This window comes from Dermacentor albipictus, chromosome 1 (assembly GCF_038994185.2).
Source record: "Dermacentor albipictus isolate Rhodes 1998 colony chromosome 1, USDA_Dalb.pri_finalv2, whole genome shotgun sequence".
NCBI lineage: Eukaryota > Metazoa > Arthropoda > Arachnida > Ixodida > Ixodidae > Dermacentor > Dermacentor albipictus.
Genome location: NC_091821.1, coordinates 56,038,190 through 56,148,421, shown reverse-complemented (window position 1 = coordinate 56,148,421; position 110,232 = coordinate 56,038,190). Strand labels below are relative to the sequence as shown.

Sequence of the window (110,232 nt, the reverse complement as noted above, 5' to 3'; positions counted from 1 at the left end):
CTACCATTGAAAGCAGATTATCGCTGTAGGCATCGTAGAGTGCAGTATCGTCCGAGGCCATCGAGTTGGCTAATACTCTTCCCCACCCTCGTTCACTTGACAGTGCTTGTCAGGTTTTATTTATTTCACAAAATAAGAGATTTCATATTTTCTGTTGACGTATACCTTTAATGTGGCCCGCTATAATCATTTTGTAACTGTTCTGTGATTTCATTTTGCAACAGTGCAACTTGATGTACGGACAATGCAACACGGTTGCGCAATTATTTTGGTTTTGTGTTAAAGTGGCCCCTATACAACCCTGTGGTTATTAGTTTGAACCCTGCTAATGTCGAATGTCTTTCTTATTTTATTACTTTGTCGATGTGTTCGAGCATGATATCAGAGGGATAGCCTCATTCCTAGCCTATGACTTCTCAGTGCAGGAAAACTTACCGACTCGGTTGACCGTTAGATTTCGTTAACTCTTACCGCGAACAGTAGTTATGAGCCCCCGACTCCCTGATATGTTCAAAAGTTCCTACGCGATCTTGAGAATGCATTGTGTCAGGCGGCTTCTCGCTGTTCCGAAACCATAGGCGATGACAAACATTACGCATAAACACACATTTGTGTGACGTCTGTCCCACAGAAGGTCACATTCGCTGCTCTTGATCCCATCAATGCGACGCATGTGGTTACTTCCTCCCATACGCTGGGAGGCAGTCGACATTGCCTTGTTTATCCGCTTGAGCAGCTCCATTGCGGAAAAAAATAAGTGTGTGTGTGACTTGGTATCACGGTTGCCCATAGCATTTGTTGTGATCGAGAGCGACAAAACGTTCACCAAACATAAGTCAAGTGTGAATAAGGGTATGCTCGTTATCGCATTAGTGGACAGCTGACATCATTTTACACGCCCTTATAAGTATCGTGGCTCCACGTTCATTAATGGTAACGTTTTGTGCTTCTATAGGTAGCGCAATGTGCAATGTTATCAAAAAAGCAAGCAGGTGGTAGGGCAGAGAGAACGAGCTCCTTTGCTTTTGCATTTTGCCCCAATCGAAATGATGCCGAAGTGGCCGGAATATGCTTAGCAGTGCAGCGCCGTAGCCACTAAGCCACCACTGCGGGGCTGTTTTATATTACGCAAGTTCATGGTGTGTCCCGACTGTCCATTCCGCAGCTTACCATGCCTACTTTCGAGCATCCTCATTGAAACTACCCACCTTGCCTTCGAGAACTACCTGCAAACAAGGAGGGAGGAGGAAAGAGAAAAGAAGAAGGCAGGGAGGTTAACCAGAATAACGTCCGGTTGGCTACCCTACACCGGGGGAATGGGAAAGGGGAAAGCAAAGATCACAGGGAGAGAGACGAGGAAAGTAAAGAAGGAAATTGCGGCAAGTTCGCTAACGCGTGTGGTTTTACAAAAATTGCCTTAATAGTCACAGGTGGTCGCACAAACCCGTCGTCCTTAAGAAACACAAAAGTGCCTTCACCGCTTTATGGGCCGACGGGCGATGGGGGCGGTGTTCCAGCAGCACCTGCACAGAAAGCGGCCGATTGTCCACTTTTTGGAAAGCTTTGGCAAGTTCTTGTCTCTCTAGGGCATATCTTGGACAGTGACACAGCAGGTGGTCGATGTTTTCTTCGGTGCCAAAGACCTCGCATGCTGCACTGTCAGTCACTCCAATTAATGTAGAGTATGCCTTTGTGAAGGCCACTCCTAACCAAAGGCGACAGAGAAGCGTAGCTTCACGTCGAGGAAGTCCGGGTGGAGGTCGGAGCTGCAGGGAGGCCAAAAAAGAGAGGCCAAAAGAAGGCACTTGTATCAAAAATGAAGCACCAGCGGTTGCAGCGTTACAGTTAACTTCACATCAGCTACTTGAAAGATGCCAAAACTCTATTCATGTGTGCATGATGCATCCGTTAATTACCAAAGGATGCTCAACATCGGCATTTGTCATCCCAGAGCTACAAGAATAATATGCGCCTCGGTTGCGCCATCTGTATTCTTCAATGGCATCGGAACTCGTAGCCCATTTTACTAGCCATCGGCTTCATCAAGCTGTCAAAGACGCAAAGAAAATGGGTCGGCATCTCCGATTCCTCGGAGGCTTTCATGTGTAATGAACATACCACTCCGGGACCAATAAATAGACGGCCGTGTGACCTGCGCTCTCACAAACGAACTTATTCAAGCTGCAAGGTTAAAACAACATGTGATAGTCTAGTGGGTTTCAAGTCGTTGTTGAATCAAAGGAAATGAAATCGTGGATGTGTTGTCAAAAGCAGCACATGACAATTCGGAAACCCGCCTTAGTCCCACGTTCCAGTCCGACACATGCCGCATCGTACGAGGCCTTAAAACTGAGAACTACATGAGTTACATTGGTTCGCTGAAAGCACAGAGGAATGAATCTTGTAATCAGTTTAGCTGCATCGTGAGCGGCTAGACCCACAGGTTCCACGACGCATCGACACCCACTTTCGTGACCTCCGCCTCGTATACCTGCTTACACAAAGCACCTTTTGACATTTCGAATTAGGTAATTTGAAATAATTACGAGGGCAAATATGGATATCGTTATAAATTATCTGTCATCTTTTTCTTTGGGATTTTCACGCAGCTTGCATCGCAATGAGTGCGACTACAGCACCGTGCAGCACGCCTCTTACTCTAGGCCTCGACATACGGTGACGCTCTAGACGTCTTATCTGGATCACCACCATGTCGTTCGTAGTGCAAGCTTTCAGCTTTCACTGTCCTGCTTATGGCGCTCGTTCAGACGCTCGGCTGCTCTTTTACGATCTGAGGCCATCGCACTCACGTACACCATCGCCTAGTCTTTCCTCGCTGTTTCCCAGGCAACGAAAAAGCCAGTGTACTAAGAGGAAAGAGACAGAGTATCACAAGTTCTGTCGCAAACGCAGCTCCCAAGGTGCAAAAAATAGATTGCATGTTTATTCGTTACGCAACAGCTGCATCCTCTGCGATGTCGTGGCTACTGAAATATTTTAGACAGCACCTCCAGTGCCTAAAGATCTTATTTTGCGTTTGTTTACTGCTCATTTTTCACCTGCAGCGACGTTCGAAGTAGAAATCTCGTGCCAGCGGCTCTATGATCGCGATCGAATGAGTAAGAATAGCAAGCTGGGCTAGGTGCCTCTAGGTTAGTACGCAGTTTTATTTAACCAAACACAAGAAAGAACTGCCAAGGAGAGAGAATAACACTTGAACACAAACAAGTGCACATTCTTTCCGTGATGGAACAGAATACAATAACAATAGAATCAATAAGCCAGAGCTTCGATTGCAAGTGACAGCGACCCTTTTCTTCAGCTACAACTGCCTCCCCTCCTCGGTACCGCAACTGAAAAGAAAAAAAAGTCTAGCGTTAAGCCCTATTTCGGTGGAATATCAGTTAACGCAATTATTGTAATCTTCATCCCAATTCCAGATCAGTATATGTTAAAACTCGTGGATACATGCATATCTCGAATTCTGTCTCTCCTATAATCGCCGCAATTCAACACATAAACGACACTTTTACGACCACAACCATAAGAATAAAAAGTTTCTGTAAGTAATGGACTAAAAATTGAAACCATCATTCTCTCCTGCATGTTTCTTCAAGCAGAACAAGTATCAATAGCATTTCTCAGAAAAATTCCGCACATTGAATTCCTTCATAGTCAGATCATATACCGTGTTCTTCAGAAGTTCTCAGTTCCCTGAGCCAGATGAGTGTGCACGGACTGCTGATACGGGCAAAAGTGACAATGGTTGTGCTAAACATTCGCTCTGGCTCGGCAGAGTTTGCAAGTGCCGTGTCCACCTAACAAGGGGGCCCCACAGCTGCTCTGGAGATGTGTGCGGGGACCCGGCCGCTAAATACCTATATTGTAGAGCCAAAACTGCTTAATCCAACGACCAAGAAGCGTGGCTAGGTTTCACCCTTTTGATGCATCAAACTATCCAGCGGTCTCTGATGCGCATAAGGCCCAAGCCGCGCCTGTGGGCAACACCCGCGAGCACGTGGTGTGGGCGCAGCAGCGTTTGCTTGCATTCCAACCACATCTCTTTGCACAACCCGTAGCTCTTGGCTCCCTTCCACCTTGCGGAGCCGATAAGAAGTACAACAGCGTGTTGCGATAAAGTAGGGTCGGGAGAGGGCAGGTAGGTGCTTCATAAACAACCTCAACGAGACCAAAATATGTTGCCGGGCATTCTGCCTTCGTTGTTTGGTTTCGCGGACGAACGTCGTGACGAGTGCGGTTGTTGGCATACGTTGGACCTAACGTCGTTTCGGCGGATACTCACCTCCACACTTTTCCAGGATTAAATGGTGCGTAGATATAGGCCCACTTCTGTATCACAGAGATGTTTCTTCTGTATAAATCGAGAGAGAGCATACTATATTTAAATTTTTGGCGCTGTATACGCCTATTTGGTGGAGTGGGTAAAGCGAGAGGTAGCTTTAAGTTAATATAATACTATTGTGAATGTTTTAATACTCGCTAGCGGAAATAGTATAAGGTAAGGAGATTGCTTTCCTGTTACAAAAGAAAGCACTCTCTGAAGTCCGACTATGTGTCTCTCGGGCATTATGTTTTTGGTGTTCTATGTTTTCGAGCAACCTACTATTTTTAAAGAGCATATATACGGTCGCCATGCACTTTCGTGTCAGTTATGAATTTTACGACTTTTTTGTCTATTTCGATTGGCGCAACTGATAAATTTTTCTTTATTTCTTTGCGTGTCGCCGTTGTGCTGTGTGTGTCAAAGGTTCTCAGTGCACGCGGGAGGGATGCTTTAATTCCTGCCAACTGTGCTTCGTCTCGTGAAAGTTGTTCCTGTTTTCGATCAAGAAGATCGGAACACTAGGTCGGCTTCCGTAACGAAAAAATACAAACTTGAAATGCGAAATAGAAATTTCAATAGAAGTGATGGTTCCTACATACATCTGTATAATTTTATGTGTATCGATGAACTCACTACGACCAAAGAAATGGCAATTAATGACATAGTCATCCCAGCCAAAGCAATGGGATCGAAGGTTCATTTCACATTCGTCACAAGGTCGAGTAGGACGAGCCTTTCGCTGCTTCTTTTGACTTTGCTTGCATCTTTATTCGTTTACTTAAACTTTTCTTTATTGTTTTCAGATGTCTTATGTTAATACCTAAGAACTGTCATACAAAACATTGCAACACACAGAAGACAATAAAAGTATTCTGAAGTACAATAAAGTTGAAATTCAGGATTATCACTGCAAACCACTGGGTGAACTAAACGTAGGTACACCTAACAAGAAGAAAGAGGTAAACAGTATGAGTGCATACTACTAACAGATAATATAACATTGAAACGAAATTTCGCAGGTGACTTGAGCACAGGTCCACTTCCTTGCATCAACTAAATAATTATTCCTACAGTGTAGATAAAGGTATTCCAAGATCAGCTGCTGTTGAACAATTCAGTCACTGTGAATACAACAGCGCATCGAAGCAGTGTTATTAAATAGCCACGCCAGCCAGAACAGGGACAAGTTGTTGATTTGATTGACTCACAGCAGCCCCATTGCCCGATGTCAGTTGTCGGTGCAGCGAAATTCTGTACAAGGCTTCACCTCGAAAACATGAATGTACGTTGCCGCCGGTTAAGTCAAGGCAAGAATAACGATATTTTTGTTGGGCGTACCATATCTGAAACAGGGTAAAGGTGTTGGTAGTAGTCATCAAGCATTATACTTGAGCCACTACCTTACTAACTTGCCTCGAAATTTACGCGTTAACCATAGATTTCACCGCTTTGGGGCGCGCTGTATGAGATGAAGTTCGAGAGTTAGACCCATCGCTACGGGCATGGGTACCCGTATACAGTGACTTAGCCGGTACGGTGAATGCCTACGTGTTTTAACGCGCACATATTTTTAATTCGCTTACGTCTGTATTTTTCGACGAAGATTATTCTCAAGATTTATTGTATTTTGCGCGAATGAAGACGCAGACATAAAAGCCAACTGGCCTGTGGAACCAACAAGTGGCGCTTCTCCATACGCCTCGTCTTACGTAACCAAGTCAAAAATCGCGAGAATCGTGAATAATGGGTTTAAATATACGTGCGGAGTGGGGACCTCATTCTTAACACCCGCTGCCCCGCACCGTCCGAACTATCAAAACATGTGTCTATAAGCATATGGACCTACCGGCCGGAACGAAGCCATCCTTGTTATTTAAAAAATATGTGTGTACGAAAAGCTGCTTATGGAATTTGGCATATCGTCCAAACACCGAACACCTGAATACTTTTTTTTCCTAATGTTTGCCTTGAAATCGTGCTTCCTTTTCTTTTGTAATAAGCCGGCGCAGGTTTGTGAAGAGGACTAGACTCCGAAGGTCTATGCGCTGGCAGGATTTGGTTGGTTTCCAGTTGAAGACATGCCAGAAGTTGTAACCATCAAAACTGAGCCGGATTTCTTCCTTCTTCCACTCCTGCTGGGTTGGATAGACATACTGGAATACCCATTGGCAACGGCCTTCTGCAGCTGGTTATGATGTCAAGCTTTTGACTCCCAGCCTCGACGACGGTATTCGGATGTGTACAGAACGTAAAAAACTACCGTGATACTGACGTAGCTTTACTGCGTGGTTAACGCCACGCGGTGGAAATTAATTCCGAGGCCTTAGCCGTTGCGTCACTCACGGCTGTCTTTTAAAAATGAGACGTAAAATGCGGAAGCAAGACTGCGAGTCGGCCTAGTTGGAACAAATTCATCTTAAAACTTATTGTGCGCAACAAACAGGGACGAAGAATAGAAGAAACACAAGAACGAGCGCTTTCTAGAAAGCGCTCGTCCTTGTGTTTCTTCTATTCTTCGTCCCTGTTTGTTGCGCACAATAAGTTTTAAGGTAAAATGTGGCGTATTACTGCGGTTCTGATTGTCTGCATTTTTCTTTAGTCTTCGCCACCAACGTATTTACTCATTTTATCTTCTTAGGCACCTGCGACACATTACTTAAATGGTAGTAGCTGCTATATACGAGCTCAAGTCGGCACTTATAGCCACAACGAGAGCAGCCTCGGCCAATTGCTACATGACTAAGTAAGTATGCAGCAGCACTAAACCAACAAAGAAACAGGGAAGATGTGTTTAATCATGCGCGTCACCTTAATAACCCCCCTCGTCCGTTTAGCGTTGGTGATAGTTATTTTGTGGCGACCGTATACTGCGCTGGGCTCAAAATTGAAAGATCTAAATAATGAGAACCTGCCCGAACGCTCGTTCAAAATTCTTTCTTTGGTGTTTATTATTTTATAGCAGAAGAGCAGGCTAATTTTCGTGTGGCTCAAAACGTGATAGGCGTTGGTGTAGTTACAGAACAGACATAGCAGCTGTTCCTTTTAATTTGCATATAGGCTGCAGAATAAGTGTGACAGGTCTTCCCGTACGTTGCACGCAGCGCACGGAATCAGCGATTTTATCAGCCCAATGTGAAATAGGAAGTGCTTCGTATTGAAGGCATTTTTGACGGATACGGTGTAGATATGTCCGATGGCGCCTGTCAAGACGACATGACATGCAAAAATCGCACATTCGACTGCATGTGCGAATAGGCCCGTCAACTGCTGCGCTCGATCGATCCAGACAGCACGCTGTGAGCGCCACGCAAAACAAGACAGAAGAGCCAGCCGTCGCTCCTAGAATAAGCTGTTGGCAATTTCTCCGTAGAGTTGCACTATGCTTAACCAGCAGCGCAGTCTGCATGTAACATTTCTGCTACACGCAGTGGGAAGGCAGCAACTGCTAAACAACGCTGTGCAGCATCCCGCATGGTTTTGTGTAGACTCGTCACTGATGCTCAGTATTGACACTGAGCTTGTACGACAAATTATTGCCAAAAATCTATATAAATAGGCGGACATATCCAAGGCGTCCACGACAAGGGAAAGTCGGCGCGCTCTGAGCAGCAACATATATAGTCGCGGGATGCAAGAGAAAGTCAGCCATTACGCTCACCATTTCATTAGTAAAGTGCTCGCGATGCTTAACTAACCTAGCTTTGGCGGACAACAGAAGCCTTAAATTAATCGTTTTTCCTTTTTTCACTTTCAAATACCGTAGTCGTCAAGTTGGTCGTCGGCAAGGTAACACGAGCTATGCAAATTATCTCATGGGCAAGCAACAGCGCCTTCCATCCTCAATGGGGATTCAAAAGCTGCGGTGATTGACGCGTGCTTCGCCACGTCAGTGTTTACAAGTTTAGTAGTTATAATTACTATACACAGTCAGCTAATAGAAATGGAAATTCCCACGGGGGCGGAATCGAAAAGACGCTCGTGTATGATGCTTTGGGAGCGCTTTAAAGGACGCCTCGCATTGGGCGCTCACGGGAAGACTACAAATGAAGCGGTGCAAGGTGATATGGGCTGGACTGGTTTTGAAGTCAGGGGAGCTCGCAGTAAAATTGATTATGAAGAACAACTGAGGAATATATGAAAGAAAGTAAACGGGCTAGGAGAATGTTGAGGTATTTGTACAGGAAAAACATTGATTCCCAGTGGGGGAAAAGAACTAGGAAGCTTACCAGCAAGTATGCGGCCTGTGGGGTGTGCAACACAGCAACAAAGAACGTCAAGCGGAAAGTGAGAGAGGCTGAAATAATCTCATGGTTGCGGCAATGGAAAACAAACCTGCCATGAGTAACGGCTTAAGAGGAGAAAACAAAATCAGGAAAGAAAGAATTTATGATCACTCAAAAAGAAGCTCATTACATTTCGCAGTGAGATCAGGATGCCTTAGAACACGCACATATCAAGTGAGATATAAGAAGGAAGAAGAAGCATGTGCATGCTGCGGTAAAGCTAGGGAAACGATGGAGCATGTTTTATTAGAATGTGAAACTATCTGCCCGGCGGCCGATTTAGGCACCACTGGCCTCTTTGAAGCCCTTGGGTTCAGCGAGAGCACTGGAAAAGTAAACATGTCCTCAATGGGGATTAGTTAGAGGCGATTAGAAGATTGGTGGAATAAAAGTAGGGAAACGACAAAAAACGGAGACGTACAAAAACAAAGTTCACAATAGGCAGTTAGAAAATTGGGTCATGAGAATTCATCGTGGGGTTTTCTCTTTCTTTTTTTTCTTTTTTTAACCTAGGCAGGACATTAGGACGTATAATAGCAAGAGCTTGGGGTCGAAACTCACCGCCCCGTTGCAAAGGGGACGCTCATAACGTTCATCCACCAACGCAAATGTAACGAGAAACATTAAATTAAATGAGTTTATACTGAGAAAGCATTCTTTCAGTGGTCAATTTTCGTTGGTTCCGCGACAAGACGTTGATTACTGAAATATAGAATGAAGAAAAAAACTATCATATATATATATATATATATATATATATATATATATATATATATATATATATATATATATATATATATATATATATATATATATATATATATATATATATATTTTTTAAATTTCAGGCCAAAGCCCCAGCGCCGATACGTCAGTGCGACGTCACGTATTTCAAAGTGTTTTTTTTTTCGTGTTTAAGCAGTTGTGCCTCTGTAAAGGTTTATGACACTTGCTAAGTCAGTCTCGGACTCTAATAGAAGACAATTCAAACAATCTTTATTGATAAAAAAATATTTTCCTATAATACGCTGCCGCACCAATTCCTAAACCAAAATAATGTTTGATTATTGCAGGTGCGCACGAAAGATTACTTTAAATAAGTAATGCCATAACAACATAAAATGAGTAGAACTGGGGTCGTTTACGCAGCATTGTGTTTCATTTTAATGAAAGCGAGTACGCCAGGTGGCGCTTCAACAAAGCATGCTAGCTATATAAAAATTTAAAGAAGTAATCTTGACAATGACAGAGTAAAAGTAAGTACTTTTTGTGGTGCCAGTTACGTGCAAAGAACCACTCAAGCGGCATAAATGAAGAGAGGATGTTTACTATAAGCTCTCAGGAATGTCATTTATATTAAAAAATACAGGCATTGACTGAAAAAAACATATAAACGCAGAAATAAACACAGAAACAGTCAAAAGCAAAAGAAAACGTACACTTATCTCGTAATCGGTGCCTCGCCAACTTAATAATCGTGGCCCTTCCTGTGACTTACGTCAATTCGATGCTGGGCCGACCTAACGGCCCCCATGAAGTGGCTGAGTTTAGCAATATAATAAATAGCGAAATATTTATGCAGCCCACTGGATTCGAAGTAGTACTTTGCGTGCCAGAACCCCGGTTTCTTGACGCCTGTAAGTAACCCCACGGACGGAAGTCCCACCACTAACAGTAGATATTTATACGTATGTAGTTGAATAATAAGCGCTCCTGGCAAGTGAATAGTTAATAACTAATTAAATTCTGGATTCTTACGTGACAAAAAACAGTGTACTTTATCGTTATTTGATGGAATCCACGTCGAAAAACCGTAAATTGATTTTCGACGTTCAGGCCAGGCACCTGCGACCGACTGGAGACCGGTCGAAACGCCCAAAATAAATTTGTGGTGTTTGGCAAAGTGGATGCGCACAATATATATATATATATATATATATATATATATATATATATATATATATATATATATATATATATATATATATATATATATATATATATATATATGTATATATATATATATATATATATATATATTCAGTCTTCCTTTAAATGCTATTTCTGTGTGGTAAAGTAAATGCGCACCTGTACTTCAATGCACTACAGTCGCATTTTACAATATCGACGCCTTCGCACGCTTCTGTCAAAATCCCTTTTGGCTCCAATTACCATGGAGCCACCCCTTCGTGCCCTGAAATTATCATTCCTAATACGACGATACTGGCAATGCTATTGAACATAGAACCACACTTGACGGTGACGACATTTTATTTGGTTTTGTTCGTCTTTTCTTTACTGATATCGCACACCCACAGAGGAGGGTCGACCAAGATAGGGATGGAATTGGAAAGTGAATTGTATTCCTGAATTCAAAACGGCAGCGTTCGGGGAAGAATCAAATCAGTGGAAAGCAGCCATCATATTACGTTGAAAATAATGTTCGGCAGAAGAAAATTTTGAGCGAACGCGGGCTTAAGAAACAACCACTTGGCAGGTACAAGAAGCAGCTGCAGGGATGCGAGTGTCTTGTACTGGAGATTGTTTTGTGGTATTGGATATACAAATATTCATTGCAAGATAAACTACTTAACCACTACTTCATGCACAAACAAAAAGATGGGATAAACCACGAAGAGATTATAATTTTTCGAAGGCAGTTTTCCAGGCCTATTTCGAGACAATAAATGCAACAGCATGGGTGCAAGGTCTGAAGACAAAAATACTGCGAAAAGCGGAGCTGCTCATCCTTTGAACAGCTCCCACGGCAGAACAAAGTTAAACAGAGAAAGAGAAAGAAAATTAATATGAAGCAATAGCTGCCCTCCAAACTCTGTCACATTTTTGCAGTTTAGTCAAAAATTACAATTTTTTTATCATACGCACAGACAAAAGGAGAAAATGGAACTACGGCTGATATTCACTGCGAACAAATGGCAGGTTCTGGCGAACGTGCACAAGAGAGGTTCGGCGTATGTTCTCAAAATGCCTACTCGAAGGGAATCTTCCCGCTTCTATTTTCTCCGCGGCATGACGTTTCTCTCAAATCAGTTACCAGAGGCCTCTAAGCTACAAAAAACGCAAAAACGCATAAACGCTACTTTGAGGCATTAAGCTTGCGATGCGATTAATGGATGGATGTTATGAGCGTCCCCTTTGGAACGGGCGGTGGCTTGCGCCACCAAGCTCTTGCTATTATACCGCCTAATGTCCTACCTAGTTTAAACAATAAAAAAAGAAAAAAAAACACTATGAACTACCACACCCAAATTTTTCTGATCCCCTATTTCGAACTGTGCTTTTTGTACATCTCCGTTTTTTTGTCGTTTTCTCTACTTTTCTTCCACCAATACTCCTATCGCCTCTGACTAATGCCTATTGAGGACATGTTTACTTTTCCAGTGCTCTCGCTGAACCCAAGGGCTTCAAGGAGGCCAGTGGCGCCTAAATCGACCGCTGGGTAGAGGTCTTCACATTGTAATAAAACATACTCCGTAGTCTCCCTAGCTTTACCGCAGCAAGCACATGCTTGTTCTTCCATCTTATATCTCGCTTTATAGGTGCGTGTTCTAAGGCATCCCGATCTCGCTTCGAAAAGTATATGAGCTTCCCTTCGAGTTATCATAAATTGTTTCTTTTCTGATTTCGTTTTTTTCCTCTTAAGTAGTTACTCATGGCAGGTTTCTTTTTCGTCGCCGCCACCCATGAGATTATTTGACTGACTTTCCGCTTGACCTTCTTTGTTGCTGTGTTGCCCACCTTACAGGCCGCATACTTGCTAGTGAGTTTCCTACTTTTTTTCCTCCACTGTGAATCAATGTTTTTTTCCTGCACAGATACCTGAACACTCTGCAGCCCATTTACTTTCTTCCATATTCCTCAGCCGGTGTTAATACTCAATTTTACTTCAAGCTTCCCTCACTTCAAAATTAGTCCAGCCGATATCACCCTGCAAAGCTTGATTTGTAGTCTTCCCGTGAGCTCCCAATGCGAGGCGACCCACTGACCTTTGGTTCCTATTGAGTCCTGAGTGTCACCCTGATTTAAAGGAAACAAGCGCATTTCCAAAAGTAAGTCCTGGAACCATTACACCTTTCCACATACCTCGGAGGACCTCTTGTATCCGCATAGCCCTCTGTGCTTCATTATGGCTGCCATTTCTCTTCCCTTTCACTGTTATTGTTTTTTACTGTGTTTCCATATATCTATTGCCTTCGTTTATCCATACACCAAGGTAGTTATATTCTGTTACCCGAGGTATTTCCTGGTCCTGTATCGCCACTCTCTGCTCACTATTTTCATTGAATATCATAACATCTGATTTTCTAACACTAAATTTCAAACCTAAATTGTTGCCTTCCTGCCCACAGATATTAGCCAGACGTTGCAAATCACTTTGCTTGTTAGCTAGCAACACAATGTCGTCCGCATAAAATAAACGTGGGAGCTGCTGCTCTATTACTGTACCCGCCTGTTAGTATAAGAAATTAAACCCGATATTACTTCCTTCTAGCGCCCTCTCCATCCTCACCATGTACATTTTAAACAGCAGTGGGGATAAAGGGCACCCCTGCTTCAGTCCCTTAATTGTTGATATGAACTTTCTCCTCGCTCCTCATCCCTTCGCTTTACGCGCAAACGGTATTTTCTAGGTAAATGTCCCCTAAAAGCTGTAGACAATCGTCACCTAAGCCTTCCCCTTCATGAATATCCCACAAAATGCTGCGGTCTACGTTGTCATAGGCTCCTGTAATGTCTAAAAAGGCCACATATAACGGTCGGCTTTCTACTGTTGATATTTCAATACACTGAGTAAGAACAAATAAGTTATCGTCTAAACGCCTACCTATTCTGAAGCCATACTGAAGTTCTCAAAAAATGCCATTTCTCTCTGCCCAAGCTTGAAGCTTTAATTTGATTGCCTGAATTGCTAGCCTGTATATTACCGATGTAATGGTCAACGGTCTATACGAATGAATTCTACCTTTCTCCCCCTTGCCTTTATAAATTAAATTCAGTCTACTTTGTCGCCAACTGTCTGGTATTCGTCTATCTTTTGAAGTTTGTTCTACTGCTTTCACCAGAGCTTCCTTACTTTTTGATCCTGGTTCATTAATCAGCCTAACGGGAACCTCGTCTAGCCCTGTGGCTGTGCACTTAGGAATTTTCTCATACGCTTTTTTCCAGTTGAAATTTGTCAGCACCAGCTCCTTTTCCACTTGGGTCTCTTTCATGCTCTTTCTTTCTTCAAATACAACCTCGGCATTGGCTTGGAAAGATTCGGTTGTTATTTCGCGGATGTAATTTATTGCCGCATCTCCTTCCAGTCTGTTTTCATCTTCGTCTAGGATATGCGAGGCACGGTGCTAAAGCGCCATCTGATGTTGAAGCATAGAATGAGCGTCTCGTTGGTTTCTCCGTGGCAGCAGAAGAGGGCAGCGTTGCAGCTATCAGGTGGCTCATTGACTGCAGCAAGCGTGGTAGTTAGAGCAGGTGTGAGCGCGAGATGGCGCACGATAAAAATGTTTATTAAAATACTACAGCACTATACAAAAGAGCAAGAGCGATGTCAAAGGATTTCCATTTTCCTCACCGACTCGGGCGCGAGCTTTCACGGTCTAGTCTTTCCCCTCCCCTTTTTTTTCTCTTTCTTCTTTGTCATTATTACAGATTCATTGTCCATCCACGTTACTAATTGCATTGTTGCTCTGTATATTGAGTCCTTAGCAGTTATGGGTGTCGTAAAAGGACGCTTATAATCTGTTAGCGAGGGCTAGGGGCACTTCTTCCGGCGCAATAAACGAATTCCCGCGACGTAATTCTCGAACATTGTTGAACAAGCAAGAATTGTCGTTTACCGCATGCGCTTGCGCGTCCAGTGCAGAAGAACAAGCTAACAGCGCGACAGTCGACGACCTCAGAAAAAAAAAATGCTGCAGAAAATTATTCATGGATGTGAAAGAACTGCCGCGCGAGGGCAAAGTGTACATCAAATCGTCGGATGCCTTCGCAGACCGCCGCTGCGGACGAGTGGCAGACACAGCTGATAACGTATCTTCATTGCGTCAAAAGGGCACTCCAGACGCGCCACGGTGCGATTTTGTCCCCGAGCCTGTTGAATCCGTCGAAGTGGCAAGCCTTACGAGACAGCACGCAGGTCGTCGCAGAAAATTAACGATGTCTGCACCGGCCCCGTATTCTTAATCTGCGCCTCTTACCTCTTAACAAGAGAGAAAGCGTGTTAGTCATCCTTAACCAATTAACCATTGCACGAGTTCGATAATTTCATTGCTATTCAAATAAAGTTTTTGGTATTTAAGGATTACGCACGGACAACCTGACTTTAATGACCATAACAACATCGCAAGCATTTGCAAGGCAAAGAAATACTCAAGTCAGAGCAAAGACAAAATGGTCTGGACAAAATAGTTCGAATAACCACTACGAACTTTTGTCCCACACAATCTACCAGCTTTTTGAATACGTGACACGTCCGATCCAAATGCAGGGAAAGATAGTCACCTGGTTTTATGATTCACATTTAAGTATAAAATGAGTACGTTCTACGCTTTAGGTTTCCTTGTGCACGTACCGTAAATTTGGCGAGGTTCTTTCTTTCTTTGTGTGTGATAGTATAATGTGTGAATTGCGCCATTGTTTCCAGAGGCTCAGTTGTTCACCGTGTTTAACAATCCTTCAACTACATACGTCGCCAGACTTGATCAAGAAAATGAGTTACTGCGAGGGCCGAAAAAAAAAGAAGCAAATAATTATTTCATTAGGATGCCCAGACACAACCCTAAGACCTGAATACTGACTCATGGGTAGAGCAACAACAAAAATTGAGTCCAAGGCAGCGACAAATGAATGCAAGTAAAATGAGATTGAAGATACAGCAAAAACAAAAAAGCAGAAAAAGAAAAGGTACACTTGGGCGTAAAAAAAAGGGAAAAGAAAGAAAACAGCAGACCAATAAATCTACGGCAGCAGCAGCTTACTTCGACAGGGAAAACCACCCTATTTTAGTTTGTCTCTTATTTTCCTCAAAGAGTTGCGTCCACCCTCTACTACGGGGAACTGGAGAAGAGTCCAGAGGTTATAGGGCGGCTTGTTAGAGAGAAGGGGCGCAGTCCTATCAAAATGCATTAATTTAAAGTAAGAATTAAAACTAGATATTTGTTATAATACTTGAAAGAACATTGCGTGATGGTACCGAAATAATGGTGGGGATTACATAAGTTCTGAGCTTTTCTACTTTGTGATGTATGCGACTTTCGTTCTGTATGACATAGAAATGGATGTTGTGAATGAATGTGTGATGTTTAGTGGCGCAAGGGGCGAGGTATGGCCAAAGAGACCCATGCCAGTGTTAGTGATTTCACAGTGGAATGATGCCTTTTATGAAGTTGATGTGACGTGGCTGCAAAGAGGCTTAAAGATAGTCGCTGTAAAGTGCGTAAAATCTACGTGTAATAAGATTATGGCGAGGACTAAAGACGTGTACTATAATCCTTAGAGTACATTGCTAAAAATGATATGATATGCAAAACATGTCAGACGCAAGGATTGGCCACAGCACTTAGGCCTCACCAGAGCCCTTGAGACAAAAGGGCCTGGAGGCATGTGCGATACAATACTGCTATCGCAGCGACATCCTCTGAAAAGATAAAGCGCTACGAATGTACGGGACTAATAACATGTAGGACAACTTCATTCAAGAAACCGACGATTGCTTTGGTGTTAAAAAGCGGTTCTTTGGTAAGAAACATAGCCGGGTGATGTGGGACACAATAACGGTATGCCAAAGGAAAATGTTTCTTTCTCTTAGCTTCGGCTTCCCGACACTCGAGTAGGAGATAGAGGATGGTCAGCCTCTCCCTGCATCTACCACAGGTTGGGGGTTCATTTCCAGTAATTATAAAATCATGGGTGCCAAATGTGTGTCCTATTCTGAGACGACCGAATAGGACATCTATTCGGCGTGACTTTGTTGCAGAGGGCCAGAAACCTAACGGTGGCTTGATTACGCGTAGCTTATTATTTCTTTTCTCGTCCTACATGCGTTGCCAGTGGTTCCGCAGTTTCCTTCGTAAGAGAGGTTTCAGATCAGTAGCAGGGACCTCAGCGGTAAGAGTAGCTTGCGATGTAATTGATCTGGCCATTTGGTCTGCTAGAACATTACCCTCGATGCCTTTATGGCCAGGTACCAAGCATATAATGATATGCTGGGAAGATATGTATACGCTCCAAAAGGAACGGAGTAAAGCTCAATAAGTGCAGGGTTTTTGTGTTTACAGAGTGACTTCAGGACTTTTACGACGCTTAGAGAGTCTGCAAATATGACTGTTTTTCGAAGTTTTGATTTCATTAGGTGCTTCACTGCCGACAATAGTGCATAGGCTTCTGCCGTAAATATACTAGTTTCCGGGTGCAGTGCACCGGATTCTGAGAAAGATGGGCCGATGGCTGCGAAAGAAACCCCTGCACCTGACGTGGAAGCGTCCGTGTAAAACTCAGTGCAAGAGTTCTTATACTGGAGTTCTGAAAAACGCATTTTAATATGTGCCTCTACATCGACAAACGACATATCAGAGTCTATGAGCTGCCACTGCCATGGCGGTAACAGTTTGGCTTGAGTCATAGGGCAATGTTCAAGAAGTGGAACACCCATTTCCTCAATTAGGTTCCTCACACGCAAAGCAAACGGCTTCCTCACTGCAGGTCAGTTATGGAAGAGCGTAGCAGTGGCGATATCGCTTATGGTTGAATAACAAGGACGTTCAATGTTCGCTTGTACTCTCAGAAAATATGTAAAACTGCTATATGACCGCTGCAGATGAAGTGACCACTGATTTGACCCTGCGTAGAGGCTCTGGATTGGACTTGTCCTGAAAGCACCAATCGCGAGACTGGTACCCAGATGGTGGACGGGGTCTAGGATTTTTAATGCACTTGGTGTTGCAGCATTATAAATCATTGCTCTGTAATCAAGGCGGGAGCGGACAAGGCTCTTATATAAATTTAGAGGGCACTTTCGATCACTACCCCATGTAATGCATGACAGAATCTCGAGAAGGTTCATTGTTTTCAGACATCTTATTTTCAGATATTGAATGTGGGGAATAAACGTGAGCTTTGAGACTAAAGTGATTCCCAGGAATTTCTGCTGGCTCCTCACAGAGAGTTGGTCTCCCTTGATCGTCATACTAGGAAGTGGTGCTACCATTTTCTCATTTGAGAAGAGTACGCAGTTACTTTTTTGGGTGTTTATTTTGAAGCCTTTCTCATCCGCCCATTTAGACAATTTCGTTACACCAAGCTGCACTTGCCGTTCGCAGATAGCAATATTGCATAATTTGAAACTTATTTGTTTGTACATCACCAACATAAACGGAATAAAACTTTGCGCGTGGAACGACTGTATGCAGGCTGTTCATTTTTACAATATATAGTTTGCAACTAAGTACGCCCCCTTGCGGAACACCAGTTTCTTGGGTGAATGATTTAGATAAAGCATTACCTACTTTTACGCGAATGGTGCGGTTAGACAGCTGGCTTTCAATTGTGGTTAGCATGTTCCCACGGACGCCTATATCGGAAAGATCGTGTAGGATCCCGAATCGCCAGGTCGTGTCGTACGCTTTCTCTATGTCTAGAAATGTTGTATAATTAGAACCATAGAGCCTCTATTTCCAAACTACGTGCAGTTGTCAGCACTATACTTCACTATTTTTGATCAGTTTGACAGACATTAGCACACTCCGCCTCCTATTGTTTAAGTAGGCTATATTTATTTAGTTAAAGTGGATACTTTTATACAAGATTTATTTCGCTGTTATTTGGCCATAGGCTTATGGTGAGATTTTTTCTCTTTGTTTTCTTCTTGTTCGCGGTGGTTTAAAATGCCACTCAATAAACATATTTGATTTAGATAATACGGATGCATCATCCTTATTTTTGTTTTCATTTGTTTTGGTGTGAAACAGTAACATTTCTTTGATTCCATAATAGAGCGAGAGAGACATATAAAAAAGGAAGGCAATGATATTAACCAGTCAAGAGTCCGGTTAGCTACCTTACGCTAGGGGAAGAGAGTTTAGTAGGAAAACGTCCAAGCACCTACGTGCCCGACATGACTGGAGCATGCCATTTGATATGAACATCACAGTTGAAGTCTCCTTTGATCATTTCTTCAATTAGGTTCTTGTGTACATTAATATTTAGGCCGCAGATGAGTAAGAACATGCTGTTTTAAAGGCTTCATGCTTTTATGGCTCGATGTTTTGTTTTGAAAGCCCCGCATGAGACCTTCAAATAGACTCTGACGCCAGAGATTTTACTGCAGCGGATGTCATGAGCAATATGACGCAGTGCCACCTAAAAAATTTGAGCGATGTCATTTTCTCTGCATATTTGCAGTGCTTCTGCTACACAGGGCCCTCTTGTCTCCCGTGAAATTGTGACCAAGTGTGTAAACTATGTAGCGTTGTCGCTGCGACCTCGCTGTCGACGTTGTTTTCCATCAACAACGTTATTTTCGGCAGATCCTCTATTATGGGTATATACGACGTTTGAGGCCTATCGTCATCATCGTTAATTACATATAAACTCTGATACTTTACGTGCCAAAGCATGATTTCGTCTGGAGGCCCACCGTAGTGTGGGGATCCGGATTAATTTTGACCCCCTGCATAGATTTCTTTAACGTACACCCAATGTACAGAACACAGTGTTCTTTACTTAATTTTTTTTTTTTTGCATTTCGCCTTCATGGTGATGTGGCCACCATGGCCAGGATTTTATCGCTCACCTTCGGGCTTAGCAGCGCTTCGCGAAAGCAACACCACGGTGGGTCATGATCATTGTCATGTACTCCTCGTTTGTGACGCCGACGCTGTTTTCACGAGCATGCAATAACGAATTGCCCAAAAACACACCGCCATGTTGGCAAGAATAATTATTTTGTATGCTATGCTACATAGTGTAATTCTCGTCCACTACAGTATTGCTCGTTCTGGCCTCCGTAATACGTGCGGAGATGCGACTGTTCTCGGAGTCTGTGTGGAGCGCAAAGTCTTGCAGTGAATGTACAGCGCAGTTGTAGCGTGATAGCTTAGTGGTCACTCCAAATAATGCACATTGCTTCATTGGCATGGATTTAAATACCGGTGGAGGCGGTAGTGAAAAAGTTTTCTTTTTCTTCACGGCTGTCGTAATGGCGAAGCTGGGGATGACGAGTTGGCTTGACGATGAAAAAAAAATGTGCGTTGGGTGTAGTCGATGACGACAATGATCGTAGTCAGGGTAACAGAACGGACAGACGGGCGGTACGGTCAGGCAAACCCAGTTTCTCGCACTTAACTGCGACCACTGTAAAACACAATAAAAGTAACAGTGCAGTTGAATGGTTAACATTCAACAAAATACAAGTTAAAATATTTATGCACAGCAAAAAGAGGGAGAAAAAAGCTTGCATAATGATAGAAATTAACTGACACAACAAACAAAAGCTCATAAGAAAGCATGACAGCGACGTATAGAAAATATCGAGATCAACAAAATTAGTGAATGGCACAGAAACTGCGTATTCTATGCGCAGCTGTGTTTTCGGCTATTCTCAGCAAAAACGGGGAATAGTCCACGAGCCCTAGTAAGATTACGCTGAATGCAAAGCACGATGCAACTCAGTTTCGGCAGGGGACGTTTGAAAGCGTTTGAACGGCAATTCTACTACTACTACTACTACTACTACTACTACTACTACTACTACTACTACTACTACTACTACTACTACTACTACTACTACTACTACTACTAATAATAATAATAATAATAATAATAATGATAATGATAATGATAATGATAATGTTTATTGCCACCACAAATGCAAAACAACATGAACAGGCCGGTCTAAGCCTCAGTTGGCTTATAGTCCCGTGCCTATGAACATGATACGCACGATGAAAAAAACATGTAAGTTGATGAGACATGTAAAACAAAGAAAAAAGAAATGAATGACAAGAACTGGAAAAGAAGAACAACATAGCATTTTGTTATTCTACTTACAAAAAAGGAAATTGAAATAAATATTACGATTCAAAAATATCCTGGAAGTTAATTTCACCATAGCACCTTCAGTAATTTTTTCAGCGTTCTTTTCGAAGTAATCATGAAGATTTCGCTCGGTAGCTTGTCAAAAATGTCGGCACATATGCGCAGCGTATTGCCGCACCATACCTTGTGGCTGAACCAAAAAATAAATAAATAAATAAATACATAATAGTAATAATAATAATAATAATAAATCGATCAGCTATTTAATATAGTGCCCAGAAACAGCTACGGAGCCTTTGTGTTGGTGCACGTAAAGAGTAAAACGGGAAATGAGGAGGCGGCCTAAACGGGAGTTAATCATACCACATGATCATTGCATGTATACAAAACACAGGGAAGGAACTCTGATATATGTCAATGCAGGTAAATACTTATTACATGTTTTTTGAAGCGTATGTGACCACTGCGGCCATGAAGAATCGATTGACCATATTTTGTGCGCCTGCCCGCAGTACAGTCCACAGAGGGAATGCCTTCGCCACGAACTTGACTAACTGGACGACCAACCGCTATCGGAAAAAAGAATTCTGCACCATCGAAGGGACCTCACGTCACATAAGAAGGCTGTGCAAGCGCTATTGCGCTTTTTACGATCTACCAGCATTTCTGAACGTCTTTAACTGGAACGCCTTTTGTGTGTGCATGTCTCCAAGTGTGCATGTTTTAGTGTTTTTTTAGCGTTATCCTCTCTGTCATCTTTCTAACCCCTATCTCCCATCTTCAGTGCAGGGTAGCAAACTGGAGACTGATATCTGGTTAACCTCCCTTCCTTTCCTCTTCATTTCTCTCTCTCCCTCTCTCTTGAAGCCGAGTGATAGGACGGTCTCTTATGGAACAAGGCCAAGCAGAAAACACCTAATGCTGCCTGATATGCTTTTTCGGCATGGAAAATTACACGTAATCAAGAAGCTTTGGACAATGTATAAAGCCATGGACTATCTTATAGAGGAACAGAAGGCCTGATTTAATACGTCTTTATTTTAGAGGCTAGAGATAAGGTATCGTTGAAAGGGCTGGACTATGAGCGCCATAACGGCAAAAGCGGTGTTTGAAAATAGAAATGAAATAAATTACATTTGCACATTTCGCCCCAAACTAGAGACATACACTCTAGAAGTAGAAGGCAAACAGTAGACTGTCATTTCAGAAAGGCAACAGGGGGGTGGAAGTCCTGCGACATACGACAAAGGTTAGCAAGATTAGGATATGTTGCTGAGCGAGTTTGTTCAAATCTAGGAGGTAAAGTGTAGCGCTCGCTGTTCTTTCTTAAGAGTAGCTTAAGTTATTGTCTCTACACCAGTTTGAAAGCAAAAACAAAAAAACGTTTTGGAGGACAATGCAGTCGTGAACACTGTCGACAGTCTTAAATAGCTTTAAGTTGTCAGGATATAGAAGAAATGCAGGGTGTTGAATTGCTGACGAAACGTCGTTTACGAGCAGTAGGAAGAGAGGAGGACCAAGAACGAATCCTTGAGGCTCTCCGCTAGTGACATCATAACTAACAGAGCAGTGTCTATGAATGCCAACGAAGCATAATTCATTGCTTAGGTAATGAGGTACTGGGGCCGCGGTGGAAGAAGGTATCTCCATTTGCGTGAGCTTTGTAATGAGGATCTCATGGCAAACTACATCAAATGTTTTACTTGGGTCAAAGTAAATAGATTCTGATTTGTCCCTACTACGTATCGCACTGGAAGCATGGGTCATCAATGTGACCAAGTTATTTGTTGGAGAGCGCCCTGATATAAAGCCATGCTGTTTGACCGTTAAAATGTTCTTTGCACTGTCAGAAAGCAGGGAATGTAATACAGATTCAAACACTTTAGACCCAACGCAGAGAATAGACATAGGTTGGTAGTTAGTAGCAGCCTATTTGTGTAGGGGCACAACCTGTGCTACTTTGCAAGCGGTAGGGAACGTACTTGTCTTTAGAGGACTGTTGAAGAGGCGTGTGAGAACAAGGACAAGTATTCTTCCATACATCTTACGCAGTGTGCGAGGGATAACATCAGCGCCACAGAAAAAGGAAGCTTTGCGGCTCTTTGTAACAAGATCTTCATTGACTGATAGCCTACACACTGCACCAGATTGAGAAGGAAGGTTACTTCAGGTAGAAGCACATTTTACATCAAATATATAAAAATTTTCTGCAAAGACATCAGCAGTGTTCAAAACAACATAGTCATTTTCATCAAAAAGACATACATCTTCAGTGCTCTTTAGTTTTTAGCTCCAGAAATATTTTGAATTAGATATCATGCTGGCTTTAACACGTTCAATGTAGTCGTTGTGAACACAGCTGTTATATTTTGGAAAGACAACGACAGCGCCTAAATTTATGTTTCCACATATCTAGGCCTGTTTGCCCCGCATTTCTGCGTGCGCAGTATTTCAGTTTAATTGCCTTTTTAGTTCATTAGAAAACCAATGAGGGAAGTTTCACTTCTTGTGTGCTTTTGTAGGCATGAATATACGCAGGCCACCTTCAATGACTTTCTTAAACAAATTAACCTATTGATCAGCACGAACGACCTGTCAGCGTATTCAAGATAATGGTACAAGCCAACGTAGGCTTCAAAAGAATAACTGAAGCTGCGTTTCTTATTGCGATTGGAACATACACTGCGGGTTTCTGTGCTGCAAGAGTTGAACACACAATTAAATGAGGGTGGAAGTTGTCTGGCGCAACAAGATGCACGTTGCTACGCATGACGGAAGCAGTATCAAGATTCGTAATGCAAAGGGTCTAGAACGTTGCCGCAGCAGTGCTCAGTGAAGTTGAGCTGCTGCATGGAATTAAAAGCGATAAAGTGAAGCAAGGAGTGGCACTTTTTTGAGAAATGTAACAGGAATTGTGGGATACAGTGGTATTAATCCATGATATTCCAGGGACATTGAAGTCTGCAATAATTAACACTCTGCGCCTATTATGCGAATATCATAATGGGGTTTCAATTGATGCCAGGATAATACCAAATGAAATAATAATGACAGGAAGAAGAACATTAACAAATACTTAAATTCTGGGGTTTTACGTGCCGGAATCACTATCTGATTAGAAGACAGCTCGCATAGTGGGCAGACTCCAAATTTATTCTGACCACCTGGAGTTCCCTAACCTGCACCTAAATCAGGAGCATACACGAGCGTTTTTGCTTTTCGCCGCCGCCAGATGTGAACCCGCGACCTCAACCTCAGCATCGCAATGACAACCACTAAGGTACAGCCGCGCGTGATAAAAGCAACAAAGTCAACACTTGTGGTGTATTCCTCTTATTGTGGACACTGTTCGGTGCCGCCGCACAGGAAATTCGCGCCTTCCTGCTTGTAATTGCTACGCACTCACTTAGCATATTTTCCTTGGAGAAAGGTGTCCCTCCATACTTATACAAATCATGTCTTCTAAAAAAAATTAGAGGCCATGTTCAACCTATATTAGTAATGCGTTACCCATCGTATATGTAATATACTGTCTTATCCCGCAAAAAAAAAGAAAGAAATGTTTTAGAAAAGTCACGCCTCATAGCCGGTTGAGGCCAGAGACATATTGGCAGTCCTATTAAGGAAGTCAGATAATTCGTTGAATTGTCTGGCTGCATCAGCATAGTGAATTACGAAAATGTTTCTACATTAATTTTATGGCACAAGCACTCGTTTGTGAACTCCTATATAGGGCATGCACAAGACACCTTATAAGTCGGTTTCTGACGAGCTGTATCACATGTGGTCCTGTTTTTATGGGAAGAAAAGCTCCAACGACACACACACACACATAACAACACGCGTACAAAAAATGTAGTCGTTTCACGTTTGCTTATATGTGCTGTAGCCTTCACGCGTATGTCTTCGACTAATGATGCCCACGATGCTTGCGAAACGCGACAGGCCACTGTATAGGGTGTATGAAAGCCGTGCCACCAACGCTCTCTTCATTGCGGACGTGTAAAACGTTTACGGCAGCAAATGATAAACGATTGGGCTGACGTCGTAAGTCGGGTGAAACTCTCTTTCTAGCGGTACGCATGCCTACGTTGTTCTCGGAAAATACGGCTTAGAGCGTTGTGGTCACGGTGCTGCCGAATGCGAAGTATAACGTCATCTTCTAAAAATAATTGGACAACCCTTGCTTTAGAGCCAGGTGAATCGTACCTCTTGAGAGATTATGCGTTGCCCGCATTCTCAAGGGGTATTTTCTCAATGCATTCTACAATTTTACCCACAACACTTACCGTCCTAATTGTAGTATGTGCTGATCTTCATCATTTACTTGTCTGCCTGGTCATGACCTTCCCATTAGTGTTCACTTAACTAAAACGGTGATAATACTAGTTCACTGCACGCATGTAAGCGGAGAAAGAGGAAAAAATATTGTGCAGTAACCATCGAAGATGATTGCCAAGTAAGCGAACAGCCATGCTGACCGCAGGAACCAAATTCACCCACTAGCAATACTTCCGAAGCATGAGCTGACGTTGATGACGGCGTTTCCTTGATGGTGGGGCAGAAATTATTGTCCATAGCTTTATCCAGATGGTGTGGCAGTAAGACAACGACGGTGTGACGACATGGGAGATGATGACAGCATGATGACAATGGCACCATGAGCAAGACGGCATGACGACAACAGAATGACGACAGCTTGACGATTATTGCGTGACAACGGGTGCACACTTGCGCTCTCTTCTCCGCTCGTTTATTCCATGGAGGCCCGATGGTCCTCCGATCAATTGCCCTAAAGTAAGCCAAATCCCACGGACGGTGGGAGTCTGTCTAAGCGAATCTGTCGTGAGCCGGCATATGGAAGCGGCACATCTCGACAAGGGACGCCCAGTGGAAATCGGAGACGAATGCGCTTCGCAACCGTCAGGCCAGGCCGCGGGGAAACGCAGCACAGCAGCAGCACAGCATCATCTGATCATTAAGACGCCACAAAACTCTCGCACGCGACAGCAAATGTGCCTCAGGGAGCTCACCGACGACAGGGTAATGACCAAGTAGCCACCGGTTATGCACGGTGTTGTTGATTGGGAGCAAGGGGTTTTGCAGTGAAAACATAGTATAACCATTTGAATTGAGAACCTGCAAAAGAAAATACTCAGAATAGCAGTTAAATGAATCTTATATATACTATGATACTAGACGAAGGACAATTAGTTAAATAACTTGCGGCATTACCTTGTTCGTTATGCGCGTAACCTTTTTGCTGTGTGGGGCAGCAACGGAGGCTGTGTAATTCGAAATACAGGCACAGACCACAGAACTCCCACAGAGTGTGTGTGCATAGCTGCAGTACACTCGAGTGTAATCGAAAGTTCGACGGAAACCCGTCACACGTACACACTAGAGTGTACGAGTATGGACGAGTCTGGCAGCGGAGGTGGTGTTGTATGGTAGTACTGCACACACACACACACACGCACGCACGCACGCACGCACACACACACACACACACACACGCGCGCGCGCGCGCACACACACACACACACACACACACACACACACACGTAGCACATGTAGTCTGCGAAGTAAATTATTGTCTAGTGAACTTTTTACGACGCCGATCTCCACCTTTGTGTGGCAATGTATTGGATTACATGGATAAGTAGTGCACGCTAATCGTGTACGCACAAAAAGAAAGCTGTTACTGAAGAGGTGCTCGTGAAAAACTACGCGATGATGATCGCATTTGACTTTGCTTTCCTGAAGCGAATAACTTCGCTTTCTTGCTCCCGTAGGTGCGATATCAAACTGTAAAACATGGCGTTTGTTGTCACTTCTGCAGAATCTTTCAGCGCCTATATTGATCCTTAAAAAACGACTTAAATTCTTATCTGATGTTTCCCACTTTTCATTCTCGTACTGCGGCACGTGCCGCACATCTTCGTCTTCGGTTGCTGGCTCTGCTAGAGGAGCAACCGCTCCAACCATATTCGCGTCATTTCCCGTCGTTACAGTGTACACTTAGTCGAGAGCTACTGCATATTCAGAGAGCGCACCAAGAACTTCACGTTTTAAGTTTTCCGCGGTGTGCCGCTCAAAAAGTTCTTTCATAGCCAATGTCAGCCAGGCAGATTCTGCCATCTTCAATAAATTGTACATCGATGCCAAGGATTGCTCGATCGAGGCACGTAGCACTGTTCATTTTTAGCGAAACAAGACGACCTTGAAGTGACTGTGAAGTAAATTTTTTGCTTTTTTCGCTTCTTGCGCCACTAGTAATCGGACACTCTCGGCGCTCACAGTAATTTCTTTTGAATTTTTTTTCTCAAGGCCCTGCAATATAGGGTCAATGATTTTTTCGAAACCTGAACTGATCAATCACGCGAAATGGTCGACCGTTCGTAATGAACAATTCGACGCAAGCATTCATGACGGCTTCTCCGGTTTTGTTTGCGCTCACACCCGCGCTCGCCTGCAATGCGTGCGAGAGTTGTGTCTGCTTCGTTTCCTTGCCCTTCCGTAGTCGGAGAACCTGGTTACTTCCAGACCTTCGCGAAGATTTGCAACGCGACGGCTCCTCCAGGACTAATGCTTGGTATTCTGCGCTATGATGTCGCTGCATGTGACGTTCAAGGTTAGCAGCATGCTATCCCGATAACCTAGTCTGACAGTCTCCAATCTTACATATAGACTGTTCTTTCTCGATATTAAACTGGAAATGCTTGCTGACTGGATGATGACTGAAGCGACCCATCTTCGGAAACAACAGCGCCGACTGCACACACGAATAAAATATAGGAATAGTTAGTCAATGTACGACCACCTTTGTAGAAACACTTGTGCATAAGACCCCAAATATTATCTGCATGAGCAAAAAATGAATCCTTTAGTGGGGTCTAAAATAGGCGCAGGCATGAGTAAAGGGTTCCGATTATGGGGTCCCACAGACAGTGTTAAAACAATATGTTCTGGATGTTCTTTCTTTACCTGACAAAAGCAAAGATATTCAAGCAGGTGCTTTGATAATGTCCGTAGTTTCATTTCTGGTCGTTATGGTTAAAGTCTAGGCTGCAGCAAGGTCTACTGGTTCACATAAAAATTGTGACATAGCGCTATAGTGTACTATGAAAAGGAGAGTGCAAATGCTTACGACGACCCGACCCTCACGGAAATTAAAGGAAAGTGATGTTTGACGAAACCGCTACTTGAAGCGAAGAGTGCGCAAAAAGCGAAGACTAAAACGCGGAACCAGCTGTCTTGCCTGACATTCCTCTTTAGCTGTTCACTCGAAAACATGCTTTGACAAAGCGTCATGGCTGCTTCCATTGATATTTTGGCAGTCTGATCCATTCTGTTATACAAGAAGGCCTATTTGGACAATGCACTTCAAATTTCTTGCTGTAAACATAAAGACAAATGCAGCTTCCCTCAGAAAATATCTAGATGGAGAGTGGGGGAAGGGGAGTCTGCAAGTATTAAGAGGTTCATTTTCAGTGAAAGTAATGGGACAACGATGACGTTAGATTAACAACAACACAAGAATTACAATGAAAACGTAGAAAGGAAATAATTACCAAGGAAGCCGTTTCATTTGCAATAATAACTAGTGATTAAAAGAAAAACCTTCGCGAGGCGCGCATAAATATGCAATTAAAGAGAAGCGATCACAATTACAGAAATTTGTTCAATCTACCTAGCATAACCCAATAAAAATCCAAAGGAATGCGAAAGGTGAGAATGTAATGGACAGTAACATTAGCACATCGATAGTTCACTTACCCAGACGGAGGAGGACGAAACAAAGAGAGAAGGCAGTGATGTTAACCAGAAATGCGTCTAGGTGGCTAGGCTACTCTGGGGGACGGGAACGAGGGAATAGCAAGATAGGATAGAGAGAGGGAGAGGAGAGGAGGAGAGCCGTGGTGAGCTCGCGCACGCCCGCTGAGGGCCTGAGCGAGTCAAAGGCGTTCATATAGCACAGTCGCCCTCAAGAAAGACAAAAGTGACGGGGTACGAAGAGCAGATGCGGCGTCGGTGACGGCTCTGGTTTAACGGAGCATTTGGCAGCAGCCCTCAGGAGTGGACTGGCTCAGGCGGCGATTAGGCCCTCCTTTATTGTTATAAAGTGCCGGCGGTGAGGGCGTTCATGCACACTGGAAAAAGAAACGGTTCAGTTCTCTCACAAAACAGCAGGCACGTACACCTTACACTTCTGCGCTGCATGATCGGCATGTTGTAGCTGAGAAAAATTAACAGACAACTACCCTTGAGCTTCTGCTCTGGTTAGGGTGACTTCGCAGCAGTGAAGTGAGACACAGCCAAAAGAAACGGCTCGTATACCCACACTTCGATACTATAGGGGGTCATACAGAGAGTGAGAAAAGTTTTATAATACGCAAAACAATCTCGAGCCTTAGTTGGGGGCCAGTTTGAGCCCGGGAAAATAAAAATATGAAGTACACGGCAAGTACACCTGCACTTCTAAATGGCGAGGGGTAACATTTCTAATGGTGTCACCGTTCGTGCTCTAGAAGAGCTGAGCCTTAGAGCGTGTGGGGGTAGTGATTTCGGTCTCTCTGGAGACTCTCTCGACTTAGCGTGACAAGCTCAGCCGAAATCGAGCTACCAAATGACAAAGAAGGGTACTCGTTTCGTGCCCAGCTTTCGCTGCTCGCAAGCCAGAGATTGAAACGAAATCAAAGGCTCGCAAACAAAAACAAGCTACTTACAGCAAAGAGATGATGCCGAAGAATTTCACTTAAATCATAACAACATACACACAATGTTCTACGAAACAATGCAACGCATGCAATACAGCACATTAGAGAGGCTACAGTACACAGAGCGATTTTGCATCAATAGAGCACTGCTACTCGAGAGCGGCAAACAAAAACACGATTTGCTCACCGCGCACTGTATTAGTCCGGTGTGTGCAGGGTCACGATGTGGCCGTGCTTAGAACAGGCGCGCGCTCCCTGTAGGTCCGTGCCTACCGATACTGGCGTTGACCAAGGAGTCGAGCGGAAGCATTTCTTTCAAGTCTTAAAAGATGTGTTTTCGGCACGGGCTGGTCGACAGCGCTAATCGTCATTTTTTTTTTTATACGGCGCGCTGCCTCTCTTCATCGCTACTTATGTAACAGTGCGAAACATAAGGAAGGGACGACGATAGAGACCGACTGAAAGGAGCGCTGATCTCTCGCACTCGGTCTCTATCGTCGTCCCTTCTTTATGTCTCGCGCTGTTACCTAAGTTGCAATGAACCAACTAGCCCATTAATCAGCTAGTCTATTCATCACTTCACGCGGAAGCAGTAACGCACATACACACAGCAGCCGCTGTACAACAGTGTTATTCTCCTGTCGGGGTGCGCCTGGCTATCGGTCAGGCACGTAAACAAGTTCCCGAACATTCGAGTCGGTTCTCTCCGACATGGCGTCGTCGTCCGCGAGGAAAAGTGGAGATGATCCACCTAACACTGATTAAAAGGCTACACTCTCCCCGCCAGACCGCGAGTCGGTTTCTCTCCATCGTTCTGGAGGCTTCTACGGCGCAAGCCAGCGTGTTTACTAGAGCCGCGTAAGCTCTTTCATATGTGCGCCGATTTCTGGTGACAAAATAAGAGGATGATACCATAATAAAAAAATCTATGGGCACTGTGCTGAGCTATGGCCCCATAACGTAAAGCTATTCCAATATGTTTTTATTACAACCTCCTGACGTCAAATTTGCGTAACCGCCGACGCAAGCATCGGGCGGTCGCGCGCAGGGTTGTCTGAACAGACCAATCAAACGCTCTCCTTGTTCATAGTAGGCCACTTTTGTTTGCTTGAAAAACGAATAACATTGCCTACACTGAGCAGCTTATCTTATCTAATTGGCTGACAAGAGGGAAGGAGCATGCTCAAGTGGAGAGGGATTAGATTGGGCCGAGCCACTGCACTGAAAGTCGCTAACCGGATGAAGAAGTTGGTGCCGGCGTCTGCGATTGGTCCGCTTTCTCTTACTTAGTTTGTGGTGGCTGGTCGAAACTTGGCTGTGGTGGCTGGCTGCATGCAACGGAAGCTTAAAAATGACGCTAAAACGGATCCTCAGCAATGAAGAGTTGGCAGAATGAGGTCGTAAACGTGCCAAAAGTGCTCGAAAAGGTTACACGGCCACGCAAGAAATGTTATCATATGCAAATAAACCCATGCTCTCCGGCAGGTGCAAGTAGCCAGCGCCTGAGCGATCAGCGGCAGCCATCTTTTATTCCTTTCGGAACGGTTCAGCCTGCGGCTATGCATGTTTAATGCATGTTGCACTAATGCACTAATGCATGTTTAAAGCGTACACGTCACTTTGACGCGGTGAGTATTTGCGGTTTTGTGACGTTCAGTGACAGGCAGGTGAAGTGGGCGCAGCCCGAAAACTTATGACCAATAGCCTAGAGCTAATGGCGAAAAGGCATCGAATCCGAAATAACAATTTTTCTTTTGTTCGCTCCAATCATGCATAATCAGTGTGTACACGTCATATCAGATGGGGAGCTACCGTGGTTTACGTGACGTCGCCTGACAGACAGGTGAAATAGGGGTGGTCCAAACATTTTTTGACCAATCGCTGATCGCTCATTGCAGAATTGGAATAGAAAAGTTTGGAATAGTTCTACGTTATAGTGCCCCTAAGCTACGATAGGCGAAAGCCTATCTATGACTGCCTCTGTTGCTGTTTTCTGAACTGTTTAGCGAAGGGACGCCGCTGTGGCCGCGAGCTTGGGATGCAATCACAACCACATCGCTGCAAGGCTTGTCGCCGATGTGCGCGCACCCCCATGAGCATGTCCGCGCTCTACCACGCGCCCACTCGCACAGCGCTACTGGCATGGCGCCTGTGCTTCTTGCTCCCCTCGCCGATGATCACCGCTTTCCTGCGTCCTCCACGGACTGCGCCCGGACACTCAAGTGCCACTAAAGGCTTACGCCTTAAAATCAACTTGGGTATTACGACTTATGATGGTTATATCAGGCTGTGCAGAGCGTGGACGCACGAAGCTGCCACATTATCTGTCGGCAGCGTCTCCCGTGTTTCTCATCAGTGCTTCAAGCAAATGAACTTCTCTCTTTACCCTTCGATGGTATCCGCAACATCATTTTTGTTGCTGTATTCAAGGAAATGTGTTTTAATCATCAGCAATTGATTCGTGTACTAAAAACAAACTAGATAAGTGCGACTAACGAACTGCTGCGCCCAGGCTTTCATTGAAAGCGTACTGTTTACAAATGGTGACCAAGTATCAGCCCTAAATAGTAGACACGTACTAAGTATCTAATTCCCTACATTCTTTCTGTGCGGTGCAGTAAAGGAATGAAGCCCCCGGCGTTCAGCCTTCCACGTCACACCGACGAGCCCAGCCTGTGGGGTCCCCTGGCAACCACAGTGGTTGGGCTGTGCCTCAGCCTGTGCGGCACGGTAACCTTCATGGTCGGCTTCGTGTGGCTCCGGTACCAGCCTGTGTGGGTGGCCGGGGTACTCCTGTTTGCGCTCAGCCTTGTAGCCATTTGCTCTGGCATGCTGGCCTACAAGACGCAGGTAGACCGCTTCAGGCACGAGACGCAGAACCAGCACTATGCCACACCCTACGGGCGACTGCACGCGGAGGTGAGAGCCACAAAAAGGTCACCAGGGGCCTTATCCTCACTCGATCACTGTCGCTGATATCAGTTTCAGTGGGCATACGTCGGATAGCTGACGCTGTCTCTATCGCTTCAGCATCCCGATGTAGATGCTGCACCTTACCTCACGCTCAAGTAAAAGTGTCAACGAAAGGTGATGTGCCAAGAATACGGCCTCTCCTTATGATAAATAGTAGGGCAGAAACTTGCCACTAAGGAATTATCGTACCGTGCCTAGCATTCTTTGTAATGATTACATATGAAGCCTAGGCTGTACACTTGCCACCAAGGCTGCCGTATTTTAAGAAATACGCAACTGCAGAGAATGCCACGCACACGATGATGGTCTCCCCATTAAATTCATCTTTAATACCAATCTTCAGTTTGGTAAGTAAAAGAAATGTTGCTCTAGTGCTTCTTTTTTTTTATCGCATAATTTGCTCGCCGATACGTTGGCCTTCGTTCCAATGCGTTCTCTTGAGCAGTTTCAACCTTTCGTTGCAGACACAATTGTCTAGTTGTTTGCGTTATTCGCGCGTTCCTTGTCGGCTCAAGTTCTAGCATGCGTTTTAAGTGCGCCCCGTTAATGCCAAATGGAAATCAGCCAAGCGTTCATACGCACCAAGCGTCTCTGCGCGCTCGCTTGGCCGCGAAAAATTTATAACCTTGGGTGTTCTAAGCTGCTTGTCGACACGTGCGTCCATGGCGTAATGGTTTCGTTATCGCGCTTCTCAACTAGTATGTCGTGTGTCCGAAACCTGCCGTCAGACAATTTTATTGGTGTACTTTTACCTTAAAATAACGAGTTTACAGGAGAGCACGTTGTTGGGCGAGTCGGTCGTACATACTTAAAGAAGGGAATTGCGCTAAAAAAGACACGGACGAGTAAGGACATGGACGGGCGAGTTTAACGAGTTTACAATGTCATGAAGCCGCTTGAAGGACGAAGTTTAATCAAGTATACTCTCACGCTGGCTGACAAAATATCGCGCCGAAGGTTAGTGCACCCACAAGTAGGTGGTAGTAGGCGTACAGAAAGTTTGTAATCACAGAAGTTCACTTATTCAAGCCTAGATGGCGGCACGGGATTTTTTCGACACTAAGCGTAAGGATGCATGGAACGGAGCAGAAAATAACCCCTGGCACCTAACCAAACTATGCTACGCATTAAAATGCTACCCACTTGTTGTTTAATATGTGAGGCAATCCATAGTATAATTTATGCGCATTTCAGGCCACCAGAACGTGCTCTCAATAAGAATCGCTCAATTGCATAATGTTAGTAAGAAAATTGAGGCCAAGTCAAGGCATATCTAAACTGGTAGCGAAGCTTCCATGGAACTCAACAAGTTAAGAAAATCGCGGCTCGTTGCAATCGTCGCCATCTGCGTATCCGGGGGACAATTGACAGCAAGCAAAAAATATATTTAAAATAAGTAATGATGTCACAATCGGAAATGGCATTGACGTCAAGGCCTCGTACTACTTGGCGCGTATGTTTAAACTTCGTTAGCGTCCGGCATTTCAACCGCTACGTCAGCACTTATTTTTCTTTTGAGGCTGAGGCGAGCTTGCGACGCGCCTCAACTGAAACGCCAACGTATCCTTTAACTATGAGGAGTAGCGTATATCTTAATGTGAACGTAATTAGGCTGTTATTGACGGCAATTGCTCCAGTAGTAGTAGTAGTATAAAACTTTTATTTTAAAAAAAATCACATGCTTCCTTAGTAAGGTGACCGTAACCCGCCGTGGTTGCTCAGTGGCTATGGTGTTAGGCTGCTGAGCAAAAGGTCGCGGGATCGTATCCCGGCCACGGCGGCCGCATTTCGATGGGGGCGAAATGCGAAAGCACCCGTGTACTTAGATTTAGGTACACGTTAAAGAACCCCAGGTGGTCAAAATTTGCGGTGTCCTCCATTACGGTGTGCCTCGTAATCAGAAAGTGGTTTTGGTACGTAAAACCCCATAATTTAATTTTTTAAGGTGAGCGTATGGGATGGAAATAAATGACAGTGCCACACAGGTTTCAAAAGCAACTTCCCTTTGATTCGTCTAGAATAATGCAACCAGTATAATTGACCGCAACAAAAGCTATGTTTCAATCAATGAAAAGTACTATGATCAGCACACAGTCGTAATTTATAGTAGCATATGTGAAGCCTTTTCATAGAATCGTTCGCAATTCCGTGAGAAATCATGTATTCACAGGCAACAGCTATCAGACAGCATTGCCCCACATTATTATTTAGAAAACATTCGACTTACTAATTTTGCTGCCCGTCAGACACTAAGGGGCATGCGTTGCGGAAAGTGAACGAACATACCGTGACATTACTTCGCGGAGCGTTCCACATTTATCACCAGGACGAGGCACAGCGCGTCGGATGCCGCAGCGTGAACTTGCACGATAACATTAAAACTTTTACTCGCACCTTTCGCCAATGAATGCCGCGCGCTAGGCCACGCAAGATTTGGAGTGAAGCGCACGCCAAATTTGAACAAAGAGGCTAGGAAATAAAAAAAATAGCTCGGAGGGAACCGGCGCGTTCAAGTGAGCAACACCGTTCCACACGACATAATAGCTGGTTTGCACGATCTTGCCAAGCCTTGCGCCAGAATCACTGGTTGGTAGGCGTCACAACGAACGAACTAATCAATTCTGAAGGAGAAGAACAAAACTTTATTGTTAGAAAGGGCTTCGTTGACCCTAAAACGGGGTAACGCCGTGCGGTCGGGCCCCTATTCCAAGGCACCGCTGGCCCTCGCCATCCTTTCTGCCCTCCGGACCCGCCTGAGCTGATCCCCGAGGGCGGAGCTGGACAGCAATGCCTCCCACCTCGCTCTCGTATTACCTTCTCGTTCTTTGGTGTGAGCTGTGCACTCCCATGTGATGTGGTAGAGTGTCGGTGTGCTCACACACCACGGGCATATGTCCTTGAATGCTGTTGGGTAGTATATGTGCAATTTATGGTGGTTTGTATATGTGTCCGTTTGGAGCCTGCATAGCGTCGCTGAGTCCACGGCTGAAAGGTTCCTATGCGGTGCTGGGTAGAGCCTTCTGAATTGCCTATAGTGTTGCAAGATCACTTTATAACTTGGATCGATGGGTCTTGGGTCCTCCACCATGTTGCCATGGGCAGCTCGGCAACTGGTGAAACCTCGAGCCGCCTCATCTGCATGGAGGTTCCCAGTAACACCCTCGTGTCCCGGGGCCCATGTTATCGTTTGGGTATACCTGACGTCAAGTTCTCTGCTGATTGCGGTAAGTATCCGGCATGCCCTCGCGCCGATTTGTCCGCTCTGATAGTTCCTACATGCGGTCTGAGAATATGTGATTATTGTTAGTGGAGCATTGCGGTCAATGCCTTCTCTTATAGCTAAGGCGATGGCTATCTCTTCGGCTTAGCACAGGCCGTGATTTTACCTTTACGGTTTACCACAACTGGCGCCATATTCTTTGCGCTGACCCGATATATGGTGAAGCATCCGTGAATCGTGCAGTGTCCAAGTATTTTGTTGTTTTGTCTGTGTGCTCTGCTCTAGCTTTTCTCCTTCCTGCGTCTAATGTGGAATCCTTGTTTTTTTGGTAGTGGTGATACCTCATACAAAGCTCTAATCTGGCAGGGCAGCCCACTGGCGTTTTAGTGTATTTGTATGCATTCTCCAAGGCCGACTCTTTGAAGAAGAGCTCTGCCGACTGTCGTTTGCGCCAATTGACTCCTGTGCGCTGTGAGTTGGGCCTCAGCCAGCTCATGAAATGTATTGTGGAGGCCAATGGCTAGAAACTTCTCATTTTAAGTGTTGCGTGGCAACTTCAGGGCTGTCTTATATGCCATCCTTATTATTTTATCAGCCTTTTCTTCTTCCTCCCTGTTCATCGTCTGGTAAGTGGGGGGTACATTAGTCTGCTAATGACCAGGCTTTTTATTAGTCTGAGGGTGTCTTGTTCCCCCCTTCCTGTCCGATTATGAGCCACACGGACTATCATCTGGTTAATCTGTTGCGTTGTTTTTCTGATCGTATTTAAAGTGTGTAAACATCTGACATTTGATTGCAGCCACATCCTCAATACTCTTACTATTGACCTCTCAGGAATAATTTTCCCTTCCAGCCTGATCTCGAGTTTGAGTCTCGGGTCAGTTCTTTGTTTTTTGGTTCTTGTGAGGCGAATGAGTTCTGATTTCTCCCCCGAGCACTGGAGTCCTCTTTGTTGGGTATAGTTTTCTATTATATTGGCTGCCCGTTGAAGCTTCTCCTCCTTCTCTCCCAAGTTGCCCTTGGTTATCCACGTCGTTATATCATCCGGGCATAAGTAATGACGGACGTCGGGAATTTCTTGGAGTTTTTTAGCTAGTCCAATCATGGCTATGTTGAAGAGTGTAGGCGAAATCACCGCCCCCTGTAGCGTTCCTTTGTTAAGAGGATGGACGACTTCAGATTCATCGTTTCCTACTTTGATAACTGCTGTTCGCTGGTTGAGGAAACTTCGGATGTACTGGTACGCTCTTTGACCGCAGCTGGTCTCTGCAAGTCCACCCAGTATCCCTTTGTGACTTACATTGTCAAAGGCCCCTTTTATGTCGAAAGCCATGACAATGCGTTCTCCTGCCTTGGGGACGTGCGTTAACACTTCCTCTTTAAAAGCACGAGTATATCCTGTGTTGAAAGATGTGATCTGAAGCCAAACATGGTGTCAGGCTTTAAGTTGTTTTCTTCAAGATGACGTTGGAGTCTAGTGTTTACTAATATTTCGAACACCTTTCCTAGACATGATATAACAGAAATGGGCCTAAGGTTGTCTAAAGTAAATTTCTTCCCTTGTTTTGTAATCATGATTATCACAGCGTGTTTCCATTGCTGTGGTATCGTTCCTTTGACCCAATGGTCATTTATAAAGTTTGCAAGGGCTGTTATGGCTTCATCATTCATGTTTCTAATCATGGCATTTGATATTTGGTCCGCCCCTGCCCCTGTGTTCTGTTTTGTATTAGCGATTGCTGCCCTAACTTCTGCCACCATGAAGAGTTCATCCATTTCTGAGTTTTGGTGTCCGGTGTAATCAGCTTGGTATTGGGGTATCGGGGTTTTGTTACTGAAGCATTTCCTATGGACTGCCTGAAGGAGTTCTTCTTTTGTGCCTGGGTACGAGTGTAGCAATCTCTTCAAGTTCTTTTGTCCTTCACGTCTGGTTTTAAGCGGGTCAATCATTCCTCTGAGGATGTTCCACGCTTTTACCGTCCCTAGGGTTTCATTAACTGATCCGCAGAAGAGCTCCCAGTTGGCTCTTGTAAGTTGATTAGCGTATTCCTCGGCCTTCTGTGTTATTTCTTTTATTTTTATTTTGAGTTTGCGGTTGCATTTCTGTCACTTCCATCTCTTTGTCAGGCTTCGTCTTGCATCCCACAGATGCAGTAGGTGAGGGTCCACCGCAGGTGTTTTGTCCGTCCTGGTGATGGTTTTGGTATGGTTCTGCTTTATATTTCGCATGCTTTCGCACCAATTATCTAAATCATTTATGTCCGTGGTTTGTTCTTTGAGCGATTCTCTGTACGCCCGCCAGTGTGTTATTTTAGCTGTACCTATTCGTTTGCGGATTTGAGCTGTGCGGATTGTTGTGCTTATATTGCAATGGTCACTTCCTTGACTTTCGGGGGTGTTGCACCACTCCGCATTTGGGCAATTTTTGGTTATTGTTAGGTCCGGACTTGTGTCTGCGGAGATACTATTCCCTGTTCTTGTTGTCATTGCAGGGTCTGTTATAAGTGTCATGCCGAGTGCTCCTGTTTGTCCCGTTATATTTTTTTCTTTATTGTTCTGGGTTGGATACCCCAGCTTGAGTCCCTGGCATTAAAATCCCCAACTATCACTAAGGTCTCCCCTTCGCCATTTTTGCTGTCTCTTGAAATAGTTTGTCGAACGTTGGTCTTTTCTGACTCGGTGGGCTGTAGACATTAATTATGAAGGCCCTCTTTCCTCTGGTGTCTTTATATGTGATTTTTGTTAATATATGGGGAATTTCCGTTCCTTCTATAGATTTGTGACATATTGTCGTGATTTCCTTGTCCACCAATGTTGCAACCTTCCAGTTTTCACCTTCGGTATTGGAGGTTTCGTATCCCTGTAATTTTGGGTTTGTTCCGGCTTCTTCTAATGAAATGATAGCTGGTGACCTTTTTTGTGTCATCACCAGCTGCGACAGTTGTCCCATCATACGCCGGAACCCATGGCAGTTCCACTGCCATATTTCGCACTCTTCGGAAGCGTACTTTTGATGTTTAGGCATTGTATGTCGCCTGGGTCATGGGCGACAGGCCTGGTCTGTCGTATACTTTCTCTGCTTTTTCTATTATGCTGCTGCCTGTGGCATGGTTTCGCAATGCTTTCGTAAATCCTATTTGTTGTGCCTGGATTTTCTTGTCCAGAGCTTCTAGTTTTCGATCTATCTGAATCATCACCTGCTCTATGATTGTCGGTATAACTTTTATGGTTTCTTTCAATATCGAAAGGTAATTACGGTGTCGCCTTCTAAATTAGGTAGTTTTTGTCTTTTCTATCCTGTCTGGACTGGTTTAGGTTCTTGTTGTGGTTGCTGCGTTTGTTGCTTTTTCAATTGCCTATTTTCTCTTTCTAGGTCTTCTATTCGCATTCGCATTAGCTCTAGTTCGCGTTCTAGGCGTGGGAATCGTGTTGTTTGGTGTGGGGGTTGGGAGGCGATTGCTGCCCAGCTCACCTTGTTTTTGCCTTCCTTGTTCAGCGTCTTCTTGCTCTTCTGCTATTGTTTTGTTGTTTGGTCCCTCTCTTGGCCTCAGTCCATAGAGTTGGAGCGGTCTCGGGAGCTGGACCTGGATCGACAACTGGATCGAGACCTGGAATGGGCCCCGTCTGGTGATGCACAGCCCTCACGGTCCGTGCTGAACCAGCGTCTCTTGAGGATTCCGTTGGCTTGCGGTCTGCGTACACGTTGCGACAGTGTTGGCCTGCCCCTTTGGGGGACCCGTTTGATTTTTTTTGGTGCACTCCGATGCTGCTGTGAAATGAGCCCCCCCTCCCCCCCCCTACACAGGGCCCACTCTGGATCACAGGTGTGATCCTCAGGAGGGTCCCTTAGCCAACAATTGCTGCACACCTTTGCTGTGGGCGTTGGGCAAATGTCCGTTCTATGTCCCTTGCTTTTGCACAGTTTGCAGTATTGTCTCCTGGGCTGATAAGGCACACATGGCATGTCGCCATCGTAATAGTAGACGAAGCGTGGCACTATCGGTCCATCGAACGTTATCATTGCGGTTTCAGACTTGCCGAGCATCCAGGCTGGGACGATTGTCACTCCTTGCGTGCGCACTCGGAGATGACATAAAAGTTCTGAGGTTTCGCGTTCCAGTCCGCGTACCACTCCTTTAAGGTACCCTTCACGGGTGATTATGTATAGTGTTCATCGGATGTTTAGTGCCATTGAGCTCCAGCGTTTTGATCTTCACGATCTTGTCCGACACTAAGACTTGTTCATAGGTGTTACTTACAATGATTATATTTCACCCGTTGTGGAGGCGAAGCAGAAATTTATCGCTCCTGCGGGTCTCCCGGTTGCCGCTTGCACTTTCTATCACTCGCGCAACTTCGTACATTTTAAGTTCTTTTACAACTAGCCCTGGCTTGGGACGCATGATAATTTTCATGTCATGTCTGGGCAGCGGCGCCGCGCACGTTCGCCGTCGGGCTCTTATAGACGCTACGCCACGTTTAGCTCGCTCTCCAGCAGGCGTCCTGGCAATGCAGCTGCTGTTGCCCTCACCGCCGCCTCGAGCTCCGCTTTCATCAGAGGCATGCTCGCACTTGTTTTCTTAAACCTTTTCGTTCTCGCAAAGATAGTGCAAGTTGCCAATGACCGCTCTTGGCTTCGTCGTCTTCACTTGCTGAGTCTTTCTCCTCGTTCTAGTCGGCGTCGCTGGTTGATTCCCCCTGTATCACCTCGTCAGGCGAGAAAAAGTCCTCTTCAGCGTCGGCCACCTATCCCCCTTGGGTTTCGATAGATTGGTCATTGGTGTTCATGGTGTCCTGGGCTAGTTCCGGGTCGTTGTCCATTGGAAGTTGGGCCGTGGCGGCGCTACGCTTGGGCCGGGAGCTGACTGCCGGGGGTCCGCGCTCCGCTATACGCCGTTAGGCTTAGCGTGGCGGGCCGGCATGCTCGGGCGGTGGTCTTATAGTCTTGGAAGAGGCCGGGTCCACTTGTCAAAAAAGGGGGTATCAGCGTGTTCCTGGTGTCTTCCTACACAAATCCTGCGACTTCCGTGGTGGTCACATGATTTTGACCGCTGCTATATAGGCCAGATTATTAACGGAGCCGATGCAAACACGTCTGCATCCTCGGCGCCACCTGGCGTTCCAATCAATTCTAAAATAGAAAAAATATATACATTAGTTATTGTAGTACAGAAAATAATATTTGAAACGGAATATTTAAACGTATGACAGTATTCCGATTTCCGGACAATTCTTTTCACAAATTATAGTTTCAGAGTTTGTCCCCGCTCACCTAGTCGTGCTTCAATCGTGCATCACTAACTGATATCTCTGGCAATAGGTTTTGGCACGCTTTTCGATCCAAGCTTTGCGACCTATTTAGATGGACCTTGGCCACGCGACGGACGCTAGGTAAAGGAGTGGTGAGGGGAAAAATCTAAGCACAATAGTTTGACCAAACTAGAGTTATGATATACAAACAGAGCACTGTTGACGAGAGCCAGCACTATGACTCACCATCCGCGAGACTGCAAGTGAAGGCGATAGAGAGCGAGATAGCCGTCGAGTGGTGGTGTGCATTTGAGGAAATATAGCAGATATCTATTAATATGTGGTGTAACCTCATGCATAATTCGCCCGTCACTGTGCAGTTTACTGGGGAAAAAGTCAAGTGAGAAAATGACGTAATTGTTAAGCGGAAATGGCCCCACCATTTTGAAGAAATGGAGTGAGCATCTTCTGCCGCCAGTTACCTCGGCAACAATTAGTCCGGAGTTTCAAACCATTGGTAATGAGATGTAAATTATTCTGCATTTGAAGATGAAAGAAAATTCGATTTCACATATTCTGATGCGCATTCGTCTGGAGAAGAGCTTACATGTAATGTTCCTACAGCTGTGCAGGGGATATGACCGGCATTTTTGCTTAATTTGGTAGACTCGGTGTGCGGACCACTATAGCATCAAGGAACGATGAATTATATCTCTACTACATCACGCTGTATTGTGTATGGTGTGCAACACCGCTAGCATTTCCAAGCAATCTTGCGTTTTCTTTAGCTCGAACAACTGAAATGACATGCGGTATCTCTACCTAAAGTTTCATTGCCAGTGACAACAATGACGTTCCTCGCAAGAGTATTTGACGCTGACCGTTTCATGAGGCATGCGACGCAATCAGCCCATTTACTGTGTTCTGATTACAGGCGATATTCGCCAATCGCTGTTTCCTCCACGAAGTGTGGCGTTCTCTTCACAGCGCCGTCTATCTGATCAAGAACGCCAGAAAATGGCCTCCAATAGTGCCGACGATGCGCAGGCATCTTGCACTGGTTTAGCAGTCTCGAAGATTTGGTGGGGAGGGGTTGAGAGTGACAACGACAAACGCGGCGCAGACGTGGCTCCATTCGCAAGCGCTCCAGAATAATGAAGACAAGAGCCGCCTCCCATGTGCAATCTTCTTCGTGACTCCATCATCTCTCGGTAAAGAAGAAAGTGCTGAGAAATTTGTGAGATTTGTAACTGAAAGAAATGTAATCATGTTCAATTATCTCTGGAGGCAAGGAATGGATATGAAATTAGGAGCTGTTTTTTACTTTTAGAGTAGCAGGGGCGTACTTGGAAGTTCCGTTCCTCTAGCAACCTGCGCTTTCGCAACTATATATCAGGAACACCTCGGGGACAGAATTTAAGCGCACTAAAAGGGTGACTCAGTATAAATTCAAGAAAGATTTATTTTATATGTTCAAAGAAAACAACAGCGTTTCGTGACCTCGCGAGTGTTCTTGCTCCTTTGAACGCAGGACGAAGAAGCTGGTCCCTCCCGTCAGGCTGCTGCAGTGAAGTCTGGTCGCTTGGGCCCGTCGAATGCACCGCCATCCATGATCATCCTCCAAGACACGGCCGGCTGGAACGGAACAGCACCGCAGTCGCATAATTTGCACGCTTGTGGCGTCGCTGTTCACATCTAGACAGTGTGATGCCTTCATCATGTAGGCGCTAACATCTACGAGGCGACACCAGCGCAGATCGAACACTGTCATCATCGATGATGGCGGTCATCATCGATACTATTCGGGTTATCGGCTCTATCTCGATTTTAAGGCCGACACGCAGTGTTTATAGTCAGAGGAGCGCCGTTGCCAGACATAAGTAGAAGCTTTGTTACACAAAGTGGCAGGGGTACATGAATACTTCAAACTTTTTAATAAGGAATCTATATTTCGCTATTCCATTCGGTGCTCGAGTGAAATAGACATGACGCACGAATTATAGTGCTTTCTAATAGTTTTCGAATAGTTCACATCATCAAGTGCGCAGAACCAAATATGGAACTGGGAAAACGTTGCGATAACTTTCATCCCGGCCACAGTGAGCATACTAAATCACGTAAAGTTACGTAATAGAGCACTCTGCGTCGTTCAGCGAGCCAAAGTATTCCGGCTGAACCCGCAATATTACGGTATTTGCACGATTCTAACGCGCATTTCTTTTTAATAAATGCGCGTTCAAATTGACATGCGCGTTACATTCGCAACTAATTCTCCTCAAACTAAAAAAATGAAACCGATCCTTACTAAAAAAAAGAAAGCTCCATGCAAGGTAGCTAGCCACACTGCCCTAAAAAGCGACGCTTTGAGACATCGTAAGGTGGGTCATTGGCGCATGGAATGCCTTCTTGCAGACAATGGTTGTGCGAGCCTCCAGAATTGTGAAATTTCTAGTGCAAAAAATTGGACTCAAGATGACTTTCTGAGGTTAGAAGACCGTGAAAAGGAGGTGTCGTCGGACTCCGATGGCCACTAGCTGCTAAGATTCTGCTGTGTGCCTGTTTGTGTGCCTTTCTATGATCTGTAATATCATTTCGTCACGGAACACGTGGACTCAGGTTTTGTTACTTTATGTGCACGGTAGAATCGGCACCAAGTTATGTTTTTTTTTTTAATATTTGGGCGATAATATACAACTGCACGTTACAGTCGGTGACGCTGTAGAATTGGGAAAATACGGTATTCTTACTGAAAGTTTTCATCACTATCGCATTCAGAGGGGGAATTTGTTGAAGGGACACGGCACGTGTTTGTTAGAGCTCACGGTGTCGTTAAAGGTAAGGCAACCCTGAACTGAGGACCCACCCATCGAGGCAGAATATCCAACTGATTTTATAAATAAAAGCTATTACTTCTCTCTTTGGAATAAATTGAAAATAGGCAGTGTCGCAACAATGCTTTCATATAATAATGGTGCTATTTTTCGCTATCTTCCAAACAGCGAAAAAAAAATAACACTTTTGTCGTTCCGTAGTCGGCACCGACGAGGAAAACATAATTTTTTTATTTAAAAAGGCTGTAATTATTTGAAAACTGTTCGAAACATCCTTGAATGTTATTCGCTTTGACACTGGCACTATTCGATTCGTATCCGATTCCGCTTCACAAATTGCTATTTGCACACACCTACAAACTACGAAGTCAGTGTAGCCTGTTGCCTTGTTGAACACATTCGGCCTTGGCTTTCTCCCTTGTGGCACTCACGAGTCTCCCGTAGGTTATGTACATAGACCTCCTCACCGCATCGTAATTCCCCGTTCAAAATGTTTCTGGGGTGTCAGAACACTAATTGGCGAGTGAATATTGGCCTGAAGCACAGTACTCGAGTTTTAGCCTGGTCGTTACAAGGAAATATATTTAAATCTTAAGGTTCTCAGTTGGTCGCGTGAAGATATATTTTATGCTCAGTTCAAGAACTCGTAGTGTTGCAAACACCACGTACAGTGCATTTTGACGCACAGCTAGATATTGCTGTAAAAAGAAGTTGGTGGTGAATCCAACACATCGTGTAACTAGCACGCCCGCAAAATGAGAAAAATGCCAGCATCATCTTGAGAAGGGGCACCGACATTTTTTTTTCTTCTAATCAAGCTCGACCAAGAAAACTACGTGGGAATACGATTCTGGCGGTGGTTAGGACGACTGAGACGGTTCGAAACATTGTTTGCCATCATGAATCAACAATCGCATGACACTCTAATGTATGGAATACTGCATTGTTGTTGTTGTTTTTTGTTAGAACTTCAAAGGAGCATCACAGACACCCACAGCCTTCGGATGCCCTCCACTTTAGAGGCTGTGTAATGCTGGCACTGCTGCAGTCATCTGGAATATAGTTCTACTCCTGCAGTATTATGTGAATGTTTGGTTGTTTAGTTCGAGTTGCCAACTTCGAGGATATGCAGGCATGCAGATGCACTGTCTGCCAGGCACGCCAGGGTAAATCCATGTGTTGCAACGCCACTGCCACCACTGTTGTCACAACCACCATTTGCATTGCAATTGCACTCATGTGAAACTTCGTTGTTCCCTATTTCTGTAAACCTTGAGCAAGAAAAATATAAAAGAGGCAATGCATGACACAGGTCGCATATGTATTTGCTTCACCAACGTTGCGCAAAAATTAATCACAATGTTCTGCAGAAAGGGAAAGTTCTTAACGTGAGAGAAATTCCTGCACTCGCGAGACGCCTTTCTCCCTTTGGAAAAGTTCAAGAGGAACTTTTCATACTCGTTAGCCCAACGGCCATCTTTGTAAGACAGGCTGCACTCAACGAGCTGTCTGAGACGTGATTGGATTCTTTACGAAAAAGGGGAGGTTCTTAACCGCTAGCAGTTCCTTGCCCTGCATCACCACACATGCGCATGTTCCTCCACAGTGCCAGCGTTTGAAGGTATATCTTGTTATTATCATGCCCCAAGGTCCACATGGTTAGAGATCGCTGAACCAACACGTCACAAGAGAGCGCTACGAGGAAAATGCGGGCAAAGGAAGTCAGAGCATAGAAACGGTAAGGCATAGCAAACGTTTCCTTGCTGCCGTCAAGGTGCTCAGCGAGTAGGCGTGTCAGTTATTTTTTATTTATTTATTTTATTCATGCGAATACCTCCAGTGCCACAAGAGCATTGTAGCAGGGAGGCACTACAGAGATACATTGGCACAAAGATTGACTTCGGAAAGAAAATATACATATGCAGAAAGCTCAGATAAAAACAAATAAGACTAACTTCTGCAGGAAAACATAGGCAAAGGCAACCGAGGAAACAGTTAAGCGAAAAGATAATTGATCGCAATAGGCGAACCACAGACCAGCACACAAGTTAAAACATGGAACAGGGTAATATGCAGCTATGAAAAAATTAACAATAAGAAAGATTTAAACTCGGAACAGGTTTTACATTGATTAATGCTCTTAGAGAGCTTATTCCGTAGAGCTGAAGCGTGCGGGAAGAATTAATTGCGGAAAACTTCAATGCGACAGCGCAATTCAAGAAATTTATCATCACGATCGCATCCCTAAGCGACAAAGTGTGGAGGCAAAATGTACAGATCTTTGTCTATTCTGGTGACACCAGAGCATATCTGGAAAAACGGTTGCAGGTTTGCAGTCATTCGTCAATGCGCGAGTGATTTCCAGCCTATATTTTCTGTAAATACTGAGACACTGCTCCGAAAGTCATAATTGCCAGAAACAAACGTGGCCGCACGGTTTTGAATTCACGCACGATTTTCAACAAGGTACGACGTTTGAGGGTCCCACGCTTTACAACCGTATTCAAAAATTGGACGCACATTGGTAACGTAAAGTTGTTCCTTGACATTTAAAGGGGCCCGTTCAAAATTATGTCGATAAGTTAAGTATAATGGATTACTTTAAATTGCCTAAGAGACACGGTCATAAACTCCGCTGTCTACCGCAAGTAGAACGTTTGAACTCAGTGTCACCGTCGTTGCCTAATAACTTGCAACAGCACACGCTTCACTAGCTATTCCAGCCATTAGCGCACAGGTGACACATGACAGGCGCGGTAATGGAACGGGAGAGCGGTAACGCTCACCTGAAACGTTCTAATGTCACCCTTCGCCATGCCCTTCCAAGCCAAAGCAAATACTGGTGATCGGAACGATCTGTATACGTGGCTTAATGACCCTCCGTGTCGCACGCTCTTTGTACACACATCCGGGTTGACGGATTTGGCTACCTGTTGTGATAAGCTGAGTGTCGCGATATTTTTACGCCAGCCCTTTATAGGCCTCGAGGTCATCCCCTGAACAATAAAGACGTTTTAAGTACTATAATTAACCACCTGCTCGAAGTCTGCTCGCCGTCAAGCCGATGCCACTTCCGACAGCATCCGCCTCCAGCGACGCAACCAAGAACCAAGTCACCCAAACCATCACAAAGAAACTTCACTTGGAGCTCTAACTATTCGGTGATTTCTCTTTGTGTGGCGGTGTCCTATAGTTACAGCACTTATAGTTGAGGGATCGTCCATGTGAGTAGAAATGTGTCACGAGCTCACTCCTTGCTTAGTTCGTACCTGGTTGATGAGCTCGAACATGTTGAGGTGCTACAGATGATATAAATGCTTGTTTTTTTGGCTAGGTCGTAAGCGTTCGCAAGCAAGTCAATGAGTAAATACTGAAGTTTTCATATAAATTGTCGCTTGCAATAATATTTCACTAGCTGCCGCTATTGTCGCGAAGTCACACAAGCCCTCACGGAATCCAATCAAGCTCATTGCACTGGTGCACCTGAACAAGCCAAGCTCGTCTATCGCTACATCTCAATCTGACCAAATGATTCACTGGCCGCACTGGTTGGTTGATAGTCCTGAAGTGGTTAAATATTTTTCGCCGTAGTCTTCACCTGATAAGAAACAAATTGCTTCAGCTAAGCTATCTCCGAAGCTATTGATAGCATGTTTGATAGCTCTTCGCAGCTCTTGATCGCAAAGAGAGATAGTTTATTTGAAAGAAGGCAGAGACGTTGGCCTGAGCTAAAGCGCTCTAGCCTGCTACTCTGCACAGGGGGGAGGGGGAACGGGGACATAAAGGTGTGATGAGGGACGATGACAACAAACGTGCTCATAAATGCTGAGCGCAGGCTTTTCCCTCTACCTCCTACAAACAGCCAGAGACTCAAATACTGATTACATAATATTCAGCTGAGTCAAATAAGGAAACAAGTTTCATGCCGGAACAGGGCCCTCTTATTGCAACCACGCTAGGGAGAACTCTATCAAATTTTTGCATACCTGAATACTTGGTACTTGTTAATCAACTACTTTATATATGCAAGCCATGTATAATACTGTATGTCTATTTGATTTTGTCAAATATTTGGCCAGATCGGCTATATATACATATAGCCCATCTACATTACGCAAAATATTTCTGCGTGCCTCACTGCAGGTAATAAATTTGTATATACGTTCCTATTAGTGTCACCTAATGTTCAAACTGATTGCATACCTCCGCGTAGTGCTGCGAAACAGCATCGCTTTTTATCGTCTGCGTCTTCTTTAAGGCGAAAACCTTTCTAAGCTCATGGTGTTGTTTGTGTCAGCAGACCTGACCGCCGGAGTACCCGCCGAAGCGCCATCACGCCATATGAAGACAGATTAAAGACAGATTAAATAATGAAAAACGATTGATAGTGACAGTTAATGAATAGAGATAGCAATAGAGATTGTTAGAGCTTTATAATGACTCGTAATGACTAAGAACGACTACTAATGACGTGTAATGACTACTAATATCTCCGAAATGACCAATATGTCTAACGGCGACTTGTAATGACCACAATTCATTAGAAATGACTAAACATGTCTTGAAATGAGTAATAATGTATAGAGTGACTACTAATCACTTGTAATGACTATTGATGACTACAAAATGACCACTATGTCTAACGATGGCTTGTAATGACCTCAATTCGTTGCAAATGACTAAAAATACTTACTACTGAGCAGTAATGTCTAATAATGACAGAAATGAGTTCTAATGACTAGTAATGACTATGAAATGACCAATATGCCTAACGACGAATTGTAACGGTACAAATGATTAGAAATGACTAAAGATGCTTAGTAATGACCAGTAATGACTAATAATGACTACAATTACTTGTAATGACTGCTAATGACTGTGATACGACCAACATGTCTAACGACGCATTGTAACAACTACAATTGATTAGAATTTATTAAAATGCTTAGTAATTACCAGTAAGGACCAATAATGACTGAAATGACTTGTAATGACTACTGATGACTACATAGGAACAACATGCCTAACGACGGCTTGTAATAACCACAATTGATTACAAATGAGCAAACATGCTTAGTAGTGATCAGTAATGACTAATAATGACTGAAATGACTTGTAATGACTCACACTGTGAAACCGTCATACTAGTAGTACCTGTAATGACTCACACGCCTCGCACTGTGAAACCGCCATACTAGGTGCTTGCATTTCGACAAAGCTTGTGAACGATGTAATGCATAAAAATAAACATGCATTGAATTATGTTGTGACCGTTGTGGCGCGTAAACGTAAACGCTTCAGGAGGTAGCACGTTACTTAGGATGAAGGCAAACACGCATCGTGTTAGTTGCGTACAGCATTTGCTTCACGGAAGCATGACGCGACTTAAATTTCAGCGCGTGCGATGGATCTGCGTAATTCTTTTTTATTCCATCGTTAGCTTCCACACTTCGTGACCAATTAAAAAAAAGGAAAGAGTATCGTCGTCCTTCGTACGGCACTTACGTTCTAGCTGATTAAGGCTTTCGAAAAGAATCTTCGGAAGTTCCCATCTTAATTATTATGCGCTGTTTGTCCAATGTCTCCGCTCCCAGAACGTCGGCTTACAAACCGATTGCATAGCAGCCATCTAGAAGGGAAAAAATTATAAGGTTAGCTCAACCTTATAGCAGGTAAAAGATGCCGTCGACACTTACATAGTGGCGTCTTTCTCTGTGTTACTTATCTGTTGAGAAACCCTGACCTCTAAGAAAAGTATAAAAGGCTTACATACATTAGAACTACTAACGCAGCATGGAATACAAAAAAAATGAATACCGTAGTCGACGAGTATTCCCACATCGTAAAGGTTACGAGTAGAAAGCAGACAAAGCGGCGCCAAAACAACGATGCAAGATATAGCACACGCGAGTTCACGAGAAGGAAAACAGCCCGCAAGGAAACTGCAGCGCGCGTCCATCGCGGCAAACCTCTACGTATACGCCTTCGTACTTCCTGGTATCTTTAACACTCATTCACGTTACGCGTTTTCTGCTTCGTAAAAGTGAAAGGCGGATGCATAGACGGACAAGGGGAATGTCGCGAATCGGCGCTAAATGTCTTCCGGATAAAGTAATCTCCGGGAAAGTGAGCCTGTTTTGCATTTGTGCATTTCTCTATATCAATATGGACTCCGGTCGTAGCAGTACGTTATACATTTCTTCTCATTTTCTATACTGCCATGACATACGTAGATCAAAAGAGGGAAGAAAGACCAGGAGGTTAATAAAAATCAAAAATCGGATTTTCCAATCTACACGGGGAGATGGGTGAGTGACAGCTCGCGAGGTAAGGTAGAAAAAGAGGGAGAGAGAGACAGGGAGAATAGACACGCCATTACAGCCGGTCACGATGATCGCAGACATTCAGAGCACAGGATCGCTTTAGCACAACTAACACCAATTCAAGCCACAGCCATTATTGCAGGTTTGTTATCCTTAATAATTGTAGCACTGACTTCGTCTCCCTCCGTTTTCATGGCTTATGAGGTCTGCATTCCAAAATGCTTTATTTCGAAAGCCGTCTGTGATCACCGCGGGGTGACGCACCCGCGAGCGATCGTCTCGGTACATGTTAGCGAGAAGAGTCAAACAGAACTTGTTGAAGGGTGTGTTCTCTTCACGAACACCGTGATCACACGCTGCGTTGTCGGCCATTCCAATAAATAAAGCAAGAGCGAATGACAGTATATAGCCGGCACACCAGTGTGACAAACTATCAGTAGGACTGCAGCTGATAGTGCAGTTTCATTATATTTGTAAGCCTCAATACGGCTCAGCGTTTTTTTTTCTTTAACCAAAAATACTCTAATGATAAATCATAAGAGTATTATACATATATTGAAACGTTATCTTGCAGAAACCATAGGTTTATAAACAGTTTACAAGATTGTCTGGCGGTGCACGAGCTTGTCAAGTACTTCAGTACTGCTGAAGTGATCCAAAAATTCTCGTCTAGGTAAATTTTGGTGCGCGTGAAAGAACCCTGTAAGTCGTCAAAATAAATCCGGACTCGCCCATTACGATGGGCCTCATAATAAGATCGTGGTTTTGGCGCGTACAACCCCGGCTATTTTTTTGCGTGCGTGCGTGCGTGTGCGTGTGCGTGTGTGTGTGTGTGTGTGTTTGTGTGTGTGTGTGTGTGTGTGTGTGTGCGTGTGCGTGTGCGTGTGTGCGTGTGTGTGTGTGCGTGCGTGTGCGTGTGCGTGTGCGTGTGTGTGTGTGTGTGTGTGTGTGTTATGCAATAAATACTTCGAAATCATGCGCTCAGTGACTGCAGGGTGTGTGCATGGCTTTACAAAGTAGCTCTAAGAGATTTCTTCGTAAGAAGGGCGCCAGCCAATCGGGATAGGGAGTGATAGCTAAAGCACCCGTACAACGACCATCGGCCCTTACGAGCGAACAAGAACTTTGTAAATGCAGCATCCAAGCCTTGCATGAAACGTATCTTTAATAATCCAGATTTTTTTGTACGTGCTTGTGCTGCTTTAAGTCTTGTGTTTGCAGGAGTAAGGTATGCCACGTTGATAACGACTCCCAGGGGCTCGGTATGCTTCGTTCTCGAAGAGCTTGCGCAATACACTTAGCTGGCCAAATATGCAGTAATCTCAATTTTGCCGCAAATGCAATCCACGCTTGATGGTTACACATGTGTATCGGAGCTGTGCTTATTATAGGAGGTTTTCGTTTGCACGTGGCATATTGCACATGAAATCTTTGAACTGGATTGCTCAAAAAGGCGGAGATCACTTGCACAATAAATCTAAGTGCATAATTGATTTATTAACAAATGTTCAGCAATTACGCTTTGACTGGTTACTCTACGGCACAAATTGTAATTTACAAATGGTTAGTTTTTTGCCAGGCATACCCACTTTCGAATTAATTGTCTGGATGGCACCGGTTTCGATATATGTGCCGTGAAACATACGACGAGAACAGGCTGTTTGTTGCATTTGCTTAACAAAATGCCATTTTACACAGTGAAGCACAAATGCCACTGGAATGCCAGTGTATTCCGTCACACAATCTTGGAATAAATATGCTGAACCTTGTGTCATCCTGAGAGTTCATCTCAAGTGGATACGCCTTGGAAACCCTCCGGTTACAAATCGTAAATCGCGATTTGACACCGTGAAGCAATAACTTCAAAACCAAGTCAGTGAAATATTGCATCTATTTTACGCCTTTTGATATATTCTGCAAGTAACATCCGAATCTTCAAACAGTCCAGTTCAAAGATTAGAATTGTGCTACCTGCCGCATGTAATTTACGTTAAATATGTATAGTAAAAAAAGCATTTGGTATATATGCTGCCCTTTATTCTGCCGTTAAAATTATGTTTTCGTTCAAGCCTAATGACTTTATCCAAGATAATGTCATGGTTGCCTAAGCAGCCGGTCTACGAGTTTCGCATATAGCATTTCGATAAGAAACCGACAGGCGAGTTCAAAGAAAAGCTTGCGCTCAGAATTTGTTGCAAGTTACAGCAGAGTTCAATTTTACGCCGCCTGAGCGGGGTTGTTGCCGAGGCCTCGTGAAAGCAGCGCTTCGGCAGTGTTGACGTCCCAGCCTGTTGACGCTGCAGCTCTGCTACAGCCTGTAGCGCCAAGTTTCTTCAGTAGTGTGCAACCTCGTAAATATTCTTTGCACCTCTTGCTGGGAAAATCCAGCCACCAACCATCGCCTCTTTCCTCCTGACTTCCGTCTCACGTTGGATATAAAAACCGTTCCGCGGCGCCAACTAAATCACTTACTCAGCCTGCGGCACCGGGGAACAAGGTGAGATATCTTGTACCTTGTCGGTTTTCATTTGGACGCGTTTGTTTTTGTCCTGGGTCAACCACGATAGCAAACATAGTATAAAACAAAACCAGAAAAATTTCTATTGTAGTACGCCTTGAGCCATAAATACATTTAGCAAAAAAAAAAGAGTCCGTTACTGAATATACTACGTTCCGCACAATTACGTGGAGTACACTCGACCTTAGGTCAAACTATGTTTTGGTTAGTTCTTCCTTTATGGCAGAAAAAGTGCAGTGTTTTTAGCAAAGTGAATTTAGTACATACACGCTGCGTTCTGTAAGTTTGTAATCCACTCGGAACTGATCAGCGTAGAGATCGTGCAGAGAATCGTAGCTCATGACACGACGCCAAAAGATACCAAGACCGAGAACGCAGGGTGCTCTGCGGTGCCTTTGTCTCTTTTCGTGTCGTCGAAATATCTGCTGCAACGGTTTCTGTATTCCAGCAAGCAAGAAGCCCCAAGGAATTGTTTAGAGAATGGACTAACGCCGCTTTTAAGCAGCTGCTTTTATCCTTTGAACCAGGTCTCCTTGACCACTGAGGCAGACTTCGTAAAATAATTCGCTCCTCTCCAGAATTATTCTCATCTTTGGCAAGGACCACAATTAAGTAAGGAATGAAATAGACAATGCTCTGGGTTAGCCTAACGTACTTCATGGTCTGGCAATTTAACAATACTTAGGTTACCCCAGAAGCTCAATTTTCATTATTAAGTAAACATGGTGAGGTCTCTAGAAAGCATTTGGCAGGCAGGGACTCCAGTATTTGGCTTTGATGATCAAATGGCACTTTGGAGCGCTTGAACATTTTCTATACTTTCCAACTACACGCGAAATGATCCCATTCCTGAACATTACATTAAGTCGAAGACGAATTTCTTTCTCCGATTTAAAAGTATTAGTTATTTCACTGCAGTGGCAAACCTTTTCGTGAATACGCGAAGCCCAGTATATACACATGAACTGTGGTCTCAAATCTGACAAAACTTTCACAATTTCGAACTGCTGAACTGACCTAATGTCATTTCGTTGTTCACAAAGGAATAGGTATGGTCACTACTTTTTGATGTACTTCTAGGAAGGAGAACCAAAAAATACAGTGGAAGCTCGGGATACAAAAAGGAAATGAAAAGAAGCTAACGAGGAGCGAGCCCAACTGGCAACCTTGCCATCCTAGTGCGAAATGTTTCTTTTAAAATTTGCATTTTTGCTGATTAATGTATGCCTAAGCTCGACTCCACACCTTACTTACCGCTACTTACCTCACGACGCAGTTGACACATACATCCGCTCTCGCTGTCTGTTTACTTTGTCAGAACAAATGTATTTAAATTCAAATTTCTTGCGCAAACAATTAGTGATCGGAATAATATGTCACCGGAATGCATCTTATTCATTGGACACTTGGATCATACTTCTTAGAAACTTTCATCCATTTCCTTTATTTTAGCTCTTGCTATATTTGTGCTTAAGGTTTTTAATTCGTACATTGCCATTGTAGTTTCCTTCACATGTAGTTTCACCGACATCACTCTTTTTTTTTGTCGCCTTGATTTCTAGCGCTTATGGCAGTTTAACACCTGGAGTTTATACATCATGCTTTGTATTGCCCCTCCTGCATGAGCGGTATGGTCTGCAGCACTTCTATAAATAAATAAATAAATAAATAAATAAAATTTAAAGAGAATGCGGGGAAAGGTAACGAGGGGAAGAAGAAACGCGGGGAAAAATAACGAGGGAAGAATACAGACGTCAGGTACGCTAGACATGCTGACAGGCGTATTCGTCACTGCGTCACATACAATCATTAAGCAGAAGGTTCTAAGGGAACCTCTTTAGTCGAAAGGGTGCCCTAAGGCCCTCACATAAAAAATCAAATCAAGAGTTTCTAACTGCATGCAGATAAAGCATATTGTACGTTGTGACCCTCATGCGAATTTTTCATTCTTGTAGGAAGTGATGCACGTTGCTATGTCACAAAAAGATACTACGTATGCGCCAAATCATGAAGTGTTTCAGGTTCAAATATTCATATGTGTAATAGATTGGGAATGCCTGTGTGGATCTATAACGGCACACGTTCCTCAAGCGAACGTATGCACCTATTAAACGCTTCCTGCGTCTTCATACATCGACTTTGAACACGAGAATTTGCCGAAAGCATGTCCTCATGTGTCGTGACACAACATGAGGCGTCTTGGAAGAAGCTGGCTCTGCCATTTCAAAACAAGTGCTGCGCAACGTAAGATGAGCACGCATGGGCTTTCAATTTTTGTTGGCTGTAGCAGATACATTCATTTCGTAAAAGGGAGCTTCCACTTGTCTCTTTCTTTCCCTATGCATAACCAATAAGTCGAACAACTGCTTCTTCACTTTAACGGTAGTATAAAAGGATCGTGCCTGACTGTAAGGCCACAGAAGATAGAATGGTGCTTCAGTTGCTCCCAGAGGAACAGCAAGATCCGGCAGCCACTCTTGTTATTCTTAGTTATTTGTACAAAACGCACCATTCCAACAGCATAGATCAAACATGCTATTTTGTACTTAATTTTGCAGTAACGTGACCAATTCACCGAAGTAATTCGGCCCCACAGCGAAAATGAAGGTCCTAGCTGTCGCCCTCGTCTTCGTTCTTGTCGCTGGTAAGTACACTGAAAAGACTGCGAAGCACTTGTGGCTAGTTCATAACCCGCACCTAAGTGGAGCTTTTCTGGTGTTAAAAGACAGATGAAAGGCAACTTTGAATTCTTGCCATAGCTTTCGACGAACAATGCCGAAGTGGATAAGCTCGGTCACTCTACATGCTACCTCACAAGTTTACGTGAATTAACAATGAAAACGGAGCATCAATTCAGCTCGACAATTCCAAGCTCCTAAATGATGATACGTCCTCTTGTCTATTTAACGTTGCGTCTTCTATGAATGCAGCTGCGATTTCGTTTTTGGCAGTGAAACTCCGCAAATTTAAGCTGTACCGCGATCCTGCCTGAGGCATCTTCTGCAGGAATGACCCATCGAACTATATATCATATTACTGTGGTAGCTCAGCAGCCTTCAGCAGCTTAATGCGCACAATTAGAGGTCAATAATATTCATTTTTTAAGCTTGTTGACAAAGCGCTACCCGGAATATGAATACTTATTAATCATGGCACAGGGCTGCAACCAACATCAGTAACTCAAGCTTAAGCGAGAGCTGCGACGGCCAGTTTTTAGAAAACGACAATGCTGAAAAGTCACCGAAATATTTCAAACATCGTCATACCTGCGCAGGACTGATGAGCACCACGGCTGCTCAAGGTGACGAAAGCGAAGTGGCCCACGTTCGAGTCCGTAAGTGCACTTTGTTTCTGAATAGCAATATTCTTTTTTTTTTTGGAACCCAAGAATATGTCTTTCTTAATGAACAAAAACTATAAGCGCATGATTCTGAAGTATACACAACCTCATGACTCCAGTATAATATAAATTAGTAGGTTATGTAGCACGGTCTGACAACTCGCGCGAAAGGAACTCCTGCCTTTTTGGACGCCTCTTACAATGAGTCGTAAATCACACACATGACTGAAAGGCTGGCGTGGTACGAGAATATTAAGCATGCATTCTTATGAGTACGGGATAATTAACCGCTAAAAAGCGTAATGTCTTCGGAAAGACACTGCTCAACAATTGCAGCGGCTATACGGGTTATCCAGCAGCCGCTATGTATAGGGAGACTTAACGCCAGTGAAGATCCAGTCCTTAATGGGTGGTGCAAAGATATTCACTGATGACATATGAACTCCAGGGACTGAAGACTACCACGTTTAAACGCACTAGCAAAAAGTAATATTCCGTAAGCACTACAAACAAACCTTCAATTTAAAACGCACACGCTATCTTAAAAAATGCGATCTAGCTTTATTTTTTTGTTGCTTAATATGACGCTTTTCCTGTGACACTTGTTTTAATTACCGGTACAAAATTTCGATTTTATTGTAGCGAAGCTTTCAGTAGTACCTTCACTAAGGCGCTGTACATACAGCGCGACGTAAGTCAGCTCGTTCTCTTACAGTCTAAATTATAATTTATTGAGCAAATTGACGAGGACCCTTTCACCAGCCTTCTTTTTATTTTTTGTCTGCACTGAACATATACATATGTAGAAATGTTCAATACTTATGGAGAAGTAATATCAAATGTCCCATCCATACGACACTGCTTTATATGAAAATGTTTCCAGAGGACAGTTCGAGAGCTCTGGAAGTCACAGCGCAACAGATCTATGCTACCGGTAATTTTAACCATACAGATTTACGGAAAGATCTCGTGCTCGCAAATGTTCAACTATGCGAACTAATTGCCTTTGTTATGAGGTAACTGCTCATGGAAATGTACGTTGCTCTTAATAGTTCTTAATTCGTCCACACAGTGATATGTTGGTTACTTCAGTGAAGGTAACGAGATTTAAACAAAAGTCGTTTCTGTTCCTTCTCATTCTAGGCCGAGGTTTCGGCTGTCCGCTTAACCAGGGCGCCTGCCATCGCCACTGCCGGAGCATCGGTCGCCGTGGTGGCTATTGTGCTGGGATAATCAAGCAGACCTGCACTTGCTACCGCAAATAGAAAACCCGCCCTTGATTCCGAAACAGCGGACAGCCCATCGGGATAACAAAATGATCCCTGCGCGCGCTTCCTGTAGAGTTAATGCGTGATAACATTTGGCTATGTGCCATCGTGGGCCAGTCCACAATGTGCCACTTGCTTTGCTAGTCGAAATATTCCTATACACGCCAGTGTACTCCCTGTTTTCGTAATAAAATACAATGCGTAACGATTGCTTACGTTGTTATTGAATGGTTGCCGCAGTCGATACCGAGTTTGGATCCGCAAGGCCACGGGCAAGCGGAGTACATACAGCGAGAGCGAAAAGAACTGTTGAATGTGTAGCTATATAATCTGTCTCGCGGAAGGCTCCTCTTAAATACGTGGTAGCTTAAGCCTGTTGGTTACAGACATTCCTGGCCGGTTGAGATATATTGGATGCTTCAACCGAACTACAAGACGGCGATCGTAGCCAGCATTTCTGGACACGTACCAACTAGAGCCCCAAGCGGCCCCGGCACTAAGCTAGCGCGTTTTCAGGAACGAGCGGCATTTTTGCTAATAACAAAAGCTGCAGGTCGATTATTGAACAAGCAAGGTGACAGACAAGTTCTGGAAGACAATTGACACGAGCTAAATGCAGCGATCATGCTGTGGCAAGCAAGAATTTTGTTCTCAGAGCGGTTAAAGATTCTGCAATGGAAGCCTATTGAAACGACAAAAATTTGCACTCGATTTTCGAGTAAAAACGGTAGCTGTGATAAAGCTACGACGTACATTGTAATAGCCGCTGCAGCGTATGTAGTCCGGAGACTCAGCTTTCGATTTATGTCTATCTCAAGTCTCTACACATGGCGTAACACTGTTCCCAAAAGCGATTTTTGAAAGACAGTCCTGCAAGTTCACGTGATATCTATAAAAACTCGAGCGTATCACTTGCGGAAGCCGTGGCCGAGTCGTTTAATCGCTTGCACCTCTCGTTCCGCGTCATGCTGCCAGCGGAACGAGATGGAAACTGATTTGATGAGAACAGATTGGAAGATAACTCACCGAGTGAAGGGAAGACTGAGTGCCCTTCCACTCTGTGAGGAAAGATGACAAGCGAAGCTGTGTATGTGGGCCCCTTAATGACGAACTGCACCTCCGCCGCGGGTGAGACCGGAATTGTAATAACTTCGGGATCGGCCCACCTATAGGGAGTGCTTAACGCCTGCTTCACCTCCGCCGCGGGTCGGCCCAGCATTGGACCATCTTCGGCATCGGCCCTCGTATGGGGAGGGCTTAACGCCTGCTTCACCTCCACCGCGGGTCGGCCCACGATCGGCCCACGTATGGGGAGTGTTTTTTGCTAACAACAATGGCACAAAAATTTCGTGGGACGGTAGAGGTCGCTGTAAAACTGCGTGTGTAAATATAAAAAGCGGACTGGCCACAATGAACATTCTCCCGACACCATACTATTGATGACAGCATCCCTAAAAGCTAGGTGCTGTCACGTTGTTTTTACAGCTTTGCAAGGATTGAGTGACGGGCTAGTTGGTTCATTATCACAGAAAGAACAGTGTTTCAAGTTGTTAGCGCTGTGCGTGTGTGGTTCCTCCTTTGTGTGCCCTCTTGAAGCGCTGTTCTTTCTCTGACATTACAGATCTTCTTTTTCTGCGTCAGTTACGCTTTCCAACAGCGTTCAATCGGAAAATGTTTGGTCGCATGAATCTTACAGAAGCCTGTTTAACCAAAATTTCTTCGCTTCGCTAGATAATCTCGTGGACGGGCTCCAAACTGCTCATTTTCTTTAGCCACCAAAGGCCACTTACTGAAACTTTAACTAACGTAACTTTGTTAATTACGCACATAACTTCTCAACTTACTTCACATACAGAGGTTACCAGTCTTAAACCTTTATGATAAAATGATGTCACTAATGCTTGTATTGGTTTAATGGTCTTTTTTGTGCAGTTAAAAGCAGCCGGCATAATGATGGTGCTGTACGCATTTTGTAAAGCAACTGTGAAAGCTTGGACAGCTTATCTTGGCGCAAATAAACTTCATGAGCTTAAGTACATGTGCCCAACCTCGCACTTCTGCCTTCATAACCGATTCTGCTGCATTATACAAGAAGCACCTCAGCTCTACGGTGCATCACACAAGGTGGGCGAGAACATTGTGCGCGCTTCCAATTAGATTTCTGAGCGTTGGTGACATCAGGCTCGGTTTCTTGGCATCATCAGGAAAAAAACAGCAGACTGAGCGGAGTATTGAATACATTTTCAGTACTTTATAATACATCAGCGTGGACATGTAGGTATGAAAGAAAAGTACTGACGTATTCAGATGAGGGTTTCGGTGCATGTATTTTGGCTGTTTAGTGTTAAAACCTAAACAAGAAAATACTGGGATTTTGTGACAATTAATGCTGACATACCCATACAGTCACGTGAAATATGAGCTCCGACACAGTACCCGTGGTCGAACTGACCCCTAAACTACAGGGCTCCATTGAACCACGAAATGCTGGTTTGATAAATACCAGTAATCGGAAAGTGTTTAGCTTTTGAACTTTTGGTATGTAGGCGCCGCTGCGCAGTCTTGGGGGCCCTTTTTACCACTTGCACTGTGTGTCAGCTAATATTCAAAGCAACTGCACACTACTTCTTTTGGGGGGGAGGGGGCTTCCCCCCCCCTCCCCCGGAAAAGCTTACACCCCCCCCCCCGGTTAAGCTTTCTTTAGCGTCTAAGCACTGTTCCAAATACTGTTCCAAAGTTAACGGTTAGCTCAAGCCGCGCCTGCACGTGTTTATAATATCCAGCATGATGTCACGGATTCAATAGCAAAAGAGCGTTACCTTATCAGACTGCGCGCCTGACGCGAATACTGGCGTACATTCTCCATCCCATTTGAGGACCCGAGATTGCGCTGCAATGTAAGAGTCGCATTCCAATCTGATGAACCGATGCGTTGATCCGTAGATCAGATTTAGAGGAAGCACTAATTTGTGCGGAGCCATCGTTGTGCTTTGAATGTTTTCTTTTCCTGCGCAAGCTCACCTTTATAATGAGATATATTCGTGACTGACTCTTTTGTGAGTGTTTTGTTCTTGACATTACTACAACGTGAGCGTATAGAGGTGCTCCAACTTCATTGAGTGAATACAGGGAAATGGACTAGGATTTTTGCTGCCTGTGCGTTTACACATTTACCACAACAATTTATTTTTCATGATTTACTTTTTAATTTACGAGGCTATAAAAGACCGCAACCTTATATTAACAGGAGGTCTTAACATTACAGAAAATTTAAATACTTATTGGTGGGCTTTTACCTCATGGTAAAGAATTTCAATAAAGATATCCTTGTGATAATTAAAAGCCTATCCGCTTGACAACGTTTCAATTGAGTTCCCGCTTTGCAAGCTGATACCAAGTTCAAGGTGGTTCGTATCGTGGGCCTTTGACATGTGTCCAACAGTTAAAGAAAGAGTTATTCCGAGCGTTTCATTTCAGGAAGGCGTTTTACCCTCCTGCCTTTCACTCCCGTTCGCAAACACGCATAAGATGAAAGTGCTGCGTAAACAGCGTCGTTAGTCCAAACCCACGAGCTACCGTAACTCATCTCCCTCATATCGCTGTCACTCAGGCTTAGCTGAGACACGTATATTTTAAAGCGACGCATCACGAATTCGAAAAGAGCTGCCCGCGACCAGTCCAGCTAGGTTTCTTGCATTTCGTACTTCATCCTAGCGGCTAATAGTAGCTCACGGAGCAGAGCGCTGAGTGCGGAACTGCCTCGTCACCCACCGAAAATGGCACGCCGCGCTGCTGGCCATTCCTAGAAAATTGTATATGCAACGCGCAGCCATTTGAAACACAGGAACATTGTTTTGCGATGGGAGATTCCAGGTGAGAGACAGGGTGGTTATGGAGATGAAGACACGGCATATTATGCTGCAACTTAGGAATGACATAATGAATGCTTTCATTTATTGAGATAAAGGAGAAGCAAACAACAGTGGAAGCACGTTTCAGCGCATGGGGAAAGAAGCAGGAGGCAAAAAGAGGAAAAGCTGGAGTTTGGTGGCAGGCGAAGTTGCAGTTTAGGGTCGAGAGAGTATAAGCGAAACTTCGTGAAACCGGTTGAATTCTAGTGTAGATGTGTGATGTGGCGAGTAAATGATAGGAGTCACCGCCCAAGACCCGTCCTTTGCGGTAGTATAAGCACCCACCATTCTTAACAATAAAGTTCACCAAAAACCAATCTTGGCAATTACATATTCATCGGCCATACCTCGTCGCGTATTCCTTAGTGGCAGGGTCTGTGGATTACAACTGTGCTGTCGCGAAGTGTTACGACTATACCGTGACGCCTGCGGTTACGGTTGCCATACTCGTGGCTCTTGCTATTGCTGGAATACTATAAACCTGGGTTTTGTGCACAATTTAGAGAACAGAAATATTAGAAAAGCGTTTCTCGCCTTACATACGCGCAGCGCAAGCACCATTGCAGCATATTAGAAAAGTAGAACTGCTGTATACAGTTATATTTTTGTAGACTGAAGTCTGTAAAATGTCTTTAAACAAATGTCTTTAGACTATGTATAGACATTCGTCTATAGACATCCCATAGACTTCAGTCTACAAAAATAGAATTTAAAAAAAATTATGGGGTTTTACGTGCCAAAACCACTTTCTGATTATGAGGCACGCCGTAGTGGAGGACTCCGGAAATTTCGACCACCTGGGGCTCTTTAACGTGCACCTAAATCTAATACACGGGTGTTTTCGCATTTCGCCCCCATCGAAATGCGGCCGCCATGGCCGGGATTCGATCCCGCGACCTCGTGCTCAGCAGCCTAACACCATAGCCACTGAGCAACCGCGGCGGGTAAAAAAAGAAAGAAATAGAACTATATATGCTTTACTTTTGCAGACTAAAGTCTGTAAAATGTCTATAAGCAAATGTCTATAGACTATCTTTAGACATTTGTCTATAGACATTCTATAGGCGTTAGTCTACAAAAGTGGAACTGTATAACCCTATATACTTTTGTCTATAGACATTCTGCAGACATTTGTCTGCCAACGTGAATTTTCATTAATCGATAGACAATTTATACAGTGTCTGTAGACTCACACATTTTAGAGACTAGTCCACAAAAATTGTCAGGCCATATGTCCATAGAATGTCTGTAGACAATTCCTGCAAATCAGTCTATAGCTAACCACAGACATTAGCCTTACGCGATTTGTCGATTATTGTCGATACAGGCTATCCGAGCTAACATAAATTCAGTGAAGCTGTTCAACGAAGAATAATGCAAAAAGAGATGGTGCAGTCAGATCTGAATTTCAGACTTCTGGTGTTCAGCCGTCAGAGACCTGACTTGCAGGTCTTTTTGTAATAGTATATCTTGCACCATGTCCTTTTTTAAATCGCTTATTTTCATTGCCCAGAGTGGCTAAAATAGCCGGGATCGACACCCTATATACTATCTATATAAACCACATTTTGCCAACTTTGTTTCGATTATATATAAACACTAGCTGCGGTGGTGTGAATAAGCAGTCTATTGGGAATGTCTATAATAATGTACTGCATCCAGCATGCATATGGGAACATACCCAGTGAACTGTACACAGAAAATCGTGCATGCGGATGGAAGCAGTCGAAAAATCTCAACTGCATGAAGCTGTGCATCTTTATGCAAGGCTGCATGAGCATTTCTGCACGAGCGCATTTAATAAATGTTACAGTTGCATGCAATGCATCCGCTTGAACTATATCTGCTAACTATCTGCTATATACAAGTTAGTTTACATTTTTGTTTACTTATGGTGGCAAACTAATTTTGAATTTATGTTATGTATGTTCCCGTGTTGCTTCTCATCTGCACTTATGCATTAATGTCAATAGATTAATAATGATCCTATACCAGCTGCACTCTCATATGTTGCAGAAACAGAAAAGAAATTCAAGCAATTCCAATAGTGCTGAATCATGGAGGGAAAAAAAGAAAACAAGTACACCAATATTTATGGAACTCTTTTTGTGGCGTGATATATTAACTTGCTTAAAATGCAGGTCCCACGCTATGATCTAAAGAGACATTTTAGAGATTTATAGACTACATCCCCTTGCAAGCAGGGCCGCCAGGCCGGCCTTGACCTTCGTGTCATACGTTTCAAAGATGCAGCAAGTGTATGCTGCAAGTAAGTGCAACAATTGTGTATTATTTGTATGTTCATTAAGCAGCGTAATACATTTACTGAAATCCCTTAAGTTAATATTCAATGCGGTTGAAGTATGACTAATGGCTGCTTGTGAATAAATATTAGTACTATTATGCAATGCTTCATTTTATGGCATCATGAACAATTAAACAGTCCCAACTTCTGCTGGTGCTACAGCAACAGTAGGTTGCTTTTAAGACAAGTTCCTATATAACAAATTATTGTGCTTATCCGAAAAGCAGTGATTTGGGCTTGTTGGTAAGACATCGTGAGGCTTATAGCGCGTTAAAAAGACAAGGACGAAGGTGAGACGTGACACACACAGGCGCTATAGCGCCTGTGTGTGTCACGTCTCACCTTCGTCCTTGTCTTTTTAACGCGCTATAAGCCTCACTTATCCGAAACAATATCTATATATAAATTGTTGAGACAAGGTTACCGAGTTGTATTGTCTGTGCATTTTTTGGCTGGTAATTAAATATGCCAGCGCAGAGTGATATACTCAGATGAGTGACTAGCGTATTGACAGTATCAAGCCAAAGATTGTAATTTATTTTCCTCAATACAGGTTTAAATGCACTTCTCATACTCTTCAATGAATGGGTAATTGGCCATAACTTCAACAGAAGGCAGATAGATTGATGGTATTCATATGGTCGCTTAGTTTCTTACAGATAATGAGATCACTTGGGCATGCTAACACGGTTGCAAGTTAGGTATACAACATGAGCACCCGAAATACCAAGCGAGCACTTTCTGTGTCATGGCACGACAAATATGCACCTCCTGAAAAAAAAACTGAAACTATAGTTCGAATTATTGCTATCACAGTAAATTATTTAAGTTGCTCTCCAATATAAGTAATTTTTCTAGGGTTTCGAAGTTCAGGACTTTTAGTTAACGAAAAAAAATTGAGCAAGAAATGCCATGTCCGTATGCTTGCCTTTCGTTTTTATTTTCCATAAATAGGACCATTTCGTCTCAATTTTTTTAGTGAGGTTAAACGTTTCAAAAATATGTTTAAGAGAGAGATTCTCTGGAAACATTGCATGACATATAGTAAGACAGCATCCCTATACAGGCATTTTGAATTTCCCCGATCTTTTTTCATATCTTCCCTGGCTGTTTTCATGAAAATTCCCTGGCAATCTATCACACCCGCAGCTTAAGTGCAGTAAAAAAATATTGTGGTATAATGCTTGCCAAGTACTGCTAGTCCATAATATTTAGATAAAACAAAAAACATATCGCTCACTTGACAGGCAGTATTAGATTCAACTGAATTGAATCCATTGTTTAATAAAGCTGAGAAGGGCTTGGGCAAATTTTTAGTTCATGGCAACCCAAGAACAGCACGGAAGACAAGGACCCAGAAAGACACACACGCGCAACGCAAATGCAACGATGTGAGGGAAAACTATTCAATTAGTTATTTTTATGGTTCAATAGTGGTTTTCTATATCATTTGCTCTCATCACTTATGCCTCTATTTAACATTGTTTACCTCTGACTAAAGACGACATGGCAATATGAATCAGTACCATTCTGATGTTTCGTTATGTTACAGTATGATGAGCAGTTAGACAACCATAATGGTCGTCGGTGCCAGCAGCGGACCATTTCGTTTCAAAACAGGTTCACGTGACACACAGTGTACTTCTGACGCCCGTGATTGTGAGTTATTATTCACGCACGTTGACTAAAAGGCACGCGTGGTACGCAAATATTGAGCTTACATTCCGTTGACTATGGCATAATTAACCGTTAAAGAAGTGTAATGCCTGCCTAAAAGAAACTGCTCAACAATCGCAGTGGTTATTGGCGTTATCCAGCAGCGATTATATATAGGGGGACTTAAGACTAGCGATGATCAAGTGCGTAATGAGCAGTTTAAAGATATTCAGTGATGACATTTGAACTCCAGGGACACAAGATCATCACGTTTAGACGCACTAGCAAAAAGTAATAATACCCCAAGCACTACAAAGGAAACTTCACTTTCAAACACAGATGTGCTCCTAAAATAAAATGCGATATAGCTTTTTTTTATGTGTCTGTATATCTGCTTGAGATGACAATAATTCCTACAACATTTAGTTTCATTACCAGCACACTATTTGAATTTTACGGTAGCAAAGATTTCAATACTACCTTCCCTACGACGCTGTACTCACATCACGACGCAGTTCAGCCAATTTTTTTGCAGTCTAAGTTATGATTAATTAAGCAAATTGACGAGGTGCCTTTCACCATCCCCTTTTTTTGCATCGGTACTGAACGTCTACAACAATGTAGAAAAGTTAAATACTTATAGAGAAGTAATATCAAATGTCCCATCCGCACAACGCTGCTTTTCAAGAAAATGTTCTCGGAGGAAAGTTTGAGAGCTCTAGAAGTCACAGCACAACATTTATATGCCACCAGTAATTTTAATCATGCATACATATTTACGAAAAGATATCGTGCTCATAAATATATAGCTATGCGCGCTAATTGCCTTTCTTACCTGTTAGGTGCTCATGGAAATGTACGTTCTCTTAATAGTTCTTAATTCGTCCCCCAGTGATATGTTGGTTACGGATATGTTGGTTAAGTAACGTGATTTAAACAAAAGGCGTTCATGTTTCTACTCATTCCAGGTCAACGACATGTCCTTCACAAGCTTAACACCGAAGTCTGTGTTCACGAATGCCGGAGCATGGGTCATCCTGGTGGCATTTTTTTCCCTGATCACGAAGAGCTGCCTTTGCGACCGCATTAGAATGCGAGCCCTCAATTCCGAAACGGCGGGCAGCCCATATCGGGATAACAAAACGTCCCTACACGCGCTTCCTGTAGAGTTGATGCGTAATAACATTTAAAATATGGGGTTTTACGTGCCAAAACCACTTTCCGACTATGAGGCACGCCGTAGTGGAGGACTCCGGAAATTTCGACCGCCTGGGGTTCTTTAACGTACACCTAAATCTAAGTACACGGGTGTTTTCGCATTTCGCCCCCATCGAAATGCGGCCGCCGTGGCCGGGATTCGATCCCGCGACCTTGTGCTCAGCAGCCTAACACCATAGCCACTGAGCAACCACGGCGGGTGTAATAACATTTGGCTATGGGCCATCGGCGGCGAGTCCGCAATGTGCCACTTGCTTTGCAAGTCGAAATTTGTTTATACCCGGCACTGTACTCCCTGTACTCGTAATAAAAGATGATGCGTAGCGATTGCTTACGTTGTTATTGAAAGGTTGCCGCAGTCGATACCGACTTTGGATCCGCAACGTCACGAGCAAGCGGAGTACATACAGAGAGAGAAAAAAAACTGTTGAATGAATTCATTTTTAACTAGTACAGCGGTCCTTCCGCTTATAAGCATAATCTCCGCTCACTACTAAATAGGGTAGCAACCACTGCGAAATCGCATCCCTTAATAGTCGAAGGAGATTTTAACGCTCCCCACCCGGATTGGGGTTATGTAACACGAACAAAGAAAGGAGCCAACCTAGTTGCACCGAGTACAGACCTAAACCTAACGCTGGTCTCGGACCCACATTTCCCCACGAGGCTGGGAAACTCAGTCGCCAGAGACACGACGCCTGATCTCAGCTTCACTAGAAATGCGGTGGCCAAGTGGTCCAACTTACAGGAGAACTTGGGGAGCGACCACTACATAATAGAACTCAGGATGCAAATAATAGCAGCTCCTCCGAAAATCTATAAATACACAGACTGGGACCTCTTTAGGAAAATAAGAGGTGAAGATGAGACAGTATACGACAACTTCAGTGAACTGCCTGTACAGATCCAGATGGATGTCGAGAAGGCCACCAAGGAAATAGTTACAGATTTTGACGTCCCAGGGATGGACGCAAGGTTAGCACACCTCTCGGAAGCCAAACGCTCTCTCCTCGAGAGATGGGAAACACAAAGACTCAATCGCAGGCTACGGAAAAAGATCGCAGAGCTCAATAAACACATTGAAGAGCATTGCTCCGAACTTAATAAACAGCAATGGAGAGACGCCTGCTCGGCAGCGGATGGAAAAATGTGCAATGGAGACAAATGGACCCTCTTCAAACATTTCTTAGGCGATGGGCAATCCAAATATAATCAGAGAGTAGTCATAGACCGATTAATTAATAAGGAAAAATGGAAGGCATCTCAGAAGCCTCCATATTTCGGAAACTAGCCAACAAATACCTTCTAATTGGCCAAAGTCCAGGTTCTACCCCCATCAGTATGAGGGCGCGCCTGCCCCAGTGCTGGACATCCCCTTCTCGGAAGCTGAGATCAGGGCAGTGCTGCACAATTTAAACAGAAGGTCTGCCCCAGGCCCCGACGGAGTTACGAACCGACTTTTAAGAAATTTGGACGACAAAGCAATTCAAGCTTTAGTGAAGGAGATAAATGAGGTGTGGGAGGAAGGCATTGTACCGGAGAGTTGCAAGAAGGCCACAGTGGTCCTAATCCCCAAGCCAGGTAAATCACCCAGGTTGGAGAACCTCCTTCCTATCTCCCTTACTTCTTGCATTAGCAAAGTAGCGGAACATGCAATGCATAACAGGATATCGAGACATATCGACCGGAGCGAACTATTCCCGTATGATATGGTTGGTTTCAGGCCCTTGCTTTCAACGCAGGATGTCATGCTCCTGCTCAAAACACAGATAATCGACTCTCAGAGCAAAGATGTAAAAGGGTTCCTCGCACTGGATCTATCCAAGGCCTTCGATACAATTGCACATGACTATATCCTTCGGGAGATGTCGGCCTTGAACTTAGGAGTTAAATTCTTCTCCTTCATTGCATCCTTCCGCAAGAGCAGGACAGCGGCCATAAAGTTGAGGCAATCAGTCTCGGAATATTTCACACTCGGTAGAAGGGGTACTCCCCAAGGGGCCGTTATCTCACCCCTTCTGTTTAATATAGCAGTGCGCAAGTTGTCGGAAAGCCTTGCAGCAATTCCTTACGCAGGTGATGCATTATATGCTGACAATATTACAATCTGGTGTCCTGGAGGATCGGAGGCGACGGTTGAACAAGCTCTACAGGAGCCTCTGGATGTTGCAGAGTCTTTCTTGAAGGTACGGGATTTGCACTGTCGCCTGGAAAGTCGGATCTCCTGCTGTACAGACAGGCTAGACGAGGTGCTAGGGGAGTCACGCCACTCGATCAGGTGCCCATGAGCGTTCGTACCAGAGATGGGCACACCATCCCGCGAGTAGAATCTATGAAAACCCTAGGGCTTTTAACAGACTCAAAGGGCTGCAACGCTAAGACTATAGCCCATCTCACCACAATAACTGAAAGCATTATTAGATTAATAATGAGAGTTTCCCACAAGAAAGGCGGCATAGGCGATAATATGCTCCTTAGGGCTCACCATGCTTTCCTCATTAGCCATGTCATTTACATAGTCGCGGCCCTCAATTGGACGAAAACGGAAATAGATAAATTAGACACGCTTATGCGTAAAAGTGTCAAAAGGGTGATCAGCGTTCCAATTACGGCTAGCACAGAGAAACTCATGACATTTGGAGTACACAACACAAATTCGGAGTGAATAGAAGCACAAAGATCAGCACAAATTATTAGATTATCAAATTCCAAAGCAGGCAGAATGCTGGATGCGGCAGGCCTCCGTCCTAGCTTCAATCAGGGAGATACCACGCAACTTGATATTCAGACAAGGAACTCCTTTATTGTAGACACTTTTCCAAGAAACGTCCACCCCCAACACAATGAAGGTCGAAGGTTAGCGAGGGCTAGAACATTCTCAATGAACATATCCGGATCAGAGACCTTTGTTGACGCGGCGCGACACGCCAGTGCCAAGAAGTTCTCCGTAGCCGTAGTCAATGACAGAGGAGAACTCCTGTCGGCAGCCTCGCTGAAGACCTCCTCGGTCGATGTGGCGGAACAGGCTGCTATAGCTCTCGCATTACTGGACTCAAAACGCATTGCGGTGTACACGGATTCCCGTGTACACAGAATCGGGATTGATAGCCAAAGAAGCAGCCAGGATTCTGAACGGCAAACACCCCTCTGACATTGTTCACCCCATAGTTTCGATCCCAGCTCACATGGGACCAGACTTATTATCGGGTCACCTGAACCGCAGTGAGATAGCCCACGACCGTGCTCGAGGTTTCATATGCCGCGACGGGATGGTGTCTCGGGTGAGTTCAGGAGAGCTCGTGCACAGTGATCCTCTAGTTACTTTTCATGAGATCACATCTCATTACAGAGGGAATAGGCAGAGCTTTCCTTTCCCCCATCATGAGCTCAACAGGCCACAAGCTAGCACGCTCCGCATGCTCCAGACGGGTTCCTACCCCTCTAGGGGCTTTCTGAACATGCTCCACCCAGACATTGATCCTCTCTGCCCAGATTGTGGCGCAGAATTTAGCTCATTAAGTCACATACTCTGGCAGTGCCCTGTGTTACAGGATTTTAACCGAGAAGAAGACTGGACGAAGGCCATCACAGACCCGAAACAAGACGTCCAGCTGCTGACTGTCCAGAGAGCCCGGGAAAGAGCAGAGAGGCGTGGCCTCTCTTTTCCGACATGGGACTAGCCAACGGCTGGGTAGGGACCTACCTAGCTGGCCCCCTGCCTAGCTCCTCAGAACCCCAATAAAGTCGTTGACTACTACTACTACTACTACTACTACTACTACTACTACTACTACTACTACTACTACTACTACTACTACTACTACTACTACTACTGTTGAATGAATAACTATACAATTGCAAGTTCCCCACAAAGGGAACATGTGCCACATGCCAACGAAGCGCTTCGTCTATAGTCCCCTTCTCCATCTTTTTTAGATCCTTCTAATTTAGGTTCCCGCCTTCAACTCAATTAGGTGCTTCCCGGTCGCGAAATTTGCCACCTTGCAGGAAGGACCTCTTGTTCGCCAAGTGCGAAAGCGATGGCAAAGATGTTAACCAGAAATGCGCCTGATTGGCTACGCTACACCGGAGGACGGGAAAGAGGAAATAGAAAGATGAGATAGAGAGAGGGAAGGGTAGGGGAAGAAAGCGGCGGCGAGATCGCGCACGCATGCGGAGGGCACGAGCCAGTCAAAGGAGTTCACACAGGCCAGTCGTCCTCAAGAAAGACAGAAGTGCTTTCACAGCTTTGTGGGCTGACGAGCGATGTGGACGGTCTTCAAGCTGCCCCTTCACGGTGTTGGAATCCCACCGATGGCACCGGTTGTTGGAACCTCAGTGCTGACACCCGTTATTGCAATCGGACCGCTGGCGCCCGTTGTTCCAAATGGGTCGCAAGCCCCAAGGGTAGCGTTGGCCTGGCGGCCTGGGACACACTGGAAGCATCCGAAGGTCCCGGCAAAGCATGAGTCGACTGCTAACAGAACAACTTGTTTATTCTAGCATCGCAAAGAGCGGGCGGTCAGGTCGACCGAAGTGGAGAGACGGGAGAGCACGTTACTCAACAGAAGAAATCGGAGCCTCTGTCTCGGCGTCCGGGGGCAGCTGCTTTTATACTCTTGGCGTCGCGGGCAAGAAGAAAGGTCACGGGATGAGACCACGTGACGGCGGCGACGGACAAGCTTAGAGACATGTTGAGACGAGTGTAGTGACGCATCAGACGGGCCGGCGCCGGTCAGACCTCCTCGCTTCACACTTGGGGAGCTCCTCTCCCCGGCTGCCGCGCTTTGACAAGCGCGGGCGCACACACACACACACACACACGCGCGCACACACAAAGACACGTGGCACTGAACATGCCGGGACGCGCTCGGCGGGGATGCGTCGCGGCCGCTCCAAACGGGCCAAAATGTCCGCCGCTTTGAACGTAGCTCCGGCGTACGTTGCATCCGCGCCGGCTTTACCGCGCGTCGTAGGCGAAACGTAACAGACCGCCCCGCCGGGGGAGGGAGATCCCGATGGTCAGGGGACTGCATCCGCTGTCCGGAGGGATGTCGCTCGATGATGCTCATAACAGAAGTCGGTCGTCCCTCGGCGTTCCTTGAGCGCAGCGCACCGAGAAGGCCTCGTTCTCACGTTCAGGTTCACACAGGACACTGCAATGTGACTTCGGGAGAGTTGCCATTTTTTTCTCGTTCCCAGCAAGCGTTAGAACTACGCCGAAACTCAGCCGCTCAGTCAGCAAGCATGGCACAACTTTCACTAAGCCATGCCAGGCTCTTTCCCCTTTTTTTACTACTGCCTAGTTCCTTACAGTAGTCTAGCAGCATCCAGAACGCGTCCACAAATTGGAAAATTGCACTATAAAGCACATCATCACTTTGAAACACTACACAAAAGCAATATGTTAAAAATCCTGCCTCAGGAAGAAAAACATCAATAACAAACAATTTTGAGGCTGATTCCCACGTTAGGGGCTTCGACTTAAGCCATCGGCGTTACCGTTGAGACTCCCCTTTTTGTAACGCACCTCAAAGGAATATTGTTGCAAAGCGAGGCTCCAGCGCAGGAGGCGGCCATTTTTGGGAGAGATGGTCTGCAGCCATTGGAGAGGGCAGTGATCCGTCTCAATGATAAACCTCGAGCCGGCCAGGTAGCATGACAATTTCTGAACGGCCCACACGAGACACGCACACTCTTTCTCGGTGGCGCTGTACGCCTGCTCACGACTGGTCAGCTTACGACTAGCATACAGGACGGGGTGTTCTACTTCTCCATTTTCCCGTTGGCACAGTACAACGCCCATGCCTCCCTCACTAGCATCGCACTGAACAACGAACCCTTTTGTGTAGTCGGGCGATCGTAGCACAGGCTGGCTTGTTAGGGCGCTCTTTAGGGCGCTAAAAGCTCTTTCCTTTGTCTCGTCCCAGACGACTGTTTGGGGCTCTGTCTTTCTTAGAGCATCCGTCAGGGGAGCCGCGATATCAGAGTACCTGGGGATGTACCTCTGATAGTAGCCGGCGACACCTAAGAACGACCGAATATCGGTCTTCGTGCGCGGTTGCGGGAAGTCTCGCACAGCGGCCACCTTTATTTCAGAGGGGCGGCGACGACCCCGACCAATCACGTGACCGAGGTAGACAACCTCGGCCTGTGCTAACTGGCACTTGGGAGCCTTGACTGTCAAGCCCGCTTCGCGCAGGCGGGTTAGCACTGCCCGCAAGTGTGCCATATGCTCAGACCAGGATGCGGAGAATATCGCTACGTCGTCTGAATACGGTAAAGCGAATTCTTGCTGTCCCCGCAACACTTTATCCATGAGGCTTGAAAAACAGTATGGCGCGTTCTTCAAACCAAAACTCAACACTTTAGGACTGAATGTTCCCATTGGTGAAATGAACGCCGCATACCTACTAGCCTCTTCTGTAAGTGGAACCTGCCAATAACCCCTAACAAGATCTAGGGTGGAAATAAACTGAGCGCTACTAACTTTCTCAAGGCGCTCCTCGACGTTAGGGATCGGATAAATTTGATCTTTAGTTATGGAATTTAGCCTGCGGTAGTCTACACAAGGACGAGGTTCCTTGCCAGGTACCTCAACTAAAATCAAAGGGGAAGTATAATCACTCTCACCCGCCTCAATAACACCGAGCTGTAGCATCTTCTTTACCTCAGCCTCCATAATATCGTGCCTGGCGGGGTGACACCCGGTACCCCTTGGATCGTACTGGCTCTGGGGAGGTAAGTTCTATATCATGGGTAAGGACAGAAGTCCTACCAGGCCTCTCAGAGAACTGACCTTGAAACTCTTGTAAGAGCTGGTGTAGTTCGGTTTTCTGCTCAGGCGACAGCGGTGCTTTACTGATTAAGTCACTAATGACTTGATCGGTGTCTTCCCTGTTCGTCACTGAGCCTAGTCCCGGAAGCTCGACCGGAAGCTCTTCGGGAGCGTTTACCATCATACACACTAGTGCTTCCCGTTGCTTATAGGGTTTGAGCAGATTACAGTGGTAAACTTGCTGTGCTTTCCGTTTTCCTGGCAGACTCACCACGTAGTTAACGTCCGACAGTTTTTGAACAATTCGTGCTGGGCCCTCCCACTGCACGTCGAGCCTGTTTTTTAGCGATGTGCGCAATATCATGACCTCATCGCCCACCTCAAAACGACGGGCCATGGCTGTCCGATCATAATAAACCTTGGCCCTCTGCTGGGCCTTTGCCATTGCTTCACCTGACAACTCCTGTGCCCTTCTTAAGCGTTCGAGGAGCTTAAGCACGTACTCCACCACGACTGGGTCGTCGCCCCTGCCTTCCCACGATTCTCGAAGCATGCCAAGCGGAGACCGCAGAGAGCGACCGTACACCAGCTCAGCTGGCGAAAACCCCGTAGCCGCATGCGGCGCGGTCCGTAATGCAAACATCACCCCAGGCAGACACAGCTCCCAGTCAGTTTGGTGTGCAAAACACAATGCTCTCAACACGCGCTTCATGACGGAGTGGAGCTTTTCAACGGAATTCGACTGGGGGTGGTGCACTGAGCTGTGTAGCAGCTTTACCCCGCACCTTTCGAGAAAGGCTGTCGTCAAAGCGCTAGTAAACACTGTGCCCTGATCTGATTGGATTTCCGCAGGAAAACCAACTCGCGCAAATATGGACAGTAGTGCATTGACTATCTCAACTGAGCTGAGTTCTTTAAGCGGCACTGCTTCAGGGAACTTTGTCGCTGGGCAGATCACAGTCAAAATGTGTCTGTACCCCGTGGCTGTTACCGGCAGAGGTCCCACTGTATCAATAACGAGCCGTCTAAAAGGCTCCGTAATGATAGGTACCAACTTCAACGGCGCCCTCGATTTGTCCCCTGGTTTGCCCACCCGCTGACAGGTGTCACATGTCTTCACAAAGTGGTCTGCGTCCCGAAAACACCCTGGCCAATAGTACTCTTGCAAGAGACGGTCCTTAGTTTTCTTAACTCCTAGGTGTCCGGACCACGAACCCCCATGCGACAAGCGCAACAGATCCTGACGGTAGCACTGAGGCACGATCAGCTGATCGAACTCCACTCCCCTGCGGTCTAGATACTTCCGGTACAGGACCCCACCTCTTTCCACAAAGCGAGCATTTTTCTTGGCGATACCTTCCTTGACAATGCAGCGTATGTTTTCTAGGCTGCCATCCTTCTTTTGCTCGGCTATCAAAGCCGACCGGCTGACTTTTAGCAACCTATTAAGTCCGTCTGACGTAGGCGCGATGAGCAAATCTGCAGATAGCTCTTCTAACTTTCCCGCATCGGGAATTTCCTCTCCAGTATCTGGTGCCTTTAACGCTACAGGCTCAATTTTATTCAGTTCGGGCGTGCTCTGAATATCAGCTTGCTGCGCCTCTGACCCTTTCTCATCGTTCGACAACGTCGGCCCCGCAATTACCGCCTTTGCAGCGAGCTCCCGAACCTTCGATCTGGTTAAGGCCTGAACGCTAGCCTCACCAAACAAAAGCCCCTTCTCGCGCAAGAGGTGATCGGACCTGTTCGAAAATAGGTACGGGTACTGGGGGGGGGCAGCATAGATGACACTGCGGCCTCCGTCTCAAGTGCTCCGAAAGGTCCTTCAATAAGCACTTTTGCTACGGGCAGACACACGCTGTGAGCTTCCACGGCTTGCTTGATACATGCGCACTCGCCCGTGAACATATTGGGTTCTACGTAAGAGGGGTGAACTACATCCATTGTAGCTGCGGAATCGCGAAGCACTCGGCACTCTTTCCCGTTGACGAGGAGGTCTCGCATGTAAGGCTCGAGAAGCTTCATGTTCTCGTCAGTGCTGCATAATGACAAAAACACGACTTTTGTTTTTGTTTCCGGACACTGCGCCGAAAAGTGACCCGGCTTCTGGCACGTATAACACACGCGCGCTTGCCTCGTCTCGAACCGCTTTCTGCGTTCGGCTTCGGCTGCCGCCGTCTCCTTACGGTCGGTCGGACTGCTTTCAGTCGCATCCGCACTACGTGTGTCCCCCTTTGCTCTCATGGGCGTGAACTTCGGCCTCTCAAACTTGGAGCCAAATTCACCCTTTTGACCGTCCTTAGCTCCGCGAGCCCGACGCGTCACAAACTCTTCGGCTAGCTCAGCGGCTCTAGCCACCGTACTAACGTCTGGCCTATCCAAGACCCAGTACCGCACCTTCTCAGGTAACCGACTATAAAACTGTTCTAGCCCGAAACACTGCAGAACTTTCTCGTGGTCACCAAACGCTTTCTCTTCTTTGAGCCACTCCTGCATGTTTGACATTAGCCTGTAGGCAAACTCTGTATATGACTCACTTTTGCCCTTCTCATTTTCTCGAAACTTCCGACGGAACGCCTCCGCTGACAGCCTGTACTTTTTTAGCAGACTCGATTTCACTTTGTCGAAATCCTCTGCCTCCTCTCTCTCCAAGCGAGCGACTACGTCGGCCGCCTCGCCGGGTAACAAAGTGAGCAAGCGCTGTGGCCACGTTTCCCGAGAGAACCCCTGCTTCTCGCACGTTCGCTCAAAGTTAACCAGGAACAAACCAATGTCCTCTCCAAGCTTAAACGGCCGCATCAAGTCAGTCATTTTGAACAATACTCGTTCTCCTGCACCGTGTGCCTGACTTCCATTACGAGCGCGTTCCATCTCTACCTCGAGACGCTTCATTTCCAAAGCGTGTTGACGGTCACGCTCTTCTTTTTTCTCTTGTTGCTCTCGCTCTTTTTCTTTCTCTAGTTGCTCTCGCTCTTTTTCTTTCTCTTGTTGCTCTCGCTCTTTTTCTTTCTCTTGTTGCTCTCGCTCTTTCTGTTCTTTAAGTTCGCGCTCCTGTCTTTTTGCCCTCTCCTCAATGGTCTCAAGGCATTCCGACAGCTCGTCATCCTCAGCTTCTAACTCAAGAATAGCTCTCAGCAGTTCTGGTTTTCTGAGTTTGTCTGAGACATCCAGACCCAACTCTCTTGCAAGCTCCAGCAATTTCGGTTTGCGCAACGACTTCAAATCCATGGCTGCTCTGAATGCTGCCTTCTCTACTGCCTACTATTGTCTTGCCGCAAACTAACCCGGCCGCAACGACAGCCACAATTACCAGCTCTGTTTCTGACACTAACAAAAGCCTGGCAAAACTCAGAAGAAGAAAGTCCCGCACTCACCAAACCTCGCAGCCAAGAATTCAGCGCAGTCGTTCCGCTGCAGGCAACCAGTCATCACAGAGGGCTCGTTGCACTGCTCCCGGATGGTCGTTGTGCTGCTCAGCATACAGTCAACCGCATATCTTCGCTGCTGGCCTCCGTTGTCGCGATCTCACCGCTGGCAACCAGCTGTTGGAATCCCACCGATGGCACCGGTTGTTGGAACCTCAGTGCTGACACCCGTTATTGCAATCGGACCGCTGGCGCCCGTTGTTGCAAATGGGTCGCAAGCCCCAAGGGTAGCGTTGGCCTGGCGGCCTGGGGCACACTGGAAGCATCCGAAGGTCCCGGCAAAGCATGAGTCGACTGCTAACAGAACAACTTGTTTATTCTAGCATCGCAAAGAGAGGGCGGTCAGGTCGACCGAAGTGGAGAGACGGGAGAGCACGTTACTCAACAGAAGAAATCGGAGCCTCTGTCTCGGCGTCCGGGGGCAGCTGCTTTTATACTCTTGGCGTCGCGGGCAAGAATAAAGGTCACGGGATGAGACCACGTGACGGCGGCGACGGACAAGCTTAGAGACATGTTGAGACGAGGGTAGTGACGCATCAGACGGGCCGGCGCCGGTCAGACCTCCTCGCTTCACACTTGGGGAGCTTCTCTCCCCGACTGCCGCGCTTTGACAAGCGTGGGCGCACACACACACACACACACGCACACACAAAGACACGTGGCACTGAACATGCCGGGACGCGCTCGGCGGGGATGCGTCGCGGCCGCTCCGAACGGGCCAAAATGTCCGCCGCTTTGAACGAAGCTCCGGCGTACGTTGCATCCGCGCCGGCTTTACCGCGTGTCGTAGGCGAAACGTAACAACGGATAACCGCAGATCGTCGAGACGTTGCAATACGATAAATAACTGGAATAAAACAAACTGCGCGACAGAGAACGAGCGAGTAAGAGCTGAGGACAGTACTCGCTCGTCCTGTGTCGCAATGTTTCTGTTTTATTCCAATGATGAACCAACCAGCTAATTTAAACACGCTCCTAACGATAGATAATGTTTGTCTTTCCGACTGAAATTGATGACAGCGGCACAATAAATGGTCGATGTTCCCTTCGCCGTCGCAGGCACCACACGCAACACTCTCGGTCCTTCCAATCAAAATAGCGTACACCTTCGTGAAATCCACTCCCAACCATAGCCGGTATACAAGCGATGCCTCACGTCGATGAAGCCCGGGTGAAGGTCCGAGTTGGAGTGAAGAGTTCAGTTCGTGCAACTTGGTGCGCCTGACATTTGAAGTGTTCCACCCTGTTAAAACGAGCTTGCGTGCCAGGTGACGAAGCTGTCTTGTAGCGTCTGTCATGGAAAGAGGAATGGGTACGCTCTGTTGTTCCTGATGTTCCTCTCGGGCAGCGAAAGATACGAACAGTAATATAATCGGCAAGGTCACTTCGGCTTTCATGTTGTATTTTTCTCGCAGAGGCGCGCACCTACACTGTATATGGCTGGTGTTGTTGGCGAGTAAATACTTTGTGCAGTAGTTCAGGCAAATCAGTCTCCTAATCGTTTTTCTGACCACCCGATCGTGCGGTGAGTGTTTTCTTCTTCGTCGCACTCGCCGCTTTTATCTGTTCGCGCGTGTGGTGCGTGACCGCGGCGTGCTCGTTTGTGCTGAATAACTGCGGTTGCTCCCCAGTGCGTTAGCAGGCTGTTCAAGGGGAATATCTCCAGATACATAGACGAATTTAAGGCAAGCGCACCATGCTCATTTTTTCGTTGTTTTTTTCCGCATGATGCCCTGCATTGTTTGTCTCCTCTGACCCCCTCTTCTGTGTCCCCGGTTCTTCTTTTGCGCGAACTTTCCAACCTCCACTAGCACTGCCCACACCAAGCACTCAGTATTACGTGGCTTCCCAAGCGCCCTTACTAGGTGCAGACACGTTTCAAAGACGAATTCGTAAAAGCAAGTCATAAATGCCACCACAGGGAGTTTTCTGTTCCTTCACATGCTGCAATATCGGACGCACCTTTCTTTCCGATGAGGGGCAGGAGCTTTGCAGTGAACCTCACCCTAGCATGCCTTTCCAGCTAAGGCCAGGCTGCTTAGGCCAGGAAGCTGAGGCTATGACACGTAAGGCAACATCGCCTCTTAGCAGTGGAGTTAGAGCCAGGATGTGTAACCGTTGTAGCCGTTGTCTTTCCGACTGAAATTGATGACAGCGGCACAATAAATGGTCGATGTTCCCTTCGACTTATCTAGACAACAATAAAACTAGTTGTCTAGGAGTGATTAAATTAATATTAGATTTACACGCCAAAACCATGATCTAATTAAAAGGCACTCCTTAGGCCGGGACTTCGGATTATGTTTGACAATCTGGGGTCCCTTGACGTGCCCCTATGTCTATATAGCGTACACGAGCGTTTCTACAGTCCACAATATTGAATGTGGTCGCCGAGGCCGCGATCGAAGCCACAACCTCGTGCCTGTCAGCGAAACGCCACAAGCACTGAGCTACCACGGCGGATGTTTGGTGTGGCACGGCTGCAGAAAATATCCACGCATACCTTGCCTCCGCGTTTTTAATTGCTCTTCAAGCCGGAGACCCAACTGATGACATTTGCATCGACATTTGCTTCCACAATGGCCACAGTATGCGATTGACACTATACGCAGTTGTATTGACATTCCGTTATAGCAGAAAGGCTTTTGAGACGTTAAAACAAAAGCACTCCCCACTTCCCTTACCTAGAAAAGAGAGAAAAAGTTACATGAAAGCGGCGGGGTTGACCAGAGTAAATCGTTCAGTTGGCTAATCTGCACGGGGGAAAGGAGAGAATGCAATAATAATAATAATAATAATAATAATAATAATAATAATAATAATAATAATAATAATAATAATAATAATAATAATAATAATAATAATAATAATATGTAATAATAATAATAATAATAATAAGAAGTGTATCTGTTCGGTCGCTGTTTTTATGTGGTGCTCTGAGTTTTCTGGTTTTTTGGATAGTTACGGTTACCTTTGACGACGATTGATTAACAAGACATCGGGTGAAGATTCGACGAGCCAGGCGCCTTACAGGTACGACATTTCTTTTTTGAAGACCTGTCTATTACCCCGCCGCTACGGTGGTCGGAAGCCGAGAACATCGTCACGAGCCTTATGCTCGTCCAAACGTAACAAGCCATATGAATGACGCTACGGGCCGTAATGAAAAGCCTGGAGCCTTGCAAGCGTCACAAAACTTCATAAAGCCGGCACGTTTGGTTCTCCCCAACTCAGAATCAACTTCAGCGAATTCAGGAATGATGGCTGATGGTGAAGCCGAGACCAAGAAACCTCGCCTAGAAGACGGCAAGTACGATGATAGAACATCGACTTATGAGCTAAGTGATGAAGAAGATATGGGTGAAGATGCACCATTTACTGTGGTCACGTATAAGAAAAAGCGAGCCGAAGGCATTCCGGTTGTCTTTCGCCCAACAAATGAAGGTACTACTTTTTGGCAAGTAAATCCAAACCGAGTGTCTGCCGAAATAGTTTCTGCTGCCAAAGAGAAAGTACAGTCTTTCAGGACGACCAGAGATGGAAGCTTCAGTGTTAGCGTTGCTTCCTTAGCATCGGCGAAACGCCTTTTTATGCTCTCAAGTGTAGGTGGCCTGGAAGTCAAGCCATTCATCCCAGAGTCGTACACGCGAAACGTTGGGAAAATAAAACATGTGCCTCTGCAGTACACAGACGATCAACTCCTAGACTTCTTGAAAGACGCAGGAGTTATATCGGCACGCAGACAGATAAGGTATTCCCGCCAAGAAGATGGAGCAGTGAAGTCATATCCACTTCACACGGTAATCCTGACTTTCAGAGATGACCGGCCTCTTCCTGGAAGAATTTACTTGGGTTTCACCAGTCACCCTGTCGAGGAATACCTAGGACCCGCACTTCGCTGCTATAATTGCCAGAGATTCGGGCACATGGCGAAAACCTGCCGTAGCACACGTAGATGCAAAATCTGCTCAGAAGACCATGACCACAAGCAGTGCAAGTCACTTCTCCAACCTAAATGTGCGAACTGTGCGGGGAACCATGCCGCCTCCTTCTCAGGCTGCCCACAGAAAAAAGCAGCGGCGCAAATGCGTCGACATGAACTAATTCATGGAAGACAACCGCGACGCAATGAACCCGCGCCAAACCTCGAGATTGTTCATCCAGTGCCAGATCACCCACCTCAGCGGGCACCGGAACCACCACAGCCAAGAGCACCAACAAGATATCCCTCCTCTAGAGAACAACCAACAGTGCAATCAAGAGACCAATCAAGAGGATCACAGTCAAGCGCCCAGTCCTATGCATCAGTACTACGGAAACCCAGAGGACAACAGGCAGAAAGTAATACACAAGAAAGCTCCTGTACTACCACACATTTCTCTCAGCGACCTCACGCATCTACTGCAGAAGTAACACCAGCTAATAGCGAACATACTACAGCATCGGTGACACAACTGATTTTGCCAATGCTTTTCGCAGCTCTTAAGGCAATCCTATCTGCTTTGCCGGAAGCAAACAACCTACCAGAAGTAAAAGCCTTGTTGCCTCTAGAAGCACTATCGTGTCAACAGTCCGGGCCGAAACTGCGGCAGGCACTACATGAATAACCGCTACAAAAATGTCTCCATATTTCAGTGGAATGCCAACAGTCTTCGAAGAAAGTGCACTGACTTTCGTAAACTGCTTGTGCAATACAACTTCCCAATACTTTGCATTCAAGAGGCGCGAATCACTGACGACTTTCGCCTCTCGAATTATGTGATATATAAGACTTCTCGTCAAGGTGCTGTTAGCAGAGTGCTCCTGTGCGTCAGAAAGGACCTACCATCTTATCAAATTCAGTCCAGTGATTCAGACTTCCCGGAATTCATCGCATGTAAAGTATCCTTTGGCAAGCTCTGTATAACAGTGATTAATCTATATCTACAACCTTCAAACCGGATTTCAGTAGAAGCGCTAGTGGATATATTCAAAATAGCTCATTCTAATGTATTTATATGTGGCGACTTCAACGCACACAACATCGTCTGGGGCAGTGATCACTGCGATGCACGGGGTAATGTTATTGAATGCGCCATAGATAAATGCAACTTGACTGTTTTAAACGATGGGTCGCCAACATTCCTTCGTGGATATAATTACTCAAGCTGCATAGATGTTACCCTGTGTTCACATGATCTAGTGAATGGTGTGGGATGGACAACAGATGTGGAAACGCGCGGAAGTGATCATTTTCCCATTCTTGTTAACCACCCTAGCATGCACTATGATATCAGGCGTTACAGCAGACTAACCAACTGGCAAGCTTTTCGATACCGCCTAAGGGATCAAATTAACCAACATGCAACAGTGGAAAAATTTACAGAATTTTTGCAGGATAATATGAACATATGCACAAAGAAGGTCCCAATACCAAAAGACTATGGTGCAGTTGACGGAGAATATGAACACCTAAGAGCCATCCGACGCCGATCCGAAAGAGCTTACCGACGGAGCGGAAGTTTAGAAGCATACAGAAACGCTCAGAAAATACACAATGTAATGCGTAGACGAATGGAAAGCTTAGGCAAACGGCGCTGGCGCGATTTCTGCGGCACGCTGTCTCCTCACACAGCTGTCCCACGAATTTTTCTAGTAATTCGTTCTTTAAGCGGACCTGTAACACAAAGCTTCCTATTTCGTGCTCTCGCTGTAGCCCGGGACACGTGTGAAATAATAGTTGCAGATGAATTTTGTGAGCTAATTTCCAGATCTGCCTTTTCATCACAATGTGCAGAATTTGATATTTCAGTAGAGTTGGCTAAGCGAAAAATTACTGCTTGCTACTGGGCCCAACATCCTCAATTAGATCACACTTTCACATTAAACGAGCTCCAATGTGCAATTGCATCATGTCGCCAAAAGTCCGCTGCTGGGCCGGACGGCATTACGTACAATATGCTAAGAAACCTCGGACCGACAGGTACAAATGCGCTCTTAGACATCTATAATAACTTATGGATAGAGGAAACTGTACCTGACTCTTGGAAAGTCGCTCGAATCATACCAATTTTAAAACCTCGTAAGACGCCCTTCTGCCTTGAATCCTTCCGCGCCGTTAGTTTGACAAGTTGTTTATGCAAAGTAATGGAGAAAATGATTGACGCGCGACTTCAATGGTGGTGTAATGAAACGAAGGTGCTGTCCAACTACTTAGTAGGTTTTAGAAAACATAGATGCACAATGGATGCAATATTAGATATAGTAACCTGTGTGGAGCACGAGCGTGCACGTGGAAACATGACGATAGCAGTATTCCTAGAGATCAAGAGGGCATTTGACAACGTTAGTCACGTTCATGTTCTGCTAAGCATGTTGGAACTTGGTCTGTCTGGCAGGACCTTGCAATGGATTTCTGAATTTTTATCAGGTCGGAAAATATTTGTTCAGACGGGTGAAGGAAAGAGTGCTGAACATATTGTCAAACAGGGAGTACCACAGGGAAGCGTACTCAGCCCCTTCCTTTTTAACTGCGTCATGGCTGATTTAATGCGAAGACTGCCGTCACAGTTAAAGTTTTCACTGTATGCAGATGATGTGTGTATTTGGACATCTGGGTCTAAAGCTCAACTACTCCAGATGGCACTGCAAGACGGCATAAATATCATCAACCAATTTTTGAGAGAAAGAGGAATGGTACTATCACATGCAAAGACTGCTGTATTGCCCTTCACTCGGAGGGTGTTAAAAAATTTCACTCTTAATCTGGAAGGACACCCTCTAATGATTGTCACACAGCATCGATTTCTTGGCATAATACTTGATAGGCAGCTATCCTGGGCACCCCACTTAAAAAAACTCGAAAGCGAGGTCAATGCCATAGTGACTGTACTTCGCAGACTTGCAGGCACATCATGGGGCGGATCAGTATCGTCCATGCTGACTGTTTACAATGCATTAATACGACAAAAAATTGCATATTCCGCGCCCATCTTACACGGACTTTCCCACACGTCAGAAGAGAGACTTCAAAGACTTTTAGCTAGAGGACTACGCCTATGTCTAGGAGTTCCACGAGCGACTTCGAGTTCTCTTGTAATAGCTGAGGCTCGCCAATCACCATTTCCAGTTATGCGAACTACAGAAACATGCCGGCATTATTTCCGCCTTCAAACCCAGCATAAAAACCACCCATTGGCTCTAGACATAATGAAACGAGATAGAAGTTATGTTCATATAGAAATTCAAAAAAATCTTCACATATTGCCAGAAAATGAATTTTGGAACTCAGACATCGAATATCCTCCATGGCTGCTTACAGTTCCAAAAATTGAATTGTCAGTAGAAGGGATATTCAGCAAAAGAGACATGTTCATTCAAGCTGCTCAACAACTAGCACTATACCAGATATATATGCAGTATTCAGGATACACACACGTCTATACAGACGGCTCCAGTACAGCAACCTCTTCAACTTCATCATTCATTATACCGCACCTCAACAAACAAGAATCATTTAGGTTATTTCGTGCGACTTCGTCCACAACGGCTGAACTGTTCGCAATCCTATGTGCGCTAAAATTTATATTGTCAGCAACAGAAGCGCAAAAATGGGTAATTTTCAGCGATTCACAGGCGGCTCTAACATCACTCTGCAGCACAAAGGGGAAAACATTCAGCGACAGTATAATATATGAAACACTTAAATACCTCACAAAGGCAAGCGAAGCAAAACATGCAATAGCATTCCAGTGGATACCAGGGCATTGCAACATTCCTGGCAACACAGCAGCCGATGAAGCAGCACGACAAGCGCACCTGAAAGATGATACGGCTCCACTCCCAATATCAAAGAATGAATTACGCTGCATTATAAGGACAACGTCTTTCAACATGTCTAGGAACACTTGGTTTGACCAGAATTCTAAGAGCTCTGACTTATATCATATTGATCCATTTATTGAATTCAAATTTTTATTGTCATTAGATAGAACTATGGAAACGCTTATTCATCGATTAAGGCTAGGCACTGCCTACACAAAGCATTTCTTACACAGAATTGGCCGAGCGGAAACCCCCGAATGTGATTGCGGATTTGTAGATGAAGATATATATCACCTCCTTCTAGATTGCCCACATCACGATACACCAAGATGCCGACTTAAATCAGCGCTAAGTAAATTAGACCGCAGACCTTTCAGTTTATGGAAACTTTTGGGCCCTTGGCCAACAACGGCCTTGCAGAAGAGCGCTTTAAAAGCACTAAAGACCTTCTTTGAAGACAGCGGCATCGCTGGACGCTATTAGTGCTTTCATTGTTCTGTTCATTTCAATGTGACTCTATATATCCATCTGTTTGGGAATTATGTTATGTTGACTGCTTTGTTGTGACTGTATGTGCTAATATATTTATTATTAGGCAAGTGTTATTAGGCAATAGTATCGTTTGTACTTTTGAGACTTTCGACTTTGTTGTGACTGTATGTGCTAATATATTTATTATTAGGCAAGTGTTATTAGGCAACAGTATCGTTTGCACTTTTGAGACTTTCGACTACATAAGTGTGGAGACATTTGCCATGTATATTGTATGTACCCACTGACCCGCTGACTAGAAAATGTGTTATTAGGCGACAGTATCGTTTCTACTTTTGAGACTTTCGACTACATAGGTGTGGAGACATTTGCCATAGTCTTTCTGTGGAAACGTTGCTTTATAAGTCCTGGTGCTTGTGTGAAATGATTATTTGATATGTAACCGTGAACCCTGAATGATGTATGACGGAACCACCCAAGAGATAAGGAGTAGCAGGCGCCTTAAATTGCGCGCCAACATCTCCTTATATCATATCAATAAAAAATTATTATTATTATTATTATTATTATTATTATTATTATTATTATTATTATTATTATTATTATTATTATTATTATTATTATTATTATTATTATTATTATTATTATTGTTGTTGTTGTTGCCATCTTACAATAATCGTACATCAGAAGGCAGGCCCGTCAAAGCCAAGGAAGTGGCTTGCGTGACTTGGCCCGGCATGTCGACATACAAAGTCAAAATGGCAACATGTACAGAAATGACAAGCTCGTGAAGTTTATCACACAAAAATCAAACAGAAACTCAGCTGAAATCAGTGACAAAAGAAATACAAGAAACAGGAAAAGAGAAATGTGGTATTACACATATCTTACAGTGCCTTCAAAATTTTTTTCAGGTTTCGTTTCGAAGTTGCAGTAAATATATGATCAGGAAGGTCATTGAATATTTTTGCGACATAAGCATACCTACTAGCTTTACCAAATCTTGTGTTGCAGTGCGGTACTATAAAACGCAATGTTTTCCGCAGTGCACGGGGAGCAACATATTCCTGTTTGAAATCAGGGTTCCAAAAATGTCTTACCACAACCGTTTGAGTGAACAAAGTTTTACATGACGGAAGACCCAGATGTATAAACAAGTTCACATTGTCGGCCGAGGAAGAGTTATAAGCAATGCACTTCAATATATTTTTTAGAATTCTGTCAATTCGACAGAGCCATCGAGATGAGCAAAACCCGAACAATGTAATGCCCTGACGTAACACACTGTATGCTAAGGCATGCATGATAGGTGTTTTTGCAGGCATCGAAACAATGGATTTAATGTTAAAAAGCAGCGATGAAACACTTCTGAGCCTGCCGCAAAGATATGTGATGTGATCATTCCATGAGAGGTCACTGTCAAAGAAAACACCAAGGTATTTAATAGAGTTTAGATATTCTACAGGGGCACACATGATTGGCAAGTACGACAGTGTAGAAACAAGGGTAAATTTGTAACCGTTGCTTTAAGTGGATTTCTAAAACATTACATTTTTGTTTTTTCCTTGTTTATTGACAAACAGTTGTTAGCAAACCAGGTCACTGCATCGTACACACTCTCTTGAAGTAACGCAATTGCTTTTGAGTAACAGATATGTTTAGTTAAAAGGACAGTGTCATCTGCATACTGAAATATCATACACTTCGATACAGCTGAAGAAAAGTCATTTATAAATATGTTAAAAAGAAGAGGAGACAATATAGAATCCTGAGGCACTCCAGCTTTCAGAGGTAGCTTGTTATTGATGAATAACTCGTTGTCTAAAGATATCACCTGCGAGCGGCCAGACAAATAGTTTTTTTAGGAACTGGTAAAATGGCCCCCTGAAACCAAGCAGGTATAGTTTTTCAAGCAGGAGTTCGTGGTTCACAGTATCGAAGGCTTTAGAAGTATCGAGAAACAATGCGCATGCAAACATGTTTTGTTCTAAAGCTGTGTTCAATTCGTCTGAAAATACTTCGAGCAGAGCAATGGTGCCCCATCCCGTGACAAAGCCGAACTGACGACTCGATATAACTGAAAACTTATCTAGAAATGACGCCATAGTTTCTAAGAGAAATTTTTCTATTATTTGTGGCATGATAGGCAAGATCGAAATAGGTCGGTAACTGTCCACAATACCTTTCTTTCCTCCTTTAAATAATGGAGATACAATGGCCGTTTTTAATTCCGCCGGCATTGTGGCCGTCTCTAGGAATCCATTAAGTATGACAAGAAGAATACGCGATAGTGCGTTGAAGTTTCGTTGGAGCGAAGATATTGATATACCCTCAATACCAGCTGGCATATGTCGCCTAAACCCAGCAACTATTCTTGCGAGTGTGTCGAATGTTATCGTCGTTAAGAACGCGGAAGCCGATACGATTTTTGCTTTTCCAGAGCGGCCAGCTGGCGCCATTGAAGTTGCTCCCGAAACGCGCGCGAAATGTTGATTGAAGATTGTGGCTGTCTGTGCAAGATCACATGGGAAAGCGTCAGCTAGCTTTGAATTGGTAGTGTCTTTCCCGCGTAGGTGGTTTATCAGTGAGCACGTCTTCGCCGGATTTCGAATAGATAATTGAAACTTCATGACGTTGAAAGTAGCATCGTTTTGCGCATCGTATAAGGGCGGCAACTTTATTCCTTGCGATTCTGTAGCTAGCGCGAAGCTCAGCATTGTTAGGAGTTCGTTTAAGCCGTTTCCACAGCAAGTCTAGGTAGGCGATTGCATTCATTATATCCACGGTAAGCCAGTAATGATTTCTTCTCTGGTTAGTTAGAACAATTCGAGTGCAGGCTTCTTGAAAGCTGCGTATTTTCGAACAGAATTCTTCATAAATAAACACTGGCACTCCGGAAACAATCAGTGAAGACCAGTCGAACCTGCCAATTATCTCATCCAATTTGCGTTGATCAACAAAGACAACGCGCGTCCGCCTATCTGAGCTATTTACTTTCCAACGTTGAGGTGTGTTAAAAAGGCGCCTCAAGCTAAAACGACAGACAGTGAAATAGTGGTTTGCTAGGCGTTGCGTAATCACGCATGAATGCAGATCATGATTAGGTGCCCGTGCGGCGATGTTGTCTGAGCAAGAATGCGTTATTCGGCCATTCACAGTTTCTTCACGTGTGAAGGTGGTGACCATGCTTTCGAGGCCAAAAGCAGAAAGGGCAGATAAATAGTCTGACACTTGAGCTTTCCCTGGGCATAATACGTCAATATTTAAATCACCAGTGAGGCAAAACACCTCCTCATTACGGAAACGCTTCAAAACAGTCTCTAATTCTATTATAAAGCGACTAACGCTGTTTGCAGGAGGCCGATAGACCGCTAAGAAAGTAAGAGCGGTCTGAAGAAAGCTTACATTTAAACACAGGGATTCAGCATGAGCCAGATCTACATCAATGCATGATACTGTGTACTTTTCATTCACAAAAACTGCAATTCCACCCCCTCGACGGTGGAAACGAGTGATAAATTTTGCACTGTAACCTTTTATGGCAAAAAACTGTGTGCTTGATTCGGGAATATTTATTTCGGTTAGCACAAATACATCTAGAAAATTTCTGTCATCCTCTGCAATATGTTTAAACTCATCCCAGTATTTACGTAGACTGCGAATATTTATATTGACCATAGTAAAGTCTGATTTGAAATTCGGACCGAAGCTGTCCTTAAAAGCTCGAAAGCTCGGAAAATCAAGCAAAACAGACGGATACATATTCATTAGATTTTTTCAACATCCATTTCATTGGTAATGCGAATGAGTGGAGAGACTTCGTCTTTCTTAGCGAAGATTTTGCCTGCTCTCACCCACACGAACTTGTACTTGCGTTGCTTGCCTGCGGCCCGGGCAAGCCAGAACAGATGCCGATTTGCCTTGGTTAGATTGTCATTAAAGTAGAGCTTCGGAAGTACTTTGGATTCACAGAGCTGTCGAAGCTTTACACGAGCCCTCATCCAGTTTTCTTTCATGCTTACCGTTGAGAAACGAACCAAGACTGTAGGGACAGTGTCTGTTTTTGCCAGAAAGTCGGTGGACAGCAATGACGTCAGCATCAACAGAAAATTCGGGTAAATCAATTTTGTCAGCCAGATCATGCAGTATTTTTTTTTTCAAATATTCCTTATCGGCAACCGGCAAACCACGAATTTCCAAATTTGCCCTTCTGCTGTGCTGTTCAGATTCATTTTGATCATGCTGCAATCGTTGCAAGATCTCAGCCTGAACACGAACAGTCTCATTTAACTTCTGAATTTCTCTGTCTCTGGTCCTTGCTGCATCTTCAGACAACTTCAGCTGTTCACGTGTAGTCTCGTACTGCTTTGACAAGAAAGTGACGGCGTCTTCAAGGTCAGAGACGGTCTTCGACAGCTTTAAGAATTCGGCTTTCAGAAGCAACAGCGAGTCAACCTTAGAATGCAGTGCCGGTAGTACTTCTAAGCTTTTTTTTACGTCCTTGATTTCCGCAACAAGAGCTAAAATAGCGTCGTTATTGCCTGCCGCCTGCGCTGAATCCGACTGGGATGAAGAAGGTTGCTTTTTGTTCGCTCTGCAGGTCTTGCATACCCAACCCTCACGTTTCGCCTGTCCCATAGTGTTAAAGGTATTAGGGGCAATACCCGAGCAAGTCTGTCCGAGATGATATGAATATTTGCATTCACAACATGCCATAATACGCCCGTCATTAGGCAGACTTTTTTGACAGGCAATACAAAGGCTGTCTTCGGATATCGCGACACGTTGTAAGAGCAACGCTTGGCAGTCGGCAGCACTTCACATACAATGAGAAACAAAAGATTACAAAGGAAAATATACATGTGGAAGTACAGGCGATCAGTTTAACAGGCCAATGTATCGCTGCCGAATAATAATAATAATAATAATAATAATAATAATGAATAGTGCCCCGGAACACCTATGAGCCTTCGTAGTGGTGTACTTAAGATGTAATACGCGAAACAAAATGTACAGAGGACGTGGTAGGCAAAATGCGAGGTGTAGAACAAATAGGGAGACAGAAAACGAAGATGCGGGCCCAGAAAGGAGTTAATCATACAGCATGCTTATCTGCTTTTGTACAAAAAAAAATAAACTCAACGATGTCAATACAAGCAGAATACTTATTACACATTTTTTGGAGTCGAGCTATAGGACAGCATTTAATGCAAGAAGGACGGGCATAAGATGCGGAATATTGCCTAGTATACTATTGCGGCACAGAAAATTTCGCATGACTAAGAAGCTTTAGGCAAAGTATAATGTCATGGCCAAACTTATAGAGGAACAAAACATCTGATTTAAGACGTCTTCGTTTCAGAGGTGCGGGTTGAGGCATATATGAGAGGGCTGGACTACGCTCTCCAGAAGGGCAAAAGCGGTGCTTGAAAATATACAATATTACGGGGAAGAATATGTACAGGGATTTATATATATATACATATATATATATATATATATGTATATATATATATATATATATATATATATATATATATATATATATATATATATATATATATATATATATATATATATATATATATAGGCATAATGCGCAGCTCAAAACCACAGGTAAGAACGATACCACTGATCGATGTCAGCGCCGCCTAATCTTCCTCTTCTCCTCATAGCGTCTTCCTATAGCTGCACAAACTACTACGTAACGTTAACGGGCGAGCGCGTTCGCGCGTGTCGGTGCGTTTTCGTCTTTTGAATCAGTGTTCGAATGATGAGGCTTCGGTCGGGAAACCTGTACGATGGGAGTCACTGGTGGATCGGAGGAAGACTTCGGAGTCAATGGTGAGATCTCATATGTTAGGTTAGGTTAGGTTAGGCCCGACGTAGCGCGGCGACAGTTTCTGGCACAGGCCAGCGCACGTCAGCATTGTAGGGGGACAGCGGACGAGGCTCACTTTAGAAGCGGCGGTCAGCGCATGGACGAGATGAAGAGGACCAGCGGCTATGGCAGTGGCGGCGATGTGGCCGATCCGAGAGCACAAGAAACGAATAGTCCTATCATCCCGTGTTCGTCACTCAGCTGGTTTCCTGTAACGTTGGCTTGAAGATGGTCTCGGTGTAACAGTAGCAACAATGACAGGAGTGTAGGGACAGAGCGCTGGCCAACGGTTGGCTGAATATTCATATTTGCAATTGCTTGGCAGACGAGGGCTTCAGTTAATGAGACGGTTAAGCTGTCGTGTGCCTGTCGACCATGAGTGCTTGAAGCCATGGCCTCTAGCTTCCGACGAATGGCTTGTATTCAACTCGGTGATGCTGGCGGCTGATGTAGCGTTGGTAGGTCGTCCCAGAAGGAGGTGGCAGCAGTATTGGGAAGCCGATCGAAGCGGTGTGCACTACAGAAGCACTACAGGCTTCTGGCCGAGCGAGCCTGTGGAAGGCTTCCCGTCTATAGCCGCAAGGCGGGACACATAAATCACCCCAGAAACCATGGAAAATTAAACGAAATATAGCTATAGCACAGGCAGGTGGGTTCTAGCAACGAGCTGTAGGACCTAAAGCTAACAGGTAAACGACACCAGACAATGACATTTTCGAAAAATGTTCTTTACCTAAATTCTTAAAAGCATTCATTGTTGCATTCCTTGAAACTGCGCTAAACAGGATCATGCTTAATAAATTTTACTAAGTGAACCACATTAACTGAAGAGGACATTTTATTTTCGATGTCGAGGTCAACGGTGGTCGCTGATCAACGCTGTAGGTATGGTGAACACGCGCAAGAGAGATTTTAGCAAATATAAGTCGCGAATGGGCGCATGGTTGCACTTCGAAAAGATTTCCTGGCCTCATTAGTATACGCGTAGCGCCTGCTCTTTCGAAAGCGCGTGCCCAGATAAGTGCAAATAATGGCCTGCAATGGATCTTCGGCGTTACGTGAACGGCGATTGTTCACAGAGTCAGCCCTCAAGCATGCTAATGGCATGTGTGCTCAGAGAAGTGGGCTTGGAATTACCAGATACTCCGGACCAAACGAACGCGCCTTGCTCGTAGTGTGTACGTAGTTGCTCTTAGTGAGAGATTGGGCAGGGATCGTGTACCTTCCGGTAGCAGCAGTTGCTAGCCTGATCCTTCTTTTCCTTTTTCTCTTCTTGTGTACTTATATATTTCCAAACAAAGCAACAAAAACAACAGCACAAGCAGCTGCTGCTGCTATCTTTACTACTGCTACTACTACTACTACAACTACTACTACTACTACTACTACTACTACTACTACTACTACTACTACTACTACTACTACTACTACTACTAATAGTGAAATAGCGTGAACCATTCAAAAACAGGAACCCAGTGGACAGTACGCGCACCTACAGCGCTTGTCTATCTCACCGATTTCCTTTATTTTTCTTTTTGCCTACTTCGACTTTATTCATGACGAAACACCTAGCGGCACTATATAGAGCTGCTGCCAGAAAAATCTACATTTCCCCATCCACTCCCTACACCACGCCAATCTGCTTCGGCCGGACAAACTGCTGCTTTCTTCTGAATTGTTCATGCGTGTGCCTTGAAAGCACTTGTCGCAGCGCACGCTGCGACATCTGCCGTCCGGAAGCCTATCATCTTTGGATTCGCTATACGCGTGCCGCTGTCGACACAACAGCATCATAAGTGGGCAGCGCACGTAATGACCATTGAAACGGTATACAGCCGCGGTCCGCCCGCGAGATAGGCGTATGAAAATGACAACGAAACAGGCATGCTTCTCTCTCGGGGTGAAGTCCGCCTACTTCCGAGAAAGGCGCCATGTGGACTTAGAAAAACCAGTCGGGCCACTTTGGTGGAACGCATTTTGCCCCAGTATACGATAACATTAGCGTAAACTGCAGAAAAGCGCCATCGACAATATCGCCGGGATGTCCTTAAATAGTCGACTGTCCCAATACCGCCGCATGCAGGGCAGCGGGCACCGCTCTGAAAACCGTACGGGTGACGCATGTGATGCTATCCATGGCAGAAGCGCGCATGCGTGCTATCGTTTCTTCTGGGACTGCCCAAACCAGAGCTCCCTGTTGCTGCCACTGGCGTACCAACTGTTTCTATTGGGGGGGTGGTCAAACCGCAGACGGTCTGACCTCTCCCTTTCCTCTCTATCTCCCCCAATATATATATATATATATATATATATATATATATATATATATATATATATATATATATATATATATATGTGTGTGTGTGTGTGTGTGTGTGTGTGTGTGTGTGTGTGTGCGTGCGTGTGTGTGTGCGTGCGTGCGTGCGTGTGTGCGTGCGTGTGTGCGTGCGTGTGTGTGTGTGTGTTTGTGTGTTTGTGTGTGTATCTGCGGTACAAATTGCAACTTACGAATAATAGGTGGTTCGCCAGACATATCCAGTTTGAACGAATTGTGTGGGTGGCATTGTTTTCGATACATGCGCCGTGAAACATGCGCTAAAGACTGACTGCTTGTAGCATTTATGTTTTGTCAAAGAAATGTCGTGTTATGTAGTCAATCAGAAATATAGCTGGAACGCCAGTGCATTTCATCACACAACTTAGGAATAAACATGTCGAAGCTGGTACCATCCTGAGAATTACGCCTAAGTGGAAATGCCTTGCAAACTTACCGGCTACAAATCGTAAAACGCCACGAGAACCGTAACGCAAATCAAATTACTTAACATTAATTGTGTGTGTGTGTGCGTGTGCGTGTGTGTGTGCGTGTGTGTGTGTGTGCGCGTGTGCGCGTGTGTGCGCGTGTGTGCGCGTGTGCGTGTGTGCGTGTGTGCGTGTGCGCGTGTGCGCGTGTGTGCGTGTGTGCGTGTGCGTGTGCGTGTGTGCGTGTGTGTGTGTGTGTGTGTGTGTGTGTGTTACAATAAGCGAAACTGCCTGGAAATGCTTCTGCCAGTTGTATTTATATTTAACAGACCGGGTCCTATTCATCAATCACACATGGTGAACCATGGGGGCCAAAAAATCATTTTAATTTGCATTTATCTCTTGAAACGATGTACTATGTACCTCACGATGGTACAGGGAGCAAAGGCAATGAGTGCCCACATGTGTCCTCGATCCCGGCCAGTAGCAGCAGTACAACACACACAAACAATGCACATTTGTTACGAAGAGTTTGAATAATTCAACAAAGAATTGTACTAGCTGTTTAAGTCTACAGCATAATTGTATCGCTAGTTTAGGTAATAGTATTGTCGAGGTTGTACGCTACCACGAACCATCAAAATAAATTATTTGCAATATTCGAAAAAAAAGATTTACTCGCCATTTCGGCCCTGCGACAGTGGATGTCCAGCGAATCTGTTGAAAACCACCACTACAACTGCTCAGGTGGTATACAATGGTTTAATGCTTTATGAATCACCCCCCCCCCCCCTCAATTTTCACTAGATTTGATATCTGTTAATTTCCCATTTCGTCCAGGGCAATGGGATAAATTATTTGTTCGCAAAACACATTCATAAGGCATTCATAAAGACAGGAGAGTCTCCCATGTATGTAGGGAGAGATATGAAACCCTCCTCTCGGATATTTCTGTACGGCCAAGGCAGTCAGAACGATTACATAATTTGCAACTACGTCTTCTGTCATCACACGTCTAATTAGATCTCTGTTGTCTTCTTGAATAAATTTTTGTAAGGCCCTAACATTAAGGGTATTACCAGTGCGACAAGAAAGCATCCTTAAGGATGTAAATATTTTTACCGTGTAACTAATAGCAGTAGCGTAATACTTTCTAATACTTACAATTATTTAACGCTGTCTTCGAAAAACATGTATTTACCATCGCACATAAACTTCGCGTATTCTTTTCCTTATGTTCGCAAATTTTGATCTCAGTTGTAATTATTCCAGAGCAGCCGTCTAAGTCTTACGCCGCTCGTAAGAAAGAATACTAAAGCTATATGGACCACTTGCATACGTATTGTACTGGAAAATGCACATTTAACCCACCCATTTGGAACATTGCCTAGAAATTATTCATACATCACACCTATTTTTCCCAAGATATATACAAGATGCCTTGTTTAGTTCACCGAGGACACCGGAGAAACAAATTACAAATATCGCTATCCCCTTCAACCACGGCGTACACGTTTGTGAATGCGACTTATTTTTGCTAATACTGTGCAGTGATTGCAAGGGATAGTCAAGGAACATCAAGCTTTGAGTTAATTGAAGATTCTGCTTTCTTAACGTAAACCCATTTCACTTGTGAGTGAAGTGTATCGCTTCACGCGACCACTTTCATGAAGGCACTACCGTATTTGACGGGACGTTTGAAGTGGGACGTTTCGGTAGTAATCGCGAAAGATTATTTCTTCGATTGTTGTAATACTTGTGCCCAATAATTAGCCTATGCGAGGGGTTCGAACGAGTGATTCAATCTATTTATTGAAGAAACATGGGATGACTTACTGTACAGTAACTGAACATTTAATTGCTATGTAGTTTTGATGGATCACTATAAAGTGGACACAGTCATTCTCCCACCTTGACTTGCATTCTATATGGAGTCTCCAGCCCTTCCCCCTCCCTCCCACCTCGGGATAAAATTATATAAATTTCAAACACTTATCGACAGTCGATCGTAATTCGTGACTGAAGGTATTTCACGAAAATACGAAAAAAACGAGGGTTTAGTAATTATCGGCGACATTTGCATGTAAAGCAGGAAAGTGAAAGTTTCTCAACGCATTGCGCTTAGCATTTTCCTATTTTCACAGAATTTCACGTCTGTATCTCGTGCGTTGTTTTAGGAGCGTAGGAGACATCTAGATTAGCGGCAGTATGACACCGTGGAACACTTCAATGAGTAACTTTCTACAAAGGCTGTAAAGAACCTACTCAGAATAAACATATATCGCTCGTCACTCGGAAGATTGTTTCGTACGTCGAATAAATATAAACACCGTGCCCCGGATATCCTACCCTGGATACCGGGGGAGAACAAGCAAATGTCATGCATAATGCATGAAAATTGGGATAAAGCGACCAGTGAGCTATTGTTTTGTACATGTGCTAACTTTCGGTACACATCACCAAAAAATGTCCCTCATTTTTTCCAAATACAACATATCTGCTGTGTTTGGTCCTGCCGGGAAATACGTAATAATGTAGCTCTTATTTAGAAACAGCCTCAAAATGAAATCGTCAGTGAGAAGTGACACATGTCTTTAGAAAAAAATCAAGTCAGTGTTCTATTGGCATTGAAATGGCTCTGAGAGTTCCACCAAGGTCACTTTCAAGAGCATATATTTTTTTATTTATTTATTGATACCTCAAGGGTCCCAACCGGACATTACATGAGGGGTGGGCGCATAAAGAGCGGGAATAATGATGATGATGACATTTAATAATCCTACGATTGCAGGCCGTGAGGCACACCACTCATTAGGCGCGGCTGATTATAATACTTTATCCGGACCTCTCCCTCACCTTCAGATTAAATGTAACAAGCTGATTGTATTTTAGACTACGGATATAGTGGTGCCAAAAAACTGGGCATGATGCAAGTTGCGCGAGCTGACACTTCGTTAGGGTGGGAACTGCACAGCTCCAGGCGTTATCCACAACGCGAGCATGTATGGCGAATCCCGCGCATCGTCCGCAACAGGGCGTTCCAAGAAGGCACAAAAGGCAGTCAACGATGTCTAAACAGGGATATTCGTAGTACAGAAAAGCATTAGTAGTGTGGTCACTCGAGTAAGGAAGGAAACTGAGCTTCCGCTGTAGTTTTAATGGACATTCCGGCGTGCAGCCGAAAGTGCCAGTGTCCGCTTTTAAAAGCGTGTGTGGGGAAAGGGGGGGGGGGAATGACATACTTTGCCACCCCGTGGCCGGTCTATGAATGGTGAAATGCTGGAAAAGGAGTTTCTTTGAGTTTTCGCGTACCAGGGGTGCTATGCAGGATGCGCCGAGTTTCTCGTTCACCCGAGTTTTACCCGAGTTTGCTCGACGGCAGTCAGTGAACGGAGATAGCGCGGAACGCGCCGAAGGTGCAGGCAAAAAATTATGTAGACAAAAAGCCGCGTATGACAACATGAGCGCACCCTGCGCGGCACGCTGCTTCCACGTTTCAAGCGCAGAAGGCTGCAAAACGAAACGCGCCAGCGCCGCGTATTGTTATCAACGGATTATCGCAACTTAGCGATACCGTGACTGTACCGCTGTCTGTCTGCACCCTTGCCGTGAGCCGCTTGCCACGCCTTTCCGGGGCGCGTCAAGGGCGTGCCTCATCTTTCGCGCACTGTCTTTCTATTCTGCATCGAATGCGGACAGGGTACATGCGGCGCATTCTTGCACCTACACTTTCACTCAAACGAATACGTTAAAATACAACAAATAAAATAACAAACATTTTTATTTCTTTAGGTATCTGTTTTTCGTTTTCAACGCTAGAAATTTGTGATGACAAACGGGGATAGAGCAAATTATTAAATTTTGCACTTCTTGCCGCGAGTGGCGACAGGGAGGCGAAAGCTTAGAAGCGGTACATTGAAGCGGGTCGCACGCACGAGGGCGTTCATACGGTGAGAAGTCGCTTAGGGGCGCTGCAGTGCTATTCGCAATAAAGTCGGTCTCCATCCATGAAGGGTCATGGCCACTCTTTCTTTATTAGGGGAATAGAAACGCAGCGCCGCGGTACGGCTGTTCATCGCAGGCGCTTCACTAGGCAATTAAGGCCCCCGCTTCACCAACTAAAAACGACACAACAGCTGTCGCTGCCAAATGGCGGTATGTTATTTTAGAGTGCGTAGTGACGCAGTTCAGTGAAAATGTACCTGTTTATCTTTGTGCGCCAAGCCTCTGCGATACATTGCGAAAAGTGCGTGCTGCCCCAGCGACACAATTCATCGCTTGTCATCGCTTGCCCAGTGAAGGCGCCTCTGAGCGCATGTGCCCAGTATATGAGTGTGTTGTGCAGTCGAAGGTGCTTGCGGATTACCTCTGCTGGAGCCAGCAGCGATCGCAGATGGATATCGTAACGACACCGCAGCACTCGTATTTTGGCAGGTGAGGGCTCTTGTGTGCAGTTATGAAATCAGATTTCGAACGGAGAGAGGTGTTGGAACTGTTGAGTGCGCAGTGCTTGTGATGAAGAAATGCCATGGCACTGGGTCTAGAAGAGCGAGCGATTGTCGGACGCTGATCGTGTTTACGACGCTGTGGCTCCGTTTCATCACCGATGACAGAGCAGCCATCTCAAACGACTGCTGCAATACGCACTAATCAGCGTCGTCGTCCCCCTCGACGCATCGACGCCTTGCAAGCAGCTACAGTGACGTGCCGATAATTATTTACTGTGCGCTACGCGCCACAATGCAGGCAATGAAACCGTGTTGTGCGGCCATCTCAGCCCGAGAAGATGTATGCATAAGCCAGCGACAGTCAACGCTTTGTTTTTGATAGTGGTGCTCAGTACATCACCGATGACAGTGCGTTGTGCGTGTTTTGTGTCGGCAGTCAAGATTGTTGATGCCTCTCAGCTCGACACCGCGTCGCTGTTGCCGGAATATAAGTTGGGCGTGGCCCAACTGTAGTGGGTGCGCGCGCAATAGTTACATGCCTCGCGCGGGGCGTGACCTCTGGTTTTGATTGACAAGCGAACTCGTGCTAAACTCGTACATCGCGATACCCCCTCCGAGTTCAACTCGGGAACATGGCGGCGGCAGCAGCAGCCTGTTTCATTGCATCCAGCGGCAGCAACCGTCAGTATGACCATCCGGACCCGTTCACCTGCATGACCGACGGGGAGTTTCAGCGTCATTTTCGCCTGTCGAAGACATCAGCGTGCTGGCTGTGTGACGAGCTAGGCGAAGACTCTCGTTTGCGGAGACAACGTGGCGGGCTTCATTCGCTCACCGTCGTAGAGCAAGTCATCTGTGCCCTCCGTTTCTACGGGACTGGGAGTTTTCAGGGAAGCGTCGGCGCCGAGCGTTACATTGGGCGCCATCAAACTACTGTTAGCAACTGTGTCAGAGATGTGTCTGACGCGCTTATCGATGCGGCAGTGCGTAAGCTGTGGCTAGCTTTGCAGAATACCTCGACGGAGCGGGCATATATAAAAGAATGCTTCCTACTTCGTGGGAACATTACGAACGTAGTTGGGTGCGTCGACGGAACGTACGTAGGAATTAAGGCGCCTTCAATATCAGCGTTACTGTGATTAACAGACTTTTTCGCTGGTTGATCACTTTTTGCCGATTGTTCTAATTGTCTGTCAGGGTGCCTTCCAAATGGCTCACTTTCTTGGGAAAGAGGTTATTTAAGTATAAATAGATAAATGGATATCACAAATTGTGTGAAGTAACCTATGAAGCCTAATCTCATAAAGAACTTGGGGTTCTTCATTGGTGAAGTTATTAAGTATGCACAATGCTGAATTTTGGTCATGCGTAATCTATCGGCCGCACTATGAAACAGCGAGGCATTGCACAATTTGTTGCAGCGCGAGATGTGGATGTTGCGCCAAGCCGGTTGTGCCTATGCATTTGTGGTGAAATGAAAATGCATTGAGGATCTTAGTGTGTTGGCTTGCATGAAGCAAATACTTCAGATTGTTTGCTCCGTTCACTGTCGATGCATGTGCCAGAAGTTCAGTGCATCTTCTTTTTTTCGGGGGGGGGGGGGGGGTGCGGCGTTATTCTGGATGGATAAATTGGATATTTTCGTCTCTTAATGGGGCTCTAATGCTTAAGCAGTAGAACAATGCACATCTGATACTCTGCAGAACTCTCTCTACGTGAAGATGTCATGAACCACCAAGGCAAAATTACATATCGGGAGAAATGTGGTGCAGATGCCAATGAAAAGTGGGTCTTTAACCCACCATGATAAAAATAAAAATTGCAGAGCAAATAGACCATTTGTACAGCTTTAGAGCAATGATTACACAAAACGTGTCTATGCCCAAACGAGTAAACGCTTGCCGCAATGCCAAAGTAGGCTGAGCGACATGCAGCATATATTGGCATTGAACATGTCTCGTAACCGTTATTTTTATTGTAAGCCCTCGCTGTCACACCTTTCCCTCCAGCACTCCCTTTACTGAAACGTGGCACTGTCTTTCCATTGGTGTCATGATGATAGTGGTAACGGCAGCAGCAAGGCCGGTTAATGCTTGCCTCTTTGATTCCTGTGAGTTTAGTGGTAAAGAATACGGCACATGCATACATACAGCTGTGCTGCAAAATTTAACATTTGTGATTTTTTGGAGAGCTAATTTGTGTTGCGAAATTTCAAAGATGTGCACCATTGTGGCCTAATAACTAGAGCATTGGTGAGGTTGAAGACGGTGTATTGGTATCGAAGCTTGAAGTTTAATTGCACAACAATTTGACGGGACACAAAGAGAAATACACACAGCAGAATGCTTTGCTGTGTGTGTTACACTTCTTTGTGTGCCATTGAATTGTTGTGCGATCCAACTTCAATTAGAGCATTGGGCTTCTTTGGTGCAGGACCGAGGAAGTGTGAGCTATTCGACAACATGCCAGTGCCTTGCCACACAATTATGGAAGTCGGAAGGTTTGCAAACGGAGCTTTGCTTTCAAATCCACCTGCTCATGTAATACAAGCACTGATTGAATAAACCATCATACAAAAATAGTGGTGAAATCAATGGCCTGTGAAAAGTGTAATTCGTATATAGGCACTGTTGACATAATGGGTGCCATACCGGCCTTAAAATTGTACTCGACAGAGCAGTTTGTTTCCTATGTGAAGCACAACCTCCCGTTACATGCTGTGCAAATAACCAAGCTCGGTTTGTTTTGACGTGCTACACAACATTCAGTGTAATCTGTTTTTGATTCTAAAGAAGTGCCAAACACCACCTCTTTTTCAAGGATGTCATGGGAATATTTGGCGAGACCTTTTCCAGCCCCTCATAATGGAAGTGTGGCCAGCCAGCTTTGCTTGGATGCCTTTATAGATTTCTGCTCCTGATCATTGTGTGCTATCAAGTTGCAGAAGTCTATGCAACTGGTGCAAGGCATTACGTGTTTCTATAGTCGGATACAACTTTAGGAGGCTGCGGAATCTGCACTTTAAGGCAGGTGAACACAAGCCTGCACCAATGGGCACGCACTCTAGACTGACATCGTGCCGCCAGACAGACTAATACCTGCTTGTTGGAGAGGGACTATTTCTTTAGACGTGTAAGCAATCGGCTGCTGCGCTTTGGTCATCTGGGTGGGGCCTCTCCTGTCTTCTGAAGTTTTATACGACTGTAAAGGCTGCTGCTTTTCATACAACACAAAAGGACAAAGTGTACAATTACTTGGCCTATGAAATGGATACATCAGAAGTGTGATATGCAAGGGCTTAAGATGTGTGAAATATGGTAGATGCAATTATAAGACAATGTTAAAGAATATGTGGTATCGAACATGCATGTAATGGCACATTTGAATCGGGGAGTGTTGCAGTCATATGCACAGTCTATAGGTGATAGCATTATTAAGCTCCTGCTGTTTCCTGTCTTCATTGTGAATTACACACACCATCTTGTGGCTAATCAACACGCACTGTATTCTTGCACATAGAAAGAACAAACAGCACGATGAAGTGTATGCTGCATTGGTGTATTTTTTATTTACATGGTCCAAGAGTGGCACAGGTTGTCTTACGTTTCTGCCTATTTTAAAGGGACACCAAGTGCATGTTTCAAGTCTCCTAATATGCACAGCAGAATGTTTACTGCAATAATTTTATTCATGTTCTTGAATAATAAACAAAATATTAAACTGAAAGCTCCTTTATAAGGTGCCTTCTGTGGGCTCAACAGGAGAGCAGTGAGGGCACCGATACTACTGTTGCAGAGCAGCCCTCTGGACCTCTGCCACACTCTCAAGAGCACATGCCTGGCGCTCGCCTACTGCCACCAGGCAGTTGAGTGCCTCCAGCAGCAGAATGTTTTGCTGCAAAAAAGTGTATTGGAATGAATCAGCCGCATACAAACCATTATTTACAAAGAAAAATGCTCGTTGCACTATTAGTACTAAGTGCCCTTAACTGTGGAAGCCTCTAGTGTAGTATCCATAATAAAACAATGCGTTGGGGCAACGTTGCTTTCTTTTTCATGACTGGGGTTTTCTTTTTCAGAGCCAATTGTCATGTTGATTAGTGTGCCAGCAGCTGAGGTGGCACCGCACCTTCACGAGTCTCTACTGCCAGCACCACAAACCTATTTTTGTTCGCTGCAAAACAAATGCCTCACCCTACAATCCCGTCTTATACGAGCTGATTGCATCCTATGCCTACAAACATCATATTTTCGTCCCATTACGCAATTTTCTACCATCCTCGGCTGTAGTTCTCTCTCCTTGACATCCATTCTGTCATGCTTATGTAATCACCTGATATGAATTGGCAACAAGTGATCGAATACGTGCATGGCCTGCCTGCCGATTCCTTTTTTTTTCTTAATCTCAACTAGCATATCAGTTGCCATGGTTTACTACGCCACTGTCTTTCTGCCTTAATGCTATCTCCAACAATTTTTGTTACGTCGCTTTCTGCACAGTCCTTGACATCTCAAGTTTCTTTGTTAACCTCCAGGTTTATGTCCCATATTGCATTACCGGTGGAATGCTATGATTCTAGACTTTTTTCAAGGATATCGGTCACGTGGCGATCAAGATTCGGTAATGCCTTCCATGTGCTGTTCAACCCATGAAATTTTTGTATAAGTTTCCTGCTTTATATCAGTACTTGTTATTGATATTTCACTTGGATAAAGATACTCTTCCATAAATTTTGCTGGCTTAATGTCACTCATGAATTTCTGTTATCTCACCAAGTTAGTGAAGGTTACCTTCATCTTTTCCATACTTTCGCGGGCCCACTTGCATGTAAAAGCACGAACACTCATTGGTTCTCACTGCCTTTTTTAAACTGCTAGACATTCAGTTCGTTACTACGAAAGTGGCTTAATCCGTGCACTCTTATTATGCTAAATATGAAACAGTAGAAATATACTTACCTGCAGTGTGTCGATGTCTCCTTCACTGTGTTGGTAGCGAGATCCATCGTCGGTACCACCTCCTTGTCGCATCGTCGCTATATAGGATGTCTGCCTTTTGCCCACACTATGTAATGTTCGTGACGCTCGCAGTCACGCAGAGTGGAGGAACTCAGCGCACTCGCAGAAGCAGCACCGGACAAGTTGTTTCTTCAGCAATTCGCCGTGAACAGTAGGTGCGCGTTGCGATCTGTAAAATCGCCGAAGCTATTGGCAGTCTTACCGGGTGCACGGGAAGATTGCCCACGGAGGAACAGAACTATCCAAGAAATAGTGGCCATCGTCGAGCCTGATCACTACGTCGCGCACTGCAAGCTCGTTGTACGGGTTTGTTTACACTGGGCCTCTCTGATGCTTAGCCGCCATGCTTGCCCGTTGAATGGATGTGATGACGCTACTACAGCGTTCCCTCGTGGTATAATGCGAAGCGTACTAAATTACAAATTAGTCTAAGACGCATTCAGTGCACATCTCGTAAGCTTCAAAATGCTTCTAAACCACGTTAAAGTAACTAATAATACTGTACTAAATGCATTTGTTTTACAACTTGCTTCTGCATGTAATGCACTCGGTGGAACGACAAACAAGTGAAAGAAGGCACGACCATGCCCCGGCGGTATGATCACGTGAGCCCCAGTTTGTCGACCGCCCAGAAGGCAACGCCCAAGGAATGATAGCCAGCCAGAGTGAATCTTGATAAACCAATGAAACTGGAGGCTTGTCGAAAGATAAACTGTGTCTCGCTACCATTCGTGCTTTCATCTTGGGGTGTCGCCAGAGCTCGTGAAGGTCCCGAGTTTCGCCAAACTCGACGCATCCTGCATAGCACCCCAGAATTATGTTTTCGCGTATAGCCTGAGAAGCTAAATTTAGCTTCTCAGGCTATAGCCTGAGAAGCTATAGCCTGAGCCTGAGAATATATAGCCTGAGAAGCTAAAAAAAAGAAGCCTGAATTTAGCTTGAGAAGTTCAATTATTTCAGTAGCTTCCTTGCACCACATGGAGGGCCTGTGTAGGGCTTGTTCAAAGATCGTTTTGCCGGAACGACGACCGGCGCTAGACATTGGACGCGGGATGCCGGGGCCAGATTTTCTGCGACACGGGACCCTTAATGCTGCCGCTTCGAAATCGTAAAGTACGGTTTACATACAGCGTACAGACATGATAGCATCCAACAGTAATTTGACTATACGAGACAATATAATTCTGTTACACGAAAACTCGAAGAAACCTCTTTTCCAGCGTTTCATAATTCATAGATCCGTCACGTCGTCGGCCATTTGCGCGCGCCAGCGCGTGAGTATCTCGGGTGTCACGGAGCGGCGCGCCCGGTTCCTCGCAATACCTCCAGCTGGCGCTCGCCTCCACCGCATCGTTGCCCACGCTAGAGGCCGCGTTTCTATCACAAAGCTCGCCTTCGTGCATAGCGTTCGCGGCCAGCGTTTCCCGGTAAACATTGCGGTTACATACGCTCCAGTTGCCGGGAAGCGTGAGAAGCAGTCAGGGATCTTTGAATGCTATCACGTTCCACTCTTAAAGGCGAAGCTTAAGCGTCCTTCATCTTTTACCAAATATAAATTGGCGTCACTTCATTATCAAATCGGCACTGGTTTGACCGAGAAGACAAATGATCTGAGTTGTATGTTAATAACCATTTCATATTATTCTCCGTTCCACCAAATCTGAGCGATGGCAGCGATTTTGTAACTGTATTCAGCCGTTTTCAGATTTGTACTGCGTACACGCTGTTCAATATCTTATGAAGAATAATGCGCTTTGCGGCGCGCTAGCCGTCAGGTGGGGGAAAATGTTCCCCGCTTTGTCGATCGCGCTGCAAAGGCGACACTGCGGCATGAGCTAATATATAATTGGCGGTGACTCGCTGACTCCATCTAAATGTATACGTCGCACATGGCCAGTAGAAAGTATTCAAATAGTTGTTACTGCCATGAATATTTTCTCGTGAAAATATAAAACCTTGAGGTTCTTTTCAGATCGTCACATCCCGACTCAGGCCCAAACAATGAAACGTTCCTTTCCTTCGAGCGCTTCCTAACCTTACGTGAGGCCTCCTTACAGCGAAGGACCGATGGAGGAAGTAAGCATACTCTGAAAGCCCTTCAGCCGTCCTCACGTAAGGAGCGGTTGCCGCCATGCCTGGGTTCGAGATTATCTCTTAAAAGCTTTAGGCGAACACCAGAACACCCCTATTCAATAAAAAAGGTTGTATCGTCGCACAATCACTAAGTTGATGAGCTAATATAGAGAAGCGTGGACGCTATTTTTTAGTTTTGTTCACTAAATCTAAAGAAGCAGTGCATTACAGTGCGAAACTTGGTGTGCTCCAGCAACGCTGGCACGCCGGCGTCGTGCAACGCCTAGCAACGCTTCCATGCCGCACGCGTGACTGAAACGAACGTGCCTGGCAAAACGTACCGTGCTCGCGCTTCTCCGAAGGTGGGCGACAGCACGCACGCGCAAGCAAACGTCACGTGGTTAAGCAGTGAGGCGAAGTGCTCGTTCAGGGCCAGGAGCGGCGCAAGGACGCATGAAGGTAGCTTGGCCCAAACAATAAAACGTTCCTTTCAGGGGTGTGCGAATATTGAAATTTTCGATTACGAATCGAATACGAATAAGGCGAAGAACTCTCTTCGAATATCGAATCGAATATCGAATACATGTGTAGTATTAAAAAATTGCAAGAGAGGTAACAATAGCTTTATTACCCTTTTAAAAATAACATTGCATTTTACAAGGTTGCTTCAAATTAAAGAGGTACTCAATTATAGATAATGGACTCAGGTAATGCCCTCAGTCAGGTAAAACGCTTGTTACAGATTGTCGTGAAGGAAAATTAACTGCTCAATATGGCCAGAAAGTAAACGCTCTCTATGCACTGTCACATTTCTACCGGTAGAAAAGACTCTTTCACTAGGAACTGAAGTGGCAGGGATCGCCAAGTACTTCCGGGCGAGTGCACTTAAAAGCGGGTACCTGAAGCGGCCAATGGACTGCCACCACTCAGAAAGATTCATGCCCCTTTCCAGAAGAGGCTTTTGCGCGTAGTCTGTAACTTCCCTCTCAGGGGCAGATGCCAAATGTGTCTTCTCTTTGTTCATCACTAGATAATCAAAAGCATTCCATACACTCGATGCCACTAGTGGACACGAAGTCGACGCTGGCACGGCGGTGTCCCCACGGTGTTCCACGACGGCTTCCTGGAGCTCCCTTGTCACAAGGTTTTTCAGCCAGATCATCTGACCAGATGCCTGATGAACTGTGGCCACAAAGCGCGGATCAAGAAACATGCCTAGGCTGGCCACTTCATCAAATTTCCACTCCGCACAAAGAGCCTTGATACATTTTGAATCAATGTTAGCAAACCCTGAGTTGCCTTTGCAACCTTCAAGGCAATGGGGCATTCCAAAAATAATTGGAATTATAAAGCTTGGTGAAAAAGAAACCGAAACTGATCATGTCTCAAATGCCTGAAGCAGATAGACTGAAACAGAGCATACAGATAATGGCAACTCAGGGTTGCAAAGGCAACCCTGAGTTGCGTTTGCAACCTTCAAGGCAATGGGGCATTCCAAAATAATTGGAATTATAAAGCTTGGTGAAAAAGAAACCGAAACTGATCATGTCTCAAATACCTGAAGCAGATAGACTGAAACAGAGCATACAGATAATGGCAACTCAGGGTTGCAAAGGCAACCCTGAGTTGCCTTTGCAACCTTCAAGGCAATGGGGCATTCCAAAATAATTGGAATTATAAAGCTTGGTGAAAAAAAACCGAAACTGATCATGTCTCAAATGCCTGAAGCAGATAGACTGAAACAGAGCATACAGATAATGAGCGGATCATGCGAAGTTCTCAGTTAATAAACATGTTCTTAGGAGAATGCGGAGCAAGCATACAATTGGTTAATTGCTCAATTATTCGCAGTCTATCCGAATATTCGCCGTTTCCACCGTTATTCGGCCGTCCTCGGATATTCGTGAATTTCCGAACATGCATTTCTCGAATCGAATACGCTTCGAATATGGAAAATATTCGATTCGTATTCGAAATTCGGAATATTCGCACACCCCTAGTTCCTTTCCTTCGAGCGCTTCCTAACCTTACGTGAGGCCTCCTTACAGCGAAGGACCGATGGAGGAAGCAAGCGTACTCTGAAAGCTCCCTTCACCCGTCCTCACCTAAGGAGCGGTTGCCGCGTGCCTGGGTTCGAGATTATCTCTTCAAATCTTTCCGCGAACGCCATTATTCTATTAAAAAATGTTGTATCGTCGCACAATCTTTAAATTGAATAGCTAATATAGAGAAGCGTGGACGCTTTCTTCTAGTTTCGTTTACCAAAGTTAAAAAAAAGTTGCGCATTACAGTGCAAAACTTGATGTGCTCCAGCAACGCTGGCACGCCGGCGTCTTGCAACGCCTAGCAACGCCTAGCAATGCTTGCATGCCGCACGCGTGACTGAATCGAACATGCCTGGCAAGACGTACCGTGCTCGCGCTTCTCCGCAAGTGAGCGACAGTGCGCATGCGCAAGCGAATGCCACGTGGTTAAGCAGTGATGTGAAGCGCTCGTTCAGGGCCAGGAGCGGCGTAAGGACGCATGAAGGTAGCTTTGGAGCTACCTTATGCTGAGGAAGCACCAAGGAAGCCTTCACCGAGGGCTCCTCAGTAAGGAAGCTTTCAGAGTGACATAAGGTAGCCTCACCCCAATGAAGGCTTCCTTAGTGAGGTAAGGAAGATTTCATTGTTTGGCTTCTTATGCTGAGGAAGTACCAAGGAAGCACCAAGGAAGCCTTCACCGAGGGCGCCTCAGTAAGGAACCTTTCAGAGTGACATAAGGTAGCCTCATTGCAATGAAGGCTTCCTTACTGAGGTAAGGAAGATTTCATTGTCTGGCCCTCAGTGTTTTGTGGTACCTTACGTACAACATTTTATTATGTACGGTAACGCTAAAGAAATACCTTACGTGCATCTCGTTTTATTGTTAAGTGAATTAGTAATGCTCACTAATGTTATTGTACTCACGTGTTGATGCTCAACTAAGTTACCACTTTATGCCTTTCAACTTGCTTCGGGTTATTTATCCAGACATCAAAGTGTTGTGGATGTGGTCATGGAACTGCATATTTGCTTGTGATATTAGACGCTGTATTCCGTGAGTTTCTTCGCGACCTCTCTTGAGTAGCAGCCTGCGCCATCTCTAATAACGCCAATATGGACTGGAAGTTAGCGTGCCTTAAGAAAAACAGATCGTGTTTCGATTTAGCCTTCCGCGCCGATTTTGTCAACAATGTTTCTGCCAGGCTTTCTCTGAGCGTTTGCGCGAGGGATTCGTCTGATGCTGGAATTAACTTCACTTGCGAAAGCTCGGACTCAAGAGCCAAATCCGCCAAATGTTGCTGGCAGCTTCTGTCCAATGGCTAAGTCTCTGTTTTCCTGCCTGTCGGCGGCATTAGATTTTTTCCTTCTCCTTTTGCCGTCCAGGCATCGCAGAAACACTTCCCTACCAGCCAGCTCGCATGTTAACCCTGCTAGACTAGATTTAGTTTCGAGCCCACAGCCGTCTTCCATGTTGACAGAAATTTGCTATTCCTTCTTGCTATTCCTGGACTTAAAATACCGGCGTCGATGGCTGAAGCAACCAGCGTATTTTTTCTGGTGTGTCCCGCTCTCCAGACGTGATTAGTTCATATTTTCCTTTCTCTTTTATTACGAGCTCAGCAATCGGCAGCGCGCTGTTGGCGCGAAGAATTCTCAATGCCGGAAACAGACGGTGTTGGTTTCTGTTCTTAAAATAATAAAAGCTCAGTTTAAATCCGGTCGTTAAGATTGTCACTTTACAACGATGAAGTGCTTCGCGGGGTTACAAATGAGCAAAAACAACCATAAATCTGACAGCACAGAAATATAATCAGAATCGCAGCACCACTATGCCACAAGTTCCAATTATTCTCTCCTCCCCACCTGAGGGCAGTATTCTCGTTCCTCGCATGAGGCAGAGATGCGCGGTAATCATGACCTTTTCGGTGTTTTCGATGACGAAATATTTTGCTATGACTTTATGGGTATTTGTTTTCATGGGAACAATCGAACTCAGGGCTTTAAACGTGTATCGAAGAAACCATTGGCTGTATAACATGAAAATAATTATGAACAAAATCAAATTCAGTCTTGGCTTTCGTGGTGAGGCGAACAAAAAGGCCGCGAATGTTCCTATGATTTAATTCAATTTGACTGAGTTTATTAACATCGTGCAGATGTGGGCAAGCTCGGGCAAAAAGCTAAGCAATTCACTTGAAGAAATTACCATTATTCGGATTAAAAACATACATATGAGTACACTTGAAAGGGAACCTCAAAGTGAGAACCACGTTGCAACTGCTACCTTAAGGGGCACAACGCCTGCCTACTATTTAGGAGAAATCCCAAGACCCCATGTACAAGGCAATACAACAGAAGCATGCAAGCGTAGTACATACATGGAATAAAATGATAAAGTACATATCTGAATGCGTAGTTTCAGAGGAAGTTACAAAAAAGAAGGAAAAAGGTGACAAGGTTTTGGATAGCATGGGGTGGGCATGATACATTTCTTCAACAAAGAAAGACAAGAAGCACCAATGGCAACAACCGTTGTCGGAACACCCGAAAGCCAAAATCGGCGCAAAACTTCTTGAAAACGGCGGCAATTCGCTGCACGCTTGGTTTAAGTTGTGGGGACAAAAGAGGAGAACGCCTCTCCCAAGATATGGAGCATATTTCTCCAAATACCTACTGCATCTACTGCACAAATTTATAGCGTCAGCTATGCAAAGTTAAACGTAAGAGCTCCTTAGCGCTGTCAACCATGCACGCAGTAGCACCTCAGGTATCTTGGGCCGAATTCTATTTTTGGCCATTAACCATATGCCACTCGAAGGCCTCCTCATGTTCGACTCAGTGGTGTTGCTTTCCTGTATGAGGTGCTCTAACGCACAACAATAAGTCTTTTTTAATAAACGTTAGCCTTACTTCACGTTGATTACTCGTGGGCACATATAGGCGTCTTGGTCTGTTTTCTGTAATGTTTTATTTCAGTTTATTAATAAATTTGCTCCTAAGCCAGGGTGTAGCGCAACTTTTAACACAATTTCTGTAGAATGTCACAGACGGACTCATTATAGCTGAAATGAGGGCATAGAATCTATCATCATCGTCAGCCTGTTTTATGTCCACTGCAGGACGAAGGCCTCTCCCTGCGATCTCATATCACCCCTGTCCTGCGCCAACCGATTCCAACTAGCGCCCTCGAATTTCTTAATTTCATCGCTCCACCTAGTCTTCTATCGTCCTCGATTGCGTTTCCCTTCTCTCGATACCTATTCTGTAACCCTAATGGTCCAACGGTTATCTAACCGGCGCATTACTTGATCTTCATAGCTCCATTTTTTTTCT

The 110,232-nt window shown here is 44.9% G+C and overlaps 3 protein-coding genes and 1 long non-coding RNA gene across 5 annotated transcripts in view; 3 read left to right on the top strand and 1 right to left on the bottom strand.

The window, feature by feature from the left end:
• The first annotated feature begins 4,170 nt into the window (after positions 1 to 4,170).
• Positions 4,171 to 47,843, top strand: LOC135899354 (uncharacterized). The gene is made up of 3 exons (XM_065428601.1): positions 4,171 to 4,328; positions 32,021 to 32,321; positions 42,377 to 47,843. The coding sequence occupies exons 2-3, from the start codon at positions 32,028 to 32,030 to the stop codon at positions 42,542 to 42,544; spliced, it is 462 nt and encodes a 153-aa protein (XP_065284673.1). The 5' UTR covers positions 4,171 to 4,328; positions 32,021 to 32,027; the 3' UTR covers positions 42,545 to 47,843.
• A 4,541-nt stretch (positions 47,844 to 52,384) lies between these two features.
• LOC135899294 (4 kDa defensin) lies at positions 52,385 to 57,336 on the top strand. The gene is made up of 4 exons (XM_065428535.1): positions 52,385 to 52,496; positions 55,076 to 55,161; positions 55,792 to 55,851; positions 57,001 to 57,336. Exons 2-4 carry the CDS (start codon positions 55,119 to 55,121, stop codon positions 57,120 to 57,122), a joined length of 225 nt encoding a protein of 74 aa, XP_065284607.1. The 5' UTR covers positions 52,385 to 52,496; positions 55,076 to 55,118; the 3' UTR covers positions 57,123 to 57,336.
• Positions 57,337 to 90,430: 33,094 nt separating this feature from the next.
• LOC135899293 (defensin-like) overlaps positions 90,431 to 110,232 on the top strand; it is a 38,006-nt gene continuing 18,204 nt past the window's right edge. The window contains exon 1 of one of the 2 annotated variants that reach the window (XM_065428534.1): positions 90,431 to 90,557. In XM_065428534.1, coding sequence (XP_065284606.1) covers positions 90,515 to 90,557 — 43 coding nt within the window. In that variant the 5' untranslated portion in view covers positions 90,431 to 90,514. The remainder of the gene's footprint in view (positions 90,558 to 110,232) is intronic. The other variant, XM_065428533.1, reaches the window with a different exon arrangement.
• LOC135899292 (uncharacterized) lies at positions 101,452 to 102,907 on the bottom strand. The gene is made up of 2 exons (XR_010563578.2): positions 102,743 to 102,907; positions 101,452 to 101,678 (listed from the first exon to the last, which is right to left on the bottom strand). It is a non-coding gene; the product is annotated as an uncharacterized lncRNA (long non-coding RNA).

What these genes read in the sequence shown, in the direction of transcription:
- LOC135899354 (XM_065428601.1), top strand. Translation starts at nt 32,028, where the DNA reads ATGAAGCCCCCGGCGTTCAGCCTTCCACGTCACACCGACGAGCCCAGC. An exon ending in ACGGGCGACTGCACGCGGAG is followed by an intron (nt 32,322 to 42,376) that starts GTGAGAGCCACA and finishes CTTTGAACGCAG; the next exon opens with GACGAAGAAGCTGGTCCCTC.
- LOC135899294 (XM_065428535.1), top strand. Translation starts at nt 55,119, where the DNA reads ATGAAGGTCCTAGCTGTCGCCCTCGTCTTCGTTCTTGTCGCTG. An exon ending in CGTCTTCGTTCTTGTCGCTG is followed by an intron (nt 55,162 to 55,791) that starts GTAAGTACACTG and finishes ATACCTGCGCAG; the next exon opens with GACTGATGAGCACCACGGCT. An exon ending in AGTGGCCCACGTTCGAGTCC is followed by an intron (nt 55,852 to 57,000) that starts GTAAGTGCACTT and finishes TTCTCATTCTAG; the next exon opens with GCCGAGGTTTCGGCTGTCCG.